This window comes from Urocampus carinirostris, chromosome 7 (genome assembly GCF_059441175.1).
Source record: "Urocampus carinirostris isolate Australia breed hairy pipefish chromosome 7, RoL_Ucar_1.0, whole genome shotgun sequence".
Classification (NCBI taxonomy): Eukaryota; Metazoa; Chordata; class Actinopteri; order Syngnathiformes; family Syngnathidae; genus Urocampus; species Urocampus carinirostris.
Window position 1 is genome coordinate 22,059,456 of NC_142355.1, and position 144,179 is coordinate 22,203,634.

Here is a 144,179-nt window from a genome sequence, read left to right on the forward strand (position 1 = left end):
ATTCCTTAAACAAATACTGGAGCTTGTAAATTGGGTTGTTCTGGAGTATTTGATAGATATCTCGGGACATTTTTGGAACGCTACCCCTGCAAAAAAATAAGTTTTCCTTAAAGGATTGCTGGACTCTGTTAGTAGGCCTCAACGAAGGATTCTTTTGAATCTTTTTTGAGGAGCACAGGACTTTTTGACCAGATGGAACTATGACGATTGTCTGTGATGATAGGGGGCGGTAATGCATTAAAGTGATGGATGCTAACCGCCGTTAAACTCGAAGAAGATAACGAAGGAGCGTCTGTTAGTTTAGTATTCTGGCTGAGTGGTTAGCATGAGTGAATGAGACTTATTACTTTTTTTTGTTGAACTTGAAGCAAACAGACATAAATTTAAACAACTATGGTATTGACGCCACTGGTTTACTGGGCACAACGCCACGAAGAAATATACCTTCGAGTGGAACTGACTGACACTCAGGTGAGCTTGTACCTGCCATTTTTCCGTACTATTAAGCGCGGCAGCACCTAATGTAATTGGGTTGAAATAACAAACGAATCAAGTTGAGTTTTTTTTTTTTTTTTTTTCTGGGGTTACTTTCATATTTCTATATCAAAGTAAATAAAAAGTTTCCACCTATTTCTATAGCGTTATTGCTACTCATACTTCCATATAAAACACTTACACTTTTTTCCACCCTGCAGGATATCGACGTCAACGTGCAGGATAACGCCCTCCATTTTAAAGGTGACATTTCATTGCTGAGTTGCCGTGAGCAAATTAAAAATGGAATATTATGTGTGCACAGCACTGGGCCACGGTGCGAAAGGTCAAAATCTGTACGAATTCAGCCTGGAGTTCATTTCACCTGTAAAAACAAAGGTATGTTATTGCCTCTCTGATGGTCCCTTTTTAAATGTGTCCGGATACTCAAAAAACTGGTGGATACTGTGTGCAGGTGTCTTACAAGTCCACACAACGTCAGGTGACCATTACCTTGAAAAAAGAGCAGCGAGGCTGGTGGACAAGGTTGACCAAACAGGAACGCAGGCCGCTCTTCTTGGCTCCGGATTTTGATCGCTGGCTGGATGAGTCGGATGCTGAGACGGAGTTCTTGGTAAAGGTGAACTGCCACAACTACTTTGGCTTATGAGAAACCGTTTCATATGTGTTGGTCTTCATCTATGAATCGGACTGCCAGAGAAAACCAGGCCTGTTGCACCTTACTTGAGGGGGGGGGGTCATATTTTGAGAATCAAGTTACCTTTGAAGTATGTCTTTTGAGGGCCTGCTTTAATCCCATTAATGTATCAATTTGTTATCTCTCTTTAGTGTACATTATATTCGCTTCTAGCCTTATCTTTTTCTTCGGAAGTTTTTTGACGGGAAGGACGGAAAGTCCAACCCCATAATATAGCTGTCATACATCTCAGTTTAGTGTTTTTTTCCTTTCTCTATGTCAAATTCACAAAACAATTAATTTAGAGGGATTACACTCATGTACTTGGCAAAGTAACTTCCATGGGAAATAATGGAATGTACAATGTCAATGCTGGAGTGGCTAATCAGGAAGAAAGGGAGATTTCCCGAAGGACCGGCACATGTCAAGTTGGAGTTTGGGCTGGCTAAGTGAGAAAAATAATTTTAACATGCATCTGTGACTTACACATACTCGTGCATTCATTCTGTAGTCTGCTATTCGGCCACATTCAGCGCAACTCCAACCGATGCTCCCTCTGAGCTGCGAGAATGTGCAATTCCGGAGTGCCCAGACCGTTGTGCACGCGCCAAAAAAATCTTTACAAAGCTTAAAAAGCAGGGCTCAAATTGAGAATTCAGTAGCAAATTTATCTTAAATTACAGTGCATGCAGGTAAAAATGACACTGGTTCCCTTGCTGGTGTGTTTTAAATGCAGTATTTTGAAGTTAATGTCGAAGTTGCACGAAGTTGAGTAAAGTCAGTAAAGTTTTTTTGAGGACCATGTCTTTCAGCTCAGCTCACTAAATATAGCCAAATGTTAAATGCAGGGTTAATGCAGCCAGTTTTTTGGCTTCCAAACGGCTCTTCAAAATGTTTTTGTTGCTTTAATATTTATATATTAACATTATGCAAAAAAATACTTAAGGGGGTGTTGGTGGTCAAAGCAAAAAAGAAGACAAAATAGAAAAAGAAGTAAAAAGCTAAAAAAAAAAAAAAAGAAACAGAAAAAGGGGAAAGAGAAAAGAAACATGAAGCAGGAAAAAAAATAAAAGGAGAAAAAAAATTGAAGAGAACGAAAGCAGTAAAAAGCTAAGGAAAAAGTAAACAAATGAGAAAAAAATAAGAAAAGAGTGATTAAAAAAAGCAGAGGAAAAAGAAGGCGGTCCAGAACAAGAAAGAAAAAAGACGTTTTTTGTTTTTTGGGGGGGGTCTATTTGATTGGTCTTAGGTTGCATTCAAATAATTTCTAAATATATCAAGTCAATCTTGTGCCAACAATGTACTTTCACTAAAGTGTGATTTAATACATTTTTGTATTGTGCGACTAAATAAATAAATCCCCCAAAAATGTTAGTATTATGTAACAAAAGATACTTTAAAAAAAGGGGGAAATATTATGTGAAAGTTGTTGTAAAAACCACTGATATTTTTGGGCCGTACAATATTTTCAATAGTACATTAGTCGATGAATTCAAATGTGAAAAATAATTTAGCATTCAACATATTTCCTAAAGATTTGGCTGCCACACCCGGGATCGATGTTGCTCACCGTGGTTTCAAGCGACGCTCACAGACTTTGTGTGAACGCTCAGATCCAATGAAGATTATAAGGAATTCTCCCCACACAAATTTTAAGTTGGTTTGGCCCAACACCACTCCTATTTTCTGTATCTTTAACTCCACCCGGCGGAGTAAAGGCCCACATTAAACCACACCCCATACATTGCATATTACCTAATTTTATTGCAATATGTATTCTGTGTAGGACTATCTAGATACTCTATAGAACACGCTACATTGGGTATTAGCACTTCACATTGGGTATTTGTATATTGTATTCCTTTTGCTTTATTATTGTATTGTTCTCAGCGAAGGGATGCTGCTGGAAATGTGAATTTCCCTGCGGGGATGAATAAAGTATCTATCTAGTGGTAAAATTAACTCAGAACAGTGTGAATGATATGAATCAAGTACGATGGAGGGCAGAAAGGTTCTAGTTGGAGTCAAAATAGCCAGGGAAAAACTTATTAAAAGGAGGACTGTATCATTAATTTCAGTCTTCTTGCACTTTCTGCCTGTCATCTGTCCTGTGTTTCCTTGGTTTTGTGTTGTGCCACGTGTTTGTTTACAGTATTTGGCTGTTAACTGATTCTACCTGGTAGCTCCTCACTCAAATAAGCTCGTTGTAATGGGAACTTTTGAAGAAGCGGCTCTTTCGACTCGGCTCACTAATAAGAGTCGGGTATTTTAGCTCTTCAGCTTGTTTTTGTTACTTTTATCCATATATTAAAACATATTATGTTACATAATGCAAACAATTACTTTTATAGAAAGTTGATAAAGAAAAAAAATAACAATGAAAAAGGAAACGACAGAAGAAAAAAAAAATAAGAAAAAAAAAGAGCGAAAAAATCAAAGGAAAAAGTAAGGAAAAAAGCTTGAAGACTCAAAACAATACAAAGAAATTGAGGAAAGGGATGGAAAATTAGGAAAAATGTAAAAAACGAGAGGAAAAATGCTGGAAAAAAGAAGCAAAAAGAAAAGGCATGTCCTCTCACAGTATAATCTCCTCAAAGATTCCTGCCATGTGAATGGGCTGGAATATAAGTTCCTATTGACTCTTTCCTGTCCTCGGGTTGCATGTGAGAAGAGCTTTTCTGCTTTAAAATGGGTAAAAACTAGGCTAAGAAGCTCACTTTCTCAGGAACCTTTGCAGGCCTTCAGTCTGATGTACACTGAAAAGGAAATCCTCATGTCTATAGACAATGGCATTGCCATCAACAGAAACCAGTGCTTAGGAGGATTTTGATGTTTTAAGTAGCCTACTTCAGATATGTGTAGTGAAACTACTTCATAAGAGTTATAACAGTTAAGTGTAAAGCCGAACAATCTGGTGGGAAGGCAAATGCAATTTTGATTTTGAATTAATACCGTACATAGGTAAATATGTTTTCAACTATATCAGAATCTTTATATTATTTTCTTTTGCATTAAAATAATAAAGTTTTTTTTGTTAACTTTACAACATATACACGAATTTCTTCCCAATTGAAAAATCCACCATAAGAGCTCCCTGCTGTTCCATTTATTCAAACTCTTCCCGTAAGTGGGCCGGCTTTGGGTAGAAAACTCCCTTACTAAAAAAAGGGGCCCACTCCTGTTTCTAGTTAATTTTATCAAATATTATCTTTTTTTCTATTGTTAAGGGTTTGATAAAATTAGGACTGAATAAGCAATTTTAATTGGTTTAATTCAGCGTTTACTCAACCTTTTTAAAGCCAGGCAACAATTATTTTCACCATAAGAATCTGGGAACACTTTCCATCGAATATATTTACAAAAATAATTATTTGCAGCGATTACATGTTTGTATTTTTTTGTAAGCTGAAATAATTTTGATTTTCACTCACCGGGGCTTAGGAAATAATGCAGGTTATTAATTTTGTTTAATAAGTTTGCTATAATCAGATTTTCCTACATTTTTAACCTGTTTTTGAATTTTTGTTGTAATTTCATCTTGTTTTTTTTCTATTAAACAAAAGTACTTAAAATGAGAAATCTATTTGCCTGTGGAACCAAAAAATGTTTTTATTGGGTTCAAACTCCTCCTGATCTGACTCAGATAAGGCACCTTTATCACATGGTCGCCGTTGGTTTTGATGCAAAGCGTCATCCAGCTCTTCAGACGCGTGCCAGACCTATATTATATGTATAATTTCCCCCTATATCCCTGCTTGGAAACTTCCCTTGGAAAATGCTAGTCAATCAGTGATCTCAAGAGCCAAGAAGAAATCTGCAGGTTTGATAGCATTCTCCATTTGGGTCCTGGTGCTGTGAATGATCTGCCCTATGAGATTTGATTTGCAACCTCAGTGGAAGTGTTTAAATCTAGGATTAATACACACGTGTATTTAATGTTGATGGTGTATGTGTATTGTCTGTACAGCCCTATGAGTCTTATTTTGATTTATGACTAAGATAAAATTGGGCAATTTCTAATGGCACACTAGACAAGGTCTCACAGCTCACTGGTTGAACAACATTCACTTAATTCAAGCACAAATTGTTTTACACGTTTGGTCATGGAACAAACTCAACTTGTCATTTGAAAAATGAAACACTACGGTAAAAAAACTGTTTTGTACTTGGCACAGGAGCAAAAAAGGCACTTACAGAAGCTTTCGGTGCAAAATGATGAAGGTAAGCGAGATCCTAAATTTGTGATTACCTGAATTTTGCAAATTGTCACCGCTAACTTTTTGTATTTCAGGGTTCATCAGTCTGAAAACTGTATTTCTGTTTACGTACAACCTAGTGCAGTTTTTCGGCTTTTCGTGGATTTTTGTCAACATGACCATTCGCCTCCTGATGTTTGGTCAAGGTGAGCGCTGAGTGTGCACCTACTCCTCGCTCGACAGACTCTTTAACGATTCCCATTTCAGATTCTTTTTACGACACTTTCCACACCATCTCCGGCGTCATGTTTTTCTGCCAAATCCTGGCAGTGGTCGAGGTCCTCAACGCCGCTTTTGGTGTGGTCAAGACTGGCGTGGTTCCGACTTTAATCCAGGTCCGTCTCACAATCTTTGCGGTACTGTGGTAAGATTTGTTTTGAAAAAATCCTTGATTTTCTTTAACAGGTGCTTGGCCGGAATTTCATTCTCTTCATAATTTTTGGTTCTTTGGAGGAAATGCAGAATAAGTCGGTGGTCTTCTTTGTTTTCTATCTTTGGAGTGCAATTGAAATATTCAGGTAAGGTTTTTTTTTTTTTAATGCTCAATAGTTTTAGGGCTCAACTTTTTAGTTCAGTAAGCAACTGTCGTGCGATAAAGTTCGTGTCTGGTGAGGCACAGTCAGATTTACAAATAAATCAACCTATTAACTTATAAATGAAGTTTGTGCACTGCACATTTTGAAAAAGTAGCAATTGATGGGTAATCCACAAATGTGGAAAAAAAAGAATGCAATGAGAAAAAAATGACTTGATGTTAGCTTACGATTAGTATCACTAGTTCTATTGTAGGCAGTTCTATTGAGTGGTTAGCACGTCTGTGGCACAGTCCTGAGGTCATGGGATCGAACCTTCCTGTGTGGAGTTTGCATGTTCTCCCTGTGCTTGCGTAGGTTTCCTCCTAGCATTCCGGTTTCCTCCCACATGCATGTCAAGGTTAATCGGCATGTCTAAATTGTCCCTAGGTGTGAATGAGCAAGTGTGTCTCTGTGTGCCCTGCGACTGGCTGGCAACCAGTTCCAGGTGTCCCCTGCCCACTGCCCGGAGATAGCTGGGATAGGCTCCAGCACCCCCGTGACTGTCCTGAGGATAAGCGGTGCAGATAATCGATGGATGGATAGTTCTTTTGTTTGGGGCTGAGGTATACGCCAAATCAAAATACTCTGTCTCACTATCAAGACCATTGCATACTTCACTCAACGTCTTCAGACGCTCAGCACAGTAAGACGTTACATACCAATTGTATTCATAATATTCATCATATAATTTGAAAACTCTGCGATTGTGATTAAAGAAACCCCAAAATTGTGATGGTGATCGTTATAATTAACAGTGAGAAATTCCTAAACATTTTTTTAATGATATATTTCTACGATGCCTCCACTGACTCACTGGTAAGCAAACATCTGATTACAAAATCCATTTATTTTTGTAGTTTACTACGTTAGTTTAGAGCAAATTACAAAATACAGTGGTACCTCTACTAACAAATATCTCCACATACAAAAGTATTGTTACTAAATACCTGAACAGGAAAATATTTCCCTATAGTTAAAGGTGTTTCAGGATACAAAGTCAAAAATACAGTACGCGCTGCCATTCACCGATCCCAGGATTCTACCTGGCAACATGTTACGTAAGCGTGAATCCCGGTATGCTCTGTGTCTTCTTTCCCGCGTTGTAAACAGTCTATTGTATGGTACCCCTTGAAGAGCTAGCATTCACAAAGGACCCCACAAAAGACAAGGAGAAGAGTAAGATACTTTTACTCGCCATCAAAACAAAGCAAATAATAAAGGTATGAAAGCACACAGCCCTGCAGGAGAAGTTCAGAGACAACAAGGAAGAGGATGCGGCCATCATTTCAACAGCTCGTAGACATTTTGGCAAAATTTCATGTAGTTTTGGAAGTTGTGGAGATAAATCACCCAAAAAACCTTTGATAAGTCGGGCTATTGCTCATTATGATGACATCTGGTAGCGCATTTCCGAAGGGTCGTCAAAAGCCGTTAAAACCATTGGATCATTCAAAAGGTGCCTATTGTTTGTTTGTTTGTAAATGATTCAAATTGAATCTTTTCTTCCGGCGCCGTCACGAATGGCAGCCACTCCAGCAGCTCCCGTGTTATTTTCGATTGTTCTCGATTGTTCTCAGCTCAGGGATGCTGCTGGAAATGTGAATTTCCCTTCGGGGATGAACAAAGTATCTATCTATCTATCTATCTATCTATAATTGCAAACATTTTAGGTTACAAACCAATTAAATTCGCCAGCAGAGGTAGCACTGTATGCATTTTCCATGTAAATTAAGGGGGGGAAAAAAATCAAGCTACGCTCATTTATATATTCAAATGTTGATGGTGTGCCTTCAAATGATAACATTGTCTGAGAACTCATTTTTACTACATTCTGAAATATTATCTTGGATGGCAGCTCTGATTCTATGAAAATTTTTGTTCCTAAATCTTGGATATGTTTTTTTTTTTTTTTAAATTGCTCCCTGAAAGCAAGCAGAGTAACCAAACATTGTATTATTAAGAGTAAGAACCTAACTCAAAACATACACACTAGTTGGAAAAAAGTAGCTTCTACAAAGTGACAAGAATTCTTTGATTATACATATTTTTCAAGTATGTATCAGATACAGAAACAAAGGATATTGTGCCCACACCCCTGGAAGGAAAATTTGTACATTTTAAAGTCAAATCATTGATCTGGTACATTTTGAGCGAAATCAAGAAGCTGGATCTTGTGGTGGGGATTTTACTGTCTTGTTGTATGTTAGATGCTTTTATACAGAATTGAGTGGCATTTTTTTGCTTAAAGTGCTTTACAAATAAATTTGATTTGTTATTCTTCCTCGTCTTCACAGAAACCACTTTTTTTTGTAATTTTTCTCGCACTGCTCTCTGTTGAAATTTACCTTCCATAACACAACATAAACATATATAATTGGTTTATTCCCTTCCACATTTGCTTCCAGCTGGTTGGTAATGCAGAGGGGGTGTGGCTTGAGGATTTGGAATCCCTTACCATCTTTTCAAGAGTAAAAAGAAAAATTGAAGGAAGGGGGAATAATCTGATTCTGCTGAAGTTCCCCTCAATTCAGTAAATGACCAATAATGATTAACCCGCTATCTGATGCAGAACCATAATTGGCCATTTGTTGAACCTTGAGCAACTGTGATGTCATCTCTTGACAGTAAGCCTCAAATGGAAATGGATAAAAAAAGTTATTTTTTAACAAGACTCGTATGCACATACGACGCAAGATTTTTAGGGAATATTTTGGACTGACTTCCAGTTTAAAGTACCAGAACAAAGTTTATACTTCCCTGCACTTTGTCATTACGTGTTTATTCTTGCCAAGTATCTATCTATCTACCCTGGTCATATCCCTCGAGAGGGGTGACCGACAGCAAGACAAACATATTCACAAAAAAAGGGAAAAAGTAGCAAAAAACACACACAAAATCTTTTGGACCATGGCCAACCCAAATGCCCAAACAAGTTAAGCACCTCGGCACCCAAGTTAGTCATGCTTTCGTCCCTCCAGATGAAACGGGACACGAGAAAGCGGCCGTGTCACTCGGGTCAGGGTGACACAACACACTCTGTTCAACAGCAGGGCCCGACAGCTTTCATTGGTTTACCCCTGCCGTGTCATACAGGTTCCTTGGCATCCCTTAGAACGCGTCTAAACATAAGGAAAGCATAAGGGCTCCTTGAACTCATTTTTAACACCTACTTAATAAAGAAAATCCCTCATTTTAATCTTTTTGAGGACACCTCAAACGACGCACCCCACCTTTTAATGTAAATGCTAACAAGGTTTTTTTTTTTTTTTTTTTTGCAGGTATCCATTCTACATGCTTGGATGCTTTAACACTGAGTGGAAAATCCTGACGTGGTTGCGTTATTCCCTCTGGATACCTCTTTACCCGTTGGGTGTTATAGCCGAAGGTACGTTTCAGAAGATTCTGGTAGTTGATCAATGACAAAATGTAAACGAGCCTGTCTGTCTCTTCCAATCAGCTGTCGCTGTGATACAGTCCATCCCAATCTTTGACAAAAGCAACGTGCTGAGCAGTCCTCTGCCCGAGGCCATCGGCACCTTTCTAAACTTCTCTTACATCCTGTATGTGTACCTGGCGTTTATGTTTCTAGGTAAGCTCAATCCTTTAAAACAAATGCAATACAGACCCTGCCCTACTTTCGGACGATCGTTCGTAAGTTGAATTTGTTTGTAAGTTGCTCCAGTGCTATATTTTGTGCCGAATGTATGTTTAAGTATTATGTAAGTATGTTTAAGGCTTGTATAAGTAACCTGTATTGTTTTGTACTAACAAAATAAACACTTCATAAAATAACAATCTCTATAAAGATAAATAAAGTGAGGTTTGATTTCCCCTTGGAACTCGCGTTTCAAGAAGTCCTCCACCGTGGTAAACAGTGTCAGCAAAAAAAGCGTTCCGACCATTTTCTCAACCGCACCAACCTTTCTTATTCCACTTTCATTTCAATAGAAATGTCTTGCCTCTTGTTTACACTTTACAATCACCATATTGAATGGATGCACGAGAAATTAAACAATAAAAATGTCAAAGTTCTTAGAGCGCTGGAGATGCAGTATGGTATGTTTACACATGAACCAGTAAGAGGAAGCCAGATTTCTTCTTCGGGGTGGATGCTGGGTGACAATTCACAGCGCCACACGCCGGTAGCAGCGGGAAGAAGCACTACAGTAATGTCCTGTACTCGGAAAAAGCTGCAAGCAAATACAAAATCTAACTAACAGCAATTTCCGGATATTTTTCGACATCCCGAAAAAAATGTTTCCCATCTACCGTTTTACATAAGTCGAATGTCTGTAAGAAGAATCATAAAGTGAAATCTGTTTCTTTTTCAGGACTTTTTATCAACTTCCGTCATCTCTACAAACAAAGGCAGAAGCGGTTCCGTACCAAGAAGAGGAAAGCTAACTGATGTGTTGCTTTGCTCCTTTTCAATCTGATTTTACAGGATTCCTTCACTGTTTGTCCACATTTATTTTGGTTAATCCTTTGAGGGTTTATTTGCACTACCAAATATAAATGTTTTACTGAACGTCATTGTAAAGTGAAAACACTTGAAGCCAAAGATTTTTGATAGAAATATAGAATGAGGCTTAAATATGACCCACCTAACTTATCAAAGAGGACTGCTAGCATTTATTCATTTTTTAAACATAGTTTTTAAACTCATTTATGTCAATGGAAATTCATTAAGTTATAGTATATTGTATTAGTTATCACTTTTCATTACTAACCTTCAATCCATCCATTTTTCGTGCATTTGTTTATTCACTTTTTCTGTACCCTTGGGACAATTAAATTACTAAACCAGTAACTTGCTTTGAAACACTGAAATCTACAATCGAAACTACAGACATTCCCCTATTTAGGACCATTATGGGATTTTTTGGGGGGGATGTGGAAAAATATAAGGACATTTGCCATACATTATTCTGACGGATATACTATTTATAAAAACAGCCTCGAAGGACAGTCTCAACAGTGCGGTAGTAATATCAGCATTCTGTGCAGAGGATTAAGAATATATGAAGAGTGAGTATTGTTTTTCAAACCAAAGACAAATATTACCATCCATCCATCCATTATCTGCACCCCTTATCATCAGTAGGGTCACGGGTGTTCTGAAGCCCAAAACTATTTGGGCCCCCTTGAACTTTGTGACCTTTTGCCACATTTCAGACTTCAAGATATAAAACTAATTTCTTGTGAAGCAGCAACAATAAGTGGGACATGAAGTGGAACACACTTAGATATTTTCAACTTTTTTAACAAATAAAAAATGAAAAAGTGGGTATGCAAAATTATTCAGCCCCTTTACCAGCAAACTGTCCAGAAGTTCAGTGAGGATCTTTGAATAATTCAATAGTGATGTAAATGACTTACGATGATAAATGAAATCCACCTGTGTGTAATCAAGTCTCTGTTTGAATGCACCTACACTGGGATAGTCTCAGAGGTCTGTTTAAAGCGCGGAGACCATCATGAAGAATGAGCAACACGCCGGGCCGGTCCGAGATACTGTTGTGGAGAAGTTTAAAGCTGGATTTGATACAAAAAGATTTCCCACGCTTTAAAAATCCCAAGGAGCCCTGTGCAAGCAATAATATTGAAATGGAAGGAGTATCAGACCACTGGAAATCTACCAAGATCGGGCCATCCCCCTAAACTCTCAGCTCATACAAGGAGAAAACTGATCAGAGATGCAGCCTACAGGCCCATAATCACTCTGGATGAACTGCTGAGGTGGGGGAATCTGTCCATAGGACAACAATCTGTCGTATACTGCACAAATCTGGCCTTTATGGAAGAGGAAACTTAAAGATATCCCAAAAAAGTGTCGTTAAAAGTTTGCCACGAGACACACCAATCATATGGAAGAAGGTGCTCTGGTCAGATGAGACCAAAACCGAACTTTTTGGCAACAAAGCAAGACGTTATGTTTGGTGTAAAAGCAGCACAGCTCATCACCCTCAACACACCATCCCCACAGTCAAACATGGTGGTGGCAGCATCATGGTTTGGGCCTGCTTTTCTTCAGAAGGGACAGTGAATATGGTTAAAATTGATAGGAAGATGGAGGGAGCCAAATACAGGACCATTCTGGAAGAAAACCTGACAGAGTCTGCAAAAGACCTGAGACTGGGACGGAGATTTGTCTTCCAACAAGACAATGATCCAAAACATAAAGAAAAAGCTACAATGGAATGGTTCACCAAAAAACATATCAAGGTGTTAGAATGGCCGAGTCAAAGTCCAGACCTCAATCCAATTGAGAACCTGTGGAAAGAACTGCTGTTTACAAACACTTTTCATCCAACCTCACTGAGCTCGAGCTGTTTTGCAAGGAGGAATGGGCAAAAATATCAGTTTCTCGATCGGCAAAACTGATAGACATACCCAAAGCGACTTGCAGCTGTAATTGCAGCAAAAGGTGACTACAAAGTATTAACTCAATGTGGCTGAATGATTTTGCACACCCACTTTGTCATCTTTTGTTAAAAAAAGTTAAAAATATCCAATAAAGTATGTTCCACTTCTTTGAAGTGTCCCACTTACTGTTGATGCTTCACAAAAAAATAGTTTTATATCTTTGTTTGAAGTCTGAAATGTGGCAAATGGTCACAAAGTTCAAGGGGGCCAAATAGTATCGCAAGCCACTGTACCATTAGTTTGGTAGTAAAACACGAATAAATAATGTATGCATATCCAATTTTATCCACCAGTACTTTGCAGGATAAGGTGTAGAGTTATAAGTCGTGCTTTCAGGTTTCTGGCCAAATTGGTTTTATAGGTGCGCTTTATCAGGGTTGGGTAGGGTTACTTTAACTTGATTACTTTCAATTACTCTTGAATTACTCCAATACCAAATATGCTAATAAAAGACAAAAGAAACTAAATATGAATACAATTACTACATTTTGTGCTGGCTCGGGGAGTAACGGAATATACACGGAACGGCAAAAATGATGTTGGCAAGCTGTTTGGGTTTATTTTCATTTTGTTTCTGTCGCATTTTATGTTAGTTTTGCCGGAGATCAAAGCCAGGAGAGAAAGCTTACCACATGTTGTGAGTCATAATTGTATTCATATTTAGTTTCTTTTGTCTTAAATTAGCATATTTGGTATTGGAGTAATCCAAAAGTAATTGAAAGTAATCAAGTTAAAGTAACCCTACCCAACCCTGCGCTTTATGATATGGTAATAAAACAATTCCAGCGCTTTCCCTCGGATTGCTGCGTCGTCATCCTGCTCCGCCTTTTGCGGTGGAAGCCTCCGTGTTCTGGTTAGCACCTCCTCCTGTTGGTGGCCTCTCCGTGTGGTTTTGGACATTCGCCTGGTTGTGGCTGCATTCCTTGTATTTGGTTGGCGGTTAACCTTGCATTGATGCCTGGCTACTGCTTTTTCCTGTTTGGCTGTGCAGGCATCCCCTGGTGTTATGGGTGGCTCTAGCGCTGCAGGTCGGCCCTATGGTCTGGGTGCTGCTGTTTCTACTGTTGCCACCCTATGTGTGGAGGGGACTGCTGAGTGTCTCTTGCCTCGGTGGTCGGCTGGTTGCAGGTCGGTTGGGGTGGTGAGGCCGCCCGGTCTCTCAGTCCAGTCAATTCTTTTAGTCTTTTAGATACAGTGCTTTTTTTTTTTAAAGACCTGTAGCACAAAACTGATGTTGGCTTTGGATTCATTCCATAAGTTGATTCCCCGGAGTAAGATCGATCAGTTTTACCATAAACTTTTAGCCAATAAACCAGAATTTTGCAATCTATGGGGGGTTGGACGACTGGCCTTGACCATCACATGGCCAGGCGTCTGTTGAGAAGGGGTTTTCTGTTAAAAGATCATGATGGTGGAGAACCTCAAATGATATTCTTTGGTGGCTCAGCGGGTCATTAAAAACCATGAGCGGGATGTTGGGAGGTTGCACTATGTAGTGCACTCGACAGAAACGTTCCTTTCAGCATCTGCTGCAGGACGAAAGAATGATATGTACCTTGATGAGGAAAGACTTACAAAACAACATCAACAAAAAGAACTGAAAAGGAAAACAGTGAGGAAGAGATATCAGAGATGAGGGTCAGAAAGAAAACCTGCTGACAGGAATGCAGAGAAAGCTGAAAAAAACTGTACCTCGTTGCAAAATCAAACAAACTGAAGAGCAGCCAAAGAAAACCAGAGAAATCTTGAGGCTTAAGGGAAACTTGACAGAGATGAAGGAACTGAATGATGTACATTAGAGCCCTAAACAATTTTGGCCTTTGGTCTTGATGTTCAGTTAAGTTTAAGTACCTTCTGTAAATGTGGAACAGTTTTATTTATGAATAAATTGCAAATTTGATTCTGTGTGTGAGTGGGGAAACATGAATTAATCAATACCTCAAGTTTGTGATCGACAGAACTCGATGACATTTTTGTTTTGTCATACAGAAAGAAATACAAAAACATGATGTAAGGTTTTTCATCATATTTAAAGAATATCCTGTTCTTTATTAAGAATAACAGTTTTAAAAATGCTATAAATTTGAGGAGTGCTTGGGTTTACATAAGAGGGGCTTAAGCCTCCCCCAAAACGGGTTGGTTACACTCATGGTCAATAGTACTTTGACCAAATACTATGTTAAACACAATGATTTACCTGCCAAGTGATGGCTCAGAGTCAATAGAGTTTTTCTGCATCAATGGCAAAGAGTGTAATTGAGGAACGAGAAACTATTCCAAATATTTTTATATATCGAGTTTATATAATTTATGTATTCAGAGTTCAAAAAATCCCTTAACCACATGGGTCGTCGGGGCACCAATGAGGACACAACTCTTGCCTGTTCTTGGGTCGTGGCAAAGTTGGCACCAGTCCATTAATGTTGTCGGGCCAGTTCTTTTTCAGTCTCCCTCTCTATCTGCCCCTTTGGACTGTGCCCTGGATAATTATCTTGGCCAGTCCTGATCTTGTGATGTGACCATACCACTGAACTTTCCATCTGCACAGTTGACAACAGTTCTTTGTAGGGTCCAATGAGTCCTCTGATAGTGTTGCACACCATTTTGTCACATGGGCTCAGTAGCTGATGCGTAGAAGTTTCCTGTAGCATCCAATCTTCATTGCCTGGATTTTCCTTTCCAGTTTTGCTGTGAGAGTCCATGTCTCACAAGCGTAGAGGATGATGGAAGTAACAGGCGCTTGCAAGAGTCTGATCTTTGATTTCAAGGCTATGTTCTTGTTCCTCCAGATGGGTTTTAAGACAGGCAAGTGCGGCTGTGGTTTAAGGTATCCTGGCCATGATTTCTGGTTCCGACCCCTCTTCTTAAATGACAGCTCCAATATATTTAAATTTGGTGAGAAGTTCAAGCTCTCTGTGGTTGATGGTGATGTTTGTGGTGACACATTGGGGATTGTTGATCATTACTTTTGATTTTTCTGAGCTGATTTCCATACTGTACTGCCTTCATGTTTTGTCCAAGCGATTAACCCGATCTCAAAGTTCCAGTTCGTTTCCTGCCAATCCGGATATAATCATCAGCAAAACGGACGTTAGTGATGTTGTGTCCTCCAATACCAACTGTACCTTCACGTTGTTCCAGAGCTTCAGACATGATCCTTTTCGGGAAGATGTTGAATAAGGTTGGAGAATGCCTAGTCTTACAGAGACTGTGGTTCGAAACCACGGTCCAATGATACTATTGATCAGTATCGCACTGTTGACATTAGCATACACTTGTTCAATGGTCTGAACAGGTTTCTTGTCCATGTTATACTTCCGTGTGGTGGCCCATAAAGCGGCTGGCCATACTCTGTCAAACGTCTTCAATAAAAACGTGATAGAGGTTTCTCTGTTGTTGATAAAACTTATTACATAGGATGAGCAGATTAAAAATCTGTTCTGTAGTGCACCTTCCCTCCCTGAAAGCTGCCTGATCTTCAGCTAGGATGTTTTCGGCTTGTGGTTTCAGTCTGTTCAGCAGGACCGTTAGCATCATTTTACTTGCTTTACTTGATAGTTCTATGGTTGGATCATAACTGAAGGTTTCCTTTCTTGGTGGCAAAATTACTAGCATTTTGTCCATGCGAATGGTCATCGTTTCCAGATTCTTATGCAAATCTTTGTTAAGATGTCTTACAGATTGCACATCCACCATTTCGTTTGAGTTTTGATGGGATGTTGTCGATTCCTGGAGATTTTTCATTCTTCAGAGTTTATTCCTGCCTCTACATCTTCTCTCAGCATAGGGAAGTCATCGCTTTCCCCCCTAGGCTGGAATTCTTAACCACCTCAGGAGTTGTAAAGTTTAGAACAGTATTCTGTCCATCTATTCATGATTTCCTTTTCTTCAGTTTGCTTATTCCCTGCCTCATCCTGAATGCTGCTGACTTTTCCCTGTTTTGTTTGTGTGAGGTATTTTACAATCCAGAAGGATTTCTCTGAATTGTTCTTGTTGAGGCACTCTTCTAACTTAGTCTTCGATTCATTTTTCCTTTGCTTCTCTCAAACTTTTTCTAATTTTCTTGTTGGCTGCTCCTCCAGGGCTTTTTGTTTCTTTTTTAATTCTCGCACTGTTCAAGAATTTTGTTTGGAACCTAAGGCTTTATTTTCTTCTGCTGTTTTCCTACAATGTATTTTGCTGCTTCAGTCATCGTCGGCGAGCAAAAGAGCAAACTTCCCGCCGATAAAGGCCTGGAAGCTCTCGACCACCTGCGGGTCCCTACTCGATCCAGGTCAAACTTGACCCATGGGTTCCGTGACTTCTTGACCTTCTGGAGGTGAACAGGGAAGTTTATTTTGACCAAGTCAGGAAAACTTCCCGAATCGGCTCCTAGATATGTGTGTATGTTTCTTCCAGTCTCTATAAGCATTCACACCCATTTGGGTATTCCAGTCGCCTTGCAGGATCTTTCTTGGGCGCTTTCTCTACTATGTCTCGAACCGAGTTATCAAAGTCCGATGTTGAACGGTGAGACACTGAGATCTATTGTGATGAGCCTGCCTCAGACTGGGCAACATGCTAATACAATAGCCTCAATATTTTTGTGCATGAGGAATCCCACATCTTACATGTGCTCGTTAGCTTCTCCACTATAATAGAAAACATGACCGTCATCAGTTACCATTTTGGCAAAGCTTTTTTATCTGGTCTCACATAAACCGAAAAGATCCCAAGAGTATCTTTCCATCTCGATGACTTTTTTTCAACTTTCCTTGTTGGTTCAAGTTGCAGACATTCCATGTCGCAGTGGTAAAGGTGTTCCTACCACACAATCTAGTGTCTTCCTAACAGTCACGCTCTTATGGTAGTTGGCAGAAGGCCTGGTACTTTTTGACCCAAGCCATGACTGAGTTAGCATCAAGAGTGAGTTGTCTATCATGCAGTGTGTCTTGAGGCAAGTATAGCCTGGCGGCACACATCCCTCTCCAGAACAACATTTTTCTCACTGCAAATGCCAGTGTCTGAAACTGACAAAAAGTTATCGGACACCAGGGCAGACAACTCTGAAAAGTTGCCTGCCCCATTTTCACAACTTGAAACACAATACAAACACAAGACGACTAATCGCAAAGAAAACCCCACTGTTGCAAGTATAAACGATTGGTGATCAGAATATATAACAGGAAAACATTTCAAAATTAAGTTTCTTATAACATTTATTGCATGTATGTGACTTCTGTCTTCCATCAGTTTGTATCTGTATTTACTCATCTTCATTCATGCAATGTTTGCGTTGCGTCGGCTGCTACAAGCCACGTGAACTCCTCTTTCCACGATGCTTTTAATGTACGTTTACGTTTTGTAGGGTCATAAATTTTGTTAGCTTCTTTTGAATATTTCTTCTAGGGCTGAGGTTTTGGCCTGGTTCCCAACCACTTATCCGTTTTTCTTTCGTTTTTTTTCCTTGAAAAAGTTGTCGGACACCCGGGCGGAGAAGTTTTAGTGAGTTGTGCGCCCGACGTAAAAGATGCACGTCCCGGGCAGACGTTATATCAGACACTGCAAATGCAATGTGTTTAATGAGTTATTTGACATTAAACTGTAGTTATTTATTTGACATATCATTCAATTACATTTATTTTATGTCACATCAGGCTAAGAAGTCGGACATCCAATTTACTTAGAGTACTAGTTTTGACCTTCTGTGAAAATGTTGGCAGCCCTGCACCAGGAAAAACAGCAATATCTAGTGGTCAATTACAACAGTGTCCCTTTAAATATAACCATTCCCTTTATTTCCAGTTCAGGACTGCACAGAATTTCCAGCAAGTTCATATTCTAGGTGGCCAACATAGCTAAGTACCTTGTTTGAACTGATATTATGATCTACTCTAATGACTGACACAAAAATCCTGCAATTTTCTCATGACATTTATTCAAATAAACAATACAGTTAATAATTTGCTAGGATAAAATAAGTCTGAACACATAAGAAGCATTTTAGGACACAACCGTACCCCCCATAGTACTAGAAACATTATCTTTTTTTAGACAAGGGTTGTTCTGTCAAATCCGAGCCTTTTGATCCGAGCCTGAACATGCACGCCCTCGTTTCGGAGGTTGCCGTGTTCCACACAAACGCGAAAGGGAGCATTTACAGGCAGAGCGTCCACAACCTGCAGCAGCGCAGGGCGGGGCACCGACATTTCATCCTTACATTGCCAAATTGGAAAAACACAAGCGTGATTTTGTCTTACCATAGCAACATCTGTCCATTTCAAACGCTTTATAACTCCATCTATGGCGCACACTTTGCCGCACCGCATCACTCTGTGCCCAATGTGCGATTGGGGCAACCTCAAGCCGTGTTTGGGGGGCGGGGGGGACAGCAACAAAACAGAGTGAATGTCACTCAAGTCTCCGAAAAATGATCTACAAAAACAAAACTGAAGTTTTATTGGGCAGCTGGGCGGACTCCGGTTGAACACCTTTCGAAAACGTTGATGTCAGCTTGTTAATCTCCTTATTGCCAATGTAAAGAATAAATAGGTCAAAACGCTGCAAACATGAGCCACACTTGCCCTTTTACTTCCATGCATATGACTATTTACAAAATCAAGACTTTTTTTTTTCATGAAATGTCTTTGCCCCTTTACAATCAGCCCAGCACACAAAAGGACCTCGCCACGTTCGTCAGACGTGGCCAAGACAGTTAAAGCTGTTTAAAACATTTTCACACTAATGGGGGAAAATTAAAGATTCACAAGCCCCCCTGCTCCCCAAAAAACAAAAAAAGAAGTAAAAGCTGAGGGGATGTGTTACAATACAAACCAAAAGAGAATGTCTGTTTTTAAGATGGACTTTCTGCTGCTAACAATACTGTAGTACACTTTCTTTTTTTGTCATGACTCTACCTTTTATTTAAATATAATTTACTTCAATATTGTTATTGTTAACGAAAAGGATGCAAAAGTGGTACGTTTGCCAAAAGCGAGGCAGCATAAGGCCCGTCCATACTGCCCTGATCAATTGCATCGGCGCTCGTGGTTTTTTTTTTGTCTCCAAAGTCCAAAGCATTGAGACGTGTCCTCAATCCTCAATGTATTCCCACAAGTCCTTCTCGTAGCCTTCGTGCACGTGCTGCAGCAGAACCCGCCGCCGGCTTTCGCAGTATCTGCAAGCACACCGCAGCCTGTCACGCGCCGATCTCAAAACAAATACAAATTTGTCCCGCTCCAACTCACCTGTACTTGTCTTGAACTTTCTGCTTGATGTCCTGCAAGGAATCTTGTGAGATGTCTCGTTCTAGATAGCCGGACAACACTTCGGTAGCGTTTTCCAAGTCGGCCTGGTTGTTCTGAAAAGGCAGTGGGACCGGTTACGCTCACGCTACAAATTGGGGTCACTGTTCACCAGGCTCGGAGTGTCAAGGAATACAGGTCACGGCATTAGAGAATACACAAAAAAATTTAATTGTATTGTTTTGTTGTATTGTTATACAGTGGAACCTCGGTTCGACCATAATCCGTTCAATTTCTTTGTACGAAAACCGATTAGTACGATCACCGGAGCCGTTTTTTCCCATTAAAAGTAATGTAAAATTGTTTTAATCCGTTCCAACACCCTGAATGTTTATCTTGAATATCTAACGTAAAGCTAACCCAGGCTAATCGTACGTTCGCGTTAGCGTAATCTTCCGTACGAAAGATTACGCTAACATAAACGTGTAAAAATAAAAAAATCAGGTCGTTTACACGTCATGTAGCACCCGGGTCTCCACAACAAGTGGTCAGCGGTTAAACGTTAAAGAAAATAATTATGAATAGGATTTCTTACCGGTCGGCAGAAGCCATGCTGTATTCCTGAAAGAAGGGAAACTCGCACACCTTCTTCATATTTTGCTATTATTTCTTTCTTAAATGTAATAGTTGTACGCACTAATCTTCTTTCACCTGTAGCAACTTTGCTGCGTGCACCAACCTTCTTCCGAGGCATAATTAGGGGTTAAAACACTCCCTTCACCGCTTTTGAAAAACGAAAACAGAAAAGGAGTGCGCGTTGCCATGACAACAGTTCTTCACGAGGGGTGGGGGCAATCTACACTCGTACGCCGCTCAGCGTCGCCCCTAGCGTACCGGCGTTCGAACTCCGATTTTTTGAATGAAAAGCGAAGCAAGAATTTCTCGAAATTTTGGGTCGAGAACCGATTTGTTCGAACTGAGAGGCGTTCGAAAACCAAGGTTCCGCTGTAGTTACAGAAAATGCGGTTGTTGTTGTTGCGGTTTGAGGTTGTTGTCAAATTACAGGTATATTTTATAAATCATTTAATCCACACACATGCACACATGTGCTCACTCTCAGGACCCCCAGCAGCTGCCACAGCTACAAAACATGAACATGACCAAAAAGTTTGCTAAACTAACAGAAAAGTGCTATGTAAATCAAGTGGAACTAAGAATAAAGCATCAACAAAAAAGTATGAACATACTGTAAAAAATAAAAGAATAATGCATTTGAATGCCTGGAGGCGAGTGCCCTCTTCCACAGCATCCATTCCGTCACTTCATGCACTCATTAACGAGTCTCACATTTACATAACCCTAATGCCAGGTGGACGAATTGCTCTATCATGATTTCAATCACTGACACTAGAGAGAGCGATGACAAGACGTCCCTGAACCCCTTCATGTGTTTAAAACAACATTGAGTTTTTAACGTGCTCTTTATGTGAACTAAAACAAAACATATCTTATCGGCCATGTAAAAAGATAAAGTTTTGTTTTGCTCAGTACACAATACCTCATGGTTAAAATGTGAGCACTTTCTTGTTGGACAACAAGCCACAAGCTGTTCTCGGTTTCCTCCATTTCATTTTCAAGGTTACATTGTTCATCATCTTATTCTATTTTGTCCTTTATCAGCATATTTCATGTTGGAGTAATCCAAAGGTAATTGAAAGTAATCAAGTTACATTACTCTCATGATATGGTATTCGAAATGCGTTAAGGATTACATTTTTAAACAGGTAGCCAATAACTATATGGGATTCCATTTTTAAAGTAATCCCCCCAAAGCCTGCTTGTTAAAAGTGTTGGGAGCAACACATTACAAAAAGAATGTGTTCCTGGAAGGCAATTACATTTCTTGGTAACGAATACTGTGATGCGTTATTGCAGTGTCTGAAATAACGTCTGGCTGGACGCCCGGGGCGTGCATCTATTACGTCGGGCGTACAATTGCAAAATGTCTCTTCCCGGGTGCCTGACAACTTTTTCAAGGGAGGAAAAAAAAAAACCCGAAAGATTTTCTTTCACATCAAATGTTTGCTTTATTCCGATTTAAAAATCTTTGTTCGGTTTGGAAATTTCAGTATTTCTGTTCGTTTGCATACTTGGCAGCCAATCAGAAGCCTGCCTAGAATAAATTTGTGCTTCCGGACATTCCGAGTGATATAGGGTCGCGCATTTGCATAATTTTCCAAACTAGACGCACAGAGAACACAATTACAATGAATAAGTGGTTAGGAATCAAGCCAAAACCTCAGCCACAGAAGAAACATTCAAAAGAAGCTAAAAAAAATTATGACGCTATAAAACGTAAACGTACATTAAAAGCATTGTGGAAAGAGTTCAACGTGGCTTGTAGCAGACGACGACGCAACGCAAACATTGCATGAATGAAGATGAGTAAATACAGGTACATACTGATGGCAGATGGAAAACAGCAATGTCTTATACTTGCAATGAATGTTATAAGTAGATTTATAATAAACATACATTTAAAGTGTTGTTCTGTTATATATTCTGATTATCAATCCTTAACTTTGCAACAACGGGTTTTTTTTTGCGATTAGTCGTTTTATTGTGTTTCAAGTTGAGGAAAATGGGGCAGGCAAGTTGTCTGCCCTGGTGTTGGGTAACGTTTTGTAATAATTCTATGACACTGGTTATTCATAACATTTGTAACATGGTGCGTTACTTTTTAAATGCGAATCACAACATCTACTGACATTTGCCAGTTGCGTCGTCTCTCGTGAATCATTTCCAACCCTCATTTCGCCAGCAACAAAAAGACGAATACAACAAATAAACAAGCCTTGGATGTTGAGATCTACATGCAAAGTAATACAGAGTACAGTTATGGTGACACTTTCTCAAGAACACACAATTTCTCCCAACTGATATTCTTCCAACTGTATATCCTCACATCTAAACCATATCTGCAAGTATAAAATACTGAAATCAGGCGGTCATTCTATATGCTTATATTTAGTTTTGTGTCTCCAGTAGCAAATTGTAGCCAACGTTTGGGAGAAGCCATAACTTATACAGGAACAACGAAAATAATGGGGCAAACGTGAGCACAGAATTTACTGCAAGCGTGTGCTGGATTATAATTATTTGTTCGTAAAATTATTTTGCAATACATTTAGAAATGTATTCAAATCTGTCTGACAACGAAGAATTATTTACAGATACCAACGGAGAAGCTTTCAGGAAATCATCACTTTTTTTAATTTTAAGAAGCTGTGAAAGACCCTCGTTTGAATTTAATAATTTAAAGTGATATAAAATTTAAATAGTAACACTCAATTTTAAAAAGTAACATTTAAAAGTAGTGCAATTACCAACATGAGATTATATACATACACACAAACACACACACACAATGATTATGTTTTTCCTATCTGTCTGTATGCCAACACATATTGATGATTTAAAAAAGTTTAAACAGTTCAACATTCAAACTCAGTTTTGCCAATATTCCATTTTTTTTTAGTTACGCAAATTTGTACGCTTGTGTTGTATGGAGCGGACAAAGTAGCAGACAACGTGATAAAGTTAAAGGTTAGGTGTGGGCACGTGGATTATATACTAAGCCCGCACCCTATTATCACGTGTGCCTTACGTGTGTTGAATACCGCGATAGCACCTGTAACAGACCTTTTACAGTAAATCAGTCATCGAGCAGCTAGCTATTTGCGACAGGGAATTCAGTCTTACAGTATTCAGTATTCAAACCCTGAAGGGCATCTATCAACATGTGAACTGTGCAACAAGGGGTGAAAAAACTCTGGACCGCGTTTACAGCAACCTCAAAAACGCATACAAAGCTTCCCCCCTCCCCCACCTAGTAAATTCGGATCACCTATGCCTATCCCTTACCCCCTCATACACCCCCATCCGAAGGAAAACAAAACCTGTAACGGGGACAATACAAACGTGGCCTGAGGGAGCCCTCTCCAAGCTGCAGGACTGTTTTGATCAAACTTGCTGGGAGGTATTTGAACACCATGACCTCCAGAAATTCACTGACACTGTTTTATCCTACATCCGTTACTGCACGGATGAAGTCACAGTATATAAAAAAATCAAAAACTACCCAAACCAAAAACCCTGGATGTCCAGCGAGGTGCGCACCCTCCTCAAACACCGCAACACCGCCTTCAGGTCTGGAGACAAGGCTCTTTACGGGGTGGCCAGGGCTGACCTGAAGAGAGGCATCAAGGAAGCAAAAGCAGCCTACACAAGGAGGATCGAGCACCTCTTCGCTAGGAATGACCCGAGGAGGATGTGGCAGGGCCTCCAACACATCACCAACTTCAGAGGCCACAACCTGGCAACTGTTGAGGCTGAGGCTTCACTAGCTGAGGACCTTAATCAGTTCTTCGCTCGCTTTGAAGCTGGTAGGCCACAAACAGCCACATCACACCCACCAACAACCAGCAGCAACTCCCTCACATTTCAGGAGCACGAAGTTAGGCGTGCGCTGAATACCATAAACCCCAGGAAGGCAACTGGCCCGGATGGAGTACCAGGGAGGGTACTCAGGGACTGTTCCAATCCGCTGGCTGGGGTCTTCACCACCATCTTCAACCGGTCCCTGTCACAGGCGACCGTCCCACCTTGCCTCAAAACCTCCACCATCATTCCCATCCCCAAAAAGTCAGCAGTGGAAAGCCTCAACGACTACAGGCCTGTAGCTCTTACGCCTGTGGTCATGAAGTGCTTCGAGAGGTTAGTGTCCCGGCACATCAAAAACTCCCTGCCACTCACACTGGACCCCCACCAGTTTGCCTACAGGGCAAACCCCTCCACTGACGACGCCATAAACACAGCACTTCACACCGTGCTGAAACACCTGGATCACCGGGGGAGCTACGCCAGAATGCTCTTCCTGGACTTCAGCTCAGCCTTCAACACCATTATCCCGGAGATCCTGGTGGAGAAACTTGCACACCTAGGACTCTCTCCCTCCATCTGCCACTGGATAATGGACTTCCTCTCCAACCGCCCACAGTCGGTGAAACTCGGTACCCACGTCTCTCCCACCCTAACACTGAACACTGGCTCCCCCCAAGGTTGTGCACTGAGCCCCCTGCTTTTCACCCTCTACAGCTCCGACTGCTCACCGACCCACCCCACAAACACTATCATTAAGTTCGCTGACGATACCACCTTGATCGGCCTCATCTCTGAAGGGGACGAGGCGGCATACAGGGATGAGGTTGAGTCACTTTCAACGTGGTGTTCGGAAAACCACCTCATATTGAACACCACAAAAACAAAAGAACTGATTCTGGATTTCAGAAGGAATGGCAGGAATCCAGCACCACTCATCATAAAGGGAGACTGTGTAGAGAGAGTCCACTCGTTCAAATTCCTGGGCGTGCACATCTCCGACGACCTCTCCTGGTCTGCAAACACCAGAGCGGTGGTAGGGAAGGCCCAGCAGCGACTGCACTTCCTGAGATTGCTCAGGAAAAATAACCTAAAACAGCAGCTGCAGGTGTCCTTCTACAAAGCCACAGTGGAGAGCATCCTAACATACTGCATCACGGTGTGGTATTCTGGGTGCACAGCAGCAGACAGGAAAAAGCTCCAGAGGATCATCAAAACAGCCCAGAGAATCGTCGGCTGCTCTCTGCCCAGTCTGGAGGACATTGCCTGCTCTCGCTACCTTAGCAGAGCAGAAAACATCATCAAGGACTTTTCTCACCCCGGCCACCATCTCTTCGACCTGCTGCCTTCCGGCAAGCGCTACAGGTCACACAAAGCAAAAACGAACAGACTCAGAGACAGTTTCTTCCCCACAGCCATTACCACCCTAAACAGACACCGCACAAAAAACTGAAAACTGTTGCAAAATACTACCTCACACGTATGTAAAATGGTACTCACGTACATGCTGTCTGCACTATGTTTGTTCACTGCTCAAACAGACACCGCACAAAAAAACTGAAAACTCGTGCCAACACTACCTCATACGAATATAATGTTACTCATGTCTTGTTCTTGCACATGCCGACTGCACTACGTTTAATGCTCAAATTGCACAATGTCTGACCATTTCCTGTTTCTGCACTATGATGTCTATGTTTGCACCAATGCATATGCTGACTATTTTTGCACTATGATGACTTTGCACCAAATGCAATATTGCACAACCGTTACGATACCAACGTTATCACGACAACCCTGTATGTAACATCCCACATGCCGACATTTCTTGTGTAAATACCATGTAAATTATAACTATAGCCTTATCCCCCTTGTCTTATAACATTATCTTCTCTGTTCCTTTATCTTCTTGCTCATACCTCACTATGAATGTGTAAAACTGGAGTGTCATGCCCAATTTCGTTGTCACAATATGTTAGCCCATTTGTAGCAATGACAATAAAGGTATATTCTATTCTATTCTATTCTATAATTATTCCAACGCTCACACCAATGGTGAGTTCTCAGGACTTTGTTTTCTGTCCATACCTGAAGTTGACTCCATGATTTAAAATAAAAATAAAATACATTGTGATTGACTGCAGTCCCTTGTTTATTGTGGTTGATTAAGCACAGAATCTGCCAGCCGGCGCGAGCAGCAATAGTCGACAAGGGATAATAGATCACTGCCGCACAGATGCTGTTTGTTTCAGGGCAGAAAGAATGGAAAAAGAGAGCCACTATGCATGACACAAAATTGCTCGACTCCTACTCTTAGCAGTAGTCCACTGAACATAAGGAATCGCTACTAATTTTAGACAAGCCACAATGGCACGCTTTAGGCGTGCCCAAGCCAAAATCTAAAAAGCGCTCTGTTGGTCCTTGTACTCAGCAATAGTAAATGGTGGTAATGTAGCGCAGCCACATCCAAGCATTTTATTTCAGGCAAGCCAGAACGGCAAAAGTGCGCTCTAGACGGTCCCCGCTCACAACAATATGGGATTGCGCTTTGGGAGGTCTTCAGTGACTTGAAAAGCGCTATATAAATGCAGACTATTTACTTTTAAGGAATAATGGATCGTGGCCGCACAAGCGCAGTTGAAAAAGAGCCGCGAGGCCCGACTTGCCTCCCCTCACTCGCAGCCATATGCGATTGGGGATAATGGATTGCGCAGATTCTCTGCACGGAGGCCCGGCAAGTACAAAACGCACAGTAGCTGGGATTACAGTATACAAATGAGTACAAATACATGGTCCAAAAAACTATTTTGGCAACTATTCACAGAATATGTGTCCTTTTTTTCAAGCCTGCGATTTTAAATGCTCACTTATATAAGCTTGGATAGAGGCATTCCTCTAGTGCAAAAACTAAAAAAGCGAGTCAGTGAAAGTGAGACAGGAATCACAAAAGAAACAAAGCAAGTGGAAAAACAAGATCATGATGAACGTGAATGAGCATGGAGACAGATATCAGGGTAACTTCTGTCTTACCTCAAAAATAATGGACTGGTTGTTCTTCTTGAGGTAGAAGGCAAAGACGTAAGTGAACATGAGCGTGGAGCGGCACTGGCACAGCACGTCCACGGCCTTCTTTAGGAACTGCACCTCGATCCAGGACATGTTGTGTTGCTGCATCTCCTCCATTTTCTGCTTGACTTGAGCATACAGCTTGTGCTCAAAGCGCAGGCTCTGCATGTGGTTCATGTAGCGGTTGCAGTAGAACAGGTACCTCTGCAAGGCCGCCCGCGAACGCTTCAGAAAAGCATACAATGAGCCCAGGATTGTAAAGGAAAAAAGCTCGCCTTCCAAGATATCTTACCTCCTGAGCGTCTCGGGCGGCCTTGGCATCATCTTCGTTGTAGCGATTGCAATTGTACCTAAAACGCAGAAAGTGTTTTAAAACAAGGAACAACTGACAATAATTTGCACTAGAAGTCGACCAATTATCGGGCAGGCCGATTATCGGCACCGACATTTGTGAATTGCAGATACCAGTATTGCCGTTTTATTTCTCTTTCTCTCTCCGTCACTCCTCCTCTTTCCCCTCCCTATCCACCCTGTGCCCTGATTGGATAAGCAACCGGTTCGGATCCACTGAAGCAAAAGCTTTTTCCGATTCCAAACACTGCAAACAGCAGCAACTACCCAACATGCTAGCCTCTGGGAAGAGGTACTGCAGTATGCGGTGCAGGACCACCAGGTTCCACAATAGTCTTGTCCCCCTGGGCATTAGACTGTTAAATGGTCAATCAAACACATAGTAAATCTAAACTGCTGCTAATCTGTACATCTGTTGGTTTTGTTTGACTTTTTGCACTACTGGCAGTTCTTTATAGCTAGCCACTCCTTGCACATCTGTTTCTCTGCACTATTGTACTTACAGTGTTATTGTTACAGTGTTATTGTTACTGTTTACCTGACTGCCCATTTTGCACATCTGGTTAGCTGCTCCTCTTGCACTATTTGCACTACTGTAAAATACTATACATAGCCATAATTATTTAGTATATTATTAGTACTCAATACTCCAACTCAATACAACATTTTATTTATATCTGTACATTCAAAGAAACTGTGCGGGTCAGATGTATCGACATTTCGTTCTGTATACACGTGTACTAGAATGACAATAAAGTAGATCTGAATCTGAAAAAATAAAGCCACTGATAATATTGCGATGCCCCTACGTGTAGTCAAAAATGAACACAGTTGCTAATGAAGTTTGATGGTCGATTTAATAGATAACTACTGGTAAAAACACACTGATCAAGGAGATTCGTTCGCCCATAGCTCATGCACATTCGTTCACACACAGACTTCCTAACCAGTCTCCTCCCCGACATCACGTCTCCCTTCAAGGGTTTATACACAAATATAGAAAAAAACAACAAAGGCAACATACATTAGAATACAGTGGTACCTCTACATATAGATGTCTCTACATACAAAAGTTTCAGGTTACAAAGTACCTGAAAGGGAAAATATTGGCTGGAGTTACAAAAGCATTTCAGGATACAAAGTCAAAATCAAAGTACAGTACACGCTGCCATTCACCGCTCCAAGAGCTGTACATGGAAACTCTGTACGTATGCGTGAGTCCCGGCATGCTCTTCGTGTCCACCTCATGCTTTATGGTACCGCAACGAAGAGCCATCATTTATAATAGACCCCATAAAAGACGTGCACAAGAGTGTGCAAGGGGAAGAGTAAGAGACTTTCTGGCTATCGAAACAAAGCAAGACGTAATAGAAAGGAATGAAAACACGGAGCCCCACAGGAGGAGTTCAGCTACTAACAGGAGGAGAATGCAGCCATCATTACATTACCCCAAATTAAATACAGTTTGGCAAAATTAAGTAAGTATCAGACTTTGCGGAAAGGAATTACCCAGAAAAGTGTTAACAGGTCGGGCTACCGCTCATTATGATGGTGTCTGCCTCGCACATTTCCCAATGGATTGTCACAATCCGGCATAAGCAAACGTCATTGGATCCGTTTTTTGAGAAACGCAAGGCAAAAATTACTGCTGAGGAACAGTAAACAAAGAAGCTCGAAAAACGGTAAATAAATATTTTTATCATTTTGTTTATCCTTTTTTCCACATTATGTGAAACTCGTTTATGTTTACTGTGCTGTAATGTAATTTTAATTTGTATTTGTTTCATGTTTTGATTTTGATTTTAAAAAAAAAAAAAACTTTTTGGGTATCTATTCATTTAGCGCTTTGGGAAGTCTATAAATGCAGATCATTTCATTTCATTTATTTACAGTAGTGTAAAAGGTTTAAGATAGCCATTTAAGTTTTAGTTGAATTTATAACAAATATTCTGTTTCTTTTGGCATTATCAAAAATTTCCTACGCCACTTTAAAGATTTCACAGCAAATGAACATCAGCTCCAAATATCAGTTATCAGCCACATCTAAATAATAATTATCCGTATCGGCCCGAAATTGGTCGATCCCTAATTTGCAGCAATTAAGTGTAAAAGGTTCCTTGTGAAGTTTGCCAAAAATCTGTGTGCACCAAAATCCCATGCTGTGTGACCAAATAAAAAATGCAGTCGGAACAGGGTGAAAGGGACATTGTGTATTATGAATCCACTACAAGTCGCTTTATTTCGTTCTGCAACCAAAAACGAGTGCTGAAAAGCACAGTGGAAAAATAAAAACTATGGAGCCTAAAAATGACCAAAACACACCATTTTTCTCCTTATTCTGACAGCCAAGTCCTACACCAAAGCATTTGGGTTTTTTTCAGATGCCCCAAGCAGGATGGCGGAAAAAAACTTCGGCTCTTTAGGTCAGGCTCATGTTGTGTAAAATAAATGCACATTTCTCAACCTACAACTATGTATAAAATGCACATTATAAAAAAAAATATCACGTTTTTTTTGCGCATTCATTAAATCAATATTATTATTTTCACCAAGAGGAACTACAAAAAGACCTTTAACAGTAGAACACGATAGGCTCCAATAATGTAAAAAAAAAAAAAAAAAAAAAGTGTAGAACATTGGTGGGATAACTTACATTTGATTAGATAGTGGACGGGCCAGGAGGAATAAAATGGTCTATTGATTTGATTTTTCTTTATCTGATACTTGCATATGTACCAAAAAATATGTAAGCCTATCCAATTTTTCTCTTATAAATAAATAAATATAGACCTCAAAAAATTGTTACATTTAGTTGTTTCTTTATCAGAGATTCAGATTTACTTTATTGTCATTCGTATACACGTGTATACAGAACGAAATGTCGATACATCTGACCCGCACAGTTACTTTGAACGTCAGCCGGGACAGATAAGATTAACCATGTCTTCGTCAGAATTTTAGCGCAGCAATTCGTCATCTCGCGGTTCGATGCCACTGTACATTATACACTGTTTAATCAAATTAGTTTTAAAACACACAGAACTAACCCTATTACCGTTTTTTTTTTCACGACTATAAGGCGCTACAGTAGGAACCTCAACTAAACAGTCAAGATAGTTCAGTCAAACTTATTAACCCCTTAATAATCCGACGGCTCGCAAAGAGGCAAATACGTGTCTCGGACACGTACGGACACGGTGTATGTACGATATCACCAATCACTCAAATGCGTCATTACACATATCATTAAGAAGGCTAAACTCTTCAAGAAATGCCAACCATTTCTTAGTTTCTATTTTCTTTGTCACTGGCAACTGTGTGGACAGCAAAGTAAGAATTATATTGTGCAGGAAAACGTAGTGCTTTACGTGCTTATGACAAACAATTTGAATTGAATTGAATTCAAAAAATAGAATCATCACAGAAACATCAAGATCAATCTGAAACAAGATACTGGAAAAATATAAAGCCCGGGTAGCTCACCAAAGTTGTGTTCCAGCCATTACATTCAATAATAATACACAACCATGGTCCTCTTACATCTGTGAGTGCAACAGGTCCAACCGTGTAAACTATTTACGCACTCCAAAACACGCAGTAATGCCGACAAGTAAAATAAAAAAATCCGCCGAGAAACATGCATCAATAGACATTGCTTGTTGCTAGCTGTCTGTTTAGCCCCATAAGTCCCGTTTATAAATACAGACAACAGGTGTAAAAAAATGTTTTTTTTCTCCAGGCCTAGAGCAACCAAACATGTGATTCGCATCTTGAAGGCTTTGTTTTGTCCCACTTAGCCTATGCGAGCTTGTAAATGCTAAAAAGGATCGCCTATTTTATCCCCGAATAACTTTAGCCAATAGTGACCGATTCAAATGATCATTTGACACATTGGTGAGGAAATGAAACGCCGGTATATATATATATATCCCAGCGTACACCGTGGACTACTTCTCCTACAGGAAAAATCTGTTCGCCGGCTCCTTGCCTTAGTTGCGAGACCATACAAAATGCGTATGGTCAGCTTTTTAAAAAAAAGTAAAGCTTTTAGGTGAGCCTTATAGTTGTGAAAATATGTTCTTTTTTAAGCACATTTCATATCATTTTTTTAAGCACATTTCATAAAATCTCACAATGCTGAAGGGCTAGCACACAATTTTTTGTATATGTGATAAATACATAATAAAAAATATGTACCCAAACATGAAGCCAAGAAATTTACATTATTCAAATTTTGGTGTTGGGTGACGTACACTTTAATGCTTTATGAAATAAATATATTGTATGAGGGAGTGGCACTAAAAAATAAAAAATATTATTAGCAGTACATGTTCATCATTATATATCTAAAATTTTGGTTTGGCTGGATTAAAATACCTGTATGTGGCCCGCAGACTGTAGTTTGCAACCTCCCTGGTGTAGAGTCTACAGATAAGATAAAAACACCAAGCACAGTACATACCATGCAGAGCCATGGGGCTCCCAAGGTCCGAGGCAGACCCAGCAGAATTCCGCTTTGCAGTTCTGGTTTCGACAAACCATGTGGTTGCAGCCTCCATCTTTCTCAATGGTCACATGGCACTTAGGACACTCCTACAAGAATATAGGAAGAATATTTAATAATAAAGAAATAACTATAACTTTTGCAGAGTCATGTCTAAAACATTCAATCTCGGTGACATAGATATATAAAAAGAATGTTTTTACTACAACTGAGCTGAGTCACAAGACATTACTTTTGTTAATTGTTGTTTTAATGCTAGACGACACACCCAAAAGAGTTCCATTTAGATTTGTCATTCTGGGCGATAATATTATTAAAACAAAGAAACATAACCCAGTTTTTTTCCTAATCTTCACGTGACAAAAAAAAAATTTGACTCCCAAAATGAACAAGTGTCTTTTTAAAGAAAGTCTTAAAAACCACACATTCTGAATTTTCGTAAATGCTATCAATACGGTAATCAGCACTAGTTTTGAGCGGTTCAAATCAGAGCTTCAACAACGAATTGATAAAATTCCATCATATCACTGATTAAAAGCGCTGCCAGTAAATGAGTTCATCTATTTGTTGTGTCGCGCGATTTATGCGACACGGAGCCAGTGATGCCACACTTAGCGAAGTCAGAGAGCAAATGAGAGCGAGGTGGAGTGCAAACTAAAGCGCCATTTTTAATTGCTACAGTAAATACAACTCGTTAAACACGATGGACACAAAGAAAACGGTTTAACTGAAGTCAGCAAAAGTGTGGAGCACTCCATGCTTCACAAAACAAAAAAGCGATAAGGCGTGAGAGCACCACGATGCTGAGGCAGCAATCAAAACCCAAAAAAAAAATTGAGTCACCGACGATGATGAAGAGAGTTTAGTTGCAGGGTAATTCACCACATTATTTGTTTTTGTTTGTTATTTGCGTTTTTAAGTGTGGAAACGTAACTTTCGTGTCTGGTAGTTAGTCGATGTTGGCGTTTGCTTTTTAGCAGATTAATGAGTGTGTGTGTGTGTGTGAGAGAGATAGTTTTTTTAGTGAGTTAAATCATATTAAGCAGTGTTTAATCGTGCTTAATGGAAAAAAACTCCACTTTTCAACAATGGTGGTAAAATTAAACAGCAAGTTTAAATTTCTGGCAAAGTCAGTAATTAAGCGAGGAAACATAAGGTTAGTCTGGTCGCTCGCTTGATGTGCTAGCGCAGGGGTGGCCAATCCAGTCCTTAAGCGCTGAATGTCCTGCATGTTTTGAGTTTCTTTGCTCCAATTCAGTTGAATCCAATAGCTTGGATCCTTATCAAGCTCCCTCACAGCTTGCTAACAAGCTAAAAAAATTGCATTCCTGAGTTGGAGAAGAGAAACCCCCAAAACATGCGGCTCTCGAGGACCGGGTAAGCCACCCCTGTGCTAGCGTTTGCTTGCTAGCCTAATAGTGACTGTGAGTATGTGTGAGATACTTTTCCCCCATTTTTTAATAAAAGAATGACGTTAATTTGGGCCCAGCACACAAAAAAAACAGTACCAACCATTAATTAACAAAAAGGGACAACAAATTATTTGAACTAGACACACGAAAGAAAATCAGCTGAACAAAACAATATCATAAACATGTGCCCAAAGCATTGTTTAATTGTGCTTTGTATATATATATATATATATATATATAAATAAACTCAACTTGCACACAATGGTGTTAATAAGTTTAAGAATTAAGTTTCTTTTCTGCCTAAGTCTGAGCTATTATTGTGTAAATTGTGCCATAATAATAGTCATACTCTATGTTTTTATCTCATTAGAAAACAACAAACATCGACAAGCTTCATTATGAAAAAGAGACATCATGCACGCCACAGCAAGCAGCTGTCATCACTGAGGGGATCCTCCTCAACATGATCCTCACTGACATGGTAACATTTTAGCATTTTAGCAAGGGTGATAGTGGTTACATTTTGCTTGTTAATTGCTTGAAAATCATGTTACTGGGTTTTCACATTTGCATTTATTTCTTGTTCCAAAAGCTTATATCCCTTAAACGAAGATGCCTTTTTCGCATTTTATGTAGAACCGTGTGTGTAGCATACAATTGTATGTATTTTTGTTGTTGTTTGACAAAAAGATTTTATTCTACTGTTTAAAATTGAATAATTTTAATATTTGTCCACAAAATGTCAATACCTGAATAAAGAGGAAATTAATCATGTGTTTCTTTTAACCCGATTAATCAAAAAAATAATCATCCAATTAATTGATTATCAAAATAATCGTTAGTACTAATAAATTCTAGAATGTGTTCCCTCAAATTAACCGATTTTCAAGTAGTGAATTCCCAATATGACAAGAAAAATCCAATTGATTTGATTATTCACCCAGTCCTTTAAACCAGAAAATTCAATTGTTAATTTTTGCATATGAACAAAGTTCACAATGTCACCGAGTTGGGAACAGGTTCCTTCTGCTGATTATGTTGACACAAATAGGAATACAACACCCTTATCTCTAACCCGACCCATTTTACAGAGAGCCTTCTCAGTTGATCTGCGCTTAGCATGAGATTTATCAGTGTTTACAGACTCACTGTCAGACTGTCTGCAGCTAGGACACAGGCCAATGAGTCAGGGAACAAAATGATTTGCTTGAACAAGGATTTCTTTTTACACTTCAATCCAAGGTGGTAATTCAAAACCAGTCATGACCCAAATATTTGAAGCTAAAGTGTAGATTTAAACTTGATTAGTTTCACTCATACAGTTGCTTGACATCTCTACCTTGGTGTTTGCAGCAATCCAGTTAGACGTTTCACTGTCGTCGTCGCATTTTTTAATCCATTTTCTCAGCCACTGCAAAAGTCAATTGGTCTCAGCTATCAAAATTTTTTCTAACACACCGTTTCATGAATAATTGCTTGTACCTTGCATTTGACAGGATCGTGCCAGTTCTCACCACAGTTGAAGCTGCAGTAAAATTAAAAACATGAAGAAACATTTACCTAGATTTAGTAAAATACTTTTTAAAAAATGCTTTTATTCTCCTACCAGAACTGTCGCCCACACTTGCATCTCACTGGTTTGGCATCTGGGTACTGGACTTTAACGACGTGGTGGCAGTCTGGAGCGGGGCACCACTTCAGCAGTCGATTGCACTGAGAATGACGGTCAGATTGGTCATTGATTACAACATACTGGCCGCATACAGGTAAATACGTTTTTTCTAAATAAACTAATGACTCCTACCATTAACTTTCCAAAACCAAAAACATATTTTCCCCCTAAACATCTTATGCTCGTGGAATTGTTATACATTTTCCTCGACATGAGACTGTGGCTAGTGCTGTTGATGTGCAGTTGTATTTTGGGGCCACATATGAAAGTACATTGTCTTATGGGTTCATGTTTAAAGACCTTCAGGTATTTTGGACCTTTATAAAAAAAGTTGGCATTGGATTCAAATCCACATACGTCCCAAATTGAGACCATCGAACTTTGCTCGGCAAAAATGTCTTTTACTTTTAAAATCCAATGATAACCTTGGACCTACTTTTTTGTCCCAGTAACTTCATACTTGTTTGAGACTTTTGACTTTATTAGAAACTAAACTTCCACCTCTGAACGCACCAGTGAACAAGAGTCAAGAGAGATTGCGAGGACTTACCTCTACAAAACTATTTGTGATTAAATGCTGGTACTTCAACTTGACTTTTGAATCTGTTATGAGCCGCCTGTGGGAAAGGTTGAAGACTTTATTAGCATTCGACACAACATGGGAACTTTTTAATATTGAGCAAAAAAAGCTAAACATATATTTAAAAGAAGAAAAATTGAAAGTTTCAAAAGACAACGGGATTGAGTGGTATTTGAACTTTGACACCACTATACAGTTTGAAGATGCAGGGCATTTTTCTTTTTTGTCATTTGATTCTTGAAGGATATTGTCCACTCATATAAGTGCATATACAACATTTCACAACATTACCAACAGTTATGAAAGTGACATAGTTTCCATTTGTAGACCCCACAGGATACTATATCACCTATGCTACCACCTAACCCAGCAAGAGAAAACATTTTTTAATTGCTCTCTAAGTGGATAAAGAAAAGACTATCACACACGTTGTCAGTGGGCGACCTCACTATGTAGGTTAAGACAATTAGTGTCAGCTTGCTTAAGAGTCAGTCCGACAGCATAATCAGAGATTCAAATGAGTACCATGATCTCAATGCAAAAATCTTGACAGTTTTTTTAATATATAATCTATTACTAAGGATAAATAAAGCTGAAGAATACTCACATGACTGTGTTGTCATCAACCAAAATGTCACAACTATGGGCAGGACAAGATATTGTCTAAGAAGGAAAATAAAAAATGAACATATCTTTATCATGAGTTCAGGCAACAATTTTTGAAAGAGATATGCAATACCTGTCCCATCCCTTCTTCAATGATCTTAGTAGTCAGGTAATCACCCCAGCACTGCATGCAGAATTTATGTCCACACTCCAATCCAGTAAAATACTGTAAACCGCAAGAACATCAAAATGTTTTACCTCAAAACAGGCCTCAACAAGAGCTGCAATGCATTCAGCCAGATACACCTCAGCAAGGTATCAAAGTCTCGGCAAACTAAATAAATGAGATTGAAATTTGACAAACCAGATTAAACATTATGATCAGAATATGTGCCGAACAAACACACTTGCAAATGAAAGCATAATTTAACGCCGTGATTTCCACATTACGTCCCCATAATGTGAAAACAACTCACAGAGTTAGGAAAATTCAGATAGCAGATCTGACATGGCATGTCCTGTGCGGATGACCTGGTGTTGATCGGAGGACGGATGCGGGATTTCTTGCTAGGGTTGATGACGTGACACTCCGAGAAAAGCTTGTCCAGGTTACCATCAAAATACCTGTGAAAAAGGAAACATAGATGCTAAGCTCCTCAATAAATTCACTATATTAAAAAAAATACCCCAAAGAGGCTAGTTACGAGTGGAAAGGGTCTCGTTACCTTTCCATGAGCTTTTCCTTGTCCCAGTTGAAGTGACTAAGTAGGATGCGTGTAATAGTCGCGGGATTCTAGAGAAACCAGACATGTTTATACTGTCAGGTAAAAAGACAATAATTATTCACTATGCAAAATATTATTTCTACAAATATTGTTCCAATTTTGTATTTAAGGCCATATCGTCTGATGATACAACAGCTACCATAGAACTAACAATTTCTGAAACAATCTCAAATACAATTCGTTTTTCTATGTCTAGATATTAGGTTACAATCCGTAATGGCCACAAGTCCCGGTTTAAAGTCGTTTCCCCCCCAATTGTTTCTTAAAGTTCTTGATTTTGATTTCAATACAACGCTGTATTTGGATAAACAGAAGAAATAAAATAAAACAGTCAACCATCTAATTAGTAAAACACATTGAACCATTAAGCATATTCTGAAAACGATACAGTGGAGTTCATCTTTTCCCATACACAGCATTTACTGTATATCTCTGCTTCTTGTAAAAAAACAGGTCTGGGATAGGAAAAATCCACAATATTTCATCGAAGGGCATATGGGGTATGTCCAATGTTTGAACTGTATTTTCTTTAGCCAATATACACCAGTGTAGAAAATTTGGGGGAGCATCTTAGTGTACAAATAAATGTGGTTGCTCTACTAGTCGAGACATTTATTACTCAAATTTGAATTATGTACAGCAGGGGTCGGGAACCTTTTAGACCTAGCGGCCATAAAAGCAGAAACATTTTGATTTTTTTTAGGAGGCCACACTGTATATTTTAAGACAAAACTCAACCAAATCGCCAAACCTGCTCTCCCGACAAAAGCTCATAATTCAGATGTTCGATGATTTGAAAAAAAAAATAAAAAATGCCAGAGCCTGTGTCCCATATGAATATACCACTTAAAATGTGTCTTCCTCCCGCAGTTACTTAAAAGTGTTGACTCATTTTGACTGTCATCTTTTACCTAAACAACAGTTTTAAAAAGGTGCAAGCAAAGTTCTTTTGTAAAAATGTCACAAAATACTGCAATCGATACCAACGTATTTATTTTCGGTGCAGGCGGCAATGGGTGAGGAAATTAAGCAGTGCGCGTGCTGTGTGTATAGGTCAGTCCATTTCTACTGCTCACCCAATCAAATAGCTCTAGGTGCTTTTCTAGAGCTTATGGGTGTTTTAAGTTTGACTATGGCTAGTGTTTCAACAATAAACATATATTGTTTTATTGAGTTTCCATATAAAGGATTATTTAGTGATATACAGCCATAACTAGGTTTGTTGGTGTAACACCTTGACTGTAATCTGTGGTTAAAATTGTGTCCTTTATACACTGGACTGAACCTAATGCGCAAACTATTGCCTCGACTTTGCACATGGTAAAATCAGCCACGCTTATAACAGCACATTAAATAATTGAGCAATTTCTACTTTATCTCCAAGTTATATGTACACATGAAAGAGCCAAATGTTTCCGATCCTTAATCTACAGGATTAGGACAAAAACTGAATAAGTGATGCTTTGCTAAAGAAGGTAGCTGATTATATTACCAACATGGTCAAGCTAACTAAATAACCGGGTTTCAATGGATTAATTTAATGTAGGACCCACCTTCTACCCCCGTCGAAACATTTTTGGAGGTAACTTGTTAAAACCAATAAGGTCCTGGACATGCAGTGAATAGACGTAAACTATTTGGATGACCAAGCTTTTTGTTGAGTATTGAAAAATAGTTTTACGCTAATGTAGCTAATAAATTGGGCAGTTTATAGCATAATATTTATAAAAAAATCTTATTATGCCAATTGTTTGTCTTTCTTGAATAAAATGTTCGTTTTATTTGTATAAAACACCACACTTGTAGGTTGCCCGCTAGCTAGCTAGCAAGAAGGCTAGCAGCAAGCTAGCTTTGGGAACCATCGCTGCCAACTTCTCAATAGGGATTAGACTACTTCCTGGATCCACATCGTCATGGAGAGGCTATTATAATCATGTTTTAGACTAACAATGACTTTGCTGTAACACACTCGAGTCCGTTTTTCGTGTTGTCGTAGCCACCCCGGGTTATCCTGTCAACTTGCAGCAAGTAAACCACTCCGTAAGCTAACTGCTAAGCTAACACCCGTGGCCTGTTTATGGTCCAGCAGGAGCTCCAGACGACGTCGTTCGAGACCGTGACAAGAGCAAATATATTACCTGGATAACTTCGTTGACCTCCTTGATGCATTCTACCATATGCTGGAGTATCTGCTCAGCGGTCAAAACCTCGAAACGGTAGTCCTCCTCCTCTTCCTCGCCGGGGCCTTGACCGCCTCCGACGGTATCGCCGCATTCGTCCCGCTCCGCGGCGGCCACGACGGGATCGACCAACTCCACCTCGCCGATCTCCAAAGTGTCGTCCTCTGGCTCCTCTTCTCCGCTGTCCTCGCTACATTCCTCCTCTTCGTCGTCGTATTCATAATTATAACCCTCGTCTGAGTCCATTCCTAGGGGCGCTTATCAACTTGTGACAAACTCACCTAGACGTGTACAGTAACAAGCGTGCGCGCGCGCGGCTGCCTGCGGAAGGACCCGAAGGCAGAGAAATGATCCTTGTTTTCCAGGCAGCTGTGAAAATAACAACAAAACGTCGCCGCTGAAAAAACCCAACAAAGGGACGCGGCGTCACATATGCGCGATGACGTCACAAGGATCCTACAGGAACTCACGGAAAAAAATATTCCTGGCTTCCGAATTAAAGCTTTCCCGTCGTGACGAACCACTTCCGGCCCCCGTCAGACGTTTTGGATTTTCAGTCCTACTCGGACATTAATTTAAAGTCACGTTCGGAAAATACGTCAACCTTTAATTGACGCTTGACGACCATTTTAGTATTGATTTTGTGAATGAAGCGTTTAACACCTTCCCCTGCGATGCATTTAACATTCCAATGGAAATGAATTTAAATTTGCCTTTTCAGAATAAAAGGATTTTTATTGAGACTTAACACCCATTGTCACTCGTTGGGTGTTACCAAGGGCAGTCAAACACTCACATGGACCAGGTAAATAAACAATTGACAGTTTTAGTCACAGTACTGTTCATTTCACTATGAGTGTTACTATTTTGCAATCTCACATTAATACACGAGAATTGTCCACTCAGTCTATACCAGGCTTGTCAAACTTACAGACCACGGGCCAAACCCAGCCCGTTATAAGATTACATGCGACCTGCCCAGCATTTTTGTGTATGTAAAAAAGAGAAAGTGAGTTTACATGTCATTTTGGTCAAAAGTGTTGATTTTTAAATCAATGCAAAACAAATACTCCCTTTAGCTGCTAGAAAGCAGTAAAGAATATACTCTCAGCTGTAGTAGGCCCAGCGTAGTAGTTTGATCTGATGAAATCTTATTGCCCATGCATTGATCATTCTTTTTTTATTATTTTATATTTCTTTTCCTGTTAATTTCAAACCAGTCCAACAATTAAGGCAATAATTATATATTGGTCGTATGTTCCTTTTAAGTTTGTATAGCGTGGTGAGTTGATTCAGGTGTAAAATTTAAAAATAAACCAGTTAACACAGTCAATAGTAAACATCAAAATCGTTTGTCCCCATCGTTTCTGAATAAATGGGTGATACTTAGAAATGCTCCCTTGTCATCCATGGTTATAATATGTATTGTAGGCTACTAAAGTCAGGGGACTGATCAAGCATAATACTGAAAGTATGTCAGGCTAAAAAATGTGTGTTCACATTTTTCACTCATTCGGCCCGCTTGAGAACAAAGTTTGGATCAAGCCCCAGAGCCAACCTAAGTTTGACATCCCTGAGCAGTGAAAGTTTTCTTTAGAAAGAATGCAGGTGCCCCTTTATATCCATAAAACACACAAAAATAGATGATTACAACTATTTGATATCATTTATACACCAAAGTTACTACAAGGCATGGAAAATGTGAACATTTGTACATTGAAATAATTAATAAATGGTCTTATTTCCTTAATGTCCTTACCTAGAGGTGAGTTTGTTAAAATCACAAACATGTTCCTGGATAAGAGAAATTGGAAATGGCAAGTTGTCAAACGTCTGTTATTGTTGTACTTTCAAAATGTGATGCAAGTAAAATACATTTTCATTGCAACTTCTAGGCAAAATTGTATTATCAAGTGAGAAATTATATCAATAAGGAATTATAGGTGGGTAGGCTATGTTGTGTAATGGACTTCATTGCAATTGAAATGTTAGAGGGGCAAAAAGCAAAGTCGAAAAGTGTTTTTCGGGGGTACCTGAACAATTATTGAGAATTTTTTTTAAATTTCTCCCCAACAGTGGATACATTACCCCACTGCTGGTTCGTACATTAGTCTGGCTTTCTTAAAATGTTGTTTTTACCTCATCTGAAAACAAAGTAAATGGAAGACCAATAGGAAGGCAGTGATTGACGTGGATGGATGGTGTTATGAGTGCACAGGAGGAAATAGGTCTAAATGTAGTCGAAGCTAGAGCTCTTGTTGGTGATAGGAAGGAGTGGTAAGGTGTTGTGAAACGATAGTGGGATTTTTGAATGTGTTCTAAGGGATGGGCAGTGCACCTGTATGATGCGGCAGGGGTAAAGCAGTGAAAGCTGTCGGACCCAGCGGTTGAACAGAAGAGTGTGTCGTGTCACCCTGACCCGAGTGACATGGCTACTTTCTTGTGTCCCGTTTCATCTGGAGGGACGAAAGCATGACCAACTTGGGTGCCTAGATGCTTAACTTATTTGGGTGTTTGGGCATTTGGGTTGGCCATGGTCAATTTTTTTTGTGTTTTTGCTACTTTTTCCCTTTTTTATTTTCTTTGTTTTTGTATGTGTTAGTCTTGCTGTCGGTCACCCTTCTTGAGGGATATGACCAGGGTAGATAGAGAGAAATCAAAGTAGCCTTTGCATCTTCTAAAAAAATCTAAAAATTTGAATCATAAAACTCAATCTCGTGACTTAACACTGTTGCAGTTATAGCAAAAAAATAAAACAGAAACCTAAATCACCAGTTGTTGAGATTTTATAACTATACAATATTGCTTCTGTTGAACACAGCTGACATCACCTTAAAATGAAAAAGAAAACTAAATTACTCCTTGTGTGGGGTTATTGATTGGTAGCAGATGGCAAGGCAGGGCTGGGCGAATCCAGATTCTTGACGCCTCAATACTTGCACTTGGTCTTCGCCCACCCTTCTCCAACACGACCCGGGACAGAGTGCTGAGTGATGCCGTTTTAAAAGTTCAAAGTTCACTACCTTTAGGGAGCGGAGCTTACTTACTCTATCTACCAATGCAATACAATTTTTAGCATTGTTAGTTATAAAATTTTACATTTGTTGTTTCGCGTGTACCTATGGTTATTCACCAGTTAACTTTACATTTGTGAATGATGTATCTTTTTACATGTGGAACAAAATGAGAACACGGGGTTGCATCATGTAAATAAAACCGCAGCCAGGATTTGCCTGTTTCAAGAAAAACAGTAAAAATGTTAAGACAGCAAAATAAATGAGAAAGCAACATGACCACAGATTGCCTGGGTTCCTTCACGGATGCCTGCTCTTGATGGGTTTTGTGCGTGTCAGTAGTGGTTTTGCTCATATGGACATTGCAGTTAAGGAGAAATTGGTGTATCTTACGCAGCATTTGCTGCCACTTTGTCTCCTAGCAGCATGGTCCCCTTAAAACTTGGCAGCCTCACAAGTTCATGTTTCTGTGAATAAAGAAAATTGCAGAAGTTGGTAAATTCTACTGGTTGGGTCTGAATTTATTATGAGACAGATTTCAAGTATTTAGTCGTGCAACAAATTAGTTACTTCAAAATGAAAGAGTGCTAAAACTCAGCTAAAGGAAATGGGTGAACTTTGAAATCTAAATCGACCAAATTGAGGGATAGTATTCAAATGAATCGGAACGTCCATCCATCCATCCATTATCTGCACCGCTTATTTTCAGTAGGGTCGCGGGGGTGCTGGAGCCCATCTTAGCTGTCTTCGGGCAGTGGGCAGGGGACACCCTGAACTGGTTGCCAGCCAGTTGCAGGGCACACAGAGGACAGACAATTCGCTCGCTTATTCACACCCTAGAGACAATTTGGACCGGCCAATTAACCTGACATGCATGTTTTTTAAATATGGGAGGAAACCGGAGTGCCCGGAGGAAACCCACGCAAGCACGGGGAGAACATGCAGACTACACACAGGAGGTTCAATCTTATGACCTCAGAACTGTGCCGCACATGCGCTAACCACTGCACCGACGTGCTGACCTATTGAATCAGAACGTGTTACTCTTAATTTTTGCTGTACAGGGAGTGCAGAATTATTAGGCAAATGAGTATTTTGACCACATCATCCTCTTTATGCATGTTGTCTTACTCCAAGCTGTATAGGCTCGAAAGCCTACTACCAATTAAGCATATCAGGTGATGTGCATCTCTGTAATGAGAAGGGGTGTGGTCTAATGACATCAACACCCTATATCAGGTGTGCATAATTATTAGGCAACTTCCTTTCCTTTGGCAAAATGGGTCAGAAGAGGGACTTGACAGGCTCTGAAAAGTCAAAAATAGTGAGATATCTTGCAGAGGGATGCAGCACTCTTAAAATTGCCAAGCTTCTGAAGCGTGATCATCGAACAATCAAGCGTTACATTCAAAATAGTCAACAGGGTCGCAAGAAGCGTGTAGAAAAACCAAGGCGCAAAATAACTGCCCGTGAACTGAGAAAAGTCAAGCGTACAGCTGCCAAGATGCCACTTGCCACCAGTTTTGCCATATTTCAGAGCTGCAACATCACTGGAGTGCCCAAAAGCACAAGGTGTGCAATACTCAGAGACATGGCCAAGGTAAGAAAGGCTGAAAAACGACCACCACTGAACAAGACACACAAGCTGAAACGTCAAGACTGGGCCAAGAAAAATCTCAAGACGGATTTTTCTAAGGTTTTATGGACTGATGAAATGAGAGTGAGTCTTGATGGGCCAGATGGATGGGCCCGTGGCTGGATCGGTAAAGGGCAGAGAGCTCCAGTCCGCCTCAGACGCCAGCAAGGTGGAGGTGGGGTACTGGTATGGGCTGGTATCATCAAAGATGAGCTTGTGGGGCCTTTTCGGGTTGAGGATGGACTCAAGCTCAACTCCCAGTCCTACTGCCAGTTTCTGGAAGACACCTTCTTCAAGCAGTGGTACAGGAAGAAGTCCGCATCCTTCAAGAAAAACATGATTTTCATGCAGGACAACGCTCCATCACACGCATCCAAGTACTCCACAGCGTGGCTGGCAAGAAAGGGTCTAAAAGAAGAAAAACTAATGACATGGCCTCCTTGTTCACCTGATCTGAACCCCATAGAGAACCTGTGGTCCCTCATCAAATGTGAGATTTACAAGGAGGGAAAACAGTACACCTCTCTGAACAGTGTCTGGCAGGCTGTGGTTGCTGCTGCACGCAATGTTGATCGTGAACAGATCAAAGCACTGACAGAATCCATGGATGGCAGGCTTTTGAGTGTCCTTGCAAAGAAAGGTGGCTATATTGGTCACTGATTTGTTTTTGTTTTGTTTTTGAATGTCAGAAATGTATATTTGTGAATGTTGAGCTGTTATATTGGTTTCCCTGATGAAAATAAATAATTGAAATGGGTATACATTTGTTTTTTGTTAAGTTGCCTAATAATTATGCACAGTAATAGTCACCTGCACACACAGATATCCTCCTAAAATAGCTAAAACTAAAAAAGCCTCACTCCAACTTCCAAAATATTCAGCTTTGATATTAATGAGACTTTTGGGTTCATTAAGAACATGGTTGTTGTTCAATAACAAAATTAATCCTCAAAAATACATCTTGCCTAATAATTCTGCACTCCCTGTACTGTTAAGATTCACAATGCTTCAATGAGTAACCGCAAAAAATATCGAAAATCTGAGTGGCATACTCACATTTAGAAACTACAAAATTACTACATGGATCCGCTTCGTGTCATGGTAATGAATAAAAAAAGTTCATGTTTTCTCTTTCTACCTTTTCAATTCAGTTGAGAAACACAAAATGTGTAGTGTTTTTGAAGAAACTTTGGGTCAATTTTCGTTGCGAGTTGGTCGTTTTCCAGCAGATGTTCTCCACTTGAGTCAACACATAAGCCCTTGTTCGAGTGACAGGTAACCTCTTGTGGTTCGTCAAGGCTTGGCTTACTCTTTTTCTTGCTGTTGCTCACAAACCAGAGTTTTTTTTCACTGCTCCCTCGGTAGAATATCATGTTCAAACACCGATTACTGTCGGAAAGTACAGAAAAATTTGTAAATGAACACTATGGTAACACTGAACATTTTAAACAAGTTGGTATAATGGAAAAATGCTTAGTGGCTTTTGATTTTTTTGTTTGATTTGCATCAGTGAAATAATGACATTAACTCAGGTCAGTGACGTACAGTGAGGGAAGGCAGGAGAGGTGATGCCTCACCAATCACCATCAAGTTATCTTATTTCACTTTACAAATTCTGAATTTACTTTTTCAAAATGGCTTATTTTTTTGCAAAATATCATCAATACAACAAGTATGTAACATATTACTGTGCTGAGTGTCTGCAGATGCCGAGTGAGGCACTCAGTTCTCTTGCCTCATGACTGAGGGCGATAGTGAGACGAAAGATTCTGATTTGGCATGAACCCTTGCTCCAAATAATTGTAGCAGTGATTGTATTAGGAAGCTAATTCATCCAGTCATGTTTTTGGCAATCAATTCTCTTGCCTCACAGCACAGAGTGAGAGTGAGACCGAAGATTCTGATTTGGCGTGGACCCTGCTCAAAAATATTGTATTACTGACAGTATTAGCAAGCTAATTCATCCGGTAATGTTTTTTTCGTTGCATACTTTTTCATAATGGAAGATTACCTTGTCTATTGAGGTTTTTATACAAAAAGAGCAGCGCATAGAGCCATAGACAGTAAAACAGTTTTTAATATTCTGCCAATCAAATGATGAACACGTTGTACTGTATGTTCATTTATTTGGAAATTTACCCGTGCCTAATAAACACGTACCTCACCGCACGTCACTGAGTTAGGTACAGTTGAAAATATTTCTTCAATCGTGATTTGATGTTATTATAAGCGTTGCTATCCACATGTCCGTTCAAATTGTGTTTCCTTAACTATAGGCGACGCAAACGTCAACACTAGTTTCTCGCCACGAAGAAGAAATTTAGCATAACACGGAAGTAGAATTTAGTAACATAAGCTAATGTAGAACAGTATGGCCCAATATGACTCACATTATTGTCTTGTGAACATTTGGGTTTTATGTTTCTCGTTCCACAATGTTTAGCAAGTCTTACCAGCTTCTCCCACAGACTGATCCGACCTCATTGCGGACTCCTGGACTTTTTGTATCCGGGGGGAATTATGCACAACAAGCGGGCTACCACAAAGGACTGTCCTTTGATTATATCCCCAATGTTTCTGAAAACGACTTCAGTGGTATGTGACGCAATCTTTCAAAAGTATCAAACTTCTGCTTTATTACACAGATACGTTCTTTTTAGTTAGGCATGCGATCATCGCTCATAAGGCAAATCATCACAGAAGCAGTTTGTTATTTTCTCGTTACTTAGCAACTCACCGCAGTCACAAGTACACATTCATTTTTTTTAGGAAAAATAAACTTAATTGCTGTTGAGATTGTCATGATTGTTTTCTGTTATTAGTGTCAATACATTTGTTCAAACCAAAAAAAAAAAAACTCAACAGGAGTTTTCTCAAACCAACTATTGTAGTTAAAAAACAGCATGTATTGTGTATTTATTTGAACTATTTATGGCTGCTGTTGATCTCTGAAGATAGTTCTCAAGGACGCCTGTCATGGATTTGCAATCTTATCGTCATCTTCCTCGTCCACCTCTGCACCTTTCTGACCTTTCCAGTGACAGGATGGTTTGTATTAAAAGTAGGCCACTTCAACTTTGACTTGTGTCATTTTTTGTCCTACATTATTATAATCAATATGGCTCATGATTGCAGACAGTACCAAACTATCAGAGGATAGTTGTGTTTCGCCTGGGTCGTGTCTGTCCTCCAAAAGGTCCTGGCATCGTTCTAATACTGCCCCTCATAGATCAGTGGCAGAGGGTAGACCTACGCACTCGTGCTTTCAATATACCTCCATGTCAGGTAAAGTATTTCTTTTCAAATTCGACACTATTTTTAAGTAACTTAAACACGCACGCACACAGACACGGAGTTTGCATGTTCCTCTCGTGCTTGCATGGGTTTCCTCTGGTTTTATCCCACATTCCAAAAACGTGTATTGGCCGGTCTAAATTGTCCGTTGGTGTGAATGAGCGAGCGAGTGAGTTGTCTGTCTCTGTGTGCCTTCTGTCTAGCTGGCAACTAATTCTAGGTGTCCCCTGCCCACTGACCGAAGATAGCTGGGATGGGCTCTGGCACTCCGCGACCCTACTGAGGATAAACGGTGCAGATAATGGATTTATAATATATATACATACATTTGGAAATCAAAGAACGGCAACATGAAAAGACAATAATGACATTGATGTGAACAGCACACTATGGTCAAAATAACGAAAAACAGTGAGCCAAAATGACTAATATCCATGGTGTGCATGGTAATCTACTTTGCCTGGTGTCCAATATTAAAAAGAGTAGTACATTCTTTATTGTACCCAAGCAAAAAAAAACAAAACAAATCCGGACAAGCGCCAAAGGATTTACTTCATCAGTCACATAAGCAAAGAAAACTCAGATTTTGTCCTGCAGGGGGCAGTCACGGATCACAGATAGTTCACTATGCTTCTCCCTTCTCTCTTTAAAAAAAAAGGTACATACAAGGGATGGTGGCCTCTTCTCCGTGGGAGCAGACATTCAGTTTAGGATCTGGAACCCAGTTCTGTCAGTGGTGTCTGTGCAGGACCTGAATGCTTCAACCAGAATGACAGCACAAAACGCCTTAACCCACAGCCTGGCTAAGAAGACAGTCAGAGAGATTCAAACAGAGAGAGTGAAACTGGGGGAATTCCTTGGAGTAAGACAGCATTTACCATTACTGTATATCATTTCAGTTTCATCACATTGAGCTTTATCTATGTCCTTTCTGCAGGTGGATATAAATGAGATGACTCGACCATGGGGACTCGAGATAGACAGAGTGGAACTCACCCTGGGTTCTCTCATAAAAGAACCTCAGGAAGGTCTCTCTGGTTCCCTTGTTGTTCCTCCCTCTGTACCTGGACTGGAAGGCCTCACAGGTCCTCTTCAGCAGCTGGCTATGCACTTGATGAACCACAACAATCAGCCTCATCAAGGTACTGCTCACTGTAAATTGTGACACTACACACGTTAGACTAGTGTTTCTGAACCAGCGTTCTGCAGGACTACGTCCAATTTAATCGGATAGGTGACAATAATATAGAATGATAAAGTCGACATTGTCATTGTTATAGATGTGGCAAAACATTGCAACAACATTAAATATGGAGCCCTAGGGTCCACGTGTAATAAAGACTTAAAAAATAAAATACTTTTGGCACAGATTGGCAAAATATTTACAATGTAGTGCTTAGAGACTGGCCGATAAGAGAACAGTGCAACAAGTTTCTGTAAAAACCGTATCTGCAGATTGCTATGTTTAAGAAATTTTAAAGGAGGTATGGACATTATGCTTGAGTTTAGCCCAAAAACGTCAAATGTAAATCTTATTTCAAGTATTTGTTAATAGTAAAAAAAAAAAACAGTTTACAATAGAGTTAAACATGGCGGCGCATGGATGCATGCATGCGGCTAGTTGCTCTCCAGCTAATCTAAACTTAAAACTCACTTCTACTCCATAGCATATGAATAACCTACTCTTCTCGTCGGCTGAAAAATAGTCTGTGTAATATAGTGTAATAATCTGTGAAGCCCTTTGAGACTCTTCGTGATTTAGGGCTATACAAATAAAGATGACTTGACTTGACTTGACTTAAAAAAAAATGTTTCTACTTGCAAATAACATTTCTCATTTCTGGATCCTGTCTCACTAAAAAACTATTCACCCCCTATTCGATGTATTTTTCAGACGTCAAATTTTTTTTACAATGTAGTTTAAAAATATGTCCTACTGTCAAATGAATTAAACCTTAAATGAGCAATATTTTCTTATTTTATTTGGAAACATATTTTAGGTAAAACTAGAATAGGCTAAAATAATTGATTTAAAATAGTATTAATTTAATCTTTTTTTTCTTAATTACTTAATTTTTCCCCAACTTGTGTCCTGAGCTACAGCCGCAACAAAAAAAATATTCATACTGAAGAGACATTAATAAGAAATACATCTTGTCAAAATAGGCCTGTATCAATAATTTGAACATTGTACCTTAAAGGGACACTGTAACATTGATGCTGCTGTGTTGTGCAGTGCAACTGGAAACGAGTGTTTCGAAGCACAAGAAAAATACAAACAGCGAGGACTCAGAGTGGATAAACCAACCCCACTTATCCTTTCATTCTCACAAGGTTTTTCGTTTTTAGGGGTACCCTAAAAAATTGTCAGCGAGCGCGAAGTTTGGCCCGAACACAAACGTAACGATTGATATTTTAGGGCTCGGGCTTAAATCCTACCTCTAGGAGGCTCTTAATATTACTCATTGTCCCCTTAAGATTGTTTTCCAATGTAACACAGGTTTCTTAGCTCATGAAAAGTTGAGAGATACTGCATTAGACCAACATTTATCCAATTGTAGAGAGCAGCGTCACATTTATGGATGAGCAGAGTGGTGCCCAACAAACTGAATCTTCACAAAGTTCCGTTGAAGAGCTTCTCCAAGCAGTCCAGCTTGTCCTCTCCGAAACTCTGGTGACCCAAGTTGGTGCCTGTTTCCAGTTCGAAATCACTTCAGGACAGGACCAGTGCCACAGTTATTACATAGATCTAACCCAAGGTGAGCTACACACAAGATGTGAAGAAATAAAGTTGCGGATGCCAGTATTTCATGCCGTGTGTGTTGTCTAGGTCATGGTGCAGCTGGAGCGGGATCTTTGTGCAGACAGCCTGATGTAACATTGACTATGTGTGACGAGGACCTTGTAGCCATGTTCCAAGGGAGACTACAGCCGTTGGTTGCCTACAGTTGCGGTAGACTACAAATTGAAGGGGATATTAAAACTGCTATGAGGTTGGAAGAACTCATAAAACTGCTGAGGAAGTAACATTTAGGTGTAACTTTATGGGAATGCACTGAATTTTATTGTATGCACTTAGATTCTCTATTAAATTTGATTTCCCCTAGACTAGTTTCTTTTCACCTTAAATTGACCGTTTGTATTATTTAGCGCCTCCTAGTGGTTACATTTTTTTCATTCATTAAAAACAACAGAATTAATTTGGAGAATAAGCAAAAATGCATGAACTATCATATAAAAGTGATTTTTAATTTCTCATAAATCGAGTAATTTGTATTTATTTTACATAAGATGAGGCTCGCCTAAAGGGACCTAACATGTTTCTCAGCCATCTTTCTGCCATGGGAACCCAAAAAACAAAACAGTTCTTATTTAGAATCTTTTTTTTTCTATTTTCTCTTTCATTCGTTTTATTTTATTTTTCCCTTTTCCTTTCCCTCTTTTTTCTTAGCTTTTTTCTTTTTTTGTATTTAGTTTTATTGGCTCTTTCTCATTTTTCCCTTTTCCTTTTTTCTTTTCTTTTTTCTTAGCTTGTGTATTTTCTTTCCATTTTATTTAGTTTAATTTTTTTGTCTCGCTTTTTTTCCCATTTTTCCATTCAGTCTGTCGCTTTCTTTACTTTTATTCTTTTTTTCAAAAACTTGTTTAATTTCCCTTTTTGTTTTTTTTATTCTTTTTTTAACATTTAGCATTTTATCTTTCCTTTATTCGTTTACCCCTTTCTGTTTTGCAAAATGTTGGACAAAAAGAAAAAAATGAAATGGTGCAGTTTGGTCACTTTGAGACTCCCATTATTTGTAATCTTACTAGTTTGTGTTTGCACTACACAATACAGTGATATGTACTTGTCAAATATTACATTGTCCCTTTAACAACACGTCGCAATCAGTTTGAAAAGTTGAAAAATGTTTATTTCTGTCAAGAACCTCTACCCAAAGCAAGTTCAACTTTAGAGAACCTTGACTGGAAAAGGGGTGGGTTTAACTATTTAAACCAGCCTCCCATCTATTAAATCTGCTGCTTTTGTCAAGAGCAGTAAGCAGTTCTAGGCATGGCCCGATGGAATTTGCGGCATGGATCTTTCACGTTCCCTTCAAGATGCCTCGACAAACTGGTGGCAGCGGGCACCTTCAGGAGCAGCAGTAGCATGCCGATGGTTAGACAGGAGTTCGCCGAGGATGGCAGCATCATCAAACCTTTCAGCGAGATTCCTGGGCTATGGAAGAATAGCATTGCCAACCTGTACAATTTTTGGAAATTGGACGGATTCAAAAACCTTCATCGCATCATGCTGCAGAATTTTAATACCTTTGGACCTATTTACAGGTATTAATCATATATTGTAGGGAATCAGTAAGCATGAACTGACTAGAAATTAAGTCAATAGTTTCAGAATACCAATTGTCCTTTTGCTGTTCATTTATTGTGTGCTCATGCTTATTTGCTATTTAAAACATGTTATTACAGCGCTAAAACTTTATTTCAGATGTTCACGAAACTCCGTCCTTCTCTCATTGTTTATATTTAGAGAAAAGGTAGGCTATTATGAAAGTGTGAATATAATCAACCCAGAAGATGCTGCTGTCCTGTTCAAAGCAGAAGGTTCCTATCCCAAAAGATTGAAAGTGGAAGCCTGGACCTCATACAGAGACTACCGGAATCGTAAATATGGCGTTTTGCTGAAGTAAGTGTTTTCTTTCAATGCTCTCTGCCAGTCGGCCATTCCCCTCAATCTGTGTCCTTTGCTCTCAAAAATGGTTTTATTTTGAATTATACTTTTTAACTGGAGAATATTGTACATGTTTTATTTTAGGCAAAGTGGCTTGCGCATTGATTCAACTCCAAACCTATGCAGCTCAAAATGTTAATAACAATTACACAGTACAATGGAGAATACATGATAGTGCTACATTTGACTAAAATACTTAAAATTCTAATTTTCTCAGTTGTTACTTTTGTTTTTCAATAGCATGAACAAATGTATTGTCCAGTGTCTCATGTTATTATTTGTATTATGTTGTGGCCATGGTTCGTTTCTATTACTACTGTTGTCCAAACTACAGTCCGGGGGCCATTTTTAGCCAGCTGACCATTTATAAGTGACCCCTGGCATATACCAAAACTGTTATTTGTGGCAATTGTTTACCAAATGTTGTCAGTGTCAGTACAATAGGTCTAAAAACAGTTATTGAACACTGCTATGTGTGTATTTAGTCAGATTTTGAGCTTGTGAAATACATAATATGTTAGTTTTGTTTAGAGTTTGCACCATTTCGCCCACTTGCACCTTCAAACATGATTGATTTTCGATCAGGAACGGGCCAGAGTGGAAGTCCAACCGTGTCATCCTTAATAAGGAGGTGATCTCTCCGAAGATGATGGGTAACTTTGTTCCATTGCTGGATGAAGTGGGTAACGACTTTGTGGCCAGAGTCTACAAGAAGATAGAACGAAGCGGACAGAACAAGTGGACAACGGACCTCTCCCAGGAGCTTTTCAAATATGCGTTGGAATGTGAGACTGGCACCCTCACTCATTGGCTCGAAAACTTAAATTGGAACTCAACCCAAAATGGCATTTTATGCTCATTAGTTAAAAAGCAACCCGCCTGTTTTGAGTCAACATTGATCATTTAGGAAGTTGGTGATGAGGGATCATGACATTGCAAATATTTAGACTTTAGCTAATCATAGCTATGCTTCACAAAACAGGTAGACCATGATTGGTTGTTAGCAGAGTACTTGTCCTTATCCCTTGATACCAACTCTTAATATGGCCATCCACACAGAAGGATCAAAACAAGTGGATTTTGCTCTTTAACTGTGTTACATAGTATTGATTAGAAATCATTTGGTTTGACTTGCAATTTGAAAACCTAATATGAACAGAATCCACTTTGGATTGCCAATTCTAAAAACTAGTAGTGTATGATGACGATTTATTTTCCCCTCCACAAAGCTGTGAGTACAGTTCTATACGGAGAGCGTCTGGGCCTGATGCTGGACTATATTGATCCGGAGGTTCAACGCTTCATTGACTCCATCACCCTAATGTTCAAAACTACTTCACCCATGTTGTACATACCTCCGGCGCTACTCAGACAGGTCAGAGCCAAAGTCTGGTTGGACCATGTAGCTGCTTGGGATACGATATTTAACCAAGGTAGGACACTTTTGCTAAAAAAACATAAAATGCTGTCAGAAACGTAACACTTTCAGGCTGCTTTAACTTCTGGTTTTGGGCAATAAAGCTTTTTTATGTTGGAAATTAAAGCAGAATGAAAGTTTTAACTTTTGACAGCTCTTATAGCATCTTCACCCATTGTTCTATGTTGGGGTTTCTTTTTGGCAAATGGGGTTTATTTGACTGGATATGTCTAGGTTTTCGTCTAGATTTAGTCCAAAGTCACTTCCAAGTAAATAAATAGACAGTTTACAAATACTATAACTCTTGTTTTTTACAAGTGTAAATTGGTCTGCCTCACTAGCTGACCGCTGCATCCAGAACATCTACAGACAGCTACGTCAAGAAAGTAGCCCTACCAAGAAATACCCCGGAGTTTTGGCAAGTCTGCTGATGTTGGACAAGCTGTCCATTGAAGACATCAAGGCTAGTGTCACTGAGTTGATGGCGGGAGGAGTTGATACGGTAACCTTGGGGGGCAAACAAGATCTTTCTAAAATATTACTTTAGCATCTGTGTATGGACAACCTGTGTATGTGAATGTTTCAGACTTCTATCACATTGCTTTGGACATTATACGAGCTTGCCCAACATTCTAACCTTCAAGAAGAGCTGAGAGCAGAGGTGGTGTCTGCCAGGGCACGAAGCCAAGGTGATATGGTGGAAATGCTGAAGAATATTCCTTTGGTCAAAGGAGCCTTGAAGGAAACACTAAGGTGATCAAAAAAGATAATCTTGGGGGACTCCGAAGTCAGCTCGTCTCCTATAGAATAAACAACATTCTTTTTTGTACACCTCAAGGTTGCATCCAGTTGCAGTGAGCTTACAAAGATACACAGCCGAGGATATCATTATTCAGAAATACCACATTCCAAAAGGGGTAAAATCATATTTAAAATGTTGTTGTTTTTTTCCCACACACGCCAATGCTTTACCTTACGATATATATTTCTATGACAAGTCTTTGAACATGTGTTTAGACCCTGGTGCAGTTAGGTCTCTACGCCATGGGGAGGGACCCCAAGGTGTTTTATCGCCCGGAGCAATACCAGCCCTCACGCTGGCTCAGGACCGAGAGTCACTACTTCCGCAGCCTGAGCTTCGGCTTTGGCCCGCGCCAGTGCATAGGGCGCAGAATAGCCGAGACTGAGATGCAGATCTTCCTCATCCATGTAAGTTGTAAAAAAAACATCCTTTTCATTTTATACACTAAACAAAGAGCTATTTTATTTTTCCTCGACAGATGCTTGAGAATTTTAGAGTGGAGAGACAGCGGCACGTGAACGTGCAGAGCACCTTTGAGCTCATCCTTCTACCTGACAAACCTATCATATTAACTCTGAAACCCTTGCACAATGGTTTATAAAATAAAATCTTTCCCTATTTACCACTCAAACACACATTTAAAAAGCACCTCAGGAATTTCTTTACAAGTTACCAGTGGTGATCAAAAACCCATATGGACAAAACATGTATGTACAAGGATAAGAACAAAATTCAGATTATTTTGTAAGATCTATTGCATTCCAGGTACCACAATTGTCAGAATTGTTTTATTTTTCCATCCATTGATTCAAGAAATATTCTACAGTTTTAATACGTACATTTGAAAAGGATTAATTTAATAATCTAACCTTGACCACAGAATCAACATGGGACCACTTAAGACTTCAAAGTTGTTTTTTCAGGCTCATTTTATTCTATTCTATAAGGTATTGTTCTGGTTTTGTACTATGTAAATTAAAAGCGGTACCTGCTTCATAGTGTTTTTCTGTTTTATCCTGAATATATATTTGTATAGTGTTTTCTTATACTGCTGGTGAAAAAATCCAAGAACCCCAAAATACTGTGCAGGGGTTTTAAGGAATGTACTGTTGGTTATGTATGTACCACAAAGGCTATTACAAACCGAAGGTCACGCACTACCACCATCTCCTATTCAATACTGATAGATAATGTGACCGTGTGGATGAGTCAAAGTAAAACGAATCTGACATGGAGCTTCAACGTTCCCCGTATTCCACATGACTTCTGCGTTTTTAATTCAACAACTACAGGGAGATTATTAAACCTAAATGTGTATGTCGGCTGTGCTATCATTCATCAGTTCATTCTTGAGATGTCTGTTCTGGCCTCTGCTCGTAAGACTTGCTTGTTTATCCACAGGGTTGGGTAGGGTTACTTTAACTTGATTACTTTCAATTACTTTTGGATTACTCCAATACCAAATATGCTAATAAAAGACAAAATGAACTAAATATGAATAAAATTATGACTCACAACACGTTGTAAGCTTTCTCTCCTGGCTTTGATCTCTTTGATCTCCGGCAAAACTAACATAAAATGCGACAGAAACAAAATGAAAATGAATCCAAACAGCTTGCCAACATAACGTTTGCCGTTCCATGTATTCCATTACTCCCTAAGCCTGCACAAAATGTAGTAATTTTATTCATATTTAGTTTCTTTTGTCTTTTAGTAGCATATTTGGTATTGGAGTAATCCAAAATTAATTGAAAGTAATCAAGTTAAAGTAACCCTACCCAATCCTGTTTATCCAGCCAGTCTACATTTCAGATAGCACCACCCAACAAAATTAGCACATTTTGTAGATACAGCTTCAAATCCAATAAAATACCAGCATCAATAGTTTGGGATTTGATGACAATTTTAAAGGCATAATATTATGTTTTGATTATCCTATTTGTTGTAGCTAAATATAGCAAACCAAATATTAGAAACAGCTACTGGTATGCAGTAAGTGTACACCTGCAATTTTCGTGTATATACTGTGCCGAATGTTATTTAAAACTTAATCTAACATTTAGACAGGGTTGGGTAGGGTTACTTTAACTTGATTACTTTCAATTACTTTTGGATTACTCCAATACCAAATATGCTAATAAAAGACACTAAATATGAATCAAATTACTAAATTTTGTGCAGGCTTGGGGAGTAACGGAATACACGGAATGGCAAAAATGATGTTGGCAAGCTGTTTGGATTTATTTTCATTTTGTTTCTGTCGCATTTTATGTTAGTTTTGCCGGAGATCAAAGAGATCAAAGCCAGGAGAGAAAGCTTACCACGTGTTGTGAGTCATAATTTTATTCATATTTAGTTTCTTTTGTCTTTTATAAGCATATTTGGTATTGGAGTAATCCAAAGGTAATTGAAAGTAATCAAGTTAAAGTAACCCTACCCAACCCTGCATTTAGAAACTCTCAGACACATGTTTTGCTGTAAATTGAATTGCTTGAATCTTAGAACTTACAGGTTTCGGTGCTTTGATGCCAGATCTTTAGCAACAGCCTCTGTAGGAAGGCCAAATCCCGTCCTTCAGGAGATAGATGCTGTGGGTAGAACATCCGTTATCAGCGAGTCCATGGCAAAAGGGGAAACATTTTGCCTGATCGTGGAACAGTTCTTTTGATGGACAGGATAAGCAAACACTGCATTCAACCTCTTTTTGCAATGTGGGTTTTGCGAATACGGTAATGTGGCAGCCACAAAAGGGGTTTTCTCTATTTTAAAAAGCATTTATTGTCATGTTTAGGCCCCAATCTTGACCACTAGATGTCTCTTGTACACCATCTGATATAAAAATGCTAAAAAAAAACAATCTGTCTCGGCTTTGACGCGCACTGGCAGACTTTGAAAAATCGTCTTTTAGTGCACTCAATGTCAACCTTCAACGTATTTATGCAACAATTGGAGATTTAAAGACATCTTGATCGAAATATAAACAATCAGAAAAATCCCATTGTTATATATGGCAACATTTTATTTCTCAAATCTGGGCCCTCTCTTACTATATAATAAATACTTTAAAAACATTAAAATGTGCGTTGCATAAATAGTATTTGTCGTTGAATAATTATTTTCCTCAACAGACGCAAAGCTGAACAACATTTTCATACTCATGCATTCAACGATTGGATTCGTTATGGTTGTGTTTGCAAATAAACCTTTGACTCCAATATTCTAAAGCAAATGAAGTGGTCACAATCCTGTCCTACAAGTAGGCTGCGATAACATTGTTGATTTATGGGTGATATTATTAAGCACATGCAGTCAGATACTTCAGACCAGAGAGTACACAAAACACAAGTCTATCCATCAATCCATGTATTTATAACCACTACATTTACATTTAATTTTATCCAAAACAAACCCTTGTTATCAAGACATAATCCTGTGGCAGACAGAACGTACTTGCTTATTGTCCTCGGCCCTTTCACACATGTCACTATCAAGCTGAACAGACAGTGTTGAATAGAGGGGGGAACCTGAGGTTCTGATGCATGATGGAGGGGGTTTTGACAATTGTACAATTCCAATCTGGGATGGTGTGGTTGTGACTCCCTCGGGACAGCATGGTGAAATTGAGCATCTAATTGAAAGGGCAGTGGATGAAGGGACAATCATGACAGTAGATGAGATGGGGTCTCTGTAGGGATGACGCGTGAGACAGCATCCCCTTGTCCCCAAGTCTTTTTTAAAGATTTGTGTGCATATATTACATAGTTTTAACTATGTAGACAAAAAGAATACTAAATGCAGAACATTGACTGCAAAAATCAACTGGAGACTTCCAAACTTTATCATCTTAGGCGCAATCAGTGTGAGAAATGCTGATTTGATCTTGGGAGCCATTTTGTCTGCTGCCTGCAAGCGTCTGTTGCAGCATAATTTATCCGTTGCCCTGGCCCCGTGTGACTGTTCACTAATGCAACATGACTACATCCATATGTGTACTAATCACTGCAGTTTGGAGCTTCTTGAGCTCTGCTGCCTTGTTTTCCAATGGAGTCTTACAACACTGGGCTGTGTTAGGTGAAAGTAGAGTCTTTAATTTTGGTTTAAAAAAATTGTGTTTGCCACACTGTGAGCACATAGTTTGTATTCTGCCCCAGTGGAAATGGTTTTGTCATAAGATTTGCGCTGAAGCATCAGGCATACTGTGTTAATTATTTTCTGATTTAAGTATCAAGTGTGCATTACTGAGATCCCACTGTGATTTTGATTTTTTTTATTAACCTGCTTTATTTTACCTTCCTTGGGGAAATCTTTAATCACTACATTTACATGCAGTGTAAAGTCAGTTTTGTAAGGCCATGCAAAAGCATAAAGAAACCCAGGTTGGTATGTTTAATGCCGTCCAATATTGTATATTTTGATCAAAGAGGGTCAAGTTACTCCTTTCTGAGTGATTGTCATTTATCTACAGTATACCTTATAAACTTATTCAATTTATTCCTAAGGTATTTTTTTTTTGTTGGAGCTGCAATGGACCCGAGTCTTGTAGTACAGAATAAAATACTACAGGTTAACTCTGGCTAACTTGGTTAACAAGACTGATTTCCGATTTTGCTGCATCATTCTTATTTTCAGTGTCACTACTGTGAAAACCAGTACTTATGTAAGTGTGAGGCCATGTTTCTAGCAAGAAAAATACGAGCACAACTCAAAATGAGATGGAGCAAAGAAGCACACGTTTACAGCAATGAAGAAACAATTACAATGCTTCAATGATTGCGGTGAGCGATATGAATACAATTTTCATTTGAGATTAAACCTAAATGCGGAAACAACATCCACCTGAGTAATGATCCAGTCAGTTACTCTTAAACGCCATGTATACGGAATTAACTCTTGTTAGCACTAAAGATTTTTAACAACTTTGGAACCCACTGATCCTCTCTTCTTTATAAAACAACTGTATAAAGCAAAAAAAATTAACCATCTTCAAGAGTAACAGTTACGTCCACTGTTAGTAGAGTCAGTAATCACGAAAACACACACTCCACAAAGAGGCATTCTGTACAATCCAGACATCCATATATAATCATCCAACAAGCTGCACAAAAAACACAGAGGGGGGATAGTTACCACACGGGTGAATTCCATATTTTCCCATGTTTTTAATCTTATCCAACATGTAACATCAAAGACATTTACAAAGGAGTAACGACGTCTTTTATCACATTTCGCAATGGCTTGACCCTGAAGCAAAACAAACATTTGTTGATCGACCGTTGAGTTTCAGGAAAACAAACTCCCTTTTTGGTCGGGAAGCAGCACTTTCAGATCAAACAGTAAGCATACGTCTCAGTGAACACCACCAAACCCCAGGAGATCACAGAGAGACTGATGGGAACGGTCTAATGACTGCTGTGCAATGTGTTTATCTGCACCTGTGGCTCTTTCTCCATTGAGAATTTGAGATATCACTCCTATCAACAAAGAACGATTGTTGTGAGAACACATTCGGTCAGCATATATATTCATTTGAAAGCAAAATGAGACTTGGGGTTTGGCAGCCTGGTGTGGATTTATATTTACATTGAATCTGCATCAGAACCTGCACAGCTGTGAAACATCTTTGTACCAATCTTTTGCATAGAAAGTTTGTCTTATTTAATGGTATGCAAAGTGTAGTGGACCCTATTTGACCTTCTCGGTGGAGGGATACAAAACATGTCAGTTGCGTAAAAGTAGATTCTCTAAGTCTTAAATTATAGGATTTTAAAGTTGCACATAATTTTAGGACAGATATGCCATAAAAACCTTAATTGATCCATCTGAAATATGTGAAAATGTGACAGCTAAGGTATTGCTAGAATTTAAAAGAAAAAAGGTCTGCAGTTGTAAACGTTTTATTTTGCTGTAGTGTAGATTATTTGATTTTAGTTTATTCTACTGGAATATTTAAAAAAAAATAGAAAAAGCTCATATGTCCCTACGTTTTGAAATCATAGGTTTATTGGTCTGCTACTGTCTGGCAACCAGTTCAGGGTGTCCTCTGCCCACTGCCCGAAGATAGCTGGGATGGGCTCCAGCACCCCCGCGACCCTACTGAGGATAAGCAGTGCAGAAAATGGATGGATGGATGGATGGTTTATTGATCTCATAAAGCAGAGCGAGAACTTCTCATTTTAATGGGAACAAGACTTCATAAGAATATGTAAACTCATGATGGATCAATAAATAACCTCCTTGGATATATCATTAGCAGCAAATGACAGAGACAGAGACAAAGTGATAACTGATGATTGCATGTTAATTTTGAGGAGGGGAAGAGAAAAAAAGACATTACAGCTAATTCCAATTCTATCTTAAGTCTTACCCGTGTTAAACATCATGCTTTTTCCAAGAAACAGGACTCAGTTTAGCATTTTAAGATCATTGTAACACTTGATCTTGTCGAACTGCTTACAAATGAATATCAATTCCAAAAAATGCATCATAATCTGTAGATTTTCTCCGACATTGGATGGAGCAGGTATAGCAAATTGAATAGGTTCAGTCTGAAAATAAATATTGGCATAACTGGCTGCTTTAATGAAAAATCAATAATTCACCAGGAAGCTTCCAGCTATGTTTTTTCCAAGTACATTTCTAATCTCCCCTATTCTGATGAGAGTAAACATGCAAACTAGAAGTCAAAAGCTGATTTGCGCTCACATTTTACTGTTCGTGCGAAGAATGCTTGTGACCTTGTTACAAATAATCAGCCGATTACCAGGAAGCAGCATGTGGGCTGTGTACCTCCTTGAAACAAGGGGGCGGGGCGTTTGGGGGTATCTGAGAGACAGTGACTACAGCTTCTGCTCACATCATCAGAATTCTGCACACAGCCCGTAAAATGCAGCAAATGGGCTCTTCATTGGAGTGACAGATCCGAGGCTGCTGCCACACAGAGCTTCAATTAGCCTCCAAGAACAAGGCAGCTCCCGTGGGAGGCGTGAGCTGCAGCCCACCTCCTTGCACACACTTTACCTTTCCTGCCTACTTGCTTTGAGGCCTCTGCTTCCTCTGTCATGTGACCCCTAACATCTCACCATTTCCTCTTTTTTTCCCACATTTCACTTCAGTGTCCTTCCTTCACATAATGGCACCATCCTCCAGAACCCTGCTGTGACACCATCAACACATCACAATTCAAGCGGAAGGACTTCCAGGGTGCTAATGGACACAAAGAGAAGAAGGGGCGTTGATATGAAAAATTCTGGCTAACACTACATGTCGGGGATAAAAAGTGGTGTCTAAAAATACAAATCAGAAGGGTTCAAATGCATTTTTTAAATGAAAAAAAAGACCCAGTTAAATAATTTGATTTGTATCTGTAAGCCTCAAATGGTTTAAGTCAGTGTTTCTCATCTGGTGGGTCGGGACCCAAATGCGGGACGCAGGCCTTTGTTTTGGTAAAATAATGCTAGTAAAAAGTCATTTAATCCACTTGTCATAAAGCCACACGAGAAGTGTTTTGGATTTCATTAAACATGCAGGTAATTGAGCATTAAAGGCAATAGTATTACTTCAAGTCGTTTTGGTTTTGCTTTTTTTTAATGTGAATATATTTGACTGTTTCTGGTTCAAACCGCACAATTCTTGCATCTGACAAATTTGAAAGGTGGATTTGTTTTCTTTTTGTCAGTTGAGGTTTGCAATTAAGGTGGGACGATGGTCCCTGAAGTCAGACCAGTTGAGAGCGACTGGATTAAGTATAAAAATACACATATAAAATATAAGATACTAATGATGTTTGTTCCATTTAATTACTCCCAGTTTGGTTGCCTTAGGGGTAGGGTGCCCACCATGAGACTGGGAGGTTCATACCCAAGTATTACAACATTGGTACCCATTGCCTCCCTTCTTGGCACTCAGTATTAGAGGTTGGAATTGGCAGGATTGGTCACCCAAGAACTCCCAATATCAGGTGTTGCAACACATTTGTTGGTATGAATAAAGGGGCTGGGGACACCCTGAACTGGTTGCCATATATATATGTATATATATATATATATATATATATATATATATATATATATATATATATATATATATATATATATATATATATATATATATATATATATATATATATATAATAGGGCAGCACGGTGGCACAGTGGTAAGCGCATGTGTCACAGTTCTGAGGTCATGAGTTCGAACCTTCCTGTGTGGAGTTTGCATGTTCTCCCTGTGCTTGTGTGGGTTTCCTCGGGCACTCCGGTTTCCTCCCATATTCCAAAAACATGCATGTCAGGGTAATTGGACGGTCCGAATTGTCCCTAGGTGTGAATGAGCGAGTGAGTTGTCCGTCTCTGTGTGCCCTGCGACTGGCTGGCAACAAGTTCAGGGTCTCCCCTACCCACTGCCTGAAAATAGCAGGGATGGGCTCCAGCACCCCCCGCGAACCTACTGAGGATAAGCGGTGGGAAAAAAAAAAGAATATATATATATATATATATATATATATATATATATATATATATATATATATATATATATATATATATATATATATATATATATATATATATATATATATATTAGAGACATTAGTTCAGCAGATATTTCCTCTTTCATCAATAAAAAGTACATTATATGACATCCCACAAATGTATGTGTGCAACTGTATTGGTTTGTGAGTCAAGGACGGTGAGCAACTTAGGCTCAAGGACAGTTTGGCTGACAGCCAACACCAACCCCCCCAATAGAGCTTTTAAACTCAAGGCTCATTGGTGAACAAACGCCTATCATTTCGGCTTATACTGCCAAGAGACAGCCAAACAAACATTTACGTAAAATGATGCTTGGCCCTGAGCATAATGATGCACGGGGGCGGTGAGTGCATCCAAGCAAACAGCTCAGTCAAAACAGTAGAATCAGACGACCTTCACCCACACAGAGACATTTCAGAATTAACTTCTTGATTTTTTTTGCACGCCATCTTATTATCCGACTTAACGACTGCATTTAGCTAGAGGACTGCAGACGTTCAGACAGTAAATATTGATTTTAATCATTTTATATGACAAAACAAATTCTGTACAGAATCACTTCAATGGCCTGTGTCATTAAAATAGTCAAATAATTGCATGGGGAACAAATCTCTGAATGAGACGCTTTACGTTCTTTGACCAAAAACATCATACCCTTTTTATTCGATTAATCACCTACATATTTTATTCGTCACTAGACTTTGTGATTTAACCGTGTATTTTACTATACAAATCAAACATGCTAGGGAACAAAACATTGATCTGAATCAGGATTCCAGCTTTTTCAGCAGAAGGCTGAATTACAGGCAGCAAGGTGTGACAGCACACACACACATCAATGGAGCTTTCTCTTTCTTTTTTTCTATTTGTTTTTTTACCCCGCGGCTCAGTGTAACCTTTTCTAAATGTTACAGTAAATGATTTTTAATGAACAACACGTCTGATGACATTCTACGGTCAGCTTAGAGAGTTTACTCCATAGATGTGTGATGCGTGTGTCGACTAAATATATATTTTAACTGTTTTAGACGGCTTGGGCTGTAACTAAAGCATGCAGCATCGGTTTATCCTTTCCAATACAAAACGCAAGCAAAACACAATTTAAGCAAATAAATTATTTAAAAATACAAGCTTCAATTGCTTGAAATACATCCATGTGACACTTAGTGTTTATTTAATATCAAATGAAGTGTTACAATGCAATTACGCCAGCCTAACTATATACATAATTGGCTGAATCTAAGACATGCAATCTGTAAAACATTTGGAAACCTGCACTACAGTGCAGTGCACAGATAGATCACACTTATCCAGCCTACCACCAATTGAAATGTGCAATCTAGAAACCAACTAAAGCAGCTATCCTGATATATCAAGCTTGTCGTATGCCGCTTTTGCGAAATAATTTGGGATTATTAGCAAGTATATTATTGACTGGGCCTTGTACTTCAAATAGTTATAACTTAGTAATAACAATAACAACCTAGTAACAACAAGTCAAGTCAAGTCATGTTTATTTGTATAGCCCTTAATCACAAAGAGTCTCAAAGGGCTGCACAGACCACAGATTATAGCAAACCACAGACACCATTACCTACATGAGGGCAAATAATACACGGATATTGTCTGCATAAAATATAGTTTATTCATATGCTATAGAATAGAAATGTGTTTTAAGCTTTGATTTAAACATTTCCACCGAGGTTGCAGATCAAATCTCAGTGGGAGGAGCATTCCACAATGCTCTCGAACCTGCGGATCTCTTCTTGGCTCTTGGGATCACTATTGCAATACATATGCCATTGAAACATATTCTTTTGCTGATTATTAAAGTTGCAAATATTTAGTTTAGGCAAAAGAAGACACAGTCCCTCTAAAGTAAAACTTCACATACACAGCCACATTGTCCTGCTTTTACATAAGTATTCACCAGATTTATGACATTTCTTTCAAAACTAGAACTGAATTGTGAACACATTATCAAATAATCAAATAACTAAACCTCTGCATGTTTGCTTTAATATTAAAATCACGTTTTTATTGTCTGTACTTACGAACAGATGTGAAGATGGATGAGTGAGCGGTCATGGTTCCTGGTGTCCAATAAATCATTCCGACTTGGGCAGCGCTGTCCCTTAGATTGAATTTATGTCAGCAATGGCACAAGTGATGCGTTTATGTCCGTACCCAGCCTCACGCCCCTTCCCCAAAATACGTTCTGAAGTCAGAGGTTGCATTAATAGGATTGCAAACGTTAAAAACAGTACACTCCTCTTGGCCTGTCAGTAGATTAATAGTCAGATGATTTTTGTCTCGAACCTTGCTTCTTCATCTAGCTACAGAGAGTAGAAAATGTCATTGGAGAACCTGGTTAATGGACCAAAAAGATGACCACATGATGTATCATTTGAAATGTGGAGATAACATGAATACTTAGATTACATTTAAAGCTTCTATGCAGCCTTGGAAAGTGCAAGGAGTCCTGGCAGAGCTAAATGAATGACATTAGACCGGGGTCCTTCCGAGGGTTAAAGGCTTACATTAGTTTCTCATCGATTAATGGGCGTAAAGGCACGGGACGGTGGCCATTTTGTGTACATTGAGTATGTCCCTTAATCAGATAAGGCCGACAAATGAAGACGTTAACCCTTCAACCCTTTTTGTGCTAGACAATGGCGTGCCCCCTCATAATGGACTGCTGCGCGTAAAAAGGACGGATTATTCTTCACTAGCTCGGCCGAGCTGATACAAGGCACGTGACACAATGGACGCCGCTCCCAGCTTCTTTGTGCGCCTGTAGCAGTGTCTGCATCCAGAGAGGATATTTAGGGAGGGAATAGAAATGTTTATCCCCCTGTATTTCCATTCCAGCTGTGTCCTGGAGATATGCTTTCTTCAAGGCACTTCAAAAGTGGCTAACCTGCCCGCCACAGAGAAGCCACATTACTCCCCAGCTTTCCCACAAGGCTCTTATCAGACAGCAACAGTAGAGCGAGGTAAATGTTGAGAAATTAGCAAGAAATAAGCTTCCAAGAAGCTTCCTTCATGACTTTGCTGGATTGTTAAATGTGAGTTCAAAAAAGGTGAAATATTGAAAAATTGAGCTGGCAATAATCTCGCTTTCTGTGTGTTTCCATTTGCACCCCTCCCTACAAAGATGATGAGGATGAGACTTGTCGGTCTCATCGGCACCTGGTGTGTTCAAGGTCTACCAAGCTTGCTCCTCTGACTCCACAAAATCCACAGCTTGATAGCTTCCACCCACCTTCGCAGCTACATGCCGCTATTGTCTGTAAAGAATAGCTCACATATCACCTTTTTTCATGTAATTAATTGAGAGAGCAAGCACAGGACAAGGCTCAGACAGGAGAAGAATATGTTCACGTTGAACTTTATCGGGACGTATTGTGGAAAAAAACCTAAAATAAAATTGGTTCTGATGAATGATCTGATCTAATTCCATTTGTGTCCTTGCTGAGCCTCTGAAAGATAATGAGTATTTTTTCTAATTTGCTTGGGTCTGCGGCTGTCATCTCCCTCTCTTTTAATAAGGATCACTTTCATATAAAATCGTAATTATTCTTTACTGCCGAATTACATTTTGCCACTGAAAAAATGTCAATAATACAAAGTATTGCCCCACCAAAAACCATGTATGTTGTTAGTTTTTCATTTTAGCACATAAAAATATCACTTATGTCTAAAAGAGAGGTTCTTAATAGATGGCAGGTCAGAACACAAAGTATCCATATTTATTTATATCTATAAAGAACCACTACTTATGGCCATTATCTCAGGCAAAGATGTACGTTTGGTCTAGCCATTAGTGGGGGCATAGCACATTTTGCAGGCGATCACATAATATTGGTGAGGACAAAACAATGATTGCTCGATGTTGGTGGGGACACGTCCATTCCAAAACTACCTCCTTGATCTCAGGAATATTGCATACAAAATGGATGTCTTATTCAGTGTCAAAAATGAGTCGATTTGGGTAAAAAAATCCCCCCATGCAATACATGGGGTAATTTATCCAATTGTTTAATATGATAACAAGAATTGATCAGCTATTTTTTTTTCATTTTTTTTTCAAAAAACAAAAATAAGAGATTGTATGTGTGAAAAAAACAATAACATTCAGACCCCACGTTGTGTTTATTATTATTGTTATTGTTAAACTTTCTGTTGTTTGTAATTAATGATTTATTATAATTGACACTAATTCAGGGATCAGCAAAGCAAAATGTTTAACGAGCTATAATGGACCAAAGAAAACAAAAACACAAATAGCCGGAGCTGCAAAAATATAAAGCCTTATGTAAACCTACTGTATTTTAATTTTTAATAAAAGGGGTTTTATAGTTCAAAGTTAGTCATTTATTTTTTATCCTAAATGTTTTGTTATGCTCTGGAAAACATTTCAAATGTTTGTGTTGCGTTTGTCCTCGGACAGAAAGTGACAAAATCACAAAAAATAGACATAAAATCTCCTTTTTCCATTTTCACCATTCCTGAAAAGGGCCTCAGGGAGCCCCAAATGCAGCGCTAAAAAAAACACATGTGGCTCTAAGACGCAAGTTGTCGACCCTTGGAATAACTTCACCCAAAACTTTTGCTATAGTCTGAAAAAATATTTCACACTTCGTACATCATCAAATATTATTGCAAAGCACTGAATGTCTACACTACTCTATCATACAAGATATAATGAAAACAATTTAAAGAAAAAGACAATAATCTGATTACAGTGCTGGCTGTGGTATCCTTTAACCACTAGGGTCGTAAGGGGCATCATTTTCTGTGGTGTGTCTTGGGCAAGTACAGCGAATGGTGTCACCAGGGGGTGGCCAGGGGTGGCCACAGCTCCACCTATAAATTTATTGGCCACCCCGCTTGCCAGTATATTGTTAGAACATGTTGTTGGAACATCAATTATGGCTTTTAGTTTTTGTGTGCCACCCCATTTTTTTAAGTGGTCCCATCTGACCACCCCCATGAAAAATTTCTGGATGCACCACTGCAACAAATGTTTCCACCCGTAAAACATCAATGCACGAATTGTAGTGAGCGTTATTAAATATTCAAATCAGCCGCTAGGTGTCACTGTGGCCACACATGCGCCATGAAATAGTGAACTCTTACTGGCCTGCACAGATGGACACACACACACTCGACGTGTTTGTGCTGCACGGTTGAATGGTGTGTGCATAGCTACGTGTACTGGTTCACTACTCTCTTCTCAGGACAACAGAGCCTGAAGGCTCACAAATACTGCATACTGCATACTGCACAGGACAAGAACTGCATATATTATTCGGTATCTGAACCTCAGGTCCTGCCAACAGGGAGGGTGGCGACTACCCGGCTGATAAAAAATACATGAAGGTTACAGTCAGTTAATATTGAAAAAGCAGACAAAAGAAACATTGCAGTTGCAAATCCTACACAATCTTCATAAAAAAATGCTGCTTCAAAGAATGTATTTGATTCTTTCAACAGCAGTAAGAGGTTGGGTCTCTGTGATTGCAGTTCGCCATTGGAATCTTATCTCCTTCCTTTTCACATTTCAATGTATATATTTTACGGAAAAAGCCGGGGTATGAATTTACCTCCTTGCTGCCGTCAAGCTCTTGTTTGCACTGTCTGACGAAAGAAAAGTAATCAGACTCTTTGGCAGGCAGCCCTTATGCAGAAATCAATAACATATAAGAGGGCATGATGAATTTGAAATTTGTGCTCAGAGTGGATATTGATCAGCTTCGCGTCAAAAAGCAAACAAAAGCAAGTGTAGATGTGCGCATACACACACACACATCTCAGTTTACATGATGAATACAAATATATCCTCCCAGAGACGGCAATCTTTTGTTGCTATCAAATTTCTCGCAGTGTCTCTCATCAAGATCAGATCACATTTGGGTGACACATAACTGGATGAAGAGCAGAGCTGAGTGCAGTGTTCTTCTGGTTTGCCCCAAGCAGGAAAGATGGATCCGCCTCAGCAAGTCCTCAGAGATGTTGACTACTTAATACCACTAAAGTCGATACAATGCTGCTGCTATCACATAGCTCAGCACTAAGAGACATACAATCCTGATTACGGATTCAGCAGCTACGTATTAGCGAACAAAAGAGAGGAAATGCTATGTTAGCCAGGTAATATATGCAACCAAATATCCATCAGTTTGCATGAATGGTTCCAACAGCCGAGGACCGGTCTTGATTCGACGTGTGCTGGAAGCTATTCTCCAGACTCCTATATAATATCATTAGAAGCGGATACACTGATACAGAGGACTGTTCCATTGATTGCATTTTGGACTCACAGGTTCGTCTAAGCAAAGTGTACAGCCACGGTGACTTTCGGGCATTGGCTAGTTTGCTTTAAAAGACCATGCTTGTGATGTGTTTGTTTTTGTTTTTATGATAAGAAAAAGTTGCGGTTTTCAGACAAGCAACATGGTAATTTTACAGTTCTGTGGATTATACTAAGTGTTATACTGTGTAGTCACATGCTGCCTATATTTTATGGTGTTATTTTTTACTTTTGATGGATGCTCGTATTTTAACTTAAACCAATATTTTTGGTTTTTATATTCTGTACCAAAATTCCCGCTTATGTTGGCTAATTTATTTGGCAATTTACATACAGTTACAAGTACTTAAGTTGTTTGACTTATTTCTGTTCGCTTTTTAAATAGCAACTTGTTTTTTGGTAAGGTTGTTTACTAACTGTACTTTTAATACTAGAGTAATAGAATAAAATACTTTTATGGCCTACACTTTATTTTATATTGTTTTGTATGCATGAATAAATTTATACAGCTAAGGATGTATCCCCCCCATCATTTCTATTTGAAAAGATTATGCTAACCATATATTCACATTTTGTGGCCTTGATTAAGAAAGTGTTTGTGTATCTATTGACAGATAATGAAATTGGGTATTTCATTTTAACTAATTTATTTCAATAATCATTGTTCTGCCTATGGATTATTTGGTAACTTCAGTTTGCGTTCTTTTGTTTTGACATGATTGTATTTCTTTAACATCACTTTGTATTAAAATGGCTGTTTTAAAGTGCTTTAGATGAAAATTAGATGAATGATTGCATTAGAAAACCGGATGTTGCTGCAAATGCTGGGCTCCTCTTTGTCTTAGTCTCCATACCAAAAGAATACATTTCTTTACAATTCCTGTGTGAATAAAATATAATACAAAGTCCAAAATGAAATAAAAGAAACCAAACATCAAAGATCAAAATTAGAGAACAATTCAATAATTTAGAAAAAAAAATCCATATTCAATGCTCAACAGCTTAAAGACATTTTGTTGTGTCTACACCATGCTACTATAACACGTTTTCACAATCAGGCATTTTTTTTTTTCAAATCACGAACAAACTGATCAAAATTAGAGAACACTTTCAGGATATTCCCACTTAATATTTACCACATGGTGCTAATTTACTTGGTTATCTGTCAACCACTATTTAACTGGCATTCTAACTGCCATTTCCACAGGCTTTGCTAGATGGTGGGCTGTTCTAAAGTGAACGAAAGCCTCCAGCAGCAGGTTGATCCTATCAACCATAGCAAGGCAAGTTGATCGTTCCAAATCTGATTTCAAGAATATTAAATCTTTACAAAACTGTGAACTCATTCAAGTTGCCCAAGAAGGTTGGTCGTCCACTAAAGACAAATTCAAGAGATGACAGTTCACTGCGGAGTATGTCAATGGGTAATAATTTCCCCACTGCAGCTGGAATTGCTCCCCAGTTTAGTCATGAAAATGGTAAGGATTTGTCCCACTATACAGCGTCTTGCTGAGCATTTGGAGTGAGGGACCACACTGCAGTGACCAAACCTCTAATTATCAAAAAAAGACTGACCTTTGCTGAGGAGCATGTTGTGTGGACTGAGGAGAACTGGTTCAGACTTCACTTTAGTAATAAAAGCTAATTTAATTTATTTGGGCATTATGTCTGGCGAGACTTTGAAGAAAGACTGAATCCAAGGTGTGTAATAAAAAAGTCAGTGAAAGCTGGATCAGGAAGTGTCATGTTTTGAAGCAGGAATTGGGCCTCCTATACAGCTACATGGCAGAGTGAATTCAAATTTGTATCAGAACCTTCTTCAACAGTGCATGGTCTCTTACTTGCGTTCCTCACCCAATCAGGCTGGTGTCTTTATGCAGAACGCGGCTCCTTATCACACAGCAAAATGGGTAAATCATTTCCTTAATCTTAACCCAGTTGAGAACCTCTGGAAAATCCTTGATGACAAAGTTATGGTCAATGAACCCACTACAATTACAGAACTGTAGAGGAGGCTGAAAAAAGAAATGACCAAAATCACACCAGAGCAGTGTGATAGACTACTGCTATCCTCTGGCTGCATACGTGCTAAAGTCAATCACAACAGAGGCCTATACACTTCTTACTAATTGCTGAGTGAGTTTTTTTCCTTGCCAAAGTTATTGTTTTTATTAGTGTGTTCTCTAATTTTGATCAGCGTGTTTTTTGATTTTTTTGTGTGTGTGAAAAGCCTTTATTTTGTGGAAATTAGTTTTGTGGTACCATGATATGGACACAATTAAATGTCATGTGTTGGGACTATTTTAATTCAATTTTGTATAAATTGTTCTCTAATTTTGATCTACAGTGTATGTTGTCATACTGCCCTATGGTTTGGGCCACATGTTGTTCACCATCCTAAACAAATGAGATGTGCCAGACAGCATTCAATAGTTTTGACTGTGCTCTGAGCATTTCATGTTTGAGAAGAGCAGTTGATGATTGCATTAAGTATCAATTCATACTCCTGCCCACCCATCCGATCTGCTTCAGATTTCTTAAAGCTACCCATTCCAAACATCCAACTAGTTGCAGTAAAAGTCCCCCCATCGACTCAACTGGTGCTGTCCAGGGTGCTGATGAGGACAAATGCATCAAAGCGGTGCTGCCCTTCATGCTTCTCCTAAATGGGGGAGGGGCAACACTTTAGAAGGGGAGGCACCATGTGTACTTGATTCAATTAAGCAAGCTGTAAGACCTCCCTTGGGAGCAGCCCGCAAAGAAGGCGGCTGTAGGCAGGCCCGTATAACAAAGATGTTCAACCCATGCAACGCCTGAATCTGCCTCATTAGTCCACCAAGTAAGCGTTCAAATGTCTCAAACACCTCAACATTCAGAAGTACCATGAGGGGAGATTGCATTTAATATTTGCCTGCAAATATTAACAATACTTGTGGATGTTTACCCAATTTGTGAGTTGCTTTTCTTTGCAAACACCCACAGTACCAACATAGTTTGTGACCAGTCATCCTTCTGAACATGTTTACACTAGACAACAATAGTCAAGTCATGTTTATTTGTATAGCCCTTTATCACAAGGAGTCTCAAAGGGCTGCACAGACCACAGATTATTACTACAGACTATTATTACACCATCCCCTAATCTAAAACCTTCATGAGGGCAAGAGAAAACTCAAAACCTCAACATGCAGTAAATGAGGAAACCAATAATGTCATGATATTTAATTGAGCGCAGACAAAAACTGCAGTGATGTGGTCACATCCCAAGATCATCAGGACTGGCCAACATTTTTCTCTAGAGCAGGGGTGGCGAACACGTGGCTCTAGAGCCGCATGCGGCTCTTGGCCAATAAGAATGCGGCTCTTTGCCTCATCATATTTTCTATATACTGTGGCTCTTTGCCCTGTTTCATGTTTAGTTTTTTTGTGTGTATTGAGGGTGGACACTTTCCTTGGAATCAACACAAGAACAACACTTGTTGTATTGTAAGGAGAAGAGTGTGTTATGGGAAATAATATGTTTTAATTGTGTGTGTTTATCTGTGAAAGGTCAGCGCGTGGTATGGCTCTTTGACTCCCACAGTTAAAAATTTCGGCCATTTGTGTCGAACTTGTTCGCCACCCCTGCTCTAGAGCATAGTCCAAGGAGGCAGGAAGAAAGGAACACCGAAAAAAAATTGGGCTGACAACATCAAGAAATGAATGGTGTCAATTTTGCCATGACCCCCTGAACAGGCCTGGAACCGTCAGCAGTGGAGAAAGCTGTCCAGAGTTGCGTCCTCAGTGCTGCCCCGACAACCCAAGCGGTTAAGGGATATGTGAACCAGGCACCATGAATGATATTTAACCTCACCCAAAACCTTACCAACTGCAAGATACCACTCTATAAGGCAGCCACAACCACTACTGGAATCAAACTAAAAACAAATGTGACCTATAATAGTTCTAAACTACTCATGCATACTCGTGCTCAGCTCTATTGGGGCTTTGTGCCAGCTGCAATACAGGACATTTTAGTTGTTTGCCATGATTTTCATCATAGGATAAAATTACCACCTTCTGGTCCAGTCCGACACCCTGTGTCAGCTGTGCAGCTCCAGTGCACCAATAATGCATGTCGAACTCTAAATGATTGCACAGCATCTTAATGCATGACTGAGAGTCTCCATTTTTTCCTCTACCCAAATGATAAAAAGAAAAAAAGAAAATTAATCTCGCACTCTAGACCACCACCACACACTTGTGAATTATGCATTTCTACTCCCTCAAATCACGACTGTCCCCAGTGCCACTTTCCCTAAATTGTCTTGAATATTCAACCCATTTTGTATAAGTCTGTGTCTGAATAATGAAAGTATACCAACTAATCATTCCTTAAGAAGAAATTAAAACTTATTTTCAGTTTCATATGCTTACAAATATCATTAGTCAAATACCATAAAAAATAGCATACAATTCATGCAATTTCCCTTTTGGGTCTGTATAATTGTATAATCAACACCAAATCATGCTTGTTTTTATATACAAAATTCAATCCTGCTCACATGGTCTATTCTCTGGTCCAGGCAAGCAGAACAGCAGTGCTATGAAAATTATCACTTCCCCCGCAGAACCTCATCCTCCCCAGAGGAGAGTACAGACTTCAGGCCTCACACTCTCTTGTGTGCCATTATATTTATGTAAATCAGACACAAATCAGGGGGAAATCCGGGGGCATCCTTTCCTGTTAGTGCTAATTAGTAATGGGTGCTATATTGTATACATTATGTATGAGGTCTATCCACGTGCTGCTATGTATTCTGACCTTGAGCACAGGGCCCATTCAAGTGGGTCCAATAAAATCACCCTCCATTTCATCACAACCCATAAAAAGAAAGCACCAAGTAGATAAACAGAGAAGGCAGATACGCATTAAGATTGCTTTTAAGACTCGGGGGTAGGATCATTTCTATGATCCCATAAAAGAAAAAAATATTGGGACCATAATGTGAAGAAACGATTAATATTGAAATTTAGTGACTTCGAAAGGACAGTGGTAGAGAGATTGCGGTTAAAAAAGATATGACTCTGCCCCTCTTTTGTAGGACTTTTGTAATAAAATGTAAGAAAATGGATACTCTAAAGTTTTAATGAGCAAAAAAAAACATATTTTGATTAATTTTTTATTTAACAAAAACTATCAATTGGAAAATGTTCAAGATTGTTTTATTGGCGATAACAATTAAAAGGTTTAATTTCAATCTTATAAAGCTGGTGCTGATTATTAAACAATAGTTACCGACTCGTTAAATGTGGTATTTCAGTAAATTAGTCACAAGAAATTGGTAGCTGCTTTTAGTATGAGTTATGACTGTTAACCATCTTTTATTCTTGTCTGAACATTTTACGTGGGACTTCATTTTTAAACAAAACTTTCTGTAAATAAACATGTATCCTGCAAGATTTATTGTGTAAAATGAAATAAAATACTTATTGTCCACTGAACTGAAGAAGATTCTAATTCGTGCTTGTATTGCCCTGGCGTATGTTGTTTACTTTTGTTTTGTTTTTTTATGGGAATTTTAACGACGTTTATACATCTTGAATGTTTTCTTGAATTAAATTGTATACCTTGCGTCCTCTGGTTTAGACTCTGAACGCCGTGCGTCCAGCCAGGCACAGTCCCTTGGGAAAATCATCCTGATGGCAAAATAAGGAAGAATAACAAGATGACAATTAGTCGAGACAGCTTCAGCAAATTATACGGGTGGTAAAGGCAAAACTTGTAAACGTATGTTGGTCAATCTGCTTTTGAGTCAGGGTCCACCTGATGACGATATTTCTATGAAGAGCAACAGTTGTCTTGGAGCTTGTGAAAACACCAGGATGTGCTGTTGTGGCCTGGCTGGGGTAAGAGTGTGCCCAGCACCTGTCTGGCGCCCTGGAGTGTGGGCAGATGGTACACATGCAAGGGTACAGCATCTATAAATAAGTCCAAGAAGAGCTTAGGGCATATAGGTGGCGAGAGAGTGGTGCCAAAGAAGAGCAATAATCCTGCAAGTTACACCAAGTAGTCAGATATTAAACATTACAGCCCAGAACCTAAACAGAATGTAAACAAAAATGAAATATATGATGCAGACATCATAAATATGCTCCCCCACTGAAACTTTCGCCAAGATCACAATTTCAAACCCACCTGGCGTTTGCCTATCCTTGCGGACTATTCAGTTTAAAATGTCATTGGCGCAGCAAGCAAAAAGGTCACTGGTGACACCGGCTTCACGGCTTCTTATTGATTCCCGATCCGGCGCCACCATGCCTACCAATTACAGATGGCACTGAAATGCTAATTATTCAGTGTGACTGGACTCGTAATGTGGTGCCGGTGAATGTATTAAATTAAATATAAGGTCAAGCATTTCTGTGTGAGTTGTGGTACAAACAAGCTCTTTCCCCCGGCTGCAAAGATTTAACATAATTTGCTTGTTTATTTGCAACTTTCTGCTTTTTGGTTCACTGTCAGATTTTTAGTACACGTTTAAAGGCAGAAGAACTACATTCTAATTGAAATGAAGTAGAAAACAGAGTGCCGTTGTCTTAGAATGTGACATAAAGCACATGACACGAAAACAGATCCATGAGTGTGCATGGATCATGTTATTATGAAAAGTGGTCAGCTATATGCGTGAGCACAGATGGAAGCAGAGCAGAATGTACTGACCTGTGTTTTTGCATGTGTGCTTGTGCCTATACAGAAGAAACTCACTCAAATTAATGAGAACACGCACATACAAATTGCTTTAGTGAATGTAAGCAGCCAGAGTGTTTTTTTGTGGCGTTTCTCCGGGGTTTTTTTTTTTTTTTTCAGGAAAGTCCTTCAAACCAACATATAGCTTTTTGTTTGGAAAAACAATTAAAAACCGAAAAATGCACTTTGATTTATTACACTTAAGTGTCTCATTTGCAAGATAGCATTCCTAACTAATTGAAAATAAAGATACGTGAAAGTAAAAAGGGAAATACTGATAATTCAGCAAATTTCAAGTACTAATTTAAATATATTTAAACCTATTTGTTCCTAGAAAAACATGAATAATTATAGGGGTTGAACGATTTGTCAGCCAGTCGATTTATCTGCCCCCAATTTGTCGAATTTTGAATACTAATCACCATTGTAATTGGTATAAGGTCAGTTGATGTCTTCGCCAGCCTGAATAAAAGATTTTAATTTTGGAAAACTATTTCATATGCCAGTAAATCAATCCCATCAGATATTGTTGAATGTTTTATAATGAAAAACATTTGGAATATTTTCATTGCATGTTAGTAAAGAAAAATTGGGATGGTAATGTTGAGACCATCGGGTAGAAAAATCTAGCAGGTCTGATTTATAATAAATATTCTTAAAATCAACACAGTTGCCTCCGGCTAGGGCAAATGTTTTTGCAGTGACAAAAACATTGTGAAAAATGCTGTTTAAAAAACAAATTAAAACAAAAAGATAAGTTCTTTAGCCTAGTAACAATCAATCGTGTTTTGTCCACAATTTCATGTGTAGCACTTACACTTACATGTCCTGTAACAATGGCATTGTTTCATAATTACCATCAAACGATATTATTCATGCTTCTTTTCAAATGTATTTTAAAACATCACATATTCCTTAGAGTTCTTTCATGTAACCCCTATCTATGCTTCTACCCCTACCTGACAACCACAGTTCAAAATCATAGGAAGTGGGACACATTGGACTTTAAAGGGGGTGTCATATTCAATCTGCAGGGATCAGGAGTCACAACCTATCATATACTGTAATCAAACCGTTCACTTCCTGTCTTTCGCCGGCAGTAATAAAACAACCAGACATGTCGATCAAAGGCTGATTGTAGTTCACAAAGACATGCAAGGCCACGTGCGATAATTAGTGCACCCGGTGGATCAATACTAGGCGTGGGAGGGAGTTGGAAATGTAAAAAAACGCAATCTAAGAAAGATTTGGAAAACAACAGTGACACTCACCAAAATTAAGCAATCAGCAACAAGACACTAACAAAAGGATTCAATTTACTACAATAAGATGATACACTATCAATACATAAGGCACATCAAAGTGTTTTCAATCCACAACGCTACTATTCATAAAAAATACCAAGCATGAATGCTATTGATTCCTCACAAAGGCTACTGAGTGCTTTGTGTGAGTGGACGGACAACCGATAAAGACTTGGGAGACAAATGGCGAGATGTAAAGGCAAGAAGACGGATAGATGAATGCCGGCCATCGATCTTCAGAGGAAGAGTGCAGCTCCCAGAGGGCGAGCTGGGCCTTTTTAACACCGTGCGAGGAGAGAGTGATGATGGCCTTCCAGAGATTCGTGCTCGCCGGCTATGATGCAAACATGAGGCCTGTGTGTATATTTCCGTGTGACAACGGCATGGTGCGACGTGACAGACGGTGGGTACAAGTGATAAACAGAGATCGAGGAGAGAGAAGAGGAAGACATACTGGCTCTCCATAGCTCAGCTCCCTGCCATGATTCTGGGAGGACAGCCATGCCCGGCCCTCCCTCTGTCAGTTTTCAGCCAAAGGACAACAGAGACATTTGATTCGGCTTGGATTATGCTATAGACGCGGCAGTGTATCATGGTTTCAGAGCAATACATTAAACTGTTTACGGCCATACCACCCTAAGAACACCTGATTTTGGGAACCTCAGCAGGATTGGGCCTGGTTAGTACGAGGATGGGAGACCGCCTGGGGATATTAGGTGCTTTAAATATGTAATCAGGGTTGGGTAGGGTTACTTTAACTGGATTACTTTCAATTACTTTTGTATTACTCCAATACCAAATATGCTAATAAAAGACAAAGGAAACTAAATATGAATAAAATGATGACTCACAACACGTGGTAAGTTTTCTCTCCTGGCTTTGATCTCTTTGATCTCCGGCAAAACTAACATAAAATGTGACAGAAACAAAATGAGAATAAATCCAAACAGCTTGCCAACATCATTTTTGCCGTTCTATGTATTCCGTTACTCCCCAAGCCTGCACAAAATTTGGTCAATTTATTCATATTTAGTTTATTTTGTCTTTTAGTAGCATATTTGGTAATCGAGTAATCCAAAAGTAATTGAAAGTAATCTAGTTAAAGTAACTCTACCCGTTCCTGTATGTAATTTGGTGCAGATTTCGTTGTGACTGCAAAGACTGTACAAACCCAACACCCCCACCCCTCCGCCGGTTATAGTCAATGAGAATGAAATTCCTTACAGGACTAAAACATTTTCATTGTTATTATTTGGAAAACCTTACTTTGTTTTAAAAGTATGCAAACCCAAAGACACGATCAACACAAAAGCAATACAAAACTGTACAGTGAAATTATATTAAAGCACTTTTCTTTTTAAAATACGGCAAAATATAGAGTATTCCTTGTGTGAATGATACTGACAGAAGATTGGTGACTGGAACATGATTTTGTGGAAACAGGTAATTAAAGCGCTTCCCACGCTCGAAAAAAATGTAATGTCAATCACTCAGAAGTGTCGGATACCGTTTGTGCAACTTTATGAGGGTTCTGTTACATAGCTAAAAACACATTTGTACATACATTGTAAGGAAAGGATATCACAGTTTTAACTTTAACACTAGATTGGCAGTAAGTTTTGCTTAATTTGAGGTCTGTATTTTACTAGGTTTGATTTTTTTTTTCTTGTGAAATGAAAAATATAAAAATATAATTCATTTAGCCTACCGTATTTTCCGCACTATAGGGCGCACCGGGTTATAGGGCGCACCTCCAAAAAATAGTTTTTGGTCCTATATCTTCCATACATAAGGCGCACCGGATTATAAGGCGCTACAATGGGAACGTCGACAAAACAGTAAGATAGTTCAGTCAAGCTTATTTCCCCCTTAACATTCCGAAAGCCTGCAAAGATGCGGTGTCCGTACGATGTCACTCAAATGCATCGTTCCAAATATCATTCGGAAGGTTAAAGTCTTGGGATTCAAGAAATGCCAACCATTCCTCAGTTTCTATTTTCTATTTCGCTTGCAACTTTACTGTGCATATGACAACAAACACTTGGAATTGAGTTTAATTTAAAAAAAGACCCATCACAGAAACATCGATATCACTCTGAAACAAGATACTGGGAAAATATATAGCCGGAGTAGCTCACCAAAGTCGTTGTGTTCAATAATAATGTGCAACCATGGTCCTCTTATATCTGTGAGTGTAGTAAATCCAGGAGAGTAAAATATTTACAAATACAGTACAGAAAAGTAAAATACTGTTTTCTCTATGCCGTCAACCCAACGTGCTATTCACATTCATATTTTTCGGCCAATTGCAGGCTTTGTTTGGCCCCTTTAGCCTATGCCAGCCTGTAAATGATAAAAAGGATCCGCCCCTTTACCTCCGAATAAGTTTAGCCAATAGTGATCAATTCAACTGATGATTGACACATTGGTTAGCCAATGAAACGCCGGTATATAAATCCCAGCATACACCACGGACTACTTCGCGTTCGGGGGAAAATCTAGTCGGCGGCTGCTTTCATTAGTTGCAAGACTTTGTGACTTAATATTGATCCATACATAAGGCGCACTGTATTATAAGGCGCATGGTCAGCTTTTGAAAAAATTAATACTTTTAGGTGCGCCTTATAGTACGGAAAATACGGTATATTCTACAAAAAAATATTATAAAAAAATGTAATTCAAGGAAATAATATTCAAAATGAGCTACTGGAAAGTAATATGGTCTTATTTGAAAATAGAGGTGGGCGATATGACTGGATCAGAGGTAAGATTGGGCCTAAAAAAATCCAGCCCGTCCTGACCCGGCCAGCGGGTATATAAGACTGAATCCGCCCGAAACCCGACGGATTACTTTGATATGAGGGACTCAGCCAGACGTTTTACCGAAACCATACTCCGGCACCATGCGTACTTTGGCTCCCAAGTGTGTTTCGGCGCCTAAGTGCGCTTTGAGTTTACTTTGGGCCGAGTCCCTCGAATGAAGTGTGGACTTCCAAGTGCAGCACCGGAATGTTAATTTTTGAGAAATGAAACTGAACAAAATAGTACCAAAAAGAAAGTAAGTTTGAAAAAAGCTTATAAGCTACTGGTGAGAAGCGGAAATGACGTCTGACGCAAGGGACGTACAGGTAAAAAAAAGGAAGTAAAACTTCTTTGGATTTTGTAATCTTGTAAGCATGTTTTTTTTTATGATAGTTATCTGAATAATATAACTTTAGGGCCGAACTGTGTGTTGTTTGAGTAAAAGCATTGTTACTTGAGAAAAACATTACTCGAGTAGAGGTAAAGAGCAGTCTTCTTAATGATTACTTGAGTAAATTTAAGGGCATGGTGTGCAGATCCTCCACTAATTAAAAAAAAAAAAAGTCGAGAGAAAAGCCCGGCCCAACTTCATGATTGACATTTTAAGCTCCAACCTGGCCCTAGCCCACTATCTTACCTCTGGACTAGATAAAATTATGAAAGAATTAAACAAGATCCTGATTTAAAAAAAAACAGAGTAGAGGTGCAGAATAAAATTCTCTTTTCAGTGCCATCTCGTTCAGTTTCCTTTTGCAGCACTTCGGCGCTGCACTTCGAAGTGCATACAGTAGCTGCCCTACTTACAAATGAGGACGATCGTTCGTAAGTCGAATTTGTTCTTAAGTTGCTTCAGTGCCATATTTTGTATTTTTAAGGCTTGTTTAAGTAACCTGTATTGTTTTGTACAAAAAAAAACCTTTAATGAAAAATATGCTCTATAAAGATAAAGTTGAGTTTAACTTACTTTAGGAAAAAAAAGCGTTCCGACCATTTTCTCAACCGCATTAAGCTTTCTTATTTCACTTTCGTTTCAAAAGAAATGGCTCGCCTCTTCTTTACACCAACCACATTGAATGGATGCACAAAATATTAAATAATAAAAATGTCAAAGTTCTTATCATGCTGGAGATACTGTAGACATAGACAGTATGGAATGTTTACACAAGAACAAAGAGGAGGAAGCGGATTTTTTTGGGGTTGTTGCTGGGTGACCTCTCTCAGGGCCACACGCCGGTAGCGGCGGAAAGAAGCACTACAGTATGGTCCTCTACCCGAAAAAAGATTCAGATTCAGATTCAGATTCAGATTTAGATCTACTTTATTGTCATTCTAGTACACGTGTATACAGAACGAAATGTCGATGCATCTGACCCCCACAGTTTCCTTGAATGTACAGATATAAATAAAGTTGTATTGTATTTTGGCTACGTATAGTATTTTACCATAGTGCCGAAGGTGCACACAATACAAAATCTAACTTACAGCAATGTCCGGATATTTTTCGACATTCTGGAAAAAATGTTCGTATCTACCGCTTTTCGTAAGTCGAATGGTTGTAAGTATGGGAGCGTCTGTAAATGATTTGAGGGACTTGGTCTGAAGTAAACACCAAGCTGTGTAAATCAGCTAAAAGCATGGTGTTCGGGTAAAGCTTTGGAGTTTACCTCTGCACCAAAGTAAAGCCTAGGGTTATTTTTTTTTTTTTGTACAGTTTGAGTGTACCGTCTATGCAACATTGTAAGATTTTTTTGAATAGTAATCTATTTCCATCTGTTATATAATTTAACACAAAACTACTTCTAGTTTACTTCGGACTAATTCGCTTAAATAAAGTTTATCGGTCAGTTTCAGCATGGTTTGGCCTTATATACCCACGAGCCGTGTCTTATCGGGCTGGATTTTTTAGATCAAGTCAAGTCACATTTATTTGTATAGCCCTTAATCACAAGATGTCTTAAAGGACTGCACAGGATTACAATTACACTATCCCTTGATCTTAAAACAACATGTGGGCAAGGAAAAACTCAAAACCTCAGGACAAGGAAAATAAACCCTCCATTATGACCAGGGTTTAATAGACTTATCATTGGGTAACAGTACACACAAGGTCGTGAAAATCCGAAAACAATAGGCAATATGTTGGAATTTCTCCAGAAAGTGCATGACAGCAAGACGCTTCAAGCCTCTAAAATAGTCAAAAAGTCAACAGCAGCAAGCCTGATCATACTTCTAATTTAGAGCATTTCGTGGACCTATAGTATAGTATTCTGTTCCGGTAGTTCCCAGCTCTCGATTCAGAGCAAATTTTTGCTGAAGCAGCAGGTTGCCACATTAGCTGCAAAGTGGCGCTTTGGCAGCTAGCGTCACTTTAATTGTAAGTACCACCTTAGGAACTAAGGCCAAAAATTTAACAACTAATGTTACATGGGCTATGAACACAAGTTTCTTACGCTAAATATAGCAATCGCGGTCACAGCCTCTATCTTTCAATGTTATCATCACAGACGTGGCCATTAGCAGCTAGCGCTGTTAGCATCAAAACAAAGCAATTACCCATAAAAATGCAAAGAAAAACCTGTTCAGTAAGTAAGTACAAAGCTTAAAAAAAGATAGCGAAATCTGGAAATTGTTTTTCATATATGATTGCAATGCCCCTACTACTTGAAAAGATGAACCTTTTACTCTCAATTTTGTTTTTGTTTCGTCAGTGAAGGTCAACAAATGGCACACACAAAAACTGAACTGGTCTCGAAAATGTAAACGTTGCATTATTACTTTAGCCTGAACCTGAGAGTGTTCTGTAATTCTTTTGTCAAAAGATGACATGATTTAATAAGAAGACTTTATCCAGACATCTGACCAAACAGGCAACGACCACACAATCACAAAGAGTATTCACATCCCCGAGTTGTGTTTCTAGCCTTTAATGTATAGAACAGATGCCCATTGTCAGTTCTAATTGATGTCAAAGCCGGGAGGGGCATCACTCTGTTGCAGGGTGTGCCTCTCCCCCTGTGTGCATTTGGGAGGGGAAAGGAACCTCGCCCAACAGCTGCACTAGCACAGCACAGTCAAAGCACATTGATTATGCTAGTCAAGGAAGCAGAATAAAATCAAGGGGCGTACTTTAGTGTCTGACTCATCCGAGAGCAAGTCGGGGGATGGAAGGGTCAAAGGAAAAATAATTATTCCAGGACTAAGCAGCAGCAGCTTTTAAAGCAGCTGATTTATTGAGTATGTGCGATAAGGCAGATATAGCGTGTGGACAAGCATCTCGGTTGAGCAGGTTAAGTTATGCAGCATCACATGCTGGCCTGATGGCTGCTGGTGGGCAGATCATGACTGTGAATCTTTTCATTAAAAAAATATAAGATCAATTCCTTGCCCACCTGAGCAGTAAGTTATTCAAGCTCAGGTTTCCTACCAAAGGCAGAAAAGTTTGAAAAATATAGAGTTCTGTGCAGGATCCATTACTAACTTCATTATTGGTGTACAAGCACTACTTATTTGTAAAAACACTGATTATTTTCGAAAGGCCTTGAATCGAAAATGTCTGCTTAATACCCAGCATTATGGTGGAAAACTGAAATTAAAACATCGTCATTGTTTTTTTTTTTTTGTAGCACTCCTAACTGACCAAGAATCAGTTAAATTATCCCCAAAACAAATAAATGTCATCCTCCTAGAGATTCTCAGAAATGTTTGATTGGAGATCATTCAATCCAATGAAACAAATGCTATTCGTCTCCAAGGAACAATTTAAGGTGAACCAAAGAGTCCTGTTATCCTAGGTTAAAATACAGCTACCTTCTTGGTCACAGTAACAGACCTTAGCAGGAAATAGAATAGTGAGCCAGCACAATAAAAACGAAGGAGATGGCTTTAATTTGGCACTTGGCTCCAGTAAGTTTACTGCCGCACTCAGGCAGTAGTCCATTAAGAAATAATTTTTGGAATGAATGCTCTCCTGCTTCATTCACTACCTAATGGAAAAGACAAGTGTTTATAACGTGGATGGCTTGTGATTTTAAGTTCTATCTTTTGAAAGTTCAAACAAGAACAAGATGATTCATATAACTAGGGACTTGATATACAGTGATTAGACCTAGGGCGCCTCAAGAGGGTCCTTTATTAACAACAATGCACTCACAAATCAATGTTTACAACAGTCATAAAAAACTGCAAACTAGAGGGTCCCCTTGAAGCACAACATATCCATAAATTGTGCTTCTTATAGAATCAGCGTTCATTAATAAAAAATACATAGGCAATTCCAGTTTTTCTCTTAAATAAACAAAAAAGATTAAATAAGATCAAACAGAGCGAGAGGGTTTTCCAAGTAAAGGCAATAGCAAACCCAGGGTAAAGAGAGCATGGATTATTCATGTCTATTCCCAAAGTAGAAAAGGCTTCTTTTTGCTGAATGGTGCCCGGGGCACTCCTCTCTACTCAATACCAACAATCTCAGGCAGACCAGCCTCATGCTGCTGCACACAGACAGTCAGACAGCATGATGAGCTCCATACACCATCACAAACAGGGCCAGCGGCTCTCACCTGCTCACTGTTGTCAGCTAGGTCGGTGATAATAATTTTGATGAAATATGGCCGAGTATAGGAGATACCAGATTTAAAAAGGTTGGGGTGCAAAAAAAAAATGATTGAATTCCAGATAGAGTTTGGGAAAGTGAAATTATTTTATTGTGAAGGCCAGGTTCTTGGGTTGGGGTTTACTCCCCCACATGAAACGGGTAATACTGGTTTCCATGTTTACCAATAGCAAGAGAAGCTGCCTGATCTGACTCAGAGCACCTTCATCATCTGGTTGCCGGCATGGTCGCTTTGAAGAATCCTTCCTTTTTTTAGAGATAAGCCACACTTTGACATTGACTGGTAGATGGTACACGTTTTCTGCAGCCCGTCACAGTGCACTTTGCCCACAAGGCCTTCTGGCACGCGTCACATGGCTTTCATATTCTGGGTGCAAGAAAAATTTTGTGGCGTTGATGTGACTTTCTTTGCTTTTGTGACAAAATAAAAGATTCTTTGTCTGGTAAAAAAACAACAACAAAGAACGTTGCTTTTCTTACGCGCAGGTTCATGGTTCCTTAATCCCCTGGGTCATTGGGGCATCACTACTTGTGGTGCGTCTTGGGTGAATTCAGCCTGCCGGCGCCCATCCCTCTCCAAGCTGTTTTTTGGGTAGTGGTTTGCTCCCCCACCTCAAACAGGTAGGACTGGCTTCCATGGTTACCACTACCAGGGGAAGCCCTCTGATCTACCTAAGATACAGCACCCTCATCTGTTCTCCAGTGTTTTTCGGTGTATAGGGTCATCTTCACAGGCTGGTTGGGTGGATCCTTAATCACTTGGGTGGTAGGGACACCATGTCCTGTGGTGTGTCTTGGCCAAGTGCAGCCTGATGGCGCCCATCCAGTCAGTAGGTCCAGGCTAACATCCGTTTCTACGCAGTCTCGAATTGGGGAGTATTTGCGTGTCAGGCGAATGTGTTAACATCTGCACTACAGAAACACCCATTCACACGTGTACTGGTACATGTCTTTAATACTTGCAGTTTATCAGCTTTGACATAAGCACACGTCCAACTGTTTGTGTGTCGCACGAAAGGATAATTGTACTGAATGCCCTAAGTTAAAAACATTTAAAAAATTGTTTGAATATGTATGAGGGCAGCACGGCACAGTTCTGAGGTCATGAAATCAAACTTTCCTGTGAGGAGTTTGCATGATCTCCCCGTGCTTGCGTGGGTTTCCTCCGGGCACTCCGGTTTCCTCCCACATTTAAAAAACATGCATTTTATGTTAATTGGCCGGTCCAAATTGTCCCTAGGTGTGAATAAATGAGTGAGTCTTTTGTCTCTGTGTGCCCTGCGACTGGCTGGCAACCAGTTCAGAGTGTCCCATGCCCACCGCCCTAGGACCACTAGAATGGGCTCCAGCACCCCTGCGACACTACCCAGGATAAGTGGTGCAGATGATGGATGAATTTTATATATTTTATTTCTAATCTTTTGCAATATCACCGAACGACAAACTTATCCATATTGAACAATATTGGATTGAATGAATATTATCGAATCAATGTAATAACTTCTATAATTTAAGAACAAATATAAAAAACAGAAAATTGGTTTTATCTTTACCATGAATCCAAATTGAATTCAGTTTCTTCTGGCTTTTTTATTACAGGTCTACCTGCAAACAGCACATGTCTGGCAAATTTCTTTAGGCTGACTATTTAAAGAAACTAAATCGAGGAAGGGTCAAAGCTCAGTAACAGACGCTGCCAGTAACTGGCAAAAAACAACAGTGTCGGTCATCATGTTGTCTGGGCAACAGATGAAAAACCGGCACAGATTTTCACAGATTTTGCGCATTACGTGCCAGAAGATGTGAATAAACACGGTAATACATTGTACCTTTGCAACAGTTATTCCGTCAAATCGATATCCAACGTGTGACTTTTTGCTCCTCCAATTATGTTGCCTTGACGCATATGGGAGGAGTTATCCATAAGGGCGAACGCAGCAGCTTTGTGAACAAAGGAGGGTTTAAAAAAAATGGCTCTAGTCGGGCCATCAGCATTCCCTTCACATTTTCTGCTATCACGCCCACGCTCGATGAGAGTGTTATATAGCCTTGTGTGTAATTATTCTGTCACTCTGCAGGCAGAGAGCAAGTTGCGTGAATGAGTCTAAATGGCATCAGCTATGATGTTCGAGTTTTTACTTTTGCTGGGGATACTGTATCAAAAGGAAAAGCATTTTGGCAAGCATTCAGAATTAGGAATAAAGTCATAATAATAACATATTGACGCCTTTACATTGCAAAGGAAGAGAAATGCCCCATTAATATATAATTCAACTCATTTCATGTATTTCAATTATTTTCCATTAAAAAAACATTTATACAGAAAAAGGAAAACAATGCTAAAAATCAGTAAAAACTGCTGATCTTAAGGAGATTTATTTTTTTATTTTATTGTAATTTAAACGTGGTACTCTCATAGAAATAACAAAAATGTTTCCTCAGTAAACGATAAAGTTAACAAAATATATAAGATGTATATACAGTGGAACCTCGGTTTTCGAACGCCTCTCAGTTTGAACAAATCGGAGTCCGACCAAAAATTTCGAGAAATTCTTGCTTCGCTGTTGGGTCAAAAAATCGGAGTTTGAACGCCGGTAATGCGTGAGTGCGTACGCTAGGGTGCGATGCTCAGCGGCGTAGGGGTGTAGATCGCTCTTTTCGTGACCAACTGTTATCGCGTGCGGACGTGCTTCGTTTTGTTTTGCTTTTAATACATGTGTACGAAGTGTTTTAGCCCCTAATTATGCCTCTGAAGAAAGTAGGTGCAAGCAGCAAAGTTGCTACAGGTGAAAAAAGAAAAGTAGTGCATACAACTATTGCATTTAAGAAAGAAATAATAGCAAAATATGAAGGAGGTGTGCGAGTGTCTGATCTTGCCTGCGCCTTCTGCTGACCACCACAAAGGTAAGAAATCCTATGCATAATTCTTTTCTTTATCCTTTTTTCTAATTTTTACACGTTCATGTTGGTGTAATCTTTCATACGGAAGATTACGATAACGCGAACGTACCATTAGCCTGGGTTAGCTTTAAGTCTACGTTAAACATTCAAAGTAAACATTCAGGGTGTTGGAACGGATTAAAACGATTTACATTATTTTTAATGGGAAAAATGATTTCGGTGATCGAACAAATTGGTTTTCGAACAGCGTTCTGGAACGGATTATGGTCGAGAACCGAGGTTCCACTGTAATTGAAAAATAAGTCAATGAAAACATTTCTACTGTAGTTGATTTGTTTTATAAAGCACATTTTGAGTTATTTGGGGATTCTATTACATTACGTTTTAATTTTTCTCATATGGCACAAAATTTTGCTGATTTTATGAATTATTGTGTTCGGGTTTGACCAGAATAAGTACCCAAATGTGCCAGGAACCCAAGGAACAGACTCAAAGACCCCAATGTCACTATACAGGATTTATTGAAACCTTTGAACAGTGGGTTTGGGGGACCAGAATTGTAAGTCTGGCTGAATCAGACGAGGTGGTAGGACACTATGTTTTTGGAGTGGAGGGAGTCTAGAAGCAGTGGTTTAACAGGAGGTACATGCAATGATCAAGAAAGGAATTTAGAGATTTAAGTTCAAAACGTGAGTATAAAAACACAGACTGGCTTCTACGAATTACAATGGTCAACGTTTAAGCACCGGTTGCCCGTCTCCAGCAGTTTTTAAATGCGGCTGTTGCGTTGATTGCAATTCTCCTCACTTCTGCTGGTCGAGGTTGAAAGCTGGCCCAGGGATCTTAGTCAGGGCATAACATATTGTTCATGAAGTAAAATAAGTTATATTTATAGAAAATGTTATGGTTGAAAATACTGTAAATTGTCAAATCAAAATAATTTACAAAAATAACAAGAAAAATAACATTTTAATTGGCAAAAACTATTGTCGATAGTGCAAGATTAAGTTTATTAAGTTTGGGAGGGGTTCTTTTTGCCATACAGTAAACATATTTGTTGAACATGACAGATTTTAATTTTAAGTTTAAAGTTATCATTTAAACTGTCTAAATACAAAGTCTTGGAGCTGTCATCAGAAGAAGGGTCAGAACCAGGAACCATGGCCAGGATAGCTCAAACTACAGCCACACTTGCCAGCATCTGGAGGGACAAGAACTTAGCAGTGAAATCAAAGATCGTACTCATGTAAGCGCTGGTTACTTCCATCCTCCTCTACGCTTGTGATACATAGACTATCACAGCAAAACTGGATAAGAAAATCCAGGGCTTGGAGATGCAAGGCTACAGGGAACTTCTAGGCACCTTAGCCCATGTGAAAAAAATCAGTGCAAAACACCATCAGAGGGCACATCGAACCCTAAAAATAACTTGTCAACTGTACGCAGACAGAAACTTTAGTGGTATGGTCACGTCACAAGATCATCTGGACTGACCAAGATAATTCTTCAGGGCACAGTCCAAGGCGCCAGGAGGAGACGAAGACCAAAAAAGAACTAGGCCGACAACATTAAGGAAAGGACTTGCCACGACCCAAGAACAGGCCGGGGACCGTTAACAGTGGAGAAGGCCATTGAGAGTCCTCATTAATGCTCCAACGACCCATATGGTTAAAGGATCCTTAAACCGTGAACCATGAAATACAAAGTGGAGCTCGATTTCATCCTGTTTAGCCCATTCCGAACTGATTGCTCGGCCTCCCTGAAGGCCAGCAGCTTTGGTAGCTCAAACGAGTGAACCTCCTCTTGAGAGAAGGTTGGTGTTTACAACCAATTATTAGTGACTCAATTCAGTCATCCGAATAATTGGGCCTTATATGTTGAAATTTTGCATTGAAAAAGGAAACGAAGATTATGTTTCTATTGGTAGTGCTATTAAGCCCTTGAGAAATAAAAAAGCCCAACACTTTAGAGCAAAATAAAGAAGCAAATGCAATTCTAATTTTCTGCACTACTTGACCTAGCAGTCTTTCCTCCATCTAACATTTAGCAGAGGCTAAATACAACTGCATTCCGCAGGAGTCAAAATGTTGCAAATAAATTGAGATTCTTTTGCAAGCCCTTATAAACCGTGCTTGCGAAGGAATCAGGAGTTCAGCTCAAAATGCCAAGCTAATCACATGAACCTTTAGAACGCGCTAATCAAATATGATCCCTCTCCCTTCTGGGGCCAATAATCCCTCTTAGGAACGTGCCACCTGCTTCCAGTCATACAGCTCGGGGCTCAAGTGCCCTTGTGACATCATACTTCCCCTAATCCATTGAACAAATGAACAGCTTCATGGAGATGCCACTACTTGAACTGAAGAACCATAGACCCACACTTAAAGAGTCACTACTATTATTTTGCATATTTTTATACCTACGAGGAGTCATCTGCTACTCGCCAGGCAATTGGATTGTTCTCGGACAAAGAAAATCACCCTTAATTGATTTTTGACAAGGCAGCTTCGCGGCTGAGTGGTTAGCACGTCCGCGGCACAGTTCTGAGATCATGAATCAAATCCAGCTACAAACTTTCCTGTGTCAAGTTTGCATATTCTCCCCATGCCTGCGTGGGTTTTCATCCGGGCACTCCGGATTCCTCCCACATTCCAAAAACATGCATTTCAGGTTAATCAAATTGTCCCTATGTGTGAATGAGCGAGTGAGTTGTCTGTCTCTGTGTGCCCTGCGACTGGCTGGCGACCAGTTTAGGGTGTCCCTGCCCACTTCTTCTTTCACTTCTATTTGAATCATATTTTCTCTCAACAGGAGAGAAAAATGGTGAGTATCTCTTCTTGTAGCCCTAATTACATCAAAAAAGGTCACCTTTTTATGTAACTTTACTGGAAACAGAGCTTATGTTCAATTTTGGTGAGGATTCGTAGCAGACCTTTTACAGTAATATAAATGTCTAGGGATTAAAAAAAAAACCCAGAATGCATTATGTTCAATATAAACTATGAACCATGACTAATGGGACTACCAGGAAAAAAATCATTAAATTTGCATCTTTTCTTCCCTAGCTGTTTACGAGAAGAGGAGAGCACTCATGACAGGAAGCTTTTACCTCAACACATTTTCATGTTTCTCATTCATATTACACAAATATACTAAAAGGGGATACAAGACCTGATATGCTTGACTACTGCAGTAGCAGAAAGCATATCTTTATTTATGAATGAGGGAGGAAACAGATTCAGCTTAAAACAGCACTGTACTAAAAATAGTCTTGGTTGCAGATGATAGCAAGTTCGGAGTGACATAAAATGTTATACATGTTATATACATCTTTATAACATTTAAAAAAATGTATTTTTTAAGAACATTTCCCATTTGTGATATGAAATACTCTTTGATGTTCTCTATGTTTTGTGTATTGTTACCCAATGCTAACTCTATTGCACCCTTGTCATCCTGAAAAGGGGGTTTCAATTTGTGAAGCTCCTTCAAGGCTTCATATTCTCCTCATGCTGAAGTTTTTTCTTGTCCGCATTTGGTTTAAGATCAGGGGATGGTGTAATTGTAACCTGTGCAGTCCTTTGAGATATTTTGTGATTAAGGGCTATACAAATAAATGTGACTTTTATAAAGGACTCTTCTCACCCCAGCCACCATCTCTTTGACCAATGGTAGGCATGACAAACAGGCTCAGAAATGGTTTCTTCCCCAAGGCCATCGCCACACGAAATAATTGCACAATTTTTTTTTGTATCACATATGACTAATATGGGAATTTTTGTTGCTAAGAGATATTAAACCACTTTTCATTTTCTTAGAGTCACGATGCACTATTTTTTCAAATACCCTGCATTTATATAGCGCTTTTCAAGTCACTTAAGACCTTCCAAAGCACTTTACAACGTACTTCACACCTATCTATTCACACACACAATCACACCGATAGTGTCAGTCCTAAGATGAGCGCTTTACCTCCTGAGCTCCTGCCACCCCACATTTCATTGCATCCTCATAACTTGGGCCAGCACAAAGAGGTAAATATTTTTTGCCCATTTATTCTGACAATCTTTTATCTTAATTTTCTCTTTAAAGTCTTTATTACATGTTTACCTACAGTGTCATGACAAATTTTGTTGCATACAATGTTTGACCACGTTGATATCAATGACAATAAAGGCAAATTTATTCTATTGTATGGGTAATGGCAGTAAAGCTTTGGAAACGTTTTTGTTTCATTGGAGAGTTATTGCAAGAGCTAAAGTTTGGTCTTGGCATTGGTGTGGACATATCACATTTTTTAAAGTCAGGTCATGTTAAGTTGTATAGCCCTTAATCACAAAGAGTCTCAAAGGGCTGCACATACCACAGACCATTGCAAACCACAGACTATTATTACACCATCCCCTGATCTAAAACCTACATGAGGGCAAGGAAAAACTCAAAACTTCAACATGATGAAAAAGAAACTTTGAGAAGCGACTGCACATGAGGTAATCCCCTTCCAGGATCACCAAGCTGCAACGGATGTAGCAATCACAAATAATTACACAGATAGTCAACATAAAATATAGGTTATTCATATGCTATAGAATAGAAGTGTGTTTTTAGCTGATCACATAATATTGGTGGGGGACAAAACAAGTGTTAGTGGGCACGCATCCCTTCCTCCATGCCAAAACGAAACCTGTGTGCAAAAATCCGCGCGGCCAGTAGCTTTGATTGTGTGTGAGATGAGCCATTCAAATACTTGACTTTTATGCAAGTTCTTCAGTTCAATTTGAGTAAACAAAGGGTTTTCTGTTTTCCTATTTCAAGAGCCCCTCCCCCATCTCTACCTTTTGTCTCAGAGCTGTGGTTTGTTGTTGGAAGCCCAGAAGCGCTGGGCTGGTGCCTGGATGGCCTGCCCCCTCTTGTCTCCTCAAAGCTGCTGGCAGATGAAATATTTATGACTATGTGGCTTGAAAACCTTGCATTCCATTTGAAGTGCTGCAGCTCCTCTGATGGAGCCCCCACTGATGGAAACTGCCTCCGCCATCTTCATTCGACCAGCTCTCTCCCTCCCAGCAGGAGGTGCGAATCAAGGTGTGAGGGCAGAACGGTGTCTGCAGCTTTTCTGTTTTTCATATGTTTGTAGGGTTGCAACAAAAGATCATTTTAATATCCGATTAATCTGTTGATTTTTTGCAAATGAATTCTAGTATTTTGTAAAATAAAAATATAATTCAATTCAAAATGAGTGCCCATTATTCTTGTTGGGGCAGCAGTAGCTCAGGAGGTAGAGCGTTCGTCTTGGGATCAAGGGATCCCAGTTCGAATCCCGGCTGGTCCGTGTTACATGTCGAAGTGTCCTTGGGTAAGACACTGAACCCCTAATACCCCCAATAAGCAGGTTAGCGCCTTACGTGGCTGCAAGGCCGCTATTGGGAAATGTGGAGCTTTGGGAAGTCATTGACTTGAAAAGCGCTATATAAATGCAGATCATTTCATTCTTCTTAAAAGTAAAAACAAGAAAACACATTTAATTTAATGACACTGTCACGGTTGCCAATTGGCCACGCCCATTTGGCGCCAGCTGCGGCTCGTTGGCTGATTGGCTTCCCTCCTATTCACTCACCCTTTGTTAGTCCGTCAACGAAACCCCGCACCCGCAAAACGTGTGTTGTGACTGTCCGGTTTCCTGTTTGTGTATCCTGTCTGGTATCGATCCAGTCTATCTCGTCCTCTTTGTTATCTGACTCCAGTCACCAGTGTCTGGTATCGATCCCATCTGTCTCGTCCTGTCTCATACCTTGCTACAATTTCCAGTATCGGGTATCGTTCCCATTTATCTCGTCCTGTTTGATATCTTTCGCCAGTCTCAGTTTTCGGTGTCAATCACGTCCGTCTCGTCCTGTTTGATATCTGTCTCCAGTCTGTTTCAGGTATCAGTCCTGTCTGTCCCGTCCTGTCTGGTATCGACCCTGTCTGTCCGGTATCTGGTATCGATCTCGTCGGCCTCTGGCTTCCTGTTGTTCCACGCTAGACTTCTGCCTTACTTCTTCCGCCCAACGATCGCTGAATCACTGGCGTCTGTGTTAACGTGCATTACTGCCCCATTTCCGTAAAATAAAGCTCGTGTGAGAAACGTTACGCGTCTGGGTCCTCCTCCTGTTCTGGTTCTGACAGACACTGCATCATCTACCACAACCTGAGAACCTGAGAGTGTGTTTTTGCACATCAGCCTTGAGATTCTTGTATGAAATCTGGAAATAAACATAGGGTTTGTCCAGTCCTTAGGAATATAGCAATGCCATCATTTTGAGTTTATTTAGGAACAGACTAAACTCAAGCTGCAAGCAAATATATTTTTTGTAGTTTGTATTTCCAAATTGGGAAAGTTCAACAGCTTTACATGAACAATGTGTTGCAAGACCTGCACAAAGCCAAATCTCATGTATGCAAGGAGTCACATTGGTTCCTAAGCAACAGGCTATTTCACAATACGCTGCGGCTTTTCAACAGGTTTCAAGAACACCGCACGTCACATCTGATGGCAACCTTGAACAAACAGCTCCGCTCGCTACTGGATGGAAGTGAACTGGAGAATTAGCGCAACACAATGAGGCCGTATTCATCTCCGGCGCCATGTGAAATCAACATTCCCCTGCACAACCTGCTGTCGACAGGCAGGACTCAAGTTGCTAGGTTGCTATTCCAAATGTATTATCTTTTTCCCTTAGGTAAATTTGCAAAAATATTGTTTGTCATTAGGCACAAAAATACAATAACACACGTAAGCCTGGGGAGAAAAATGGAGGGCTGCCTTGATACGTATGTGATAATGAATGAGGTGTTGGAAACCTCCTGAAAATATAAGTAGTTTAGAACATCTGTTAAAAAATCTGATTTACTGTTTATTTGTGCAAAACTGATTTCATGAGTTTACTTAAAGCACTAAACATGTGGCAGTTTAACAGTAATCGTCAAGATTGAGAAATATTTTCCCAAAACATATTGACAAACATTCAAGCAGGCCGGGCCGATCAATACTTATGCATCTAATGACCCCTGAGAGCTAAACACTTATCCTGCGATAATGTTTGAATGCTGTATCGTTCACTGTAAAATACCCACGCTTAGGTATTAATTTAACATGAAAATGGGTCAGGGCTAAATACCGAATTTATTTGAGTAGAACGCATACATTTTACAACGTATATTTAATTTCCTTCAAAGTCCGATACATCATCAGACACACCAAAGAGTTGTTTCGCCCACCGTGCACTCTTGCGTTTATTTGTGTCTTTCAGGACGACTTTCTGTCTTCTCCATTTTCTAACATTAGTCTCAGGTACTGTGAATAAAATTAGTGTCATAATGAGATTAAATCTCGCGTTACACCAAAAAAAATGTACTACTCCTTACTGCGCAAACTATACTCATTTTTATTCAAACGTACCACATCAAATGCCCAATTCACTCTGGGAAATTTCTCATTGGCCCTCTCCCCACCTAAAAACCTTTTCCCTCCGGATATATACAATTCCCGTCAGGCTGCTTTTTTTGACTGGATTTACCGAAAGGTGAGATTTTCATGCCTGCTTATATCAGGGCTGGGCAACTAAAAAAAAAGCCATGGTGGACCGAAAAATCAAAAAACTAATTCGTCTGGAGATGTGGAAAAATTAAAAGCCTTATAATGAACGCAACACATGATGTAATGGATCTATATTCGCAATATTAACGTATATCAAAATGACTAAGTTGGATCCAATGCGTTCTGTAAAGAATGATGCTCCATACAACTACTCTGTTGTACTGTGAATAAAAATAGTGTGATAAGAAAATCGAATGAGTGTTACACACAAAAAAATATGGTACTCCTCCTCACAAAAACTACACTTATTTTAATTAAAATGCCAGATTCACTCTGGGAAAATTCACAATAACCCTCTCCCCACCTCAAAAAATTTTCTCATCGGATTTATACAATTCACGTCGGTCACCCTTTTGGACTTCAAAATGGTGAATTTTCCTTAAGGTGAGAGATTGTCATGACTATCAGGGGGCAGGCAACACAACATGTTTGAAGAGACATATAGGACCTAATTGGCCTTATAATGAATGCAACACATTATGATTGTTCTCTGTATTAGTAATATTAGCCTTCTATTAAAACAAATAAGTGGAAGATAAACAAGAAATAAAAAGTTAAAAAAAAAAAAAAAATAAGTGGAGAATGATGCTCCATGTGACTTCTCTGTTGTAGGAGACCGCTTCAAGTTTAACTTCAGTACATATAGCACAAATTATGTTCAAAGCAAGGAATAATCTGCTTCCTGGAAACCTCCCCAAAAATCTTTTTACAGAGTGATTATAATTTGAGGTGACAAAATAATCTAACACATTAAATACGTTTTCACTTTCTATATGTGGAGTAAAACTGGGAAACTGGTTGGGTGCTGAGCTCAAATAATGTCCAAGCATGACTTCAAAAACAGGGTTCAGGGAAAATATTATTTCTTCTATTGTCGTGTAATATGAACCTATGTAAATAGGTATATTGTTAGTTATATGTAAAAACACTGGAGATTTAGCTGTGGGATATATTTATCAATGGTAAATGGTATATGGTCTGCATTTATATAGCGCTTTTCAAGTCAATTTAGACCTCCCAAAGCGCTTTACAATGTGCTTCACACTTACCCATTCACACACACACACTCACACACCAATAGCGGCCATGCAGCCATGCAAGGCACCGACCAGCTTATTGGGGGCATTAGGGATTCAGTGTCTTGCCCAAGGACACTTCAAGAAAGTCAAAGGGGTAGGATTATATTAGCATATGTTTCTTCCTACTTCTTTTCGGACATATAACTTTAACATTGTTTTTGTTTTTGGACTTGTTTTGTTTCGTCTTTTTTCATATAGTTTTTCATTCCTTCATTCATATTATTGAACTACAGTACGTTTCGTTGCTTTGTTAAGATTAAAGAAATCTCATTTTGCTGTCATTTTTGAGGATTTGAAAAACAACAAAATGGAATATGTCCATTATCTGGGTAACAAAAAATGGAATAAAACTCATGCATTTATAAAAATGAAATTGCAAAAATCGTTTGTGACGCTGTCCCTTTAAAAGGTGCGGACCTTGGGCATCACAGCTCTTTAAACATGGGACAGCGGACAGAAGGGAAGACAAGTTTAGCCGCAAAGTTCTCCTGGCAGGAGGAGTTTAACCCGGAGAGCCATGACTTCACGTCACAATATATGACTTTTTTGCGTTAAAAGCGACAGCCAGTATTCCGTGTTTTTACAACTCGATACCAGTGAGAAGGAAAAAGAATATATTTCCCTCCCCCATCTTTTAAAATACGGAAAAATTTATGGAAAAGCGTCAGGGAGAAACTCGGCAGCTATAAAAGGCCACTCCTGATCCACAGGTTTGCGACCCTGCCTTATATGAAAATAATGCAACTTCTTTACCTTGTAAACAAATCCCCAGGTGCAATATGTTTATTTGTTTCACAATGTGTATTTTTATTTATTTATTTTTAACCGTAATGTACCACTTTGCAACGGTTTTATTGTGGATCTGTGACAATAAAGGCTTTTCTCCTCAATAGTCCACCATATATTTACACACTGAGTATCGTCCCTGACCCTCGTTCAGTGCATTCAGATAAAATTGTCAGGTTGTGAAGTTGCATCACAGAAAGTCTGGTTTGGTTTAAGGATTCAATAAAATAAAAAAACTGTACTTCAGGTGTATATATAGTATACGCTGCTGCTGCTGCAGCAACACATAGCTTGCTAAGTCCGTGGGGAATAGCACAGTAAATAATTCCAAGCAAGATGTGTTATGAAGAGAAAAAAAACAGCCGAGCCGAGAGTAGATACGGGATGTGGAAGTTTACAGCTGTTCACCGGCATCTGACCCAGTGCAATTACGTCTGGCTGATGCGTTCTGGGATTCTACCTGTCAATCAAATGCCCTCAGCAAAGGTAGACAGTCAATATTGGACACAAAAATACAACCTAGCTCTTTTATCTGTACAGTGTGCTGTGTCCAAGAATGTGAGGAAAATTAATGTTAGCCTACGTGATGTACAGCATACGGAAGTGGGACAATTCAACCAATCATTTTCTGTTGCGTAGATACAAATCTATGTAGATTATTTGCCTGACTTGTAATTAATAGCAGCAGTCTGAATGAGTCTGGGTGATATTAAATCATCCATTAGCATGTGAACAAGTGTTAGGAAAAATCGTGCAGCTTGGAAAATAAGATAACATGTGATGTGTTAAAGTTAAATCCCTTTAAGAGGTCAATTATTGGCAAATGTGAGTTGTGATCTCAAGTCATGTTTATTTGTATAGCCCTTGATCACAAGGAGTCTCAAAGGGCTGCACAGACCATAGAATACTGCAAACTACAGACTATTATTGCACCATCCCCTGATCTAAAACCTACATGAGGGCAAGGAAAAACTCAAAAACCTCAACATGAGGAAAATGAAGAAACCTTGAGAAGGGACCGCACATGAGGTAATTCCCCTTCCAGGAATACCAGGTTACAATGGATGTTGCAATAACAATATACAAATATTGTCAACAGGAAATATTAGTCATTCATAAGCTATAGAGTAGAAGTGTGTTTTAAATCTACATTTAAAGAGTTCCACTGAGGTTGCAGATCGAATTTCAGTGGGCAGAGCATTCCACAGCATCGGGACCCAAATGGTGAACGCTCTCGAACCTATGAATCTCTTCTTGGCTTTTGGGATCACAAAATTACAGAGAAATTAGGGGTGTATTAAGTTTCAGCTAATTCCAGAATGCTTAATTTTTTTACAGGCCTATCATCACTTGTAAAGTCTGATACCACGACTAACCCTCCTTAAGGTTTGCTATAGTGCTTCGAATGTCCTTCTGCATCCCATTGACTCCCCCTGGCCCCACATGCGTGCAAATGACAATCTGTCATCATCCTAATGAGATGAGGTGTTTGGTCACATGCAAGACTGCCGAGACGCTCCTTGAACTCATTGATAATCACATAATGAAGAAAGGGTGACGGGAATTAAACCTAACCTGGTATAATAAAGAAATGCAGGAAAGGGGAGATGAGACGTGGCAGGATGTATTACAAACCTGCCACCCATACCACACCCCTTGGGGTTCCCTGGCTGCATTATCATATAACCTCACTGGGAAATATGAGTCACTAGTGAGTGTGATAACCATTGCAGGAATCAATGAGATGATGTCACTCACATCGAGGGGATTTAAAATTGCAATCCCATGTCAACCTTAGCAAAACTTATTTTTTGGACTATAAGGCTCACCTAAAAACCTCAATTTGGCCGGAAATATGAAAGCCCTTTTTACCGCAAATTACCGGTGGATTTAATTGGAATTTCATACAGTATTTACTCGCATGCGTTACTACTTTTACGGTCTACTACAGTATTTGTGCAATGATTGATCATTTGAAAACATCACTGACCAAAATCGCAGAACATCAAACACAGGTGATGAGAGCGCTGAAGACTAACCACTAGACAACCAGTAAAATTTAATGCACGAAAAGGCATTGGATGTTCTCATTATTACACAGGCTGTTTAAATAACAAGCTATAAATAAACGCAAAGTCAGATTCTTAATCAGACACACCAAAGAATTGTTTTTCCCGTTGTAGTTTGAGGTTTTTTATTTTTATATCTTTCAGTACGACTGTTTTCACTCTTTAACATTCGTTTTTGGCAGTGTAATGAGATCAAATCCAATGCCTTTTCGTACATCAGCTGTACCACTGGTGGTCTAGTGGTTAAGTTTCAGCACCATCACCACCATTACCCGGATTCAATTCCTGTTGGCTACAACGTTTTGCATTTAGATCAATGACATTTTTCAACTGGTTAATTGTTGTAATGCCGTGTGTATAAAACACGCAATGGTTATTCTTAAATGCAGTAACTGTAACTGTAGTTTTAATTCAATGCGTCTTACATATAAAAAAATGTGTCAAAAGGCTATTTTCGGGGTTGCACCTTATAGTGCTGAAAATACAGTAATTGTTTAGCAAGGTAGGCCTGGGAATATGAAAAAAAGCAAGGGTGTAATCATTTTAAACCAAGTGTCAAATGATTTATTTGACTTCTTGATCCTCAACTGTCACTTGATGATCTCAAACAGGTGGTGAATGCGGCCAAACCGACAACTTGCCAGTTCGACCCGCTCCCAGGTTCACTTATTAAAAGTCTTTTTGGCATCCTTGGGCCTTCAGATCTAAATATTATAAACATATCACTCTCCTCAGGTGTAGTTCCAGCAGCTTTTAAGTCCGCCATTATTAAACCCACACTGAAACGACCCAACCTTGATGCATCGACATTTCGTTCTGTATACACGTGTACTAGAATGACAATAAAGTAGATCTGAATCTGAATCTGAATCTGAATTGATCCAGAAATCTTAAGTAATTATAGACCTGTGTCAAACCTACCTTTCCTCTCTAAAGTACTTGAAAAAGTAGTGGCACAGCAGCTGAATGTTTTCATATCCGAGAATAACCTTTTTGAATCCATGCAATCAGGATTCAGGGCTAACCACTCTACTGAGACAGCTCTGATCAAGGTAACAAATGATCTCCTACTGGCAATGGATTCTGGCGCTTCATCACTTTTGCTGCTGCTGGATCTTAGTGCTGCTTTTGACACAGTGCACCACAATTTCCTACTAGAACGGTTGGAAAAATGGATTGGTCTCTCAGGAACCGTCCTCTTGTGGTTCAGATCCTACCTTTTCAGATAGGACGCACTGTGTTAAATATGGTGAAATGACATCTGAGCCCTTTAATGTTATCGGCGGTGTTCCGCAGGGTTCAGTGCTTGGCCCCCTTCTTTTCAGCATTTACATGCTTCCATTAGGTGATATTATTCGCAAGTACAATATCAGCTTCCACTGCTACGCAGACGACACTCAACTATATCTTCCGTTGGAGGAATCTACCACACTAAACTGTGGAAATTTGGAGGCCTGCCTCATTGAGATAAAAGAGTGGATGTCACTCAATTTCTTGCGTCTTAACTCTGAAAAGACCGAAATGTTAGTCATTGGTCCATCTAAATGCCGTGACTTATTCTCAAAAACTGCTGTGAACATTGACAAATGTCACATCACACAGAGTGACTCAGTTAAAAATTTAGGTGTCATATTTGACCCTGGTCTATCCATTGAAACGCATGTAAAGAAAATTACTAGAACCGCTTTCTTCCATCTTCGTAACATTGCTAAAATCCGTTCAATACTGTCTCAGTCTGATGCGGAAATTATAATTCATGCGTTTGTTACCTCCCGTCTCGATTACTGTAATGCACTACTCTCTGGTCTCCCAAAGTCTAGAATCAAGTCTCTTCAGCTGGTACAAAATGCCGCAGCGAGGCTTTTAACTAGGACAAAAAAGTACGATCACATAACACCGATTTTGGCTAACCTGCATTGGCTCCCAGTTAGCCATAGATGTGACTTCAAGGTTCTCTTAGTATTGTACAAAATCATACATGGACTTGCTCCCTCTTATCTTTCGGATCTGATTTGCCCCTATGTCCCGGTCCGAAGCCTACTATCTTAGAGTGCCGGTCTTCTGGTGATCCCAAGAGCAAAGAAGTGTTCTGCTGGTTCGAGAGCGTTCTCCATCCGGGCACCGGTGCTGTGGAATGCTCTTCCCCCTGAGATCCGATCTGCAACCTCAGTGGAAATGTTTAAATCTAAACTTAAAACTCACTTCTACTCCATAGCATATGAATAACCTACTCTTCTCGTCGGCTGAAAAATAGTCTGTGTAATATAGTGTAATAATCTGTGAAGCCCTTTGAGACTCTTCGTGATTTAGGGCTATACAAATAAAGATGACTTGACTTGACTTGACTCAAGTACTTTACATCAGCTGTCAATGATTGTTTTTTTTTCACATCCGTCGGGTTTCATTCAGAAGCAAAAGCATGTTGACTTTACTAAAAACCTGATTTATGTGGACTAGCACCCCCCTTATAGTGTCAGATGAAACCAGCTCTTTGTTCAAGAGGCGACATGTGGAGAACAGCCTTTTGCTAATGGAGGCCGGTCCGAGTGAACTTTGCGGGGGACCTTTGCCATGTGACAGCAATTTCTCAATGGGACTGACGAAGAACATTCCCGTCCTCTCGGCCATTTGGGACAAAGCGACTTTTACAAATCACCCTCTATCACCACCTCCCAGTCTTCAAAGAAACCACTGCACTTTATTTATGGTTACACAAGGGATGGCTTAGCAACGTGTTCAATAATTCAACCTAACAACATCCTTCCACAACTCACAAATAGAATGCTGCATTTTTTCTGTTTAAAATAGATTACTATCAACACTTTCATTCATTTTATTTGCTAAAGTATTTGTATTTGAATTAAAGGATACATGGTTATGTTTGTAGCAGCCCCTGGATCCCCAAAGAGCGTCTCGACTGATGCTTAAGGTGTTCTTAGTTGTAGTAATGAGGTTCACTATAGCACCCTGAAGACTGTGTGTCAGGGTATACAGATATAAAACAAGTCACCATGCGGTCTTCAAAGTACACAGATAATTCTGCATCAATTTTAAATCCAGCGTTTATTCGTTAAAAGTATTACATACATACACGATAATACAAACTCACAATGTTACAAAGATACAATATTTCATATAGACAAATAAGTAAACAAACATACTTTACTGTGCTCCCAAGGATGCTTAAATGGACGTTTTCTTCTGTCACAGTCCCTTTTCGAATGAAGTAAACGTTTAAGCAGGAACCCGGAGAACAAACATTTAGGACTCAGGCTCAAACAAAGCAGTTTCCTAATTACCAGCATCTATGGATTCACCTTTACCTGTCTTCCTCTTCTAGAGCTACTGGGTCACTCAAGGACAAAATTCATTCAACACCCATACCCATCCAAGTCAATTCACACAAAACACCAATTTTAAGAACACATAATAACAAAGCATTATTTCGTCATTTGATTTTTCTTGAGACATAACCACAAGACTGATTTAGATTGTTTTACTCAAACAAAACAAACACAAGGACTACTGTGGTCCTATAATTTCATCTGAAACTACAGTGCTAATTCAATTTCATATTCATTCGTGTTGCTTACATCTGATTATAAAACCGATGCAGATGTGGCGCACTGCTCCTGATAATTCAGCAGCCTTATTTTAGTATAGCCTTATGAAAGTCAAACCTCTGTGAATGCACATTATGCCACCCAGTCTGTGAAAACAGTATTTACTTTAGAAAATGAATTAGTTATAGTTACTCACTACTTCTTCTGAAAGTTAGTTACTGAATTACTCTATAGTAAAAATAATTAGTTACCATGGAAAGTAACTATTTTCGTTACTTAAAAAAAAGTTGTTGTATGTCAAATCATTTGAAATTCACTGAACAGCATTCGAGTCAATTGACTAGCGAAAGAGACAGCCTACATAACTTGTAATATTTATTGCACCTTAACAGCAACCAATTTATCCCACACTTGAAGTGCAAATAAATAAACAGTAAACAATAAAAAACAACTAGCAGTAAACAACATAAAGTGAGTTTTAGAGATCAAATCTAACACTCACAACTTGAGACAACTGGTCAAGGAGACATATGCCACTGTACTTCATTTCACACAATGAAGGTAAACTGTTCAACAATACAAAATGTGTTTAACACTGAAGTGTAAAATAAATAAATAAAGCTTTCACAACCTGAGACAAATGGTCAAGTAGAAAAAGACAAGTGCACTTCAAATATTGTGTTTACAACAAAATCAACAGTAAATCAATATAAATTGACTATCCAATCCCTCACTCCACCTCTCTTACCCCCTCTCTCCCTCCATCTCTGTCCTCTCCTTTGCCCTATGATAGTTGACAAGACTTCTCTCAGTGAGGAGAGAGCTTTAGTTTTGGAATAAGACGCAGGAACAACTGAGAAAGAATCCTACACTAGTTTCCCCCAAGTTAGATGTTGATTATTGTGAATTTAATATTGATTTACTCGTGATATTACGGTAGAACGTTCTCCATTGACGTCATCACGTATGCACCGTATTGTGTTGTGTTATCGTAGATAGCTGCCGCTTTTGGATGAATGAGAGCCCACAAGCCTAACATAAGACAACATGCTGATTTGTTCTAGACAAAGTTACCCACCGCTTTTGACCGTTAGTAACGGTAAAGACTTTGTAACGGCATAAAAAAGCTAGATTACCCCAGTAATGAAAAAATAAAGCCAAAATGGAAGTGCGCTATTCATAACAGCGTTGAACCCATTATTCCTAACAATGTTCATTAGAATCAATCCAACACAAAACCAGGATGAGTAAACCAGTGTCATGATGACTGATTAATTCCACCTGTGCCCGCTCGTTTGGCGCCAGCCGCTGCTGGCTTCCTGATTGGTTCCCCATCCCACTTTAGCTCCGTCCTTTCACTTGCCTGTTGTCAGTCCGTCTGAGAACCTCTGTTTTCACAAGGCAAGCATTTTTGACTCTGACTCCCATCAGTCCCGTTTTGTCACCTGTTTTCCTCCCGTCCGTTTCCGATTCCCCCGTTGTCTCGTGCTTCGACCCGTTTTCTGACCCCGACAACGTTTGATCTCCCGTCCCAGCTAACGACCTGTTTTTTGACCCCGACCTTGTCTGATCTCCCGTCCTGGCCAACGACCTGTTTTTCCGTCTATTACGCTATGATCTCCTGCTCTGGAAGATTCACTTCCGCATTCGGAACACGTTCCGATCCCGAGAGCGGCTTGCTTCCCGCGTCCAGCGAGCACCGGATCGCTGGCGCTGTCTTTCCTCTATATCTCAATAAACTTGTGAGAAACGTTATGTGATTGTGTCTACCCTAATTCCGTTCTGGTCGTGACAAACAGATCTTTATCCGGTCCATTCTACCAATGACTGCAGAGGTACTTTGCTGAAAGAAAACAAAAAACTACAAGAACTGCAAGAACTATAGATAAGTAAAGATGCAGCACACCACACATGCACTGTTTATATGGAAATTGTGAACGCCTACACTCACATAAAATATCCAATATATGAGCCCGCATGATCAGACAAACTCATCAGTACTTGAGCCAGTCAATTAGTTCGTGTGGGACATTTTGGCTAACCGCCAATTTTGAAAGCAATTACTTTTGTCGTGCCGGGCAGAAAATTCATCTCATAATTAAAAACCTAGAGATGTGAAACATGCAAATGCACCATCAGTCTTCCATGCTGCAAATTTGAATTCATAGCACGCTTTCTTTTCATATCAAGGGAGCGAGATAAAAATCTTTGCACGGGAAAAATACATTTAGCGTCTGCAATCTGATTTTCTGTGAGTGCTCAGCCCGATAGAACATATCAATCTTGAAGAGAGAAGAAAACGATGAGAGGAAAGACTGTTAAAAGGCTTTAACAAGTATCACTATGAGTTCATTTTATCCTTCTTTGGTGTACCGTTTTGCGATAAAATTGAATTTTAAAAGACATTAACATCTGCACACCAATCCAAAAGTAGAGCCTGCAGAGGCTTTAAATTTATGTTTACTAGATATCACAAACAACACACACTGAAAATGGGCCTACAGAGGACGTGGCAAGGATACCATCAATCACATTGTAAACCAGTATTAAACACCAATGCAGACAGAGGATAAAACACACCAAATGTCGCAAAGTCTCCATTTAAAATGATTTTCCTCCACAGCAGACCACAGCACAGTCTTTTTATCAGGTAGGTCAATAAAACAGAGGAAACCAATACGAGTCCGAAACACACACACTCAAAGGTAAACCACACGAATCTTGATCTTTTTGGAGATAGAGACGCTGCCCTACTTACGAACGAGATAGGTTCCGGACGATTGTTCGTAAGTTGAATTTGTTCGTAGGTTGCTTCAGTGCTATATTTTGTATGTTTAAGGTTTGTATAAGTATGTTTAAGGCTTGTATAAGTAACCTGTATTGTTTTTGTACTTAAAAAAATAAACATTTTATAAAATAATATGCTCTATAAAGATAACTAAAGTTAAGTTTAACCTCCTTTTGGAAGATGAGCTTCAACAGTTTTACTTCCTCCTCCGTGGTAAAAAGTGGCCGAAAAAAAGCGATTCAACCATTTTCTCAACAGCATCAAGTTTTTTTTTTTATTCCACTTTGATTTCACAAGAAACGGCTTGCCTCTTCTTTACACTTCACACCAACCATATTGAATGGATGCATGAGATATTTAACAATAAAAATGTCAAAGTTCTTAGCGCACTGGAGATACAGTATAGAATATTTACACACGAACATGGAAGAGTACGCGGATTTCTTCTTTGGGGTGGATGCTGGGTGACCTGTCACAGCGCTACCACACGCCGGTAGCGGCGGAAAGTAGCCCTACAGTAATGTCCTGCATTCGGAAAAAGGTGCACACAATACAAAATCTAACTTACACCAATGTCCGGATATTTTTCAACATCTAGAATTTTTTTTTCGTATCTACCGTTTTTATTAAGTTGAATGGTAGTAAGTAAGGGAGCGTCTGTCTTGAAAAATAAATTGAAAGGGGTTTTAAGTGAATTATTGTCCAAGAAATGAGGATCAGCATGACAAGATGATGGCACTCTGCCTTCATTGCTATGCACTCAAAAACCAGCCCACCCAAAAGCAATTTGAGAACTAATAGGAAAAGGAACATTTATCATGTCACCTTAAATGTGATGTCTCATTTAAAATGCTCATAAAAAAGGAAATCAATCTTTTTTTGACCTGTAACAGCAATACATCGTCACAATAACCCTAGATGACTGAAATCCGATTTATTTTTTCAATTTAAAGCATAGGAACACCATTTCACATCTAAATGTAACATAACAAAGCAAACATTCTAAAAGCTTTATAGTTAAATGCAGTATGCTTTAGGACCCTGCCTTGGTTTCAAAACATTTTCTTTATTAGGAAACGGGAGAAATAAACTCAGCATCAAAAACTGCCACAAGTGCCACACTATCTTCTCACTCTATTCCAATCTGCATTGCTTGTTTCCACAAATCCAATTATCTCCTAATTGAGTGTTACAAGGCTCATTGATTATGATGGCCGCAACGCTGCACAAAGAACAAAAAAAAAGTTTTGAATTAGCCGGGTTTCCCGGGAGGCCTTTGTGTGGAAAATGTGGAGCAATTATTCACTGTATGACTCAATTTGAATTGACACGGTAGCAACATGTGTGGCGCAAAAAATGAAGATATGATATATAATGAATTAAAATCAATGCATCATTTTTCCAGAGCCTAAGTCCGAATTTGCTTTGAACTGTTACCTTTTGATGTTCGGGAAATATGCTGCAGTAGGATTTCTTTTTTTTTATTTTTTAATTTGGGCGCAATTTTTGGGGTATCAGAAAGTCACATTGGTCATGGTTATCGTGAGACAAGTCAAAAAATAAATCTGTCACGACCAGAACGGAATTAGGACCCAGATGCGTAACGTTAACCACAAGTTTATTGAGATAAAGAGGAAAGGCAGCGCCCGCGATCCGGTGATTGCTGGACGCGGGCAGCAAGCCGCTCACAGAATTGGAACGTATTACTAATGCGGAAGTGGATCTTCCGGAGCGGGAGATCATGGTTTCGAGGACGGAAAAAACAGGTCGATAGCCGGGACAGGAGAGCAAATTGTGGTCGGGATCAAAAAAATAATCGTAAGCCGGGACGGGAGATCAAAACGTGGTCGGGGCCAAAAAACAGGTCGTAGCCGGAGACAAATGGGGAAATCAGGAACGGAGGGGTGGAAAACGGGTGAAAAAAGCGGGACTGACGGGAGTCAGAGTCAAAATGCTTGCCTTGTAGAAACAGAGGTTCGCTAACAGACTGACAACAGGCGAGTGAAAGAACTGAGCTTAAGTAGGACGGGGAACCAGTCAGGAAGCTAGCGGCGGCTAGCGCCAAACGAGCGGGCACAGGTGAAATTAATCAGTCATCATGACACACTTACCATCAACACCAGGTATAAGAAGGGACATTGCTTGTGTGTAGCGACTCCTTATTACCAGTGAAAAAAAACCTTAAAGACAAAGTGCTGATAGGTTTCAAAAATGTATCACCCTCAGGCTCAGTTAACACAATATCCCAGAAAACAGATACATTTGTTTTCTTTTTGTAGTTTTCAAATTAAATTTTTCATGCCAATCATGTTGCAACAAACATCAAATCCTAAAATGTACAAATCACCTGAAAAGAAAAAAGGGATGGCTGGTTGAAGCTAGCAGCACGGTTCAGGGTTCATGTCCAGCTACGGCAGCCTCCCTGTGTGGAGTTTGCATGTTCTCTTGCGTGAGTTTCCTCCGGGCACTCCGGTTTCCTCCCACATTCGAAAAACATGCACGTCAGGTTAATTAGCCGGTCCAATTGATCCAGTGGATTGTCTGTCCTTGTGTGCTCTGTAACTGGCTGGCAACCAGTTCAGGTTGTTCCCTGCCCACTGCCTGAAGATAGCTGGGGTGGTCTCCACCTCCCCCGGACCCCACTGAGGATAAGCAGCGCAGATGATGGATGGATGAAGCAAAACGCTTAAATTTGACACTATATTCAAAAATGAACCAACCATGATGATCGTGAACAATTGATTAAGACTCACACCAAATTGAAAGTGACTGACGTTAAGTACCTAAAAATTGCAACACTCATGATTGATTTATGACTGCTGGGCATACAGTAAAATTGATTTATAAACATAGTGAGTTTACATTAATAATGAAGAAGAATAAGCGTCTGCTTCTTACTACCCCTTTTTGAACATGTTATGTTAACATATTTTTGTTGTTGAGTCATTTTTTTTTATCCTGTATTTATTTTATAATGTTCGAAATAAAGTTTATTTCAAAAGAGGTTTTTTTTATTATTATTTTTTTCAAAATATGAAATGCCGAGGCCAGCACAGCGGCGCAGTGGTTAGCGCGTGTGCGGCACAGTTCTGAGGTCATGAGATCAAACCTTCTGTATGGAGTTTGCATGTTCTCCCTGTGCTTGCGTGGGTTTCCACCGGGCACTCCGGTTTCCTCCCACATTCCAAAAACATGCATGTCAGGTTAATTGGCCGGTCCAAATTGTCCCTAGGTAGGAATGAGCGAGTGAGTTGTCTGTCTCTGTGTGTCTTGCGACTGGCTGGTAACCAGTTCAGCGTGTCCCCTGCCCACTGCCCAAAGATACTTGGGATGGCACCCCCGCGAGCCTACTGTGGATAAGCACCCCCGCGAGCCTACTGTGGATAAGCGGTGCAGATAATGGATGGATGGATAAATGGATGGAAGAAATGCCGATATTTTCACAAACCAAGCTAAGCAACTCATAACTGGACTACTTTCCCATGGTCAAATCTGTTCTGTTTCTGTGCCAAATCAAGAAACACTTTCAACCAAATACATTTACATTTTGATAAAACATGTTCTGTCTGTTTCATGTGGTGGAGCAAACCTTTCCCCACCCAAAAAACTGCCGGGATGGATGCCGCCAGGCTGTACATGCCCAAGACACACCACAGGAAGTGATGCCCCTGCAACCCTAGCGGTTAAGAGATCTGCAAACCGTGAATAAGTCAAATACATGTTGGTCTTGTAATATGTGATGTCAAAATACTGGATCTATTAGAGCAGTGGGCTGGGAGGTACATAATATTTATCTTTTCTGCTCAATGAACCGTGGCTGCATTTGAAGATGTGTATCTCAGAAACTTGCTTTAATTTTTTGAAATAGGTAATATGGAAGGACACAATTCAGTTGAAATAATCGTTTTCACTCAGCATTGAGATGAACTTGACCAAATGAGTTATCTCTCAATGTTTCTCAAGAGTTTTGCAGTTCAACAAGATTGCTGCCAAAGCAAGATAGAGACGTTCAAAGTCCTCACACTTAAGGCATGTTGCAGACACACAACCAAGTTGAACTTGTCTTCTATTTGGAAACCGCAAAGTTTTTTTTGTGATGGCTCACAATTGAGAAGGTCTTTTGGCTTAACACGGTAAGATGGCTAATTGAAAACCAGGATGTTTATTGTATTTACCATCTTTAAATATAACCTTATTCTGCTATAATATTCAGTACAATTCTTTTCTTTGTATTTGATATTTATATTTAAAGGTTGTTAACATAAAACCGTGCCTACGTTGTATGCAAAATAAAACGGTACTTTTCCTGGTAACTGAATGACTAGAAAATTTCAATCCATTATACATTGCATTCTGGGAAATGTTGTCTTCTACCTCGTAGCTTCAAGTTGTGATGCTCTTACAAGGCAAGACTAGAGCAAAGTTGTTATTAGTCAGAAAATGGTGCTGATTGAAATATGAATGTTTAATATGTCCGCGGTGTAAATTCAATCTTAAAAAAGAAACTTAATTTTAACAAAATCGATATTTCGAGACTTAATTGCTCTCAAGCAGGCGGCAGATGAGTGAAATTGTCAAAATTCCGATGAGAACATAAAGGGCGAAGCTTTGTTAAACACGTGACTAAATTACCAAACCTTTCGCATTATTATCATTAATATTATGTTTTATTGTTATTTTTAACTTATTATTATTATTAATACAAACCTAAAAGGCACTCGTGTTGTTGTGTTTGTCTCTCTTTTAATTTATCTTGAAATTAAGTCATGTTTATTTGTGACGCCCTTAATCACAAGGAATCTCAAAGGGCTGCACAGACCAAAGATTATTGCAAACTACACATTATTATTACACCATCCCCTGATCTAAAACCTACATGAGGGCAAGGAAAAACTCAAAAACCTCAACATGAGTAAAATGAAGAAACCTCGAAAAGGGACCGCATATGAGCTTATCCCACTTCCATGATGGCCACGCTGCAATGGATGTTGCATTAACAAACAATTAAAATTAAAAATAAAATATAAAATAAACAAAGTATTATATTAAATAAAAATAAAATCTAAAGTATGACCTGGTAGCATTGGATGTAGCATTAACAAACAACGCATAAATATTGTCAACAGGAAATATAGGACATTCATAAGCTTTAGAATTTAAGTGTGTTTTAAGCCTAGATTTAAACAGTTCCACTCAGGTTGCAGATCGAATCTCAGTGGGCAGAGCATTCCACATTACCGGGACCTAAATGGAAAACGCTCTCGAACTTGCGGATCTCTGCTTGGCTTTTGAAATCGCTAGTCGACCAGCATTTTCAGAGTGATAGCTCCGGACTCTAAGGGGAAAACTAAATCTGAAAGATATCAGGGAGCAAGTCCACGCATGATTTTGTATAATACAAACAGAACCTAGCAATCACATCTTAAGCTGACAGAGAGCCAATGCAGGTTAGCTAAAATCGGGGTAACGTGATGACTTTTATTAGAGCATATCAAATGCGTTGCAACGTTTTCTCAGGCGAGGAATTACTTACGACAACGCCATCATTTTACGTCACATGATTTTTAATAATACCGGTTTATTTCAAACATTCCATGATTTTATGTTTCGACTTAATCTTATATCATTTAAAATTACGTCAAAATGAACTGACAAGTTTGGAATTTCAGGCCTTATCTCTGTCCTTTGAAGTGACAAATGTGTAGCACTTGTAAAGTCTGAATTTAAATATTTTGCACATAGTCAGACAGGCTCTCTATTCCAGTTTACAGGACTGTCTTAATTTTAGAATATAAGTGTACTGTAATATAGTTCTTTTTTTTAGGTAAAAAAAAGAAATGTTGCAAGCCTTTTATTATTGAAATTGATTATTATGGCCTGCAGCCTGCTTGTATGTATTTTTATGATATTGTAATATATTGAGATGGGATATTTGAGTTTTGGACATAATCAGCAATATTAAAAATCAACTTACTATGTTTCAATTGTTCTTTAAATCCAGTATGTATGCGATTTTTAAATGCATTTTCATTCAATCAATTGCTCAAGTATATTTCCATTCATCCACCCATTTTCTGCACTGCTTATCCCCAGTAGTTGTCGCGGGTGGGCTGGAGCCCATCCCAACTGTCCTCGGGCAGTTGGCAGGAGGCACCCTGAACTGGTTGTCAGCCATTCGCAGGGCACACAGAGATAGACAACTCATTTGCTCATTTGCACCTAATTTGGACGCAAGCACGGGGAGAACGTGCAAACTCCGCATAGGAAGGCTGGCAGCTTGATTTAAACCCATGACCACAGAACTGAGCCGCAGACGCTCTAACCACCCAGCTGCCGTGCCGACCTCAAGTATAATCGCTGTCCATTGATTTTTCATCCTTTTTTTGTACTGGAGAAAAAATATCCTCATTAAATATGAATTGTCTCTCAATAATTTTGCCTGTTATTTGAAAACAAATCAACGTCAACAGAGCTCACTTTGTCTGAAAAATTGTCTTCCAATTGATACAGTATTTATTTCACAACATCAAACTGTAAATTTAGTTGTCTAACTTCTAGGCTTAGGTGGTGCATAAAATCAATGAGTTCAGCACAGCACTCTCTTCCACATTTTTATCATGTAGTTGTACAAGTCAGGCAAGGTGACCTCAGCTATATATTTACCGCCAGCATGCACTTCCCCAGGGTCGAACGTTTCCACCGTGCTGATATATTGCCACTTTTCCGGCACATTTAAAATTTTGATTTTTCAATCTGACTTGGACTTGCTAAAAAATAATGAGGAAAAAATACGCAGATTAATCCATTTTATCTATTACCATAGCGCTACGTATGCCTCAATTGTTTTCATCATGATCAGGAATATTTTGAATAAATGAAAACGTAAGACACAGAAATGCATCGTGATATTTTTAATGTGTTGTATTCTATGGTTAGATCCCAATGTGGTATTTTTTTTATGTGCGTTAACACACGGATTATCTGTGGGGTGCAATGATACTTGCATCCTCCAATGCACTCTGTTTTGTTTCCTCTAAAAGAGTCTTTTTGAGGCGGCCTCCTAAACCTGACACAAAAAGAGTGTCCAGCACAATCAAAGTGCTTCTGTGTGATGTCGTTAGAGGGGTTTCAAAGCATTCTTTGTTCAGTGACCCCTTTATTTGACGGGCTGATTTTTCTTCCCCGATCACATTCGATGAGGTGGCTTACTGCGCTTGAGAAACGGGCTTTTCTCAGAGGCACTGTGAAGGAAAGTTGTGTTGCTTTCTGAACTAAGTGTGGTGATAATCCCGCTATAATGAGCGCAAACCAATGTTGCAAAACAGCCACTGTTTTAACACCTGGATGGATCACATCCAAACCTTTCTGTATCAGTCATCCTGTGTGTTTGTCTGAAGACTCTTGCAAACTTGAAAAATAGTTGTGAGAACACAATACATTCGATGTATCCTTGAGGAAGGATTATAATTGGAGCAAAGGTGTCGCCATGACCTTTGACTGCAGTCTTGCCACGTCATGCACAGTGTTTCACTTTAAGTCCGGTAGCTTTTTCAAGCATTCCATACGTCCTTAATATTGTTCCATATCTCCGCTTTTACGCTATATTTCCGTCCCTTTTGTATATTTTAAATCTCTGGATCTAATAATTTTGAGTATTTACGAACTGAACAGTTACCAGTACACTCTATATGGACCAAAGTAATACAGTGTTGCAAACTCAAACTGATCTCAATCGTTTACATTCTTGTTTTGTTAAGTGTAAATACAATTAATGTAGCAGTTGATTTCAGAAAAGCATTTGGTGTAAAACATTTGCCAAGCTTATCATGCTAGCACCTTGTTGTGGGTTGCTTTGTTTAGTATCAAGTATCAACCACAGCTGTATTGATAACCTGGTAACCCATTTCTTTGTATATATTTGTATAGTAAGTTTAACCTTGTTTGATTAAATCTCGAACAGACGTGTCCTTACCCAATATCCTGTATGAACATGTGAAGAAATACCCCTTGTCCCCTTTTGCTTTTGACCTAGCAAAGTGTATCGAAACAAAGCGTAAATGCAGTAGCTAATGAGATCAAATAAGAGAGACACAAACAGTGACAGAAAAGTATGTAAAAAGAAGAGAAGAATCTATAATCAATGTCATTAAATTTACTTGTGTTTATTCAGTGGAGTAGCATAGTTAAACGTTTGAGCAGGGGAACTGTTATACTTGCTCAGAGTGGTCTGAGCATCTGACAGTTCCTGTCAAAGAAGAACATTGTTCAGTTGGAGCAACATCCATTTTGCTTGTCATTTGTTTTTGGTTTTTTTACCCAACTCAAGTTCATTCTTATCATCTAAGGCTGGGGAACAAATTCAATACATTTGATTAAAGTGTGATTTTTAAATCAAAAATTGAAAAGTCGCTAAATGCTTGAATTTATGGTAGGGATTTGTGAATGGAAGTCTAACCACCAAAGCTGGGGCTAATTGCTAACTAATAGCTATTGAGTAGTTCATTTTGGCATTAAGGCAAGTTAGACACATGTTATCAGTATACTGTATTTTGTTTTAAATTTGCATTAAAACTGATTTGAAATCAGTTTTTCTTGTCTAAACATGTTCAATAGAGTGGATTTTTAAACAACAAAACTTGGGTTTGATGCCTGATATTTTCACAAATCATAAAACTGATATCAGTGAAGTACCAAGCGGTTGGAGAGGTCATAAATAAAAAAGATAATTTTAGTAGTCATCTCAGTAGTCGACAGTGGATGACCTTTTTAGGCCAATGAAAAGGGAAATGTAATAAGTGATAACGATTGTTTGATTGGAGAATAAACTATTCCAAAAATTTGCCACTTCTGCTTTTAAATAAGCAAATGTTGTTGTTTTGCAGAATGCGTTTTCCGCCCAAGAATAGAGTGTGTGATAAAATCTACCCCAAAAATTCTCCATTTATGCATTTTTATTGCAAACAATGGCGAAAAAAGATTGTATGTTGTTGTTTGGAATTAAATGCATTAACTGGTTTATTTTAACAGTTGAATGAATGTAGTTTTACACCTGAACCAATTCACCTCGCTATACAACTCAACACTGCCCTCTAGCGGTCAGAGAAAGCATTTGGTTAGCCCTTAAATAGAAAAATTATACATTTTCATGGAAATTACATTGATTTGGTCCGTTTTAATATACTCAGAAATATAAGGCAGACCAGATTAAATCATCCAAAGGGCTGGATTCGGCCCGCGGGCTGTATGTTTGACATGTCAGGACTAAATAGTCACGACAATATTCTCTTGACTTAAGAGTCTAAATAATAATCTGTTGAAGGTAAAGTGTCAAGTTCAATGAACTTGTTCTTGATCCTTATCAAGGTGTGCAGTTCTTTTATTATCAATGCAAGGCCGGGCCTTGTCTTATTAAGACGTAGTATTATCGTCATGGAAGGCCACATACCGTGCTTCATTGCTTCATTCCCAGCTGTAGATTCATAAGAGAGCACATCTGACTGCAGCAACAGGTCCAACAACACAACCTCACAAGTAGATGTAATCCTGGTAAGCAGCAGGTGGCCTTCCAGATTGGCTGCCCATTTTTCCTCTTATTCGCTCCTTTCACACTCTCACACACACACATACAGACTTTTACCCCCCTTACCCCTCACTCTTTCCTCAGACTTCCAGCACAGTGGTAACCTTCCAGTGAAACTGGGCCTTTGCGGGTGGACCGGGCACGGCACGGCCCGCAACAGTGACGGTAACCATCTGTGCCCAAACAAGAGAGCCAAAATACCAGGACACCTGAGCTGACCCGACGCTAGGCAACGTGGACGCCTCCCTGGCAAAAACGAGGAACTTGGCACGGGTTTCTGTCTCACTATCACAGCTGTGTGCCTCATTGAAGTTGTGGTGAGAAGTTCCCCCGGGTGCAAAGTTTGGAAGTTGAAAAAGAGACGGCACGATGGATCAGGATGCGCTGATGGACTACGAGTACCCAGACTTTGAGCCTGTGTCCAAGAAGATTCATATCGAGTGAGTAAAATAACTTCACATTAGTTAGTGGCATTGCTTTATTGTGGCTTAAGTTTTAAAATGTGTGTAAAATTTTACTTGGCTACCGACATATCGAATTTATTTATATATCAACTCAACTTAAACTTTATTGTCTAATACACTATATGCAAGCACGGCGGCGCAGTGGTTAGCGCTTGTGCGGCACAGTTCATGTCATGGGAACCTCCTGTGTGGGTTCAAATCCAGCTCCAGACTTCCTGTGCGGAGTTTGTATGTTCTCCCCGTGCTTGCGTGGGTTTCCTCCGGGCACTCCGGTTTCCTCCCACATTCCAAAAACATGCATTTCAGGTGAATTGGCCGGTCCAAATTGTCCCTAGGTGTGAATGCGCGAGTGAGTTGTCTGTCCCCGTGTGCCCTGCGATTGGCTGGCAACCAGTTCAGGGTGTCCCCTGCCCACTGCCCGGAGATGGCTGGGATGGGCTCCAGCCCCCCCGCGACCCTAATGAGGATAAGCGGTACGGCTAATGAGATGAGAATGAGATGACACTATATGCACAACATACGGCACGGATGAAAATACTTCCGCTTCTCCGCGTGTAAACATGCAATTGATAAGGCACAATACAAATAAGCAAAAGCAGCCAGAACAGATAGCAGCAGTTTTTCTCTCCAAAAATATATGAATACACCGATTTCAAGTAAAAAATGCGCAAAAATTTGTGCAAGAAATGTGTAAAGCACACCCCTAATTTTTGACTGAAATGGGTGTCAAATTTTGTTTCATTTTTGTTCTCAGCTCAAATTAAGCTTTGTTTGTAACAAACGCTTTGAATATGGGCAGCAAATAAAATCATGTATTGACTTTGTAGACTATGAACACAATACCCACATAAACCTATCAATTAATTATTTAATGTTCTTTAAATGCTACATCCATTGCAACTTGGTCATCTTTTATACATTTTGTGGTCTGTGCAGCCCTCTGAGGCGCTTTGTGATGAAGGGCGTCACAAATATACATGACTTGACTTTAAATTTTATTTTTATTTTACATTATAATTTACTTATCTATATTTTATTTTTAATTTTATTGATTGTTAATGTAACATCCATTGCAGCATGGTCATCCTGGAAGGTGATTTACCTCATGTGCGGTCCCTTCTCAAGGTTTCTTCATTTTCCTCATGTTGAGGTTTTTGAGTATTTCTTATCCCTCTTGTAGGTCTTAGATCAGGTGATGGTGTAATAATAGTCTATAATCTTTAATCTGTGCAGCCCTTTGAGACTCCTTTTAATTTCGGCCTACACCAATAAACATGACTTGACTTGACATTATGTTAACGTCTGATTCATCATCAGATATACCAAAAAGTTATATTTCAGGACAACTTTCTGTTTTCTCTATTCTATAACATTTGTTCGTGGTATCACTGAAAACGGTGTGTTAATGAGATAAAATTGATTTTCTTTTCATATGTGTTCTTTGGCACCGGTGGTCTAGTGGTTAGGATTTAGTGATCTCACCGATGTGACCCAGTTTCAATTTCCATTGCATCCAACGTCTTGCGATTGTAGTTATCGATATTTTTCAACCGCTCGATCAAAAAACGTAAAATCTAGCGTGTAACAAGCACCCGTACTTTGAGTTTTAGATTTTCATTCTTAAACTTTCACACATTTAAACAAGGAAATATCACTATAACATTGTTTTTTTTGAAACATTTTCCTCTCAGGGACATTTACAGAAGATGGAAGGGTAAACTACAAGGTCAAATTTTATTAATGTAATTTATATAGCACACTAAAATCAGTGCTTTTGTTTTTTTCATTCTTTTTTTTCTTTTGAATGTAGAGCAAATAATTTATAAAACATTTCGGAATCTTACAAAAAGTTTTCGATAACTTAATGCAAAAAAGGCAATACAGACAATAATTGCTTTGGAAGAAATGGCTAAAAACTGTTAAATTTTTAAATACAGTGGTTTCACTTAATTCGACTTGTTTTTTTTAAATCACCAAAGAATCAGTTTTGATACCACACAATGAGTTTTTGAAACCGTTGCTAATTAGCGAATGATTACTCAGATGATTAAAATATTTTTCCATGCTTTGGTGGCCTTACTGTTACAGATTTCTTATGTGATAATTGATTACCAACATCCGATGAGCTTGTAGGAAACATTTACGAAAAAATACCGGCTTTCTGAATATATCATATGAGGTAATGGCGTTACAGTACATCAGTATGGTCATTATCGCATACTGCAGATGTAAGTAGTTAAAGGTACCCCACCGTAGTTTAAAAAGTTTACAATATGTTCTCTATTAAATATGTGTTAATATCCAACTGAGCACAAAGAGCCTTCATATATATTTTTCTACTGCCCCCTCTCTGCTTTTATCTTACTTTTACCCTTGGTCCTCACTGAGGGCATTACTCAAGAGGAAAAGAGGCGGGATGGGGGGGGGGGGGGGGTGGGCTTTGGGGGTTTGGTGATTTCATGCGCGTACTTGCAGTTTTTTTAAATTTTAGAATGAAAATGGTGAAAGTAACAAAAGAACTGTTTCAAATGCCAACCAAAACTACCAAAAAGATGAAAAAGGAAGAGTTTGATCGAGCGCATCTAAGAATTTAACATAAATGCACGCGGAACAAAAGGAGCTTAACAGAGGCTGCAATGATGAATTCAGCCGAAAGATGGCGTCAGCAAGTAGAATGTTTTGAAGTCACGGACACCATCTTTGAGGCCGTTATTGAATGCCAGGATTTAAGTGATGGAATTTAGAAAAAAACATATAATTCCATTAATAACGAGCTATTAGAAACATGAATAACTGAGACGGTCCTACCTCCCATGCATAAAACAAAGAAGAAAAAGAAAAAAAAATCGGTACATTATTGCCATTTTGGCACGAGGCTCACAATTTGTTAAATGAAAAAAGGTGATAGTAAAAATTAAATAAAAAGAGTTTGAAGCAAATTCGGGGCCATTAAAAAAAGGCCCTTGGGCTGTAGATTTGGCATCCTTGTTTCTGTTTTAGAGTAGAACGGGGCTGGGTGGAAACAAAGAATATTTGTCAAATAATCCTGAATTCAAACTGTCATGGCAAATAATAAACTTAGTTGATTTGCGACCCTTTTAGCTTTAATGTGGCTTTTTAGCGCTTTTAGCAGTTTCGCAGTGTGTAAACAGAGAGACATCCGCTCTTCAGAATGTGACTGTAGTTGTGAATTTTGACATTGCGCTACATTTACAAGTGGTTTGATGTGATGCCAGCGTCGGCTCTTTCAGTCAGGGCCGAAGTCCCGATTTGACTCTATGTTTGCACAGGTGAGTGGCTGTTGTACACACTATCCATCCTGAAATTCACCATCCGTTCATGTCGCGTACTCGGCGAGACTTGCTAGGAATAACGAAGCGGTAATGACTTCCTCGTGACCACGTATTTTTGCTCTTGTGGAGAACAGTAATGTGAACGCAGGGATCAGTTGGTCCCTGCACCACGCTCGTAACAATCCGGTTAAATGCAAATCTGTGCAACAGGATTTCAGCTGCCACAAAAGGTCCTGATGGTGACGTGTGAAAAGGTTTAGCGAGGTGTAGGCCTTCTCACTTACTCAAGATTTTGTGCTAAAACACACGCTGATTGTTCTTTGTGTGTTTGTGTGTGTGCCTGTGTTTGTTCTTATTTTAGAATAATTCCTCCATGTGACCCCACTGCAGATGACAGGCTATACCACATATGCATCAGCGCAGTATCAGTGAGTGTCTTTTTATAGTCACATTCATTTTGTTTTTTGTGAATTTTGAAAAAAGATTTAGTACGAGAAGGTCAATGAACTTTTAAGCAGTGGCGTGCACATAGAGACACCCGGTGGTGCTAGAGCTCCTGCTCCTCTGCACAGTTTTAAAAAAAACAATTCTGTTTATATTTGTTAAACAGTTTACTGAGGTCAATAATGACTGTCCAGGTCTTTTAGAAAATTAGGGGAAACAATGGGGGGGACCGGTGGTGAGTTGAAGTTTACCAGGATTGTGCAAAAAATTAAAATGATCAAAACTGTGCTGTCCTTTCTGAATTATTGTTGTTGTAAGCAAACAATTTAGTTATTTGTATTCATGATGTTTGACCGTTTCTAAAACTGTGTAAGTCGTACCAAAACGTTATTATGTGCGCATTAAAATTGAAGTTTCATGTATTAAATTTTCATGCTTATATCAAAAGCGCCTTTTTCTTTTTCCTAAAATTTCTGTGCACACAACTGCCAGCACGTGTCAAAATATTGGCCAAGCTACCACCAAACACTACCAATCAACAGCATTAACAGAGCCTGTCCGTCAGTCCATGAGGCTGAAATAAAGTCTTACCTCCAGTAACTATTGACAATTTTACGTTAAAGTCCAATTATAGTAACAAGACGGCCTTTTATGCGTTTTTTTATCATTTCATAGTGTGCACCCAGCACATTATAACATTTTTTGCACGGGGGGAATAAAAATCTTATCGTAAATTGCTAATGAAGATGAAGTCCGCGAAATCCTGCACTTCTATGTATAACGGGCAACACTAAATTTACTGCAAGTTGTTGAAATAATTGTGTAAATAAAATAAACCCGTTTACACACATTATCTTCGTTTTTATTCAACACAGCCTGTCTTGCTGTGTGTAAGTAGATGCTACGATGTTTGTGAGGTTTATTATCACATAATAAGGGGAATTGCAATCCTTAATAAGGGGAGCTATTGATGAGGTTGAGGGATAGGATTTTATCCGATATCACAGCATAACTAAAAAAATATCTTTTTCTGGACATGTGAACCTGATTTCACTCCTTTTGACAAATTGGCAGTTCAAAGTTTGTCCCCACAGGTCCAATTTAGAGCGAGACATTCTTTCTTTAGAATTTGTGTTTCCAAAACGTGTTTCAGGTCATGAAGGGTCACTGACCTCTCACTAGGCAGAGATCTTGACTAATGATGTTTCATTCATACATCAATGGGTGGTACTAAAAAGGAACTGCCTTTTGTGTTGCGCTAGAGCTATTAAATCCCTATTTTTTAATACACCTGAACCATCACGATGCCAGACACTGGCTCATTTTTCTTTTACCTTTGCCATGGTCCAGCTAAACTTGTAAATAAACTTCTGTATATTCTCCTCTAGCTTGTTGTCATGCTGATCCTTGCTGTTTTAGCAAGGCGCACAAAAACTGGTGGTCAGCAGAAAGGACTTCCAGGTTTACTCAGGTAAGCGGTTGTAAATTTTAAGTATCTTCTTCCATTACAGGAATAGCTGTTTGTGATTCCATGCTTCTAATATTTGGACTCTAAATACCCGCCTCTTGGTTTCTGTAGCCCAGTCAACTTTCTGGACCATACCCAGCACAAAGGCCTGGCGGTGGCAGTGTATGGAGTGCTCTTATGCAAATTCTGCGGAATGCTCATATCGCCAAACCCTTTGCCCTTCACGACAGAGGCCCAGAACAAACGTGAGGTCATTTTCGTACTTCCTCCTCCAACATCAGTCCTCCTTGTTTGTTTCAACACAAACTATAAACCGGCATTAGATAGCAAGGCATTGTTATGTCCTGTGAGATTAAGGCTGAACTTTGCACCCGTGCTGTCTTACACATGGTCCCTGTGTTACATAATTGTATTGTTTTCCTTCCTTGGCTTTTGTGTTGTTTTTGACCAAATGGAAAATAAGCTGTTTTATCTCTGAAATAAAATTATGTAAGATTTCGCTTAACATTGTCAATCCCAGACGCTGCCCTACTTACCAACGAAATTTGAATTTATTCATAAGTTTCTTCAGTGCTATCTTTTGTATGTTTAAGGTTTATACAAATATGTTTAAGGCTTGTATAAGTAACCTGTATTGTTTCGTACTAAAAAAAAACATTTCATCAAATAATTTGCTCTATAAGGATATATAAAGTTGAGTTGAACTTACTTTTGGAAGATGCGCTTCAAGAGGTCCTCTTCTGTGGTAAAAAGTGTCCAAAAAAAAGCGTTCCGACTATTTTCTCAACCGCATCAAGCTTCCATATCCCTCTTTCTTTTCAAGAGAAACGGCTCGGCTCGTCTCTTCTTTACACTTTACACAAACGATATGGAATGGATGCACGATAAAAATGTCAAAGTTCTTAGCACGCTGAGGATAGTATAAACATAGACAGTATGAAATGTTTGCATACGAACTAGGACGAGGAAGCGTTTTTTTTTTACTTCCTTGTGGATGCCTGGTGAACTCTCACAGCGCCACACATTGGTAGTGGCGGAAAGACGCACTACAGTTCTGTCCTCTACTTGGAAAAAGGTGCACACAATACAAAATCTAACTTACAACAATGTCCAGATATTTTTCGACATATACCTACCGTTTAACGTAAGTCGAATGGTTGTAAGTAGGGGAGCGCCTGTACTTTGCACAATTCAAAAGTGACAGGTTTGATAAGTGGATTGGGTGGAACACAAGGCTATTTCCAATCACTCAACTGTTTTAACTAAAACTGCTAGTCAGGAAGTGCTGTGTATTTATTATTTGATGTATTTTACATACATATTTATATTTTAAAAAATTATTGTGCACATCTTAATGTTTTTGATGCTTAACTTAATATCATGTTTGATGCAGGTGGACCAGCAGATTGCTTATTCAAAGTACCAACACAGCAGACATAGAATTATATACAGTTCTGTATTTCATTTGGCGGGAGTAATTTCCTTTTTAATGTTAAACTAATAATGCAATATTTATCGGTATTTGATCATCCGGAAATAATTATATTTTCCACAATTTTCCACATGTTCTAACTAATACCAATGTAGCCCAAACCCTAAATCCTAGAATTAATGATTGTTCTTTTGTTGTTAGCTAACAATCAGTCCTGGGTAAATGAATGAATAATTGAAGGTCTTTCCTTTAATCAAATAGATTTTCTCTAAATTATATAATCTAAATCACAATAGTTTACACAACCCTTCCCAGAATTAGAAATTAAAAATGTATTGGTATAATAACTCTACCCACCCTTGTTTAAATGCCAATTTTTGCAATAAAAAAAACAAGATATGTTTGGCCTCTTTAAGAAATCCATAAATAATTTGACCTAGAACCTGCACAAATCAATAAACAATTGACTTTTCGGAAGAAGAGAATAAACTAGCCACATTCAAACTTCACTTTTATATCCTTCACTTTTATAGGGTGCAAACTATGTTAGTTGTCTGTGATAGAGTATAAATCTGTGCAACTATTATGATCATCCCTGCAATCTCTTTTTGTAAATATACACATGAAAAACAAGGTTAAATCAAAAGTTCTAATGAATATCTTTCATAAAATGGATGCAAATCGTTTTGTTTTTTTTAATGTCCGGGTCTTTTACGTGTAGATGTTTCCCACTTTGTTCTTCAGAAAACTGGATGATCCTAGGAGTTTTCTTTTACCCCGCGCTTTACTACCCTCTCCTGGCATGTGGCACCCTGCATAATAAAGTTGGCTACGTCTTGGGAAGCCTCTTGTCATGGACGCACTTTAGTATCTTGGTTTGGCAGAAAATCGACTGTCCCAAAACACCACAGGTATGTACTGTTCACAGCACATTGAAAGTGTCTTCATTTTCATAGACTGTGCAGTGTATTTAAAGTAGAAAGGTGGATACTAAATATTATACCGTTTTCAATCTATTGTTTCATTTCATTTATTTTCCACAGGCAGTTACATTCCTTGTGCACACATGAAAATATAAGTAAAATCATCAACAGAAAGAGTGTGGGACGAAGAAAACTTATTACATCCCACCTTATATCTAATACACACAAAACCCAAAGCAAATTTCCTGCAGCCCGTCGGACTGACATATACAGCAGGTTCGAAACAAGCTGTACAGTTCAAACTCAACTCATAGACAACAATTAATAGTTTTGTAACAAGAACATTTTCAGACCAATTTCATCACAATAATATATCAACATTATAAGGACAAGTACCAAGAATGGGAAAGAGAGGAAACCAACATGACAAGAGAACAGATATACATTACAGAGCACACTAAGACCCTTGCAGTGCACACTGTGACCAGACCCACTGTTTGTCGCCTAGTATAAACCTGTGAACATTTTTGCATTGTTTCAGTTGTAAACTCAGACTATTCCAGAGTTCGAGTCCTAGCTATTTTAGAGTCTTCATAGCCTCTCAAATGATTAGCCCTTTCTTGAGTTTCAAATATTTTCTGTGTAACATTTAGTTAAAAGCTCGAAATAATATTGTAATTGTATTATATTTGCTGTGAAATGGTCGTCACCCTGAGATTCGATCTGCAACCTCATTAGAACTGTTTGAATCTAGGCTTAAAACACACTTCTATTCTATAGCATATGAATAACCTTTATTTTATGATGACAATATGTAAAGTAAATTACATTTAGTTATTTGTGTATTTCTCTGTCACCTATGTTACAAATAATCCTGATGAAACTAACTTGTTTTAACCTGTTTTTTCCTATTTCTGTTTTCTATTTTTCTATTTCAAACATATGAGTAATCATTAAAATACACACACATAGTTTTATTAAAATACACACACGTTTCGGGTTTTTACTTTTATTGTACGTAACGGAAAGCTCATGTGTAACGTCATTGTAAGTTTCTGAGGCGCATGCGTGACTTTCCAAATAAAAAGAGACCACCTACCTGGAAGTGGGTGAGAAGAAACGTTCTGCTTTTCAGGAACGGACCATTTCTTCCCCCCGCTGTATAACGGTCTATAAAACTCTAAATTTGCTTTTTGCCTGATTACTTTAGTCAGTAGTGGATTAATATCTTCATTAATTCTAACACAATATCTGTGTATGATTTATTTTTGCAACATCGGTTGCAGCCTGGTCATCCTGGAAGGGAATTACCTCATGTGCATTCCCTCCGCAAGGTTTCTTCATTTTTCTAATGTTGAGTTTTTTGAGTTTTTCCTTGCCGTGATGTAGGTTTTAGATCAGGGGATGGGGTAATAATAAAAAGTCTGTGGTTTGCAATATTCTGTTGCCTGTGCAGCCCTTTGAGACTCTTTGTGATTAATGGCGTCACAAATAAACATGACTTGACTTGACTTATATCTGTCAAAGTCCTGAAATTTCACCAACTTAGACTGCAGAAACAGCTCAGCCTTGTGAATGACACACAGTACTCATTTTTGGACTGCAACAAACGGTTTTACTGTCTTTGAAAATTGTTTCCCTAGAATTGAAAAAAAAAAAACACCATAATATTTATCGTTTCTAACTGAGTGAAATGAATGCTTTCAATTCAAAGAAATTTGTCCCCCTGTCTGGTGGTCTTATTGAAGATGTTTTGAAAAACGTAATCACTTTAGTCTGTGCCATTGCCATGCAAGTTTTGTAATGGTTGTCCAACTTGTTTCTTTGATAAAGTTACAGGAATAATATGCTAGCTGAGAGAAAATGTTTACCTTAAAACAATAGTTTTAACTTTGGAATAACCTACACTAGGATGATAGTTTTAGGCCCAGCCTTGATATTATTTTCTCACTAGATGTAGCTGTATACTGTCGTGCCACCGAAAAAAAACAGAAGACGACAAAAAACGGAGACTCAAAGTGACCAAAACGTGCAACATTTGTTTTTAAAAGAAGATAAATAGTTAAAGAAAAAACAAAGAGAAAAAAACATAAAATAAAAGAAGAAAGGACAACAAAAAGAAAAAAGGACAAAAAGTAAAACTCTAGAAAAAAGAAAAAGAATATGAAAATCATTAAAAACAAAGAAAAAAGAAAATGGCTTTTTTTTATTTTGTCTTTCTTTTCTTTCATACCTTTTCTAATCTTTCTTTTTTTTAAATTCCTTTTCCCCCCCAAAAAATCCCCTTCTTTTGTCTGGATAATAATTGGAAGAAGAAAAAGGATGCTTTTTGCTCACTTCCCCGTCCCCGTAGTTTGTAGTCTTCCTTGGACCCATTTTTTGTTGCAATACACATAACAGCGACATCTAGTTGACAAACATAAGAATGGGATGTTTTTATCAGCGCTGTTTTTTGTGGAAAAATCCCATTTGGCCTAACCTAGCTTCAGCGGCCCCCAACTTAATTGAGTTTGAGACCCCTGCTTTATGCCATTCCCGAAATGTTGTCAAATAAATGGAAAAATGTCTGGATTTGTGATGGATGCATTTAACAATATTCGTCCGACAAATTCAGTAAAACCAATAGGTTTATCTCACCACACAATGAACTGATGGTTTGTCACATGACTCAACATTAGCCCAATTTACTAAACCTATCCCCAAATTGAATAATATTGTCCAGTGCAATGCCCCCTTCTAATGCATTGTATTTCTTTTTTCTAGATATATAAATACTACTCGCTGTTCTCCAGCCTTCCCCAGATAGTTTGCTTGGCATTCCTCAGTTTCCAGTATCCTCTTCTCCTTTTCAAGGGCTTGAAAGGCACCGACACGCACAATGTTACCGAGGTGAGAAAGTTGTCCCATCCCATCCTTTGACGTTATTCTGTGTACTGTACTGTGGTCTCAAAAATACACATACCACATATGAGAGCTGAGCCCTTTCAGCCGTGATCCTTCTCGAGTGATGCAATGTGCCAACAGCTTAATCATTTTAAGTAGATTTGATGTAATTGGTTTATGTTATGTTCTTGATCAGATTAGAGCAGGGAGGCTGTGTTTTTTCACCGAGGAAACACAATGGCATGTTTATTTTATGCTAATCTTGACATGGGTTTAGCTATGCTGGAGTGAGGCGATTTGTCCATGCTCGCAATCCGGCATCAAAGAAATCCTCGAACTACACTGCGGTAATAATAGAAATACGTGATTGTACTTGAGCACGTCGTTTGGATACAGTAGTTGATATTTTTCAACAAATCGAATTGTATCCGTTAGCTACAGCTCCAGTATGTAAATATCTTAACTAGTAGGCTCTAATTTAGTTGTTGAGAGTCTAAAGTTTGTTCTCATCAAACTAATTTGAATTGAGTCAAATATTTGTGGCAGCCATTATGATTTAATTTGTAATGTTTCAAAACTAAAAAAAGAAAAGACATCAAATAAAAATAACAAAAAATACAGTCAAAAATAGAAAAAGCATCTGCCAGTGCAATACATTTTTAATAAAACATTAGTTGAACCTGTTTTTCTGATAAAATAGTGATGAGTAGCATTGCTCTAAAGTCTTAAATTCAGAGATACCTGTTCACGGTTGCCATGGCGCCCCTCCTGTTCCGGTTCTTGACAATACCTGCCACTGATTTTATTGTGAAAAGCTAATGCATGGCACAACCTCCCTGAACTTTAAATTTACATTGTATGTTATTCAGCACTTTCTATTGGTATTTTTTAAAAAATGTGTTTAAAAAAACAATATTAATTTTAATCATAAGCAAGAAATATTGAATTAACTGTCATATAAACATGCACATCTTTAAATACTTTACATAACATGCTCACCTAGAAAGAGCTTACATGATTGTCCACGTTCTTGCGTTTACGGGAACCCAAAACCCTAAAAATGGTTGGCCAAAAGGAATCAGAATAAAAATGGTGCAGTTTGTTCACTCTCGGTCTCTGTAGTTTGTATTCTTGCTTGTGCTTTGTAGCACTTGTTTTCTATTGAACTTAACAGTCCAGCAGCATCGAGTTGTCACATATTACACAGTGTCCTGTTTGAATAGGATTGCTTTTGAAATGATTATCTTTATTTTTTTCTTCCTCACATATCAGGATCTAAACAGCAGTTACTACGGCGACTATGTGAGGAAATTACTCGAGAAAAAGAAACACATGAAAGCCAGGTCAGAGAGTCTTCTTTTTATACCTTCTGTACATGTGCTGTGTTGCAATATCGTATAGTTAACCCTAGGATGCATGACCTACAAGTACATACAATTTTCCATGAGTGGGGTGAAAAATTGGTGGGGGGAAGAATACAAATACTCATTGCATCATGTCATAAACATGTTTTATGAGGATTACCGGAATTATGACAATATTACAACTTGTTTTATTTTGAAAGATTCTGAAGAATAAAAACCCCTGGGGCCACATTTGAACCCACTTATGCATCCAAGGGTTGAAAAGTGGATTCTTCACCAAGATAAATGCAATCAGTAGAAAGAGTACTGACTTTTGGACGGCGATTCTCCTATTCGCTTGGATGTTTTTCTTCAGTTGAGAGGATTTTGAGTGGAAGATTTTACTTTTTAAGGCGGTTGGATTGGCACTATTCACAAGCCTGACTCAAAAGCTGCAGTTAGGTTTAAGGCTACAGAAGGCAGAAATGAGTGAGAATGTGACATCACACCTTAAAACCCACAATTCAGCAACTGGAGGATATCCAACCTCCCTCCAATCTTCGAAAATATACAAGCGGAACCCTACAGTGTGGGAATAGCTTGATTACATGTGCAAAGATATCAACCAAAACAAACAATGGGAACACAGGACAGATCCTAAGCAGGGTCACTTCAATCAGTGCATGCGTCTATAACCTCTTTTGATAATGAATGACTGGAAAAGTTGTTGGTATCGCTGTAAAATAGGAAGAAATGTTCCTGTCCCTTTTCACTAGTTAATGCCGTTAATTCAGTTTAAATATAAACCAGGTGTTCTACATGGTGCCTGCCAGCATTAGGTAGAACACCTGAGCATCCCACGGACCGGGTCTGAAAATAGCTCACCAGTAATGGGTCATAGTCAATTTTTAGGACATTTGATTTCTATGAGTGGTCAGCATGTCCAAAGCACAGTTCTGAGTTCCTGGGATCAAATCCAGCTACCAGCCTTTCTGTATGGAGTTTGTTTGTTCTCCCCATGCTTGGGTCAAAATTAGGTTTGTGCGCGAGTGAGTTGTCTCCTCTGTATGCCCTGCAACTGTCTGGCAACCAGTTCAGGGCGTCCCCTTCCCATTGGCCGAAGATAGATAGGATGGGCTCTGGCACCCCCGCTACCATACTGAGGACAAGCGGAGCAGATGATGGATGGATGGATGGATTTCTAAATGGCATTAGAAATCATCAGTGTCTTGAAGTATATAATTAAATCTTGCACAATTATCTTAAAAAGGGTTGGATTTATAAATCTCTGTGACAATGCAGATTTTTTTGGGTGGTCGACTTGGCCTTGAACTTCAAATAGTTATAACCTATTAATAACATAATAACAACATAGTAACAACAAGTCAAGTTAAGTCAAGTCAAGTCAAGTCATGTTTATTTGTATAGCCCTTAATCACAAGGAATCTCAAAGGGCTGCACAGACCACAGACTATTGCAAACTACAGACTATTATTACACCATCTGATCTAAAACCTACATGGGAGCAAGGAAAAACTAAAAAAACTCAGCAAGAGCAAAATGAAGAAACCTTGAGAACGGACTGCACTTGAGGTAATCCCCCTTCCTGGCTGCAACGGATATAACATGAAAAGTTGTGGTTTCAGAAATAAGTATCAAACTGGTAGCAGAAGAAATACCTCCTGCTTTCCAAAAAAAATGGTGACCCCTGCTATCAACAATCCATCCAAACAGCATATTCGAATATATGTAGCATGATGTGAGTAATTGTTCAACTTTCACTCCAGCATTTCAAGCACAGAGACACCTAAACTTCCGCAACGAATAATGGATGCTGTGAAATCTTACATTTATACACCGGAAGAAGGTGAAATTTTTTTGTACTCTTGTTTTTTTCTGTTAACTCCTAACAACAATACTCACGCTTTACATTTCCAAACAGCGTTTAGGTTCCCTTTAAAGTTGGCCATATCTGGAGTTGTGTCATTTATAACACTTTATCAGGTAACTGGTGTACCCCAATGCTTTAAGTGATATGCTCGTGTGTGACATTGAGTTGAAGACATGTTTTATTCTTCAGGTAGGCCTGCTGCTCATTATGGCCGTGGTGCCATCCCTTCAAATCGCCCGCATGGGAGTCGATGAAGACATCGCTAATGTTTTAGCTGGCTTCAGGATTGTGCTCTCTCCGGACAAACACGAAGTGGTCCGGATAGTTCTCTATTACATGTGGTGTGTCGAGGGTAAGTGAAACCGACGGAATGGAAATAAATTCACAAAAAAATGTCCCAAGAAAACTCACATTGTAAAACCGTTATCAACTGAAGGCGATTTCTACCGTAACACATATAAATAGAAAATAGATGATTTTACATTGATAGCTGTCCATGTCCCACTGAATGTGCTCATTATGATATTCAATGCCTCTTCTGATAGTGTGCTACATCTCGGCGATGACCCTTTCAACCCTCGTCAACTTGGCGATGTTCATGAGGTCCATGGTTCTCCATCGGTAATAACACGACACACATTGTCAAATCTTTTCCCGCCATTCTTTTGCCTCTTTTTTGCAGCAGCTCGACACCGGGATTCTACCGTTATAATGCAGCGGCACACATGGGTATTATTCTAACATAATGGCATCGTAATCTCACAGGCAGACGGAACATTTGTTCTGCATGAATATGCGTCAATATGTGAAAATGGCTATTAAAGTTAATGCGATGTTCGGCTATTATAGTCAATCGCTCCCCTCTTTTGCCTTTTCCTCCTGCAGATCCAACCTAAAGGGGCTTTACAGGGGAGATATCTATAATGTTTATAACTGCCAGAGAAGTATTCGGGCTTCCCGGCCAGCTCTGGTCTGCTGGATGGGATACACCAGCTTCACGGCAGCTCACGTATGCATCGGTATGATTGATGGATGAAATACTAATTTGCCAATGAAGTATGACCATTTTTGAGCCCTATTTACAGCAGTAAAAATTCAAATTCGGAGCCCTGAATTGGCTGTGCATGAGTCTATTATCTCATTCTTTTTTACTAAATTGCATTTCCTAGCGTTTGACTCATTTAGTATGATGAAGGGGTGATTGTTTTGTGGCGCACTCATGCTGCTGTCTCTCCCCTCTCCAGGCATGATAGTGCAAACAATGGTGTTCTTCTTCTGTCTTCTCATCGCTGTCTTCCTCATTATCATGCCCATCCTACACGGACAGAATTTATTCCTCTTTCAGATGATGTGGAGCATGTGGTAAGAACACACATTATAGTTAGTACAGTAAAATTTGGATTATAAGGAGGACCTGACTACAAGCCGCACCCAGTCCATTTTAAAAGGTATAAACATATTGTACATACTGTACATAAGCCGCACTTAACTATAAGCCGCATGTGCCCACATTGAAAGATGAGATATTTAGTATACAGAAAAAGTTTTAATAACATACAGTACTATAAGCCCTTAACGGGCCGTCTGACTTTGATAAACAAATATGTGTACGATGCCACCAGTCACTAAAATCCGTCATGCCACATATCTTTGGAAAAGCTTAAACTCTTGTGATTCAAGATATGATGAACATTTCAAAATACACTCATCATCCTCTGGGCTGTCTTCAACTTATTCAAATGTCTGCGGAAAAAGCCTTTGTTACATAAAGGACAATCCACAGAATCCGAATATGTAAATTATTTACTCCAAAATACACAATAATGCCTGCTGCTAACTCTGAGTCTTTCAGGACCAGAACGGGAACAGGACCCACTTTTACCACAAGTTTTATTGAAAGAGAGAGGAAGGGCTGTGCCCAAGATCCGGTGTTCGCTGGGCGGGGGAAGCAAGTCGCTCCCGTACTAAGATTGTGATTCGAACACGGAAGTGGATCTTCCGTAGCGAGCAATGGCGGTGTCAGGAGCAGAAAACTGGTCGGTAGGACTGGGAGAGCAAGACGTGGTCGGGGTCGGAAACGAGACTTAAGTCGGGATGGGAGAGCAGACGTGGTTGGGATCAAAAACGGGTGGTAGCCGGAGACAAACGGGAGCAAAAACGGGACAGGCGGGAGTAAGGGGTCGAAAAAAAGGCTTGCCTTGAAAAACAGAGGTTCGCAGACGGACTGACCACAGGGGATTGACAGGACTCGGTTCAAATACTGACAGGGAGCCAATCAGAACCCGCGGCGGTTGGAGCCAAATGAGCGGGCACAGGTGATTCACATCGGTAATCATGACAGGAATCCACCTTAAAAATGTCTCCTTCGTTGGATGTTGTTTCTTGTAATACGTTTGTTTCGACACAATATTTCTGTTTTCAAATAACCAGACTCGTAAAATTATTCCCAATATGGTAGTTCAATTGACATCTTTTCCATGATGCGGGTCTGTTCATGCTAGTTTTATTTATGCACAAAGCGCAAAATTAGATTAAACTTGCATCTTCCTCGACACATGGCGCACGTTAGAAAGAAAATGCATAAATTGGCCACATCTTTGCATAAGCCACAGATTTGAAAGGTTGGAAAAAAAGTCGCTCCTTATAGTCCGAATTTCACAGTAGGTAAAAATTTTAAAAAGTGGTCCAGGAGGTAGATGAAGCCAGATGATCTGCATAAGGCTGTTTGACTTTGCCATATTGTGATAAATCTTCTTTATGAACATTACAGGAGTTGGGTCATTGTGATTTTGTTCTTTCAGGCCTTTCTGGCTGATGATTGTCTTAGCTGTGCTGATTCAGCATATCACTTCCAGATTTTGTTTCATCAAAAGGATGGCTGGAACACGAGACCTTGATAACAGGTATTGCTTCTCTGTAAGAACAGAAGTTCTGATCTCAAATTATGAATATTTTGTGGTTTATATTTCACGTATACACAAAATACATTGTGAATCACCAAAATAGATGAAGATCCTCGTGGAAAAGACCATCTTCTTTTTTGTTTACAAATGTTACGAGACAGAAGTGGGTAGAGAAGCCAAAAATGTTACTCAAGTAAAACTACTGTTACTTTAGAATAATATTACTTAATTAGAAGTAGAAGTAGTCTCCCCAGAACTTACTTGAGTAAAAGTAAAAAAGTACCTAGTGGAAAAATTACTCAAGTACTGGGTAACCGTAACAACGTCGTATTTATTGAGTTTTTCCAAAACAACCAATCAAATCATCAAATTATAAAAGTCCATCCAATCATCAAAAAATGTATTTAGTTTAAAAGAAGATCAACATAAATTCAAGTTAAATAACCAAGTAACGACTCCAATGTTAACCAAAGTAGCGGAGTAAAAGTACCGTTTTTTCCTTCACAAATTTTTTCGAGTAAAAGTAAAAGTGTTGGGATTTAAAAATACTCCCCGGAGTAAAAATACTCAAGTAATTTAGCAGAATAAATGTACTTCTTTCCTATCCACCTCTGTTACTAATCACCAAAAAAGGGAGGAAGCGCATGATGCTAATGCTAAAACAGCTACAAGTATTAGCAACACAAGGGATGTAAATGGTGGGAGCTCAAGCACCACTGACTTTGTTGCAACTTCAACATTTTGAGATTTTCCTTGCCTTCATGTAGATTTCAGATCAGGGGATGTCGTGATAGGGGTCTGTGCGGCCCTTTGAAAATGTTTGTGATGAAGGGCTGTTCAGATAAAAATGACTTGACTTGACCGGACATGCATCTTATAGCATTAGCGAATAGTTACACTAGCATTAGAGTCTTATGTCGTTTATTGCTGGTTGCAAATATATTCAAATGTGCTGGGACATTTCAGAAAAAAGTGCATTCGTACAATAAATGCTAGGTGAGTACAATAAACGAACGGTGTGATACCAAAGTTCTGTTTTTTTACTAAATTACGCTTAACGGTCCATCCTTTCGTCACTTTTTTTTACATTGCCTTATAATATACAAGTGTTTCATCCTCCATTATAATTCTTACTCCGACAAAGAATTGCGATAAAGAAGAAATTTCAGATTCCAATGACTCTTTATTCAGTGGCTTGCGAAACTATTGCGAAACAGGTGGATTCCATTTATCATCGTTAGTCATTTAGATCAACATTGAATCCTTCAGATATCCTCATTAGACTTCTGGACAGAGTTTGCTGCACTGAAAGCAAAGGGGAATAATTTTGCACACCCACTGTTTCGTTTTTTATTTGTTAAGAAGGTTTAAAATATCCAATAAAGTGAATTTCACTTCATTAATTTTGTCCCGCTTATTGTTGATTCTTCACAAGAAATTACAGTTTTGTATCTTTATGTTTGAAGTCTGAAATGTGGCAAAAGGTCACAAAGTTTCAGGGGGCCAAATAGTTTCGCAAGCCACTCTATATGACCTCCAAGTTGAAGAACAGTTACAATTCATTAAAATTAATGATGGTGAACTATGTTAAAAATACCCATGGATATTTACCGTTTCTTAGATGTGTCTTTTTATAGGTTAGTCTCTCATTATAAATCAACACTTCCCTTGCATAACGAATACGCCTCCTCTCTTGCAGGGGCAACCTCTTCCTGCTGACCTACCTGCTGTTTCCAGTCAATGTTCTCATCGGGGTGCTGCTAGCAGTCTGGCGCATGATCATCACAGCCCTGTTCAACATAGTTCACATGGGACGCATGGACATCAGCCTTCTGAACAGAAACGTGGAAGCATTTGATCCAGGTTAAACTAACTCTCGGGTTCGTGTAGACAGCTTTATAAAGCAGGAACTGAGAGGGATGTACATCAACCTGCTTCCACCCTTGCTCAATCTGTTTTTAGTCGAGACTGTGTCATAATTCGCCCAAAGGTCACCTTAGAAAGACAAAAGTGCAGATTTGCTATTATCTCAGGGCTACTTTTGCTAAGAGACAATAAATGGTGCAATTGTCTTTCTTTCCTTTCCAAGCCAACCGCTGCTTGTCTGTATGCAGCGCAGCACAAGAGACTGTAATTGCACTCGGTTCTCGGAAATTGCTGCAGATTTGAGACATTCGTTTTCAGCAAAAGCGACTGCTAAAAAAAACAGAAAAAAAACTTACGATTGTACGGTTATTATGTGTGATTGCCTTAAAAAACACACGGAGGGGGTGGGCTTTCATGCATGTTGAGTGATTTTATTTTCCCCCCACTCACTTCTCTACGTCTGCAGCCTACCGCTGTTACGCTCATTATCTGAAAATTGAGGTGAGCCAGTCCCACCCCGTGATGAAGGCTTTCTGCGGAATTTTGCTACAGTCTGCAGGCCAGGAGAACAATGTCACCCAGAGGTCACGGGATGCTGAGGAGGGTGAGAAAACTAACATCCGCCTGAGAACGACAATATTTTCAGAAAAGCATTATTTTTCTTTTTGATAAACGTATTACACCCAAAACATCTAACGACTGTCATTTCTAAAAGATACCACTGTAATTTCTCAGCAGCCAAACACAAGATCTCTTTGTTTTAATTTGACTGGATTATTCCATAAATGCTTTCGCATCCAGGAGCAGGCCTCTGAAACCTAATCCCATCCTGACACTGTCTCACACGCGTCACAGATATGAAAGCGGAGCTAACTCAATATGTGACGAGCAAATTGAGTTACGTGTGGAATAATTCACAATGCTGTGGCAAATAGTCTCAATAAACTGTGCCAAAATCTATTCTGACATACTATAGACCAGGGATCTCCAACGTTTTTCCAGGCTTCAATTGATTTTTTGTTACTGTTTAGCGCCAAGGGCACCCGGATTGATATGAATTTCTGAAAAAGCAACTCAGCTAGATGGCTTGCTAAATAGCTAAAAAGGTAGCTTGACAGTTACTTAGAAAAGTAAACAGATAAAAACTAAAAGGGAGTTAGATAGCTAGCTAAAAGAGTAAAATTCCAACCAAATAGATAGAAAGCTAAAAGCTAGCTAGACAGGTGGCCAAAGTTTATCTTGATAACTTGAAAAAAATATGAATTGTTAGCTAGATAGCATGCAAAAAATGCGAAAAGCTACCTAGCTTGCTAAATAGCTAAACAGGTAGGAAGACACATATTTTTGTTCATTCACTTTTTAAAACCTATGAGTCGGAATTTTGTTTCCTATAAGAATAATTAATACAAAGATACATAAATTAGTTTAATACAGGAATAGATTCTCATTCTATGAATTTTAATTAATTTCAAAATAATCATCAATATTTTTCCCATCAAGCCCATGAATTTGAATTTATTTACTTAAATTTAAAAAATATCAACTTATCATGTAATTACTATGTAGTTACTATATTATAAACCAGGTTAATTATTTAAAATTAAATAGACTCTTAGATTAAATAGACTCAGTCAACTAATAAAAAAATATATATATTACTAGAAAATCACAATAACCCAGGAGCTATTTTTAAAACAAGTCTACAGGCACCTCAACTGTCCTCATGGGGCACCCTGGTGCCCGCAGGCATCACGTTGGAGACCCCTGCTATAACCATTCACAATATAGCTAAATATAATCAGAAGTTACTGTGTTCTATTTAAACAAATATTATTACTGAGAGAGAATAAATCATTGATGAATGAAGAAGTCACTCAATAAAGTGATTTTTAAAGGGATTTAGCGCCTCCTAGGGGGAAATATTTCATGGATTCAGATAACGCGCAAACGATCTAATAAGTGTGTATTTTTAAAATACTTGTAGTGTATAAATTTCAATGTTACATAACATGAGCCTCACTTAGACGGGGCGACAAAATTTTCGCGCATTGCTGCTACGGGTACTCAAAAATAGAAAAACCTGGGCAAAAAAATGAGAAGAATAATGGTGTGATTTGGTCACTTTTAGTTTCTGTAGTTTGTTTTCCTCCTTGTGCTTCGTGGAACTCATTTTCAGTTGCACTACACTATCTGGCGACATCTAGTGGTTAATCAATACACACTGCCCCTTTCGATGCTTGCTTAACCGTTATGCATGATAACACTAACCCAATGTTAAATCTATCACACCCTGGTCCTCATGGAAGGGGGATTACTACTTTGAGTTTTGAGTTTTTCCTTGCCCGCATGTTGGTTTTAGATCAGGGGATAGTGTCATTGTAATCTTGTGCAGTCCTTTGAGACATTTTGTGATTAACGGCTGTCCAAATAAATGTGACTTGACTAATGTGATGTGCTACACGGATTAATCCTTTCGGAGATGATGACAGCCGATAAACTGCTCTAATTGCATGGTTACTATTCATACAGTCGAGGGACTGTTTCTTTCCGTGTGGTAATTATGGGAGGTGAGCGTGTGTGTGTCTTTGAGCGTGTTTTCGTGTTCCCATCGCGTCTAGGGGATTACAATATGATTGCTTTCTATTATTACTGTGCCTGTGATATCTTTATGGTCCTCCCTCCTTCGGATTTGATATACTATGGTAAAGAAGACATGCATTTTCAGTTGACCTCAATATTAGATACACCTGTAGAGAGCTCTAAGGATGTTACTGAACGGGGGTAGAAAATCAAATGTATTGACGAATGAATAAGAAAAAAAAATCTTGTTTTCGATTGTGACTTAACTTGGGGGAAATAAGAAAAATTGCATTTTTGTTTCAATGAAATCAGGCAGGGAAACCATTTTGGTGCAACTGGCCGTGCATGAATTCAGATGAGCTTCATTGTTATGCTTTCTCTGCTTACAGCCGCTACACTTATGCTGCTAAAATTCAAATTTGTTATGGTCCTTTTTAGAGCAGTTATTGAATTTTGAGGCTACATTTCTGGGATGTGCAAGAAAAAAATACTCTTTAATTCACAATCTGTATTTTATTTGTGTTTGTGTTTTCGAAGGTATAAACTGTAATCCTGAACTAACTCATGAGTTAAAGGGATTTACCTCCAATACTAAAGCATTAGATGTCATGAACCGGAACAGGAGGAGAACCCAAATGCGTGACATTTCTCACACAAGCTTTTATTTTACCGGAAATGGGGCAATCATGCACGTTAACCCAAACGCCAGTGATTCGGCGATCATTGGGTGGAAGACGTAAGGCAGTCCAGAGTGGAATGACAGGAAGCCAGAGGCCGCCGAGATCAATACCAATTGCTCGAGCAGATATCAGACAGATGGAGGGATACCGGACAGGACGGGACGGACAGGATTGATATCAAAACAGGATATCGAAATTAAACAGGGCAAACTAGACGGAAACAAAACTGGAGATCGATATTAAACAGGACAGAATAGACGGGAACAATACCAGACAGGAAACACAGGCAGGGAACGAGACAGAGTCAAAACCCACGTCTTGCGGGGCAGAGGTTCCTTGACGGACTGACAAAGGGTGAGTGAGAGCAATGAGCTTAAAAAGAAGGGAAGCCAATCTGTCAACTAGCCGCAGCTGGCACCACACGGGCGGGGCTAATTGTGAGTGACATTAGATTTGATAACATTTAATTTAGTTTTTGCTGTCTGAGTTAAATGCTGCTTGAACTCTGAGTTTACAGCTTTAAAACTTTAGAATTGTGGAAAAATATTATAAATCTCAAATGACAAAATTCAATGCGAATTTTCATGTGATTGCCTCGAAACAAAAATAAAATTGATTGTCCATCCATCCATCCATTATCTGCACCGCTTATCCTCGGTAGGGTTCCGGGGAGAATTGATTGTTTTTTTTTAATTTAAAAGCTAAAAAGGAAACAAGAACTATTGTACATGTTTTGGAAGGGGGGTTACCTAATGCGCGGTCCCTTCTCAAGGTTTCATTTTCCTCACGTTGAGGTTTTTGAGTTTTTCCTTGCTCTCTTGTAGGTTTTAGATCAGGGGATGGTGTCATAATAGTCAGTAGTTTGCAATAGTCTGTGGTCTGTGCAGCCCTTTGAGACTCCTCGCGATTAAGGGCGTCACAAACATGTCTTGAGATGACTTGACCTCAAACGATGCACCCCACCTTTTAAGATACAATTTGAATATCCCATTTCTAAATCTGTGTCCAGGTATCCAGCTGGTCCAGCAAGAGAAAAAAACGCTAAAGGTATCGAGTGCCAAGCGAGCCCGAGGCCACTGGCAGCTCCTCTACACGCTCGTCAACAATCCGTCACTGGTGGGCACCAGGAAGCATTTCAAGCGATCCGCCACCGAAAGCTTCGTTAATGGCAGCCTGAAAAGCAGCAGCAAAAAAGAAGCCGAGGCGGCCGACAGCAACTGAACTTCACCAAGTCCGGCTCAACAAATACATGATGCGGTCTTGGTTATTTTCCACTCTTTGTGTAGACTCGCAGTTAGGAATCAGCGCCTCCGGTAGAGATCTTGTCCTCCCGTTCTGCTTTGTTCTGTGCGTGTTCTCCCCTGGTGGGTAGCTTGTGAGGGGCTTGGGGGTTGTTAGTAGGAAGCTGCTGCAGGCTGCACGTTTTCATCATGATGTGCAATTACTTCAATAACACTCTTTTGCCTAATCAGTTTGTTGCCACTTCAAATAATGCAAACCAAATGTATAGACGTGCTAAGCAGTATTTTAAGAGAGGGTATTTATTCAACAGCCTGACTATTTATAGCTTACATTATAGACTATGTCTCCTATTTCCCACTTCCTGTTGCATTTATTTTTTTTGTCTCTGTAGGACAGGGGTCTCCAACCTTTTTCAAGCTGATAGCTTCTAGTTATCACAAAGGGCACCCAGTTTTGATACAGTTCTAAAAATAACGACGTATGTTATTACTTGTTTATTACTATGTTATTACCAGGTTACGTATAAGTAGTAAAAGTAGGGTGAAACAGACTTAGTCAACCACTAATAAATATTTTTACTAGAAAATCACTATGACCCAACACTGGTGAGCTACAATATTTTCAGGTCTGCGGGCACCTCCACTGTCTTTAGGGGGGTGCTTCCTGGTTGGAGACCCCTGATTTAAAGCCTACTTGAGAATCATGTCTAATAGACTATGTCTCCTATTTCCTACTTCTTATTGCTTTTGGGGTTTTTTTTTGTCCCGGTAGGACAGGGGTCTCCAACCTTTTTCAAGCTAATAGCTACTAGTATTCACTAAGGGCATCCAGTTTCGATACACAGTTCTAAAATATCTATAGTATGTTATTACTAGTTTATTACTATGTTATTACCAGGTTAACTTTAAGTAATATAAGTAGGGACTCAGTCAACCGGCCAAAAAAAAACATTTTACTAGAAAATCACAATGACCCAGCACTGGTGAGCTTCTATATTTTCGGAACAGGTCTGCGGGCACCTCACCAGTCCTTAGGGAGGCATCCTGGTTGGAGACCCCTGATTTAAAGCCTACATTAAAATCATGTCCAATAGACTATTTCTCGTATTACCGACTTCCTGGTGCATTTCATTTTGTTTTTTTTGTCTCTGTTGGGTAATAAAATATGAACAGAGGAATGAAAAATCTGGTGGGGCAAATGCTACACTCCTTTACATTGTTGATGCAACTTCTCTGTCTTCCTCAAGAAATATCTATTTTTTTGCATTTGTTTGCCAAATGACCATTTCTAAATGAAAATGCTACAAAGGTTCTAATTATGATATAAAATAAAAGAGTAAAATAAGATTGTCTTCCGTGTCATTTTGGAGCACATTGGCGTCATGGCTGCTCTTATAAATGTAACTAAATGTAATGTAATGGTATGTAACATACAAGTAATTTCTTTTTCATGTAAAATAACAAAAAAAATTACTTATTACTTACCACTGAGGACGCAACTCTGGACAGTATGGAGAGTGTTTTTGCCATGTTAGTTTGTGTTGGTTCTGTTTTAATTTATGTGCGCAATGGTTCGTGGCTACTTGATTGTTATGCTAATGTTCCGCTAACGTTGAGATTTTCTGTCAATATATTTTTTTTTAAGGTTAAAGAATGTTTGGTGTGGGGCTTATTTGTATTAGTTTAATATGTTTACTCTTCTCAAAGGTGCATGGCTAGCGCTAAGCTTACCCTAAGTAGCAATGACTCTAACGTAAGGTTAGAGAATGTTTTGTGTGGGGTTAGTTTGTGTTAGTTGAATATGTTTACTCTTCTCAAAGGTGCACAGCTAATGCTAAGCTAACCCTAACCTGACAACAACTTGTCTCTAAAGTAAGGTTGGAGAATGTTTTGTTTGGGGTTAGTTTGTGTTAGTTTGATATTATAACTATTCGCTAAGGTGCACGGCTAACGCTAAGCTAACCCTAAGCTAACAATGACCTGACTCTAACGTAATGGTGGGGAATGTTTGGTGTGGGGTTTGTTTGTGTTAGTTTAATGTTTTCTCTTCGCAAAGGTGCACAGCTAATGCTTAGCTAACCCTTAGCTAACGATGGCCTGACTCTAACATAAGGTTGCAGAATGTTTTGTTTGGGGTTAGTTTGTGTTAGTTTAATATGTTTACTCTTCTCAAAGGTGCACGGCTAACGCTAAGCTAACCCTATGCCTATGCTGACCTGACTAAGGTAAGGTTGGAGAATGTTTGGTGTGGGGTTAGTTTGTGTTAATTTAATATGTTTTATTCTTCTCAAAGGTGCGCGGCTAACATTACTAACCCTAAGCTAACGATAACCTGACTCAAACGCAAACTTAATGTTAAGTAACTGCTGAAGTTTTTTTGGAAGGAAGACAATCGTCCAGGAAAAAGTTTATTGGGTGAAAGTTTGTTGTGGTTTTACATGTTTAATTCACTCAAATGTTCTGTATTTATGGAGAATGTTTGTGTGGTGTTAGTTTATGATAGATAGATAGATAGATAGATAGATAGATAGATAGATAGATAGATAGATAGATAGATAGATAGATAGATAGATAGATAGATAGATAGATAGATAGATAGATAGATAGATAGATAGATAGATAGATAGATAGATAGATAGATAGATAGATAGATAGATAGATAGATAGATAGATAGATAGATAGATAGATAGATAGATAGATAGATAGATAGATAGATAGATAGATAGATAGATACATAATGTGTTAATAAAGAGCATTTAAATAGTGTTACGAAAAATACAAACTGTAATAAAAATAGGGTAATATGCAAATGTGGGGTTGGGGTTTAATATGGGATTTTACTCCCCCGGGTGGAGTTAAAGAGCCTCATGGCATGAGGAAGAAATTCTCTCCTCAGTCTGTCCGTGGAACAAGACTGTGACAGCAGTCTGTGGCTGAAGCTGCTCTTCTGTCTGGAGATGATGCTGTGTAATGGATGTAACTAATTGTCCATGACTGACCGCAGCTTGTTCAGTACCCGTTATTTTTGTATATTTGATGTATGCAAAGTGAGGTCAGGAAGCTTCTCCTGCTACTGGTAACCATGGAAACCAGTGCTATCTGTTGCATGTTGGGGAGAAAAACCTTACACCAAAAACAGGTCTGGAGAGGAATGGGCGCCACTAAGTTGTACTTGCCGAACATGCGGTCTTTTGACACGTTTATTTAGATGATCAGACATTTTATAAAAAGATGTGGTGGGCCACATTCGGCCCGCAGGCCACGAGATTACCACTTACGTTTAAAAGCACTGGTTCTCAACTGGTCTGACTTCAGGGACCATAATTCCCCCTTAATGACAAGCTGTGACGCAAATCAAGAAAAAAATCCACTTCTCAAACTTATCAAATGAAAAGATTCGGCAGTTTAAAGGAGAGATAATGTATTATTTTTACCTTCTTTTGACCAGCAAAACCAACATGACTCCAAGTACTGTACATACTCACATATAAGCTTACATCGCATATAATATAATCAACCTCATAAAACTGCTTCAAAATTGCGCATACTAAAATAAATTCAAAGCATTAGTAAATTGATAACTATTTCATCATAAAGATTAACATACTGGTAAAAAGCTTAAAATATAGCATGTTTAAACCATTTCCTGTACCTTTCAGCAGTGCTTCAATGCCAGACACTTTTACATCCTTTACTATCTCGCAATCGTTTTGTTCTTCTTTTAGATAGTTGTTTTTAATGTTCTTGACTTTTCCTTCCCATTATCACTAACTTTCTTGGGACCCATTAATATGGGCAGAAAAGGGAAATAAAACGGACAGAATCACTATAAAATGAGATGTGGTTCATCCCAAAAGTGCCGATTTACTGAACAGGTAAAAGAGATTGAGCAGGGCATTTTTGCCATCTACTGTTAAGGAATGTTGTTGACCCTCCGTTTATTTTCTTCTTCTTAGCTTTTATTTGCCAAGGAAAAGACGTGCGACCCACTAAAAACTCGTCCTCGACCGACTTCTGGGTCCCGACCCACCATTTGAGAAACACGTTTTTAAAATTCAGAGAAAACTGTCATGACCAGAACAGAAGTAGGACCCAGGTGCGTAACGTTACTCACAAGTTTATTGTAATATAGAGGAAAGGCAGCGCCTGCGATACAGTGCTCGCCGGACGCGGGAAACAAGCTGCTCACATGATCGGAACATGTTCCAAATGCTGAAGTGGATCTTCCGGAGCAGGAGATCGTAGCGTAATTAGACAGAAAAACAGATCATTAGCCGGGACGGAAGATCAAAACGTGGTCAGGGTCAAAAAAACGGGTCGTAGCAGGAGACAAACGGGGAAATCAGGAACGGGCGAATGGAAAACGGGTGACAAAACGGGACCGACGGGAGTCAGAGTAAAAAATGATTGCCTTGTGAAAACAGAGGTTCGCTGACGGACTGACAACCGGCGAGTGAAAGGACTGAGCTTAAGTAGGACGGGGAACCAATTAGGTAACCAGCAGCATCTGGTGCCAAACGAGTGGGCACAGGTGAGTTTCATGAGTAATGATGACAGAAAACACTGCCCAATGAAAACGGACTGCGATTTATTACCTCATGAGCGGTCCATTCTCAAGGTTTCTTCATTTTCCTCATCTTGAGGTTTTTGAGTTTTTCCTTGCCCTCTGGTAGGTTTTAGATCAGGGTATGGTGTAAAAACAATCTGGGGTTTGCAATAATCTGTGCATCCCTTTGAGACTCCTTGTGATTAAGAGATATGCAAATAACCATGACTTGACTTGACTATTTCTTCAGAGACTTTCAGACTTAGAGTCAAAATATCAAATCGATAACATTTCAAAATCAATTAAAAAAACTAGAAACTGTTTTTCAAAGGTTTTATTAATTCCACTTACAATAAATCATACGGAAAAGACTTGAAAGATCGCCTCTTCCCCCCGTTTTACATATTTCAGCCCCCAAAATCACGAGATAATAAAAGTACAAGAACATGGAAGCCGACGGGCGCTCTCTCGCGTCCTCGTTTGTTTTTAGGGCTTCGCAGTTTTAAAATTGAAAAATGTACAAGATTCACAGTACAGACTGACAGCATCTCACATCAAAATTATGTTTATCTTCGAGGACGACACTTGTGTAAGAAATAGTATTCAAACGGCGTCTTGGTATCATGCCACGGACGATATCCGAAGAGTACGCAATGTATCAGCACATTTAAAGCACCACGTCGTATTAAAATTCTAAGTAAACATTTTTTTCATTTAAATAATGAGAGAAAAGTCTCATAGGAGCCGTTTTGGCGGATTATTTTACATTATGTTCACACCCATGCGGCAGTATAATAGCTATGGGTCTCTCTCGCTCCCTCCTCGTTTCCCTCCTCCCTCCCATTCTCTCACTCTGTCCACTTTCTTGTTTTTCTTTCTTTCTTTCTTTCTTTCTTTCTTTCTTTCTTTCTTTCTTTCTTTCTTTCTTTCTTTCTTTCTTTCTTTCTTTCTTTCTTTCCTTGAACGTGTATGTGTTCAATTCCAGTGCAGGGGTCTCCAACCTCCTTCAAGCTAAGAGCTACTTTCTGTTACAAATTAGTGCAAGGCAATACCAGTTTCTAAAACAACAACTTAATATGTTATTATTATGTTGTTACTTTGTTACAGTTTTATCAGGTTAATTACTAGAAATAGGGCTAAATAGACTCAGTCAGCAACTAAAAAAAAATCCTTTCACTAGAAAATTACAATGACGCAGCAGTGGTGAGATATTTTCGGAACCGGTCCGCAGGCACTTCAGCTGTCCTTGGGGGGGCACTCTGGTGCCCGCTGGCACCATGTTGGAGACCCCTGAAGTAGCGCCTTTATTACGTGGTGTAGAAAATTGGTCCGTGAATAACTTGCATGCTGTAGTCCTTGATTCCATTATTACAATGTTTTTTTGTGCCGTCCTA

General features: G+C 39.1%; 6 protein-coding genes across 8 annotated transcripts in view; 4 read left to right on the forward strand and 2 right to left on the reverse strand.

Annotated features, from left to right (window-relative positions):
- Positions 1-253: 253 nt before the first annotated feature.
- Positions 254-10,812, forward strand: hacd3 (3-hydroxyacyl-CoA dehydratase 3). Of its 2 annotated transcripts, none has more exons than XM_088340162.1 (11): positions 254-471; positions 696-738; positions 800-873; positions 950-1,108; positions 5,347-5,392; positions 5,463-5,573; positions 5,635-5,762; positions 5,833-5,945; positions 9,281-9,387; positions 9,460-9,591; positions 10,334-10,812. In XM_088340162.1, the coding sequence occupies exons 1-11, from the start codon at positions 394-396 to the stop codon at positions 10,408-10,410; spliced, it is 1,068 nt and encodes a 355-aa protein (XP_088196288.1). In that variant the 5' UTR covers positions 254-393; the 3' UTR covers positions 10,411-10,812. The 2 variants fall into 2 exon arrangements, with proteins under 2 accessions (XP_088196288.1, XP_088196287.1); XM_088340161.1 differs by having other exon boundaries at positions 255-471; positions 950-1,114.
- A 7,513-nt stretch (positions 10,813-18,325) lies between these two features.
- arih1 (ariadne ubiquitin-conjugating enzyme E2 binding protein homolog 1 (Drosophila)) lies at positions 18,326-46,510 on the reverse strand. Its single transcript, XM_088340163.1, has 17 exons — positions 46,351-46,510; positions 45,036-45,286; positions 42,655-42,728; positions 39,206-39,616; positions 37,008-37,075; positions 36,759-36,906; positions 36,416-36,508; positions 36,284-36,339; positions 35,647-35,713; positions 35,031-35,137; positions 34,907-34,949; positions 34,764-34,835; positions 31,971-32,101; positions 27,450-27,507; positions 27,122-27,382; positions 19,655-19,767; positions 18,326-19,584 (listed from the first exon to the last, which is right to left on the reverse strand). Exons 4-17 carry the CDS (start codon positions 39,491-39,493, stop codon positions 19,500-19,502), a joined length of 1,590 nt encoding a protein of 529 aa, XP_088196289.1. The 5' UTR covers positions 39,494-39,616; positions 42,655-42,728; positions 45,036-45,286; positions 46,351-46,510; the 3' UTR covers positions 18,326-19,499.
- Positions 39,827-50,297, forward strand: stoml1 (stomatin (EPB72)-like 1). 2 transcript variants are annotated; one of them, XM_088340167.1, is made up of 8 exons: positions 39,827-40,052; positions 46,366-46,492; positions 46,852-46,958; positions 47,033-47,182; positions 47,850-48,053; positions 48,129-48,333; positions 49,753-49,950; positions 50,022-50,297. In XM_088340167.1, exons 1-8 carry the CDS (start codon positions 40,044-40,046, stop codon positions 50,216-50,218), a joined length of 1,197 nt encoding a protein of 398 aa, XP_088196293.1. In that variant the 5' UTR covers positions 39,827-40,043; the 3' UTR covers positions 50,219-50,297. The 2 variants fall into 2 exon arrangements, with proteins under 2 accessions (XP_088196293.1, XP_088196292.1); XM_088340166.1 differs by lacking the exon at positions 39,827-40,052 and having other exon boundaries at positions 46,180-46,492.
- A 154-nt stretch (positions 50,298-50,451) lies between these two features.
- On the forward strand, positions 50,452-55,133 carry cyp11a1.2 (cytochrome P450 family 11 subfamily A member 1, tandem duplicate 2). Its single transcript, XM_088340164.1, has 9 exons — positions 50,452-51,517; positions 51,720-51,875; positions 52,506-52,705; positions 53,150-53,353; positions 53,679-53,839; positions 53,924-54,090; positions 54,176-54,254; positions 54,355-54,546; positions 54,618-55,133. The coding sequence occupies exons 1-9, from the start codon at positions 51,243-51,245 to the stop codon at positions 54,738-54,740; spliced, it is 1,557 nt and encodes a 518-aa protein (XP_088196290.1). The 5' UTR covers positions 50,452-51,242; the 3' UTR covers positions 54,741-55,133.
- Positions 55,134-114,728: 59,595 nt separating this feature from the next.
- stra6 (signaling receptor and transporter of retinol STRA6) lies at positions 114,729-139,583 on the forward strand. Its single transcript, XM_088340169.1, has 18 exons — positions 114,729-114,793; positions 114,912-115,267; positions 118,946-119,012; positions 120,417-120,499; positions 120,608-120,741; positions 122,673-122,839; positions 125,615-125,740; positions 127,007-127,077; positions 128,865-128,944; positions 129,020-129,081; positions 129,158-129,320; positions 129,514-129,589; positions 129,854-129,987; positions 130,213-130,330; positions 131,770-131,871; positions 133,571-133,734; positions 134,204-134,341; positions 138,007-139,583. The coding sequence occupies exons 2-18, from the start codon at positions 115,197-115,199 to the stop codon at positions 138,216-138,218; spliced, it is 1,968 nt and encodes a 655-aa protein (XP_088196295.1). The 5' UTR covers positions 114,729-114,793; positions 114,912-115,196; the 3' UTR covers positions 138,219-139,583.
- Positions 139,584-143,104: 3,521 nt separating this feature from the next.
- The window catches only part of islr2 (immunoglobulin superfamily containing leucine-rich repeat 2), a 6,371-nt gene continuing 5,296 nt past the window's right edge, over positions 143,105-144,179 (reverse strand). Inside the window, exon 2 of the mRNA XM_088340170.1 lies at positions 143,105-144,179. This exon is cut by the window's right edge and continues 2,674 nt beyond it. The gene's annotated coding sequence lies outside the window, so the exon portion shown is untranslated.

Bases quoted from the DNA above. Each gene is read 5' to 3' on its own strand.
- arih1 (XM_088340163.1), bottom strand. From the start codon at position 39,493: ATGGACTCAGACGAGGGTTATAATTATGAATACGACGACGAAGAGGAG. The intron at 36,907-37,007 runs GTAACGAGACCC...CCTTTTTCACAG, and splicing joins AAGGAAAAGCTCATGGAAAG to GTATTTTGATGGTAACCTGG. The intron at 27,508-31,970 runs GTATGTACTGTG...TCTGCGTTTTAG, and splicing joins GAGCCCCATGGCTCTGCATG to GTACAATTGCAATCGCTACA.
- cyp11a1.2 (XM_088340164.1), top strand. From the start codon at position 51,243: ATGGCCCGATGGAATTTGCGGCATGGATCTTTCACGTTCCCTTCAAGA. The intron at 53,354-53,678 runs GTAGGACACTTT...CTGCCTCACTAG, and splicing joins GGATACGATATTTAACCAAG to CTGACCGCTGCATCCAGAAC. The intron at 54,091-54,175 runs GTGATCAAAAAA...GTACACCTCAAG, and splicing joins GCCTTGAAGGAAACACTAAG to GTTGCATCCAGTTGCAGTGA.
- stra6 (XM_088340169.1), top strand. From the start codon at position 115,197: ATGGATCAGGATGCGCTGATGGACTACGAGTACCCAGACTTTGAGCCT. The intron at 119,013-120,416 runs GTGAGTGTCTTT...ATTCTCCTCTAG, and splicing joins TATGCATCAGCGCAGTATCA to CTTGTTGTCATGCTGATCCT. The intron at 122,840-125,614 runs GTATGTACTGTT...TCTTTTTTCTAG, and splicing joins ACTGTCCCAAAACACCACAG to ATATATAAATACTACTCGCT.
- stoml1 (XM_088340166.1), top strand. From the start codon at position 46,333: ATGTTTAGCAAGTCTTACCAGCTTCTCCCACAGACTGATCCGACCTCA. The intron at 46,493-46,851 runs GTATGTGACGCA...TGATCTCTGAAG, and splicing joins TTCTGAAAACGACTTCAGTG to ATAGTTCTCAAGGACGCCTG. The intron at 48,334-49,752 runs GTACTGCTCACT...ATCCAATTGTAG, and splicing joins CAACAATCAGCCTCATCAAG to AGAGCAGCGTCACATTTATG.
- hacd3 (XM_088340161.1), top strand. From the start codon at position 394: ATGGTATTGACGCCACTGGTTTACTGGGCACAACGCCACGAAGAAATA. The intron at 5,393-5,462 runs GTAAGCGAGATC...TTTGTATTTCAG, and splicing joins TTCGGTGCAAAATGATGAAG to GGTTCATCAGTCTGAAAACT. The intron at 5,763-5,832 runs GTCCGTCTCACA...TTTCTTTAACAG, and splicing joins TGGTTCCGACTTTAATCCAG to GTGCTTGGCCGGAATTTCAT.